The sequence below is a fragment of the Carica papaya genome, chromosome 1, assembly GCF_054855325.1.
Source record: "Carica papaya isolate Zhongbai chromosome 1, ASM5485532v1, whole genome shotgun sequence".
Taxonomy (NCBI): Eukaryota; Viridiplantae; Streptophyta; class Magnoliopsida; order Brassicales; family Caricaceae; genus Carica; species Carica papaya.
In genome coordinates, this window is record NC_142309.1 from 25,883,944 (window position 1) to 25,991,849 (window position 107,906).

General features: G+C 34.4%; 13 protein-coding genes and 1 pseudogene across 29 annotated transcripts; 6 read left to right on the plus strand and 8 right to left on the minus strand.

Annotated features, from left to right (window-relative positions):
* The first annotated feature begins 7,030 nt into the window (after window positions 1–7,030).
* Window positions 7,031–13,937, plus strand: ARF17 (auxin response factor 17). Its single transcript, XM_022042863.2, has 3 exons — window positions 7,031–8,225; window positions 11,132–11,895; window positions 13,581–13,937. The coding sequence occupies exons 1-2, from the start codon at window positions 7,140–7,142 to the stop codon at window positions 11,855–11,857; spliced, it is 1,812 nt and encodes a 603-aa protein (XP_021898555.1). The 5' UTR covers window positions 7,031–7,139; the 3' UTR covers window positions 11,858–11,895; window positions 13,581–13,937.
* Window positions 13,938–15,899: 1,962 nt separating this feature from the next.
* On the plus strand, window positions 15,900–18,463 carry LOC110815251 (Co-chaperone GrpE family protein). Its single transcript, XM_022042944.2, has 3 exons — window positions 15,900–16,316; window positions 16,744–17,241; window positions 18,021–18,463. The coding sequence occupies exons 1-3, from the start codon at window positions 16,086–16,088 to the stop codon at window positions 18,216–18,218; spliced, it is 927 nt and encodes a 308-aa protein (XP_021898636.1). The 5' UTR covers window positions 15,900–16,085; the 3' UTR covers window positions 18,219–18,463.
* Window positions 18,464–19,813: 1,350 nt separating this feature from the next.
* LOC110815266 (uncharacterized) lies at window positions 19,814–25,458 on the minus strand. 3 transcript variants are annotated; one of them, XR_015821715.1, is made up of 5 exons: window positions 25,281–25,458; window positions 25,005–25,158; window positions 23,533–23,834; window positions 20,764–20,907; window positions 19,814–20,186 (listed from the first exon to the last, which is right to left on the minus strand). XR_015821715.1 is itself a non-coding variant. In XM_088223110.1 (3 exons), the coding sequence occupies exons 1-3, from the start codon at window positions 25,381–25,383 to the stop codon at window positions 23,636–23,638; spliced, it is 456 nt and encodes a 151-aa protein (XP_088079236.1). In that variant the 5' UTR covers window positions 25,384–25,458; the 3' UTR covers window positions 23,112–23,635. The 3 variants fall into 3 exon arrangements, 1 of the variants encoding a protein (XP_088079236.1); XR_015821714.1 differs by lacking the exon at window positions 19,814–20,186 and having other exon boundaries at window positions 20,569–20,907; XM_088223110.1 differs by lacking the exons at window positions 19,814–20,186; window positions 20,764–20,907 and having other exon boundaries at window positions 23,112–23,834.
* A 12,521-nt stretch (window positions 25,459–37,979) lies between these two features.
* SHM7 (serine hydroxymethyltransferase 7) lies at window positions 37,980–44,183 on the plus strand. 2 transcript variants are annotated; one of them, XR_002539787.2, is made up of 5 exons: window positions 37,980–39,407; window positions 40,813–41,218; window positions 43,235–43,336; window positions 43,420–43,705; window positions 43,918–44,183. XR_002539787.2 is itself a non-coding variant. In XM_022042849.2 (4 exons), exons 1-4 carry the CDS (start codon window positions 38,388–38,390, stop codon window positions 43,641–43,643), a joined length of 1,752 nt encoding a protein of 583 aa, XP_021898541.1. In that variant the 5' UTR covers window positions 37,981–38,387; the 3' UTR covers window positions 43,644–43,861. The 2 variants fall into 2 exon arrangements, 1 of the variants encoding a protein (XP_021898541.1); XM_022042849.2 differs by lacking the exon at window positions 43,918–44,183 and having other exon boundaries at window positions 37,981–39,407; window positions 43,420–43,861.
* Window positions 44,184–44,922: 739 nt separating this feature from the next.
* On the minus strand, window positions 44,923–47,056 carry LOC110815138 (BPS1-like protein). The gene is made up of 2 exons (XM_022042793.2): window positions 46,160–47,056; window positions 44,923–46,035 (listed from the first exon to the last, which is right to left on the minus strand). Exons 1-2 carry the CDS (start codon window positions 46,514–46,516, stop codon window positions 45,415–45,417), a joined length of 978 nt encoding a protein of 325 aa, XP_021898485.1. The 5' UTR covers window positions 46,517–47,056; the 3' UTR covers window positions 44,923–45,414.
* Window positions 47,057–54,195: 7,139 nt separating this feature from the next.
* Window positions 54,196–56,373, minus strand: KOM (Rhomboid-related intramembrane serine protease family protein). Its single transcript, XM_022042832.2, has 6 exons — window positions 55,859–56,373; window positions 55,456–55,619; window positions 55,181–55,344; window positions 54,830–55,095; window positions 54,589–54,715; window positions 54,196–54,469 (listed from the first exon to the last, which is right to left on the minus strand). Exons 1-6 carry the CDS (start codon window positions 56,170–56,172, stop codon window positions 54,347–54,349), a joined length of 1,158 nt encoding a protein of 385 aa, XP_021898524.1. The 5' UTR covers window positions 56,173–56,373; the 3' UTR covers window positions 54,196–54,346.
* Window positions 56,374–58,398: 2,025 nt separating this feature from the next.
* LOC110815197 (phosphopantothenate--cysteine ligase 2-like) lies at window positions 58,399–65,634 on the plus strand. Of its 7 annotated transcripts, XR_015821721.1 has the most exons (12): window positions 58,412–58,660; window positions 58,831–58,987; window positions 59,088–59,211; window positions 59,313–59,357; window positions 59,439–59,524; window positions 59,899–59,951; window positions 60,095–60,154; window positions 61,227–61,328; window positions 62,109–62,228; window positions 62,633–62,894; window positions 63,375–63,449; window positions 65,066–65,634. XR_015821721.1 is itself a non-coding variant. In XM_088223174.1 (11 exons), the coding sequence occupies exons 1-10, from the start codon at window positions 58,466–58,468 to the stop codon at window positions 63,444–63,446; spliced, it is 1,014 nt and encodes a 337-aa protein (XP_088079300.1). In that variant the 5' UTR covers window positions 58,399–58,465; the 3' UTR covers window positions 63,447–63,449; window positions 65,066–65,634. The 7 variants fall into 7 exon arrangements, 6 of the variants coding, with proteins under 6 accessions (XP_088079300.1, XP_088079294.1, XP_021898558.1 ...); XM_088223174.1 differs by lacking the exon at window positions 62,633–62,894 and having other exon boundaries at window positions 58,399–58,660; XM_022042865.2 differs by lacking the exon at window positions 65,066–65,634 and having other exon boundaries at window positions 63,375–63,757.
* Window positions 64,048–69,573, minus strand: LOC110815199 (Chaperone DnaJ-domain superfamily protein). The gene is made up of 5 exons (XM_022042873.2): window positions 68,467–69,573; window positions 67,772–67,846; window positions 66,346–66,485; window positions 65,051–65,188; window positions 64,048–64,408 (listed from the first exon to the last, which is right to left on the minus strand). The coding sequence occupies exons 1-5, from the start codon at window positions 68,720–68,722 to the stop codon at window positions 64,202–64,204; spliced, it is 816 nt and encodes a 271-aa protein (XP_021898565.1). The 5' UTR covers window positions 68,723–69,573; the 3' UTR covers window positions 64,048–64,201.
* Window positions 69,574–70,027: 454 nt separating this feature from the next.
* On the minus strand, window positions 70,028–75,550 carry TGA7 (bZIP transcription factor family protein). Its single transcript, XM_022042868.2, has 11 exons — window positions 75,308–75,550; window positions 75,110–75,175; window positions 74,919–75,013; window positions 74,437–74,654; window positions 74,261–74,335; window positions 73,581–73,640; window positions 73,419–73,496; window positions 73,240–73,303; window positions 72,554–72,825; window positions 71,707–71,934; window positions 70,028–70,588 (listed from the first exon to the last, which is right to left on the minus strand). The coding sequence occupies exons 4-11, from the start codon at window positions 74,593–74,595 to the stop codon at window positions 70,436–70,438; spliced, it is 1,089 nt and encodes a 362-aa protein (XP_021898560.2). The 5' UTR covers window positions 74,596–74,654; window positions 74,919–75,013; window positions 75,110–75,175; window positions 75,308–75,550; the 3' UTR covers window positions 70,028–70,435.
* Window positions 75,551–80,915: 5,365 nt separating this feature from the next.
* On the plus strand, window positions 80,916–82,945 carry LOC110809257 (ABSCISIC ACID-INSENSITIVE 5-like protein 3). 2 transcript variants are annotated; one of them, XM_022035025.2, is made up of 3 exons: window positions 80,916–82,271; window positions 82,376–82,447; window positions 82,688–82,945. In XM_022035025.2, the coding sequence occupies exons 1-3, from the start codon at window positions 81,516–81,518 to the stop codon at window positions 82,766–82,768; spliced, it is 909 nt and encodes a 302-aa protein (XP_021890717.1). In that variant the 5' UTR covers window positions 80,916–81,515; the 3' UTR covers window positions 82,769–82,945. The 2 variants fall into 2 exon arrangements, with proteins under 2 accessions (XP_021890717.1, XP_088079317.1); XM_088223191.1 differs by lacking the exon at window positions 82,376–82,447.
* A 384-nt stretch (window positions 82,946–83,329) lies between these two features.
* On the minus strand, window positions 83,330–91,464 carry LOC110809231 (uncharacterized). Of its 5 annotated transcripts, XM_022034996.2 has the most exons (14): window positions 91,307–91,464; window positions 90,941–91,052; window positions 90,643–90,730; window positions 90,451–90,550; window positions 90,292–90,365; window positions 90,034–90,105; window positions 89,769–89,846; window positions 89,439–89,563; window positions 89,108–89,180; window positions 88,049–88,110; window positions 87,587–87,964; window positions 86,702–86,804; window positions 84,735–84,963; window positions 83,330–83,612 (listed from the first exon to the last, which is right to left on the minus strand). In XM_022034996.2, the coding sequence occupies exons 2-13, from the start codon at window positions 91,033–91,035 to the stop codon at window positions 84,763–84,765; spliced, it is 1,449 nt and encodes a 482-aa protein (XP_021890688.1). In that variant the 5' UTR covers window positions 91,036–91,052; window positions 91,307–91,464; the 3' UTR covers window positions 83,330–83,612; window positions 84,735–84,762. The 5 variants fall into 5 exon arrangements, 4 of the variants coding, with proteins under 4 accessions (XP_021890688.1, XP_021890685.1, XP_021890696.1 ...); XM_022034993.2 differs by lacking the exon at window positions 91,307–91,464 and having other exon boundaries at window positions 90,941–91,245; XM_022035004.2 differs by lacking the exons at window positions 84,735–84,963; window positions 91,307–91,464 and having other exon boundaries at window positions 90,941–91,246.
* Window positions 91,465–92,806: 1,342 nt separating this feature from the next.
* Window positions 92,807–97,032, minus strand: LOC110824822 (uncharacterized protein At4g37920). Of its 2 annotated transcripts, none has more exons than XM_088223220.1 (6): window positions 96,760–97,032; window positions 95,898–96,286; window positions 95,304–95,472; window positions 94,023–94,267; window positions 93,616–93,803; window positions 92,807–93,337 (listed from the first exon to the last, which is right to left on the minus strand). In XM_088223220.1, the coding sequence occupies exons 1-6, from the start codon at window positions 96,911–96,913 to the stop codon at window positions 93,178–93,180; spliced, it is 1,305 nt and encodes a 434-aa protein (XP_088079346.1). In that variant the 5' UTR covers window positions 96,914–97,032; the 3' UTR covers window positions 92,807–93,177. The 2 variants fall into 2 exon arrangements, with proteins under 2 accessions (XP_088079346.1, XP_088079342.1); XM_088223216.1 differs by having other exon boundaries at window positions 95,898–96,310.
* Window positions 97,033–97,198: 166 nt separating this feature from the next.
* Window positions 97,199–102,708, plus strand: LOC110815210 (electron carrier/ protein disulfide oxidoreductase). Its single transcript, XM_088223212.1, has 8 exons — window positions 97,199–97,481; window positions 98,479–98,624; window positions 98,711–100,031; window positions 100,278–100,333; window positions 100,435–100,668; window positions 100,774–101,065; window positions 101,494–101,690; window positions 102,362–102,708. Exons 3-8 carry the CDS (start codon window positions 98,817–98,819, stop codon window positions 102,513–102,515), a joined length of 2,148 nt encoding a protein of 715 aa, XP_088079338.1. The 5' UTR covers window positions 97,199–97,481; window positions 98,479–98,624; window positions 98,711–98,816; the 3' UTR covers window positions 102,516–102,708.
* Window positions 102,709–102,967: 259 nt separating this feature from the next.
* Window positions 102,968–104,841, minus strand: LOC110815211 (putative glycerol-3-phosphate acyltransferase 3 pseudogene; annotated as a pseudogene). Its single transcript, XR_015819710.1, has 2 exons — window positions 104,062–104,841; window positions 102,968–103,958 (listed from the first exon to the last, which is right to left on the minus strand). The product of XR_015819710.1 is annotated as a putative glycerol-3-phosphate acyltransferase 3 pseudogene (transcript).
* Window positions 104,842–107,906: the final 3,065 nt, after the last annotated feature.

Below are 107,906 nucleotides of genomic sequence, written 5' to 3' on the forward strand. Positions count from 1 at the left end.
ATCTTATTGTAAGTTGATGAATTGTCATTTGAATTTTGTATTTAGAATTAACATATATTTATTGATCATGGATAATTAACCAACTACTAAATTTCATCAATATCATTGAATTAACTTGTTTTAAATTTTTAGTAACATGTATTTATTGTGACAAGATAATTAACTATAGCCTTGTAAGCAAATAAATTACTTAATAGGTAGTCATTTAAGTAACTGACATGAGATGTAGTTGACATACATATACATTTAATTAATGAATAAAAAGTTGATATAGATCATAATAGATTAGTCAAATCTAGTAAATAACACATTTTCTCTAAAAGCCCAAAACTTAAAAAAAATGAATATATTAAATTATAGAATAATAACAGAAATAACTAAGAGTTTAAAGTTTACATTATTTATATAGTAAATTAGGATATCTAATAGAGTTACGAAAATGTTCATTTAAGAAAGTTCAAATAGCGGAAATAAAATTAAAAAAAAAATAGCTAAAATCCTATAGAGTTAACCTCCGTTAGATAACTTTGATGGGATACAGGAGGCAACTTTTAGTCACAATCTTCTTACTGTTCAGGATATGAATTTTTGTGTTCATGATATGAAATAGTTAAATAAAGGGAATGAGCTATAGTAACCCAGTAAGAATATAAACGGTTAACATCGATACGAAAAATCAATGGTTGGTGAAAAAAAAAAATCAATTTAGCCATTTTCTCTTTTAAGTAAATTCATTTAAAAAAAACGTAAGTTTTATACTCACATTTTAAGTTCTTGAATTTGACGTGTGAAGACAATAATTAAGTCAACAACTCATTATACATTCCAAAGAAACAATAATCATCAACCTTACCTCTTTACTGACCTACCGGTACCTCTGGGAGTCCATAAGGATTCCTCCTATACATGGACTCGATATCCAATTCATTAATTAACTGGTTGTTCCTATATTTCGTCCGGTAATGAACGCCAAACATACCATCGCCTTAATATTTCGTTCGGTATAAGGGTGAACAAATACTTCCCAATCCCTTCTGGTATAAAACTTTCTAGCCCTGTCCGAATAAGATAATGTCCGTGGTAGGGTTTGCCCTATGTACTAGGTTCGTACACTATTTTTCATGATACCTGATAAGCCCTTATGCATACATGTTCACATCATCCACCATCCACATATTACTCACAACCAACTCATTCTATATTAGCATAATAGTAGAGCGATAATTACACATACAGTAAAAATTAATATATTAACAACTAAAAGAGATATGATCAAGACACTTATTGCAAATTAATCAACAGATAAATATAGAAATAGTTGGGTAAAATAATGAACAAAAAGGCAATTAAAATAAATAAATTAAAGTAAGCAAAATAGCGGTAAGCAAGTAAAATAATATAGCAATGAATAGACAGCACAATTAAGTTAGGGTAATTATATACTGACCAGTTACCAGCTCCACTAGTGACTTGTATTTAATTAATCATGGATTTCTAATTTTTTACAAATTACACCATTATATTTTTTAAAAACTTTAATTAACCATAATGGGAGAAAAATGGTGAGAGATTCTTACTCTGGGTCGGTGTTTGAAATACCATCTTTTTCACTGCACTTCCTAGTTGTTCTTACGTTTCCTGGGTTTTTATGTGAAAATCAAAAACATCTGTTATGTATTCTAAAATACAGCAAAGAGGCCAAAATAAGCATTTTAATTTTTTTTTTGTTCAGGGTTTCGGCACGGTGCTGCCGCCCACAGTGGTGTCTCCTCTCGACCTGGCCATTTTCGGCCGGTTTTAGCCAATTTTGCATGAAAACCTATAAAAAACAGGGTTAGGTAGTCTCTGTCTATAACGATTCGTAACTTAAAAGGAAATAAATTATAAATTGAATACATAAATGAAATAATAAAGTTAGAATTATATTCCTTACACACTAATTTAGAATACCTAATAGAGTTACGAGAATGACCATTCTAAAAGAACAAACAAAAAATTAAAGAAATAAATGAAAAGTAAGCAACTGAGCATCCTATTCGCAACCCTCTTGTGGATCGAGATTTGGATCTTGGTCCTCTTGATCTGAAATGGTTAATGAAAGAGTGAGGTACAATAACCCAGTAAGAATGTCACACTACTCACCAATACAGAAATGAAAGTTGATAAAAATTATAAAAATAATTAATATAGCTCTTAATTTAAGTAAATTTATTTATCATAAATAAAATCATTTATTACATACTTACTGTAGCGAATTTTCAAAATCGACCTATAGAAGCAATAACACAAACAATCTCATATTCAATTAATTAGAACAACAACTTTCCCTTTTTATCTGCCTACTGGTTTCTATGGGGGTCCATAGGGATGTCCCCACTCCGCGTGAACCCTTATTCAACATTGTCAACTAACCAGCCGTTCTCATACTCCGTCTGGTATGAGCATAAAAAATTCTATCCCTCAGTATCCCGTCTGGTATGAGGGTGAAACGGGTGGTCCCTATACCCCGTCCGGTATGAGTGCCAAAATATCAATCCTTGATACCCCGTCCGGTATGAGACAACGTTCACGGTAGAATTTTCTATGTACCCGATCCATTCACCATCTTCCAAGATATCCAGTAAGGCTACCATTCATTCATTCACTTAATCAAACAATTACCCATTTATATTTAATTTCTAGTTTCATAATTTAACTGTAAATCACGTAAAACAAGTAAAACATGCATCAAGGAAACACAACTGAATCATGTTACCAACTCCAGCATATTATTATGCATTTAAAACTGTAAAATCAATCAATCAGTTAAAACAAGATAAACAATGATAAATAACCAGTTCCGACTCCATTAGTAACCTATAATTAATTATTGAAATTTTTTAAATTACACAAAATAACGTATTATTTATAATTAAACTTCAATTCTATAACAGAAAATAAAGTGATGGATTCTTACCCGAATCGGTGTCCGAAAAACTAAACTTTTAGTTGTGCCTACTAGCGGTCTCTAGGTTCCCTGAATTTTCATTCGAATATTAAAACATACTTCAACTATCTAGAAATACCCAAAAATCCAAAATCGGTGTTAAAAAATTTTTTCAGCCAATTTTAGAATTTCGGCACGGCAACACCGCTGTGCTCCAGCGATGGCACCACCACCCTCGGTGGTGGTTTGCCTTGGAATGACCGATTTTATATTCATCATTGCGAGAAAATACGTTAAGGAGTCTCGGTTGGCCGAAAAAAGTCTAAAAATAGAAACTTATCAGTGGCAGGGTTTTCTGGTGCGGTGGCTCCGTCGGCTCACCTTCGCGGTTGGATGTTTTTCTTCAGTCAACCTGTAGGAAACAGAATGGTGAATACAATGGTGAAAAAATCGCACGAAACAAAAATCGGAAAGGACCTCATCGGAAGTAATTTTTAGTTTTTCCTACGGCGGCGGTGTCGGACTTTACCCATAGTTTTTGGCTCATTCACCGATCCTTTTACTCTGATTTGGCCATGAGGTGTTCAAAATCAAATTTTGAGCGAATAATTTTTTTTTTTTACCTTTTTTGGCAGTCGTAGGTGGCTTCGGGGCGACAGCGGACGTCGATTGGCTCCCTTCTCCAGCGACTGGTTCTTTTTCTCTAGCGGGGGGTTGGCAGCTAGGGTTAGGGTTCGGTGTGAACTGAGATATTTATACCCATATCCCTTTAATCTAGGTCATCCATCGTATTTGATCTCAATCGTCCAATCGCGTTTAAAGAGAAGCTGAATATGAATCGTTCATCGTGATTTGATATAGACTGTACGATTGTGTTTAAAGAGAGAACGAATGTGGGCCGTTCATTGCATTTAATCGTGACCGTTCGATCACACCTGAAGAGAGAACGGATCTGGACCGTCTATGCACACGGGAAAAAATTTAGACCGTCCGATTGCGAGCATGAGGATTGCCAGCGTGGCCTCCTGCGTGGCACCAAGTTCGCGTGCCTTGTCACGCGACAGGCTCCGGTTCGTCGGGGTTGCTGACTGGACGGTCCTACGTGACACATTTTTTTAAATTATTTTTTGACCCACAGTTTTTAAATTTTCTTTTAAAAATATTCCCTGAACCCAAATTTTCACATTTTTTTCAAAATTATTTTCAATTTCATCATCTGCTTATTTTTTCTAATTTTTATATTAAATAAAAATTTATAAATTTAAAAATTATATTTTTATATATTAATTTTAATTTTTAAAATTAATCCCGGGTCAAATTTCAGACCTGGGTATTACACTATCGATAAAAAAAAAATCGAAGCCTTACTGTCAGGGGGGGGGGTTTCCGGTGCGACGGCTCCGCCATTCCTCTCTCACAGTCGGGGGTTCTCTTCGGTTAACCTACACCAGAAAAAGATAAGGAACACAAGGGTGAAAGAATCGAAGGAAACGAGAAATGGGAAAGGGCTTATCGGAGTGGTTTTGGTTCACGATCGTGATGGCTCGGTCGAGCTCCGCTCATGTTTTTTGGCTTATCCTTTGGCTCTTTGGCTTCGCTATGGATGTGAGGAGGTTTAAAATCAAATTCCGAACGAGAAAGAAAAAAATTACCTCTCTGGCGTTGGCGGTGGCTCCGGTGCGGCAGCGACGATGACTAATCTTCTTCGGCAATTGGTTCGTTTCCGGCCACCCCCTATTCTTCTTCTCTGATCTCCTCTTGGCAGCTAGGCCTATGGCTAGGGTTTCTTGTGGAATAGGAGACGTGATCCATTCTCAGCCGTTGGATAAATCCTAGCTGAAAAATAAATCTGGATCGCACGATCAGATGAAATTAGGACCGTTCGATCGCGCATGAAGGAGAAACGAATCTGGGCCGTCTTTGTGTGCGGGAGGAGATCTAGGTTGTTGGATCTACTGGCACGCATATCGCCTGTGTAGCCTCTCGCATGGATGCGTGTCCATGTGTCTGCCACGCGATGTATGACGACCGGCCGCGCTGCTGACATGACAGTCCGCGTGGCAAAAATTTCATTATTTTTATTTTTATACTAATTTTTCAGATTTTTTTTCAAATAGGTCTTCCCTAATTTATACTTTGACCTTTTTAAAAAAAAAATATTTTCAAATGCATTCAAAACACAAATTTTCTTCAAAAATTAACAAAAAATTAAAATTAAATTATTTTGATTTATTTTATTATTATTATTAAATTATCTCGGACCTAACTTTCGAGCCCAGATATTACATTCTCCTTTTATAAGAATGTATAATGTAAGTGGGCATAAGAAACTAATACGTCTTATAGTATTTTTTAGCTGTAGGGCTTGTTTGGATTGTTGTTTATTAATGTATGGTATGGTATTAAGATTGTTTTGCCTTGTTTGAATCTACTTGCAAATACATTATATAATTTTTTAATTATTTTTACATGGTTTTCCAACCCATCATTTTTTATGCTTTTGCAAACCACTGAATCGGTGATTTTTAAGTAATTTGTTTTTGCTTTCATTTAAACTATCACCATCTTTTCTTATTTCTATATTTGGCGTAGATTAACGAAAAAATTAATAGGCATATACATCTTTTTCTTTTTTTTCTTTAATTTTTTTATTTAATTACATATATATACATACACATATATATACATAATATTGTCACTCGATCTTCTTTTTTATTTTATTTATTTATTTAATTATATACATACATATATATATTTGCCGCCTCTCATATTTTTGTGTTTTTTCTTTTATGTTATTTATTTATTATTATATATAATAAGGTAGAGATAAAATAAATAATTTGATTGAATATACAATTATATTATTTTATAAATACAAACAAAAACAACTATCAATATCATACATTAATATACAATATTCTCAATTATATTATAATTTTGTTATTATCACATTCTGTTATTATCATACAACACCATGTATTAATGAATTACTCTGAAAGTCGTTCAAACAAGTACTTAGAGTTATTGAGTATGTGTAAGATATTTAGAGTAATGCCTCGTTTATTCTTTAATTGAATATTAAAAGTGATTTACTAAAACGTTAGAAACATGATATTATAAGATTTTTTACATTGATTTAAAAAATTAGGTATGTTTGTACTTTTAGAGATAAAATTTTATCTATCTAGAGAATAAGAATTATCGGGGCACTAATCATTTGAGTTTTCAAATGAATATTGCACTTGAGACACGTATAAAAACAAGAGATATGATTATTTATGAGCTCACAAATTTTAATTTAACTTTGCATTTAAGCATTATGTGTCAAAAGAGTATATATATGGAACTATATAAATTTGTGATAACATGATTTTAATATATATTATTAAATAATAATTTAAGCAATATATTGTTTCTCATTTTCATTATAAAAGAATATTATTTTGCAACTAAAATTGCAAATTCGTAACTAATAAACAAGGGCATTACCAAGGATTTGCTTATGACTTAATCTTGGCATATGTTTAAGCCAAGCTTTGATTTGAGACATAGGACAAAGGCTCCGAACCAGATTAACATAAGATTTGGAGCACGATCTTAATTGATGGTCTTAGACCTCTTTGAAAGTTAACCATACCTAATTTAAGGTAATTTTTGTCATAGTTTAACAAGACACAATAGTAGTCTTGGTCTCTCAACACAAACAAGGAAATAATTTTAGCTTTGATTTCAACTTGACTTAGACATATAGTTTGACAGTAACTTAGTAATTAAGAAACTAATTTTCAATCAAAATAAAAATTAATGAAGTTCAACATATAATTTGTAATTTTTTTTTTTTATTTCCTTTCTCAAATAAAAAATGAAAAACAATGTATAGAATTAAACCTGAAATTGTTAGCATAAATCTAAAATTTATATTAAAACAAAATCTATTTGTAAATTCATAATTTACCCAGAAGACAATGAATCATTTACTTAATATATATTGTGAAAACTATAAATTTTATAAAAAACAAAGGGAATTTTATTATTATTTTCATTTTTATAAATTCACCATCTTGTTTTTGTTGCTTCCTGGTTTCTACGCCACTCCCACTCGTTTCCTTCCTCAACTCAGACACAACCACGCCCGCGCATGACAACTAATATAAACCAGAAATCCTCCACTCCCCCTTACTCTTTCATTTCTCACTCTAAACCCTAACAACCAATGCCACCATCTCTACCTCCCGGAGATTTGCGCCTCGTCGATCCCCGGATCTGGCGGGCCTGCGCCGGCGCATCCGTTCAAATCCCCCTTCTCCGCTCTAGGGTTTACTACTTCCCCCAAGGTCACCTCGAGCAGTCCTGCTCATCCCCTGCTTCTATCCTCTCCCCTCTTGCTCTCTCCAAACCTCTCATCCCTTGCATCATAGCTGCTGTCCATTTCTTCGCGGATCCTGTCACTGACGAGGTCTTCACCAGACTCCTGCTTCACCCCGTCTCGCCGTCACAGTTATCTGCTCATGATTCTTCTGCAAATCAACAGCAGCAACTAGGAGGGCGATATGATGACGAAGATGATAAGATCGTCGCCTTCGCAAAGATTCTTACGCCGTCTGATGCCAATAACGGCGGCGGATTTTCCGTCCCTCGTTTCTGCGCCGATTCTATCTTCCCGGTGCTCAACTACCAAGCCGAGCCGCCTGTGCAGACACTCTCTGTTACTGACGTCCATGGCGCTGTCTGGGAGTTTCGCCACATTTACCGAGGCACCCCCCGGCGCCACTTGTTGACCACCGGGTGGAGCAAGTTCGTGAACCACAAAAAGCTAATCGCCGGTGATTCCGTCGTTTTCATGAAGAGCTCGACGGGGAAGATGTTCATCGGAGTGAGGAGAGCCGTGAGATTCGGCAATGGCAGCTGCGACTATGCCAGGTGGCGGAACCAGATTGGTGGCGGAGTGGACAGAGTAACGGGGGAGGAAACAGAAGGGGAAGGGATAGGTAGGGAGGGTTTTGCCAGGAGCGGTAGAGGGCGGTTGACTCCGGAGGCTGTGGCAGAGGCGGCCGAGAGAGCGGCTCTGGGACGGCCTTTCGAGGTGGTGTATTATCCGAGGGCTGGTTGGTCGGACTTCATAGTGAAGGCGGAGGTGGTGGAAGCTGCGCTTAGCGTTTTCTGGGTGCCCGGGATGAGGGTTAAAATGGCTATGGAAACGGAGGATTCATCACGGCTGACATGGTTTCAGGGGACAGTGTCCTCTTCTCAGGTCCGGGAGAGAGGGCCATGGTCTGGCTCTCCCTGGCGAATGCTTCAGGTATCTATTTGCCTGTATTTTGTAGTTAGCATTTAATACTGGAAGTTGAACAGCTTTTACTTTGTTTAGATTGATGGCTTGATTTAATTGGTTGATAGTTATGACCTAGACTTTTAGTTTACGTTACCAATAGTTTACCTTACTATTGATAGCGTTTCATTTTCTGTTTGGCGGTACTAATATTTTATGCTGAGGTAATTCCAGAGATGACCACCCTGCCAGTAACTGTAGTTTTTCTTTCCCTTTTTCTATTGGTTATACACTCATCTTTGTTTTGCTCTTTGGCCTACTACTTCTTCACAAATTTAAGGTGTATGTACCCACACACAGCTGTAACTCCTGGTTCTTTTCTCAGTCAATATTTGGACAACGAAATCTTTCTGCAAGTCAGTATGAATGAATTGCTCTAATTCAAGTTCAATTAAATTGGGATCATTTTTAGTGTATTGATACTGGGTAGTATATAAGTTAACTAATTCAGTTTAAATGGTCCATAACTGATTCTAGGTTGGTTGAATTTGTTTGAGCAAATAGAATATTATAGTAGCACTATCAGATGTATGCATATTTCCTATGTTGCTGCAATCAAGATTGTGTATCTTCTGGACCTGGAAGAATAGTTGATTTCTAATGGAGAAATGTACTGGAAATGGTGGATAAGATTTGCCAAAGAACGATCTTTGCTCTTAGTTGCCTTGATCTAGATTACTGGACTTGAAATTGAAATAACATAGACTGGTTGACCACAAATGGCGACTAGAGCCGACTTCATTGGCTATAAGGATTTGTCTTGTCATTTCACATGATTAGAGGTGACTAGCTTTCCCCTTGTGAACCCAGAGCATGTTTAGTTCTTATGCAATATTGCAGATTGAGAAGATTTCAGCCAATTTAACTGCAGTCTGCAGAAATATGGTTTGTGTGGTTGGTGTTAGTGGCTTTCTTAATTTTTGGCTGTTAGGCGAGGGTCCATTGAGTTCTGGCGGTGAACTTGTTAGAATGGCATATCTTGGTTTGGGCTTTCTGTAAACTTTTAGAATTTTCAGCATAAAAAGCAAGGACGAACTAATGGTTGATATATTTTTTGATGTTTGGTACAGTGGGTCAAGCTTACCTCTATTCAGTCTAATTTCAGTAATGTTCCTGTTTGTAAGCTTTCTAACAAAGGAAGTTTTCTATCATATCCTATTACAAATTATTTGCTGGTTTCTAACTAATCTATGACTATTTTCTAGGAAACAAATTTGAAAGACGAAAGTGTGGAGCTTATCTCTATTCAGTCTTACTTTCATCTTTCAAATTTGTTTCCTAGGAAAATAGTCATAGATTCGTCAGGAACCAGCAAATAATTTATAATATGATATGATAGAAATCTTACCTTCGTTAGAAAGCTTCCAAACAGGACATTACCGAAATTAGAGTGAACAGAGGTAAGCTCCACCCATTGTACCAATCGTCATAGAAAGCAGTAAGTCTGTTTTTGCTCATTATACAGAAAATTAATGAAAATCTCCCATTTCCTCTTTCACAACATTCTGTAAATTTTCTTCTATTTCTTCTTTAACTTATTTTCTCCTCCATTCTCATCTTCAGTTCCTGTTCTTCAGTAGCTAGGATCCAATGAACAAAGGTCGTAGCATATTTTCTTTCTAGACATTTTGAAAAGCTTGTATCGACCTTTTAGTTTATTCTCTCTCTCTCTCTTCATTTTCTCTTGTGTTATAGACATTTTAGTTATACTAAAATGCAAATTTTGATTATGATGAGAGAAGTACATGTATCTAACTTCATACCATTGTAACTTGTGTGTGTTTATATGTATCTATATCATTGTTGTTAATGGGAGAAAATATAGGGATTAGCAGATAATGGCTGCGTGTTTGCATCAAATTTGCTCTAGAAAAAGTATTGGATGTAATATGAGCAGATTAATTATTGAGTCAGGGAGTGGATTGCAGTTGTATTGCTCAAATGATATTAATAGCAGATCCCATGTTTCATTTTTCAAGTATTTTGAGCTTTAGTCAGAAATTTTTATTTTTGTCTGCCAAAAATGATAAGAATTTCCTCAGGTCCTTTCTTTTGGTCATGTTATTTGTCACGTGATTTATTATGTATCCGGTGCTTTCTTTTTATACTTTTTGTTTTCCTTTTATTTCAGCTGTATGTCTTATCTGCTGTCTTTTTTATAATATTCCCTCCCCTACCGTAATATAGTTTCTTTTTCTATTAAAAAAACAATTGTCTGAGGTCCACTTCTTGACCTAAAATTTTAGTTGGTAAGGCATGTATTTTCTTATGCCTTCAAAAAACTTTTTGTTTAGTCTTTGCATCATTTGCTTTACTTGTATCATCTTGGGAGGGAATTTGGGTGATGTCATGAAAATGACCATGTGCAAGAGCATTACGACAACCAAATGTTGGCTTCTACTTTTAATTCCTTGTTATCATGTTTCCTCTTGAAAGTTTGTGATTTATAAACATAATGCCATTACTTGATTTTTTTTTGCAAGATTCTCAGAGCAAACTGCTCATAGATTAACATGTTAACTTGTAGGATTTTTATATGTGGTTTTTGTGCCTATAATTTCCAATAAATTCAATTGATTCATGATTACCAATTTTGTTATGAAGTTGAATAATAAAGGTTTATATGCATGATAATAATACAAGGAATCTTTGATGATTTTCTCAAGTTTCTTTTGTTTGCATCGATTTTACTTGCCATGTTGGAAAATGTGACTTATTTTTGAAAAAAGGTGGAGGGGCCTGGTTTTCTGCTGGGCATGAATAGCATAGGGAGTTATCAGTTTCATGCACTTATTGAAATAAATTGGATCCATTACTTTCAGTGCCTTCTACTTTTTTCTTTAATTAAAATTTGTCTCTTGATCTTTATATCTTAGATTACTTGGGATGAACCTGAAATTCTGCAAAGTGCAAAGAGAGTGAGCCCTTGGCAAGTTGAATTTCTGGCACCCACACCACCGCTTCAGACAACCTTCCCCCCAGCTAAGAAGTTAAAGTTTTCTCAGAATTCAGGTTTTGTTAGTGAAGGAGATAGTGAAACCTTCTTTCCGACTGCTGGATTAAATAATTCGACAATGGGGCAACTGAAGCCATCATTATTGAGTTATAAAACTTTTCCTGCTGGCATGCAGGGAGCCAGGCAAAATAATTTTGGATTCTTTAGTTTAAACAACTTCATGAATGAGAATTCCTCTCAGACGTGCACTGATAATTTCTTTAGCAACAACATGGTGGCGAAACTGAAAAGAGTATCCACTGAATTGAACATTGGTAGTCCACAGTCTGACAACTTATCACCTGACAGTCAGAGTAGCTTTCATTCCTTTGTCATAAACTCTGTTGGAAACAGGGGATGTAACTCAACAAAAGTTGGCATTAGTTCATTTCAGTTGTTTGGAAAGGTTATTCATATGGAAGAGCCTATTGAAAGTGGTTTTGATGGTGTTGGTTGCATCGAAGATGATAACACCAGAGGATGCAGTGAAACTGGGGGAGTGAGCAACCTGGTAGATCTTTCCTTGACCTACCCTTATATGGAACTGCTTGACAGGCTAGATGCCCAATGCCAAAGAGCTTCAGCTGTTGAAGCATGTTCCTTGTGAGCAATTGTTCCATATTATGCAGATAAGTAGCTGTACAGGTATGTTGGTCTTTTCGGATTTTACTTAACTATCCAATTATAATGTGTCCAGTATGCTATTTACTAGGAGTTTATTACCTTGTGGTCAGATTTCTAATCATATTTAGATAGCAGAAAATATGTGAACAACTTAACTTTATATGTTTACCTTCTAATATCCAGACTATTTGGATTCAGGAAAATACTTCATCCTTCATTCAGTATTCATCAGCCTAGAAACTATCAATATTGTTGTTATCTTAACGTCCATATATCTAATTATCTTATATTTCATTTTTTGATGTATATGTGGTTTGCTTGATAATTTTTTTTCGAACTTCTATATGTTCTGCAGTCAGGCTCTCTTCTTTAAAGATTTAGAGAGTGCAAATTAACTTATTCTATTTTCAAGTATGCTAACAAAGTATTCAGATCTTCCTACATTTTTCCTGTAATTGCAAGCCGGTAACTATTTTGGCAATAGTCATCCATGGTAATAATGTTTACTGCACACAGACAAGTTCCTGCTTACGCGTATTAGACATTTAAAAACTTCAAGCTTACACAGCCAGAAATTTCAAGAAATTTGCTAAAAAAATTGGAACTTTGAGAATTGATATCTTCTTCTACATCATCATCTTATTATTATTATTATTATTATCTGAAATAATCTTATTATTATTATTATTACATATCTTAACTTTGTACAAATACTTCCAATTGCGTGTCTTTAGAACCTGATGTTTTTGATCCACTAATCACTTCACAAATATAGCTTTATATGACAAATATATTATCATAAATAGATGTTATAACCCACTTTTTTATATAAGGCACAACAGAAATTAAATACACCTTGCAATGTCTTTATGGCAATATTATTTTCTCCAGAGAAAAACAGAATATTAGTATCCTTATATATATATTACTGATTAGTTCCCTGTGATCCCAAAGAGATCATGTGAGACAGCTTAATTTCTAATATATGTACAGCACTTGGAGCCTGCAGTGGAGAAGTGTGTGGAGTTACTCTCTGGCGTATTTTACGGAAAATATAATGGCTGGTCTTGATCAGATACATCTAAGAAATTTCTTTCATTTTGTAAAAGGGTGCAGATTAAAAATATAGGTCTTCTTTTGAACTGATAAAAGTACTGAGAACTTTTATCTGTTTTGCTCTTTACTTACACACAATAATAATGTGTGCAGTTTCACTTGGCTAAGATGATTTGAGAATACGGTGTGCCTTTTTTTTTTTTTTTTGAAATAAAGAATACGGTGTGCCTTTTGATGACGGAAGTTCAAATTTTTTTTCTGATAGGTCCGATTTTGAACTGATAAACATACTGAGAACTTTTTTGTATTTTGCTCTTTATCTATAAAATGCTAAAGAGTTTGGTCAGTTTAGATAAGAATAAAATGTGCATGTCCACTTCAGTTAGATGATTTGAGAATGTGGTGTGTCTTTTGGTGACCAAAGTTCAAAATTTTTTTTGAAAGTGCCTTCTTCACAGATATGGTTACTTTGTATGGTTTTAGTTGACTGTCTATTCTCATATTTTAAACAATTGTGAAGGCTTTCAAGCCCTATTTCTTTTTCCTTGTTGGCTTGCTTGACTAGGATGATCGAGTAAAACCGATGCTTCTTAAGTTGCTTCTTGTGTCCAGTGAATTTAGTGAGATTTTCCATTTTCTTTGTTTTGCAGGTACCTGAAGCAGGTAAGAAGCTGACTCCACGTTTGACCTTGGAATAGCAATTAGCAACGAGTGCATGGCTGTTCTTTTTTTTTTTCTTTGGTATGTTGGAAACTATGGTGAACTTGGTTTTGAATGTTTGAATCAGGTGTTTTAGATGTTCGTGTGACCTAAGCTTCAGATCAGTACATACTTTTCTTCTTTTTGTTGGTGACAGTTAGGTTGCAGTGGATGGATGATTGATAATTGATGTAAATTGACAAAAAAGCCCTACAACTGGTCATCTTAATGGTGATTCTCCAATTTCCAGTTGGGGCCAGATGTAGGAAATAACATTTGGTCGTGAAATCGTAGTGGAACTTGTATCATATCTTGTTTTGAGTCAGAAATTATACTCCTTTTTCTTTTGGGAGAATCCCACCATGGGTCTGTCCTGAAGGTTATGGCCAGCTGTCATGGTGGAAATTTAACTTCAGGGAGTGGATTGGTTTAGCTCAATCAAATGGATAACTGGAGACCTAATTAACATCTCAACCGATGAAAAGATATTATAATACAGAGGCTGGCGAGCAGCAATTGCTGCAACTTATCATTTCTGTGCATGCAAACGGTCTAAGAAAAGAGATCTATAAGGTTAGTATCAATTTCCAACAGACTTTTGCAATGTTTAACTTCAACGTGTCGATGATTGTTGCGCTGTAGTGCTCATTACCCAAAATCTTCAGTTGATGGGTAGAAACAGCTATAGTCTCTATGAAGTTGGAAATTAGCATGTTATCCTCCATTTTGAACTTTTGTTTTCTATAAAGAAAATTCCTATTTACCCTCCCTTTCAAATTACCAACTAGAGTTAATGCAAATTAGAAGCATAAGCAAATTCTATGTAGCAAAAATCGAGTAGAGAGGATGTCAAAAGATTCAGTTAAAAGGATCTCTAAATGATCTTTTATGTCCAGTATTAGAATGCTAACTTCCAACCTGAATCAATGGTAGATTAATAAATACATGTCCTCCTCCTCTCTGTCAAATACCACTGGGAAGATATGATCTTAATTATATGGCCAGTGTCATTATGAAAATAATGTGTATGACTGTGACAATTCTTGAAGAATTATCAGTATTTGGTCTAGATCTAAACATAAATAAAAGAGAGTTTTGTCGATTTCACCAACTTACAACAACTCTGCATGATTTTCTGAGCAAGCTCTAGTTTTATCCACAATGAGAATAATATAATTTTAAAAAAACCAAACAGTAAACTATTAAAATCACAAAATTAGGGAAATGAGGGTATAGAAAAATATTTTATTATTTTGCCACCAATAATTATGGCAAAAACATTCATATTTCATTAATATCATGTTTGAATAAATTTTAATAGTAGTTAAATTAATGTATAATAATGACAATAATTGGATAACAATGATGAGAATGACAATTTTCTTTTATATTTGGATGATTGTATATTAATGATATATTTTTATTTGGATAATAATATGTTATGAATGTATTTTTAATCAAATTATTAATTTATTCATACTTATTATATGTAATAATAAATGGTATATAAGAAGTATGTGATGAAAAAAAAATTGTTTACTAATATAATTATATTTGTATTTAAATAAATAATTATTACACATAATCAAATTAAAATTTTATATTTAATAAAATAAATAATAATTTGAGAGAATAAAAATAGAATTAAATATATTATATAAAGGTATAAAGGAAAAAAAAAATTAACATGTTAGTTACATACTATCAATTCTGTAATTTTAAATTTTATTTTAAATTTATCAGTTAGATACTATTTGTTATCATTTGAAATTAAAACAAATATGATTTTTTCACACTCGTAAAATACCGTACATTAAAATTCTATCATTCTCTACGATCTAAACATGGTGTAAGAAGCGAATAACTAAACTAAACTTGATTTAAAAAATGTATATATAGATGTATATTATATTATTTATTTTCAAAGTTTTACTATTAAAAGTTAAAATAATGCTTAAAATTAATTATAATTTTTTATCATATAAATATGTGTTTTATTATATAAAGAAAATTCTAATATAAAGATAAATTATGTAATAATTTAATTTTAATATTTACAATTTTATCTTTAAATTGTGATTATTTTTTAACTGTCATTTTTAAATTTTTTACCAAACAAAAATTAAAATAATTTTTTTAGAGGAACAAAATTCAAATACGATAAATAGCCAATTTAACAAAGCGCCAAGTTCCCTATTTGTCTAAGAAATTCTGTTTGTTGTTATTTTGAAGTTTTATTTTAAAAAATAAATCACTGCCTCTTGGAAGGGTAATGTAGTAATTTCAAACCGTTCTTCGTTCCCTCGAGCAGTCACGAAGAAAAGAGGTTTCACCGGAGACTTTCATGCATGCGTGTCCTCTTGCTCGGAAGCTCATTGTGCAACCACATATATCGTTAACCTGTACGGCAAAGATTTCGTTTTCCTTTTAAATTTTGTGTAGAAACTACCAAATCAATGGCTCTCTCTCTCTCAAGCCACTTTCCGCTGGCTTCACCCCTCTCTGCTTCCTTTTCTTCTTTAAAACCCACCAAAACCCTAGTCCTAACCGCACTACACCGACATCACACGCCTACTCTCTTAAAGCCCATTCTAGGGATTTCCCTCTCCCATCCCTCTCCAATAAATAACATTTACAAGAGGCACTCCTTCAATTCATCTGTCTCTCCTCAGGAAGCCGTTCCCACGGTAAGCTTTTATGCAAGTTTTTCTTTGAATTTTGTAGTAGTTTCTAAATTAGCCCTAATTGGATTTTGTTTTCCCTTTTTGTGTTTACAAATCTTGATCACTAGGTGTTCTTATACAAAATTATGCATAGGTATGTAGTTATTTTATTTATCGAGTTTTCTGAGTCGAAAACGTTTGGTGTAATCGAGATGGAGGTAAAGGCGTCTCCTTCATACCTCTTCAATTGTGACCCATGGAATATGTCATTAATTCTGTGGGATTTGAATTTGAGATCCATGATTTGTTAGGTTTTGCTTAATCTTCCTAACACGCTAATTTATCAGCATAGTTGAGTGAACTTCTTACCAGAGTTAAAAATTGGAACAGGATATAGGTTTATTTATTTTTTCCCCTCTAATACAGCATGCACTATTACTTGTCTTGTTAGACAAATGACGAGGAGGGTATTAAAGTATCTGAGGGTGAAGTAAATAAGAAGCATTTATTGAGTTTGAAGACCTTATTTACAGCTTACAAAGAGGCTCTTTTTTATGGAGATCTGAGAACTGTATCAGACATAGAAGCCATGATACACGTACTAGAGAATCAGAAGAATGAATTGGAAGAGAAAGTCTCTGCATTATTGGCAGAGATAACCTCTGGGAAGGAGAAGTATATCCGCTTGCAAGCAGATTTTGATAATTTTAGAAAAAGATCTGAAAAGGAAAGAACTACAACAAGGTCTGATGCTCAGGGAGAATTGATTGAGAGCCTTTTGCCCATGGTGGACAGTTTTGAAAGAGCAAAACAACAGATAAAACCAGAAACAGAGAAAGAGAAAAAGATTGATACAAGCTATCAAGGTATATACAAGCAATTTGTGGAAATTCTGAGGAGCTTGCAAGTTGCAGCTATTGCAACTGTTGGAAAGCCATTTAATCCCTCGGTAAGCTGTTTCAATTATATGTTTATTTGTTAAGCCACCATCTCTCCACCATGCCCGTTTGTCTGGACTATGCTCTGTAATAATGCGAAAATAGGGTGGCTAATAGAAGCTATATTGGCATAAATAAAATGGATTTTTTAGCGTTCATTAATGTTGGGTGGACCCCCTCAGAAATATGATAACATAAATGGCAAAATCTGTCATTTTCTTTTGTTCTTCTTTCTAATGTCATGGGACAGAAAAAGGTCAGGAAACTATGCTGGTATGGGGAGAGTGTTGAATCTAAGTTTAGAAAGTGTACTTTTAGATTTCACATAATGAAATTCAGAAGTATGGTTTTAGAGGTTTGTTTGCTGAAGCTTTACATTGTTTAATTTGATTATCAAGCTTTAGACACTATTACTGCTCTAGTAAGATGGCGATTGATCTTAAGTTGCATGTTTGATTATAGATGTTAAAGAAAGCAGAAATAAAAGGAAATGGTAACTTCTAACTCCTCTTTCACTTGATTTCATCTCCCCGTGCCCCCTTGCACACCCCTGTGCCCTGCCACCCCAACACCAAATCAACCACCAAAAGAACATTGAGTTTTTGTTATTTTGTTGTACTGGAGCCATTTGCTCTATTAGAAAGGATTTAATTTGAAAAACTCAATATCAAAAAGGATGATCCTTAGTATAAAAAATGAGAACTGTTAGTGGAAACATTAAGATTTAATAAATTTCATTTGATATCTTCTTTTGATTTTTTTTCCCACTTTGCTTCATATTTTTCCATAGCTCCATGAAGCCATTGCACGAGAGGAGTCTCAAGAATTCAGTGAAGGGATTGTAATACAGGAATTGCGTCGAGGATTTCTACTTGGAGACCGGCTTCTCAGACCTGCCATGGTTAAAGTTTCTGCTGGACCTGGCCGTAAGAAAGTGCCAGGGGCCACCAAGCAACCTACAACAGCTGCCGGAGTAGGTGAACCATGATTCTGTGGTTGCCACATGCCATCTTCAGAAACATGGAATTTTTGTTATCAGCATTTGCAGTAAACGCGGACATTAAAAGAATTTTGTTTTGTAGCTTCATCTTCCTGATTTATGTTTCCTAGCTCCCTTGCTTCCTATTTTACATAACACGTCATAACTTGGTATTACACACTAAGGAAGCCAAAAGTGTACATTTCAACTGTATTAATCCATTGCTTTATTATAGAAATACATGATTCTCTCTCTCTCTCTGCTTCCATGTCTCTCCTTTCTTTCTTTGTGCCACCATCACAATGCTTTGCATCTTCCTGTTCTCTCCGGGTAAGTTCTTACTTCTTTAATTTTACTTTTCCTTTTTGCTTTTTTTTCTTTTCCTTTAATTTTCTTTCTTTCATGGCTAGGTTTACTGTTGAAGGGCCCACTCAGATTGCCAAGTATGATATTCTTCTATGTAAGTAAACCCTCTAGTTAAAACCAAGGTGGGAATTGTTAAGGGGTTCAGCTTTGCTCTCTTCTCTATTAGGTTGTGCTTTGTTTGGACTGCGTGGAAAATAAGCTCAATTTTTGATCCACTTTGAGCTTTTTGGAAGTTGTTGACCTAAAATATAAATTTTAAAAATGTTCACCTGACCAAAATGGTAGGCATTGTGATGGTTCTGCACTAAACCTGTTTGTGGTTGAATTTGAGTGGTTGTCGAGAAATGTGAAGGATCTGGAACTATGAGGATTATACTATTCGACACCAACCTATTGATTGCTGGCTGGCTGTAAAATTTGAACTAGTTTATGGTAAATGCCCCTGCTTTGTGCATATGTATATGATTTATAAATGTAAAGTTGAGATGCAGCAGCTTGGACCCTGAGCTTCTGGTATTGGGGTTCGGAAGGCAAAGAGCTGACAGATTGGCTAAATTAGCTTGGTCAAGTATTCCTCGTACACCCCCTTTAATTTTTTTTTTTAGTTTTTTTGGCGAATCAAAGTGTCTATATTTTTTTGCTGGGGAAAGAAGGATTGATCTCCAGGAATTAATGCTTAGGAGCACCAAGCTTGGGGAAGTTTGTGTAGTTGGTTTCCAACAACTGCACTGTATTTTTCTTTGTTTTGTGACACGGGAAGAATTTAATGAGGTGTTATTGACTATTCATATCATGAAAAATACTATGACATATTTGATTACTAATCCTGAGATCTTTAGTCCCATTTTTACTTGATTGTCTCGAGGAATTCTTCAAGTTCTTGAATAAATTGTCATTAAGGCTATGTTGGGAACCAAATCAATTTGAAAATCTATAATTAGTTTAATTACGCAATAATTATATTTAAAATTATAAAAATTGAGTTCCATGAAATTCTAACTGGAACTGAAAATTTTCATTTTCAACAAATTTAGAAATTTTTGTTCTGATTTCACTTCAAATTCTTATGAGTTTAGTTGTTAAATTTAGAACTCATTCCAACGAAGTTGTAAATATCTCAATTGAATTAAGTGTAAAATTTTAATTAGGCTTTATAGAAGTTATCAATTTATTTCTGGCACTTCTGTTATGAGATTAAATTATAAAATAAATTTTGAGGGTATTCAAGCAAGAAGAAGTGAAGCATTAAGCTGCCGTGCACTGGTAAATATACGTGGAGTCTGGTTGAGTTAACAAATCTAATCCCCCCACCCCCCAAGAGGGTATGTAGCAAAACAATCTGAGAGCACCATGACTACAGGCCGAATTAAAACCAGATACTGGAGCATTGAAAGATACGATATCAGGATTCAAACCTACTCAGAAGCATCATTGAGAGCAATCTGTATGCATCTGTTCTCTGCCCATTTCTTGCGTGACCAGCAAGAATTGTGTTATAAGTTACTGCATCAGCTTTGAAGCCATCACTTTCCATCAACATAAAAAGACTTGGCACTTCCTTTGTTCTTCCCTCATTTACATAAGCTGCAGTCATCTCATTCCAAATAGTACCTTCACCAGGCAAAAAATTTTTCTGTATAATGATCCTTCCACATGAATGTTTCCAACAACATCGGTGTGGAATAAGTTTCAAATAATAAAAGAACATTAAAACATTCTTTTTATTTTTTCTTCTCATTTCTTTCAAAATTTATCTTTATTTTCACTATCATTTCTCAATTTTTCTTTCATATATATATATATATATATATACACTTTTTCCTCTAAAATTAACATTTCTTCTTTATAATATATCATTTATGTGTATAAGTAATTAAATAACTTATGTATGATTTTTTCAGAAAAAAAGGATTTATGTATGATTATGTTTTTGTTCAAATTGGTTCAAGTACATAAAAGTTTATCGCAAGTGTGATAAAAATCATATTCAACATTAGCTTAAACTAGCCAACTATTTTTTTTATCAATCAACAGAATGTTTATGTACAAAAATGGACATTACCAAACACCAGCCATTGCTTCAGCCGTTTAAGAGACATCATTGATTTAGTTGGGTGACCTTTATCCAAAATAAACAGAGGTATTCTCCCGACAAAAAAATAAAATAAAAGTTAAAATACTCACTCACCTTCAACCCAGAGAAGTCGGTAATCTAAGCACCTTCACTGAATCAAACTATCTTGTAGAACAATGCCTACCTCATGAATGATCCTTCCATGCTTCAACATCATCCAGGAACTTGAATTGGATATGTCCTCCTAAAACATTTCCTCTGCATGACCCATCAATTAATAAACATTAAATTCCATCATAATTGCAAGCAAATATCCATGGTGAAATATATCCACCAACAATCTGTTTGGATCTTACAATTGCACTTTAAACTCAAGGCAGTTGTTATCGCCCTGCTAAATTTAAGTTATCAAATAAATTTGAAGTTACAAGTTTAACAAAAAAGTAGTTATCGAACTATTTTCCCAGATTCATGCATGCACTAAGTCCCCCAAACTTTATCCAACATTCTACGAACAAACAGTAATATCATAAGACTACTTCCCCTACAACTATTAGTAAAAAAAATGCCATGCCTTACAAGATTGAAAATAAGTATAAACCAAACTTGTAGAAGTTATTTTCACATGCTATATGCAGAGATAAAAGAGAAAAAAACCTTAATGGATGTACAACTTTGAAGTGATAAATGAAATAACGTGTAGAAGATAAGAATATAATCAAACCACAACCAAGGAACATTGATTTTATCCATAATTTTACTTTCTCTCTTTTTTGAATATTTCTTATAGGCTTCATTTCCTTTGCAACTAGCCAGAGCAGGCAATAAGCATAAGATCAATATAAGTCACTGTAAGGAGTTCAAATACCAGTTCTGGATTTACCAAAATCCAAGGTAAATTGAAGAAATCTAGAGAATTGACTAAGAAAGCTAATGTTTGTAAAAAGAAATCCTGACTACAATAAGTCCTTACTCATTCCTCCTAAATTGTGGTATAACTGTCTCGACCGTAATAACATAATGCCTACTTACAATTTCCTTGCTTTTGGTTCAATTCTCATTCTAGTCCCACCTAATTCCTAACTCATATCTTCATATTAGTTTCGACATGCAAATTTAGAACACAAATATGAGATGAAATATAGATTTTATTTCTAATTCTATAGTAATATGAAAACTAGAGGTTGAGATTATGTACAAATAGAAAAGATAATTGAACTAAATACAGAGACCATGAATCTTTATTTCATAAACCTGCATCCAGAAATTTACTTTAAAATAGTCTAACATAAAGATTTCTTTATAATTAGAAAAGGCAAGCCCCCTCCCCCGATACTAATGTCTCAAATCTCAAGTGAGTCTGAAGCTCTTAAATTCAAAGTTTATCTGCCAATCCAAAGTTGGAAGAGCCTGATTATTTGGTTGATGGATAAAGTAGTCTTCTGCAAGCTAACAGTATAGGCGGTCATACAGGACATGACTAACAGGTTAAGGTTAATCTGCCTACTTACAGGTTGCTGAGTTCACATGTAGTAAGAATGTAATATTTTTAATAGCTATTTCAATAGGAAAAGAATAAGATTACAATGAAATTGCAATTCTATTACATTGTTGGTTCTCTATTACAAATAGCTTATTACAACCTCAGTATTGTGTTCAATTTGGTAGTAATGAGATTGGAGAAAAACTGAAATTAGTCATAAACGACTATCATGCTATTTTTATTATATTTGGTTGGAACTTGGAAGTTCATTTTAATGCATCTTTATAATTACATAATATAATAATTAATAAGGAAATTAGTAAAATTTCTCTGATATCACATAAAATTTGATAAATTTCATCTATATTTTTGAATAAGTTCAACAAGATTCTAATTTGTGTCCAAAATAACCTGACTTCAAGAAAAAAAAAATTGTTAATATAATTTAGCTTTTTCCTAGAGAGAGGCTACAACAGTTAGTTGTTGAGGCGTAGGTATAATTGGTATATATTAATTAAGTGATAATTAGTTGTTTGACATAGCCATATATTAGGTATAATATGATACATATTGAGGATATAATTAGTTTAGAAGAAAAAATTGTATTATAAGAGATGTTGTAGTCATGATTCATGACCCCCTAGGTATGAATTACGATATTACAAGGTGCAATCATGAGTCAGGGAATCGAATATGGCAATAAGGTTGACCAATCTAATGATCATTACATTATAACCTTGTCGCAGGCTCATTGAGCAAAGTAAATAGGCTATCAGGAATTAGGATTAAACCAAGATATCATATCATATCTAGGAATTCTTAGTTATCATTTTGTAGAATTCTTCAGAATTTCCACGTTCAGGTCAACTAGAGAGGATGAAAATCCACTTTAAAATGATAAAGAATTACCTTATATGGAATTCTACATGTAGTTGGAACAATGGACTCAAAATTTAATAAAAATTAACTTCATATGAAATCATGTGTAATTGAAACACCTCTTTATAATTGAACTAAGTGTACATTTACAAATAAATTCCACAAGGTTTTTTATTTGCTCCAAACATAGCCCAAGAATTGGAACTTGGAGTTTGAAGGGTAAGATACTGACTAGAAAAGTAAAAAAACTCACACCCAGATCCCTTAAGCATTGGAGCTACTAAGCGGTTCAATTGCATCAAACAACCACAAATCATAAAGTGTTGCAAATTCTCCTAGTGATTGTTGTCTTCTCTTGAAAGAAATTCTAACTATTAATAGACTCTACTTTAATCTATCTAACTATGTCAGTGAATTCTAATAGTAAACTTAATAAACCTAGGCCAAGCTTCAACCTTAAATGCCAAGATGATGGCGAACAAAGAATCATACAGACAGCTACAGATAGGGGAATGAGGAACCTCATCATTGAATTTTATTCTCTCCTTGTAGTCGAAGCTCTTTACGAACATGGGGACTAGTTGAAGTAATCAGCCCACCAATGTCGCAGCAACATTAATCAACCTACGGGCAATATCGTGTGCAATTGCCAATGCAGATGTGGGAAGATGGAGGACAATGTCTCCTGCCAGTAACCTTGCTCCCTTCCTGGTAAGTGACATGCAACTGAGACAGCTGTGCCTGCTGTTTGGTAAACCTTTTTTTTGGGGTTGCTTCCACTGCTGGCTCTTTTCCTTTACCTGTGATTTTGCTGCTTTCCCCCCTTTTTGTACCAAAAAAAAAAGAAAGGTAGAAAAAAGTAAAGAAAGAAAGAACAAGAAGTTCTATCAAATTTCAGCTTTTGGCTTCCGTTTCTTAACAACAGTTTATATTTCAAAAGAACTAAAAGACAAACCATGACAGTTACTAAAAGCTAATGAGGTTGAAGAACGAACAAAATAAAGAATACAAGTAGTTCTATCAAAATCCTGAAAACTAAAGGTCATCACATAATAATAAGGCATCTGACAATTACTCAGCATTTTTCCACTCACAAGCTCAAGAGGTCCAGCAGAAAAACTAGCTCTCTTTATCTTTATCAACTTAAAAACTCCATAGATGCTCCACCTTTCAGGTTGGTAGAATACCTCTCTTTCCAGATATTCCAGACAGTGACATGGGAATAGAAATTCTAATTCATACTAGTGTCCAAGTTACCGGCTGGTCTAAAGTTGAATTATTAAAATGGCAACATAATCCATTGGCCTCCAAGTGGATCGCATCGACATGAGGATCACATACATGAGCCACGGTACCGAATTGCATGTAATATGGATTCAAATCAACCTCTATCAGAGACATTACGTTGTTTTCGACAGTTAGACTATACATGTGGTGCATCTGTCATGATCGAGAACCCATGAGAAGACTAATGGTATTAAAATTCAGCATCAACTCCAAGAAGCTTTAGTAGCCATTGGCTTTTTCACTCTGGAGGATCATTTGGAAAAAGGTATGAACTTCTATTTCAGTTCCTAGTAAATTGAATAGCAAATTCATTTCCAAATTAATATGTGGTTGAACAAGTTACGAATTTTTAAAGAATTGATGAAATCCAATTGACCTACGAAATGTTTGATCGAATTCAAACTTTTCGTTGCTGCTATACACTAAATGATTTCAAATGCGGACACTTGTTCCTCTTAGGTTGAGTCCCTATATTCTCTGAGCATCAAATACGCATCCACAATCCAAACCATAGTTTTCATATACAAATAGATCCTAATTATTATCATCAACTGAAGTGATATCATGGAAATTTTACTCGATCTTTATATTAATGCACAAAATCCAAGTTATGAATAAGCGTTTTGACTAATTAATTACACAGGAAATCAAAAACTTATAAGGAGAAAACAAAAAGGTAACTTTCCAGAAACGAAGAGAAAAATACCACTGCGAAGTAGAGTTGTGGGCGTTAAGACTGTTGTAGAACGAGGAGAATCGACGAGCAGGTCGTTTTGCTTGAACAGGTTTCTTCCTCAAGCCGAAGACTTCTTGGACCAGAGGCACGTGAACTAGCACCAGCTTCCATGCCAAAAACCACCCTGCGAAAAATCTCATCAACGTTTCAGAAATAATTATCGAAAGCAGATGCTCGAATCGCATAAATTTACTATCAGACTATGATTATAAAAATATTCGAGGGAGACAGATATGAGAGAATTACAGAGGAGGATGAAGCATAGAACAAAAGAGATGGCGATAACAGGACGAACAAGGATTAAAATAAGGTAGTCCGAAGACGAGGGTATGGATGAGGAAGACTCCATGGAGAAGCCAACCAATACTCGGATGCTCTGCAGTGGTTTACGCTAATTTCTGCTTGTTTAGGCTTTTCCATTATAGTACAACTTATAAGGCTGGAATACCAGAGAGGAAAGAGAAAAAGAAGGTTGGTGGCAGTGGGCCTTTTGCTTAATGGGCTTTTCTTTAGTTTATTAACATCGCCTAGGGCTACGAGCTACTACAATAAAGCAGAAAAACCACCATACGTAACTTTTTAGAAATTTAATTATAGATTATATAAATTCAGATTAATAATTTTGGTTAATTCATATTCTTTTTTGCAGAGATGCCTTTTTTTTTTTTTTGAATTTATGTTATTGATTCTTTAGTGGAACAAGTTTTGACTTTTGACTTTTTCTTGATAATTATCATAGAGAACTGAAAGCATGAATCGTGTTTTGGCTTAAACAAATCGGAGTTACAAGAGTTTATATTTATTATATACAATCCATACGCACACAATATATAACAGCTCGTATTTTGAATTCAACTTTTATTTTAGTAAGGATTATGTTTGAACATAATTTAACAGATATGAAGGCTGTCCGATTAATATATAATAATATAAAATAAAATATATGATTTTTTTATCTAACAAATTTATTTAAATATTATATTTACATCCATTTAATATATAATATAATAAACTACAAATTTACATATTCTATATTTTTTTTAAAGTTAATATTTTATTTAAATACATATTGGGTTACAACTTGATGAAATCAAAGAGAAATGGAAAAGAAAAACAAGAGAGAGAGAAAGAAAAAGAAAATAGGGAAGGGAATTTATACCCTAATTAATATGTATATGTACATAAAAATAAATTGTAATAGTCCGGAACTTAAAATGAAATAAATTATAAATTGAATGCGGAAGTGAAATAATAGAGTTAGAGTTTACATTTCTTACATAATAATTTAGAATACCCAATAGGAATACGGAAATGATCTTTAAAAGAACAAGCAAAAGATCAAGAAATAAATAAAAAGTAAACAATTAGCTATATTAGAACGACATTCACTAGCCTTTGAATAGAGTACGAGTGGTGAACTATTCACAATCCCCTTATTGATCGGGATCTGGATCTTGATCCTCTTGATCTGAAATGATTAATGAGTTAAACTATCCCAGTAAGAATATCATACTACTCACTGATACAGAAATGAAAGTTGGTAAAATCATAAAAATAACTAATAGAGTTCTTAATTTAAGTAAATTCATTTACCATAAGTAAAACTATTTATTCCACACTTACTGTTTGCGAAATTTTTAAAACTGATTTATAGAGATAATAGTTCAACAACATTATAATCTCATATTCGACTAAGATAAAATAACAACTTTTTATTTTTATTTACCTACTGATATCTATGGGGATCTATAGGTATGTTTCACTACGCATAAAGTAACATCCAACCTTATCAACTAATCGACCGTCTCCATACCTCGTCTGATATGAGCACTAAAATACTATCCCTCAATATCCCATATAGTATGAGGGTGAAATGGGTGTCCCCATACCCCGTCCGGTATGAGCGTCAAAATATCAATTCTCGATACCCCGTTTGGTATGAGGGTGAAATGGGACGTCTCCATACCTCGTCCAGTATGAGCGCCAAAAATACTAATTCTCGATACCCCATCTGGTATGAAGTGACGTTCACGATAAGATTTTTTATGTACCCGGTCTGTTCATCATCTCTCAGGATATTCAGTAAGGCTATCACTCATTCATTCACTTAACCAATCAATTTTTCGTTTATATTTAATTTTTAGTTTTACAATTTAATTGTAAATCATGTAAGACAAGCAATACATGCATCAATGAAACACAACCGAATCATCTTACCAATTCCAGAATATTATCATGCATTTAAAACTATAAAATCAAATAATCAGTTAAAATATGACAAACAGTAATGAATACCCGATTCCGGCTCAATTAGTAACATGTTATCAAAATTTTTTAAATTTTACAAAATACCGTATTATTTATAATTAGACTTCAATTCTATAATGGGGAATAAGGTGAGAGATTTTTATATGAATTAATGTCCGAAATACTGAACTTTCTACTGTGCCTACTAGCGGTCTCTGAATTTTTTGAATTTTTCTGCAAAGGTACAAACACACTTCACGTACCTAAAAATACACCAAAAAATCCAAAATTGATGTTAAAAACCATTTTCAGCTAATTTTAGAATTCTGGCACGACGGTACCATCGTGCTCCAGTGACGGCACTGCGGCTTGCGGTGGCGGTTTGCCTCAGTCTGACCATTTTTGGCAAGTTTTGACCGGTTTTATACCCATCTCTGCGAGAAAACACGTTAGGGGGTCTCGGTTGGTCGAAAAAAATTAAAAAATAAAAACTTACAGGCAGCAAAATTTTTCAGTGGCGGCTCCGCCGACTCACCTTCGTGGCTGGACGTTTTTCTTCGGTCAACTTATAAAAACCAGAACGTTGAATACAATAGTAGAAAAATTGCACGAAACGAAAAACAGGAAGGGGCTCATTGGAGACGATTTTTTATATTTCTTGCTGCGGCACCACCGGACTTTACCCGCAGTTTTCAGCTCATCCTCCGTTCTTTTTGCTCTGAGTTAGTTATGGGGGTGTTCAAAATCAAATTACGAATGAATATGAGAATTTTTACCTTTTTGGGCAATCGGAGGTGGCTCCAGCGTGGTAACAAGCGGCGGTTGACTCTCTTCTCCTGCGATTGGTTCTTCTTATCCAACAGGGGGGTTGGCGGCTAGGGTTTAGGTTCGGTATGAAATGAGATATTTATACTCGTCTACCTTAAATCTGGGTCGTTCATCGCGTTTGATCTCGACCATCCGATCGCGTTTAAAAAAAATAAATCTGGACCATTCATCGCGATTTTATCTCGATCTAACGATCACGTTTAAAGAGAGAACGAATCTAAACCGTTCATCACATTTAATCGTGATCATCCGATTGCGTCTGATGAGAGAACGAATGTAGACCGTCCACGTGCGCGGGAATGCATATAGGCCGTCCGATCATGGGCACGCAAATTACCAGTGTGGCCTCCTGCGTGCCACCGAGTTAGTTGCGTTGTCAGGCGGTGCATTCTGATTTGTCGGAGCTGCTGACTGGGCAGTCCTACGTAGTACAATTTTTTTTAATTGCGTTTTGACCTCCAGTTTTCGATTTTTTTTCAAAAATACCCTCCAAACCTAAATTTTTACCCATTTGTCCCAAAATTATTTTCAATTTCATCTTCCACCCATTTTTTCCTAATTTTATATTAAATAAATATTTAAAATTTTAAAATTTATATTTTTATAATTTTTTTAATTTTAAAATTAATTCTGAGCCAAATTTTGAGCTCGGGTATTATAACTCACTCCTCCTTAAAAGAAATTTGGTATCTCAAATTTGTCTTCCTGTCACTCAATTAAACAGTTGGGGATACTAAGCTCTGAAGTCTGATTCTAGTTCCCATGTGACCTCTGTGTGTGTGTGATTCTACCATATGACCTTAATGAAAGAAATTTTCCGATTGCGGAGTACTATACTCTTTCGGTCAACAATACCCACCAATATCTCCTCGTAGAACAGATCCTCCTGGAGTGAAATGAGCTCGTGGGCCAAGATGTGAAAGGGGTCCGGGTTATACTTGCGTAGCATGGACACAAAAAACATATTATGAACCCTAAATAGTTCTGGAGGTAGTGCCAGTCTGTAGACGGCGGTGCCAATTCTGTCTAAGATTTTAAATGACTCAATAAACTAGGGATTTAGTTTTTCCCTCTTGCCAAATCTACTTATTCCCTTGAAAGAAGTTACCTTAAGGAACACTTGATCACTTTTCTCAAATTTCAAATCCCTAATCCGGGTATCCGCATAACTCATCTGTCTGCTCTGAGCCGTTTGGATATTCTTTATGATCTTAACTATTTTGCATGTAGTCTCCTCCACAAGATCTTGACCGAATAATTTTCTATCACCCACCTCTTTCCAACAGATCAACGATCTGTATAGGCAGCCATATAACACCTCGTACGGAGCCATACCGATACTTGCTTGGTAATTATTATTGTAGGTGAACTCTATTAAGGGTAAATGATCATCCTGATGGCTTCTAAAGTCAATAACACAAGCTCGGAGTATATTCTCCAGTGTGCGGATCGTCCTTTCTAATTGTCCATTAGTTTGAGGGTGGAATGCGGTACTAAGGAAAAATTTCGTTTTTATGGCTTGCTGAAAACTAGATCAGAATCGAAAAGTGAACCTGAGGTCACTGTCAGATACTACTGTCACTAGCACTCCATGTAACTTAACTATCTCCCAAATATACACTCTTGTTAGCTTGTCCAAGGAGTCGTTCATCTTAATGGCCAAGAAGTGAAAATACTTGGTGAGCCAGTCAAATATTACCCAAATGGCATCATGTCTCGAGCGTGCCCTAGCCAATCATGTCATGAAATCTATTGTGATGTGTTCCCACTTCCACTTCAGAATTGGTAATGATTGTAGTAGCTCATCAGGGCATTGATGTTTTGCCTTGACTTGCTGACATACCAAACACTTGGAAATAAAGTCAGCCACCTCACTTTTCCTCCCGTTCCACCAAAATTAGGGTCGCATATTTTGATACATCTTAGTGCTTCTAGGATGCATGACAAACTTTGAGCTATTAGTCTCCGTCATGATGTCCCTTTTTAACTCACTATCACATGAGACACACACCTGTCTTGAAATCTAAGCAACCCATAGACAGACTCAAAATTATGAATTTACTCCATAGTTCTGCGTCATTCTTAAAGGATGTTATGGTAGAATCGACGGATTGAGCTTCCTTTATTCTCTGGATAAACTCAGGTTGAACAGTCAGGTGAGCCAAACATATAACTCTCTTCAGATTCTGAAGTCGTATCTGTTATGCGGCCCCTATTACCCTGCATACTGAAACTATCAGGTAAACTAATATACCTGCACTTTTTCTGCTGAGTGCGTCGGCTACTACGTTGTCCTTACTCAGGTGATACAAGATATTGTAATCATAATCCTTGGGAGTTATATCTATCTTCTCTTACGTATGTCGAGATCCTTTTAAGTGAATATGTATTACAAACTCTTATGGTCAGTATAGATCTGAAAAGTCTCCTTATACAAGTAGTGACGTCAAGTTTTCAAAGCGTGGATAATCACAGCAAGTTATAAGTCATAGATGGGGTAATTTTTCTCACGACTCTTCCATTGCCTGAACCCATAGGCTATGACATTTTTATATTGCATTAGAACACAACTCAACCCCAGGTAAGAGGCATCACTATAAATTATATATCTGTCTGTCCTACTCGGCAAGGCCAACACAGATGCAGTAGTCAACCACTTTTTTAGTTTTGAAAAACTCCTTTCACAGTGCTCGTTCCACTCAAACTTGACATTCTTCTTTGTGAGTCGAGTCAAAGGAACAACTATGCTAGAAAACCATTCTACAAACCTGTCATCCCTATAAAACTACGAATCTCCTTGATTAATGTCAATTTTTTCCAAGCAAGCACTACTTCAACTTTTTCGGGGTTCATTAACACTCTATCCCTTGATATGATGTACCCTAGGAAAGTAGTATGCTCGAGCCAAAACTCACACTTACTCAACTTTGCATATAACTTATTTTTTCTAAGAACCTGTAAAATTTGAGTTAGATGGTGAGCGTGTTCCTCTCTACTCTTTGAATAGACTAAGATATCATCGATAAATACAATGACGAACTGATCCAGGAATTATCTGAAAACCCTGTTTATCAAATTTATGAAGATGGATGGTGCGTTGGTTAGTCCAGATGACATGACCAGGAACTCAGTGTGTTCATACCTGGTTTGAAAAGCTATTTTAGGAATGTCTTCTGCCTTGATCTTTACCTGATTGTAACCTGAATACAAGTCTATTTTAAGAAGACCTACGCACCCTACAATTGATAAAAAAGATATTAATTATGGGGAGAGGATACTTGTTCTTGATTGTGACCCTGTTCAATCATATGTAGTCAATACATAATCATAATGTCCAATCCTCATTCCTTATAAATGTGACTCCAGCACCCCAAGTAGACACAACATATCAGATGAATCCACTATCCTACAATTCATTAATCTGTTTTCTCAACTCCTTCATCTCAGCATGACTTATACGGTAAGGAGCAACCAAAATAGGCTGGGTGTCTGACTGAAGATTTATGGCGAATTCAACTTCTCTATCTACTGGCAGTTCGGTAGTTCATCCAGGAACACGTTTGGGAAGTCTTGGACTATCGAAATCTTTCAAATACAATTTTTTTTCTTAGGTTTACTTAGTTAGAGAAAACAACTGAGTTAAAATACTTAGAAATAGAAAAATTACCATGAGGGAATAATGTTTAAATAATTCTATTAATTTGTAAATGATTCTTCATTAGGAGGATTGAATACAATTTTCTTGTAAAAATAATCTACGGTGGCGTGATACGTCGCTAGCTAGTTCGTTCATAGGATTACATCGAAGTCCCCCGTGTCAATCTCTATGAGGTCCACACTCAATTTTCTATATGTTATATCTATGATACAGGCTCTATATATAACCTCCCCCAGTAGTGTCCTACTCCTAAGAGCAGACACAAATAACATATAATCAAATATTTCATATAATACATTCAAGTTTGGTGTAAAGGCATGTGAAACAAATGAATGTGAGGTACAAGTATCAATCAAAATATGTGCAAGATGATTTACAGATAGTGTACGTACTTTATATCATATATGGGTTGGCTTCTGTATCTTACTGAGTGAGGTTGTAAGTCCTGCCCTGGATAGGAGTCTGTCCTGATTCTAATTCCTCGGGCACTCTCTCGTGTAATACTAAGCACTCCCTCATATACGGCAAATATTGGTGAGGCGATAACATGGTCGGTCCTCATTATCTTTGTTACAGTGATGGCAAGTCCTACTACGTCATGTTATTGGAATCTGAGGAGGAGCCTGAGTCATTGGCTTAGGTCTCTTGTTCTGCTAAACAAGTGCAATGAGTGCTAGTTTGCAGTGTAAAACCGAGGACCTGAGGTTCCCTACTGCCGGAAAAAAATATGAAGGTTTCTCTCTACTAACTGTGCCTTGGCTAGAACGGTCGAGTAAGTACTGAGCTCGAACACATACAACTGCTGTCTAATCTCAGGACGGAGGCCCCACTCAAACTTTTTTGCCTTTCTATCTTCATCCATCATGCTCTTAGAGGAATATCGACTCAACTCTAGGAACTTTCTGACATATTTTGATACAGGCATATTACCTTGGACTAGGTGTGCAAATTCCATTTCTTTCAGATGTTGGAAATACTCTGTGAGGTACTTTGCATTTAAGGCCATCAAGAACTGCTCCTAAGTGACTGGAACGGGCAGGGTGGCCTGCTTGAGTTGCCACTAGCGGCCTACCTCTCCCACCAGCATGTAGGTGACAAGTATGACTCTTTATTCAAGAATCACTCATAGAGTCGTGAAGGCTTTCTCTATTTCAACTAACCAATACTCGGCCTCTTCAAAAGATGATACTCCTATAAAAGTAGATGAGTTTAGTCTTTTATAGTCTTTTATAGCTCTCAATGTAGCCTGCTTCCATCATGGGATGAACTAGGTCCCGTGGAAGAGGGACTGGATTGTGCTAGAGATGGATCGGATGGTCCTGTGGTGGTATTAGATGATATGGTAGAGGTACCGAATTGTACTGTGGTGGTGTCGAGTAATATGATTGGTGCATCAGACTATACTATGGTTGTATCGGGTGATGTGGTTGGGGCACCGGACCATACTGTGGTGGTGCTGGATGGTACTGTAGAGGAGTAGGGTCGTATTGGGATGGCTCAAGATCCTCTCGTTGCAGGGGTGGCTTAACTTCTGGCAGTGAGGGAGGGTCAATTAGCTCATTCATTTCCTCCTAGACTTGTTAGGTAGCGATAAGTCTCTCTAGTATTTCAAATAGTCGATCAACATCCTCTCGAAGCGAACCCTCCCAAGTTGCTCAATTTAGTGGGGGTCTTCCTCTCCTCATCTATCTGTACTTGTATTTCACAAGAAATTATTGAGTGATAATTCATTTTTTCTTTTTTTTTGTGTTTCCTAAAGTTTTCATGTAATTAATGGTTACGAGGAACGCGGCTCTGATACCAACTGTAACAGTCAAGAACTTAAAAGAAAATAAATTATAAATTGAATGCGGAAGCAAAATAATAGAGTTAGGGTTTACATTCCTTACACAATAATTTAGAATACCGATAGGGATACGAGAATGACAATTCTAAAAGAACAAGTGAAAAATCAAAAAATAAATGAAAAGTAAACAATTAGGTCTCCTATGACGATCTTCACTAGTCTTTGAAGGGAGTTCAAGTGGTGAACTATTCACAACCCCCTTATTGATTAGGATATGGATCTTGGTGCTCTTGATCTGAAATGGTTAATGAAATGGTGAGCTATACTAGTCCAGTAAGTATATCATACTACTCACTGATACAGAAATTAAAATTGGAAAAAATTATAAAACCAACTAATGGAACTCTTAATTTAAGTAAATTCATTTATCATAAGTAAAACTATTTATTGCACACTTACCGTTTGGAAGATTTTCAAAACCGACATATAGAGACAATAGCTCAACAATATCATAATCTCATATTCGAGTAAGCCAGAATAATAATTTTCTCTTTTTTATTTGCCTACTGGTATCTATGGGGGTCCATTGGGATGTCCCACTACATGTAAAGCAACATCCAACCTTTTTAACTAACTAGTCGTCCCCATACCCCATCCGGTATGAGCACAAAAATACTATCCCTCAATACCCCGTCTGGTATGATGGTAAAACGGGTCGTTCCCATACCCCGTCCAGTATGAGTGCCAAAATATCAATCCTCGATACCCCGTCCAGTATGAGGGTGAAACAGACCGTCTCCATACCCCGTGCGGTACGAGTGCTAAAAATACCAATTCTCGATACCTCATCCTGTATGAGGCGACGTTCACGGTAGGGTTCCCTATGTACCTGATCCGTTTACCATCTCTTAGGATATCCAGTAAAGTTATCATTCATTCATTCACTTAACCAATCAATTTTTCGTTTACATTTAATTTTCAATTTCACAATTTAACTATAAATCACGCAATACAAGCAATACATGCATCAAGAAAATATAACTGAATTATCTTACCAATTTCAGAGTATTTACATACATTTAAAACTGTAAAATCAAATAATCAGTTAAAATAGGACAAACAATAATGAATAATTGATTACGGCTATATTATTAACTTATAATTAATTATCGAAATTTTCTAAATTTCATAAAATACCGTATTATTTATACTTAAACTTTAATTCTATAATAGAAAATAAGGTGAGAGATTCTTAACCGAATCGGTATCCAAAATATTGAACTTTCTACTGCGCCTACTGGCGGTCCCTGAGTTTCTTGAATTTTCTTGTGGAGGTAAAAATATGTTTCACGTACCTAAAAATACCCCAAAAGATCCAAAATCGGTGTTAAAAATTTTTTTCGGCCAACTTCAAAATTCTGGCACGGCGGCACCGCCGTGCTCCAGTGGCTTGCCCTGACCTGGCCATTTTCCGCTAATTTTGGCCGGTTTTGGTATGTTTTATACCCATCCCTGCGAGAAAACACGTTAGGGGGCCTCAGTTGGCTTAAAAATTTGAAAAACAAAAACTTACCAGCGACAAAATTTTCTGGTGTGGCGGCTTCGCCTGCTCACCTTCGTGACTGGGCATTTTTCTTTGGTCAATCTATAGAAAATAGAACGGTGAACACAATGCTAGAAAAATCGCACGAAAAGGGAAACGGAAAATGGGAAATGGGAAACAAGAAGGGGCTCATCAGATGCGATTTTTAGTTTTTTTCACGACGGCACTGCTAGACTTTACCCACAGTTTCCGGCTCATTCGCCTTTTCTTTTGTTTCGATTTGGTTATGAGAGTGTTCAAAATCAAAATTCGAGCAAATAGGAGAATTTTTACCTTTTTTGCAGTTAGAGGTGGTTCTAACACGGCGGCGGGCGACGGTTGGCGGTTGGCTCCCTTCTCCGGTGACTAATTCTTCTTCTCCGGTGGGGGGGCTAGCGGCTAAGGTTTGAGTTCGGTGTGAAATGAGATTTTTATACCCGTCTACCTTAAATCTGGGCTATTCATTGCGTTTGATCTCAACTGTCCGATCGTATTTAAAGAAAAAATGAATCTATACTGTTCATGACAATTTGATATCGACCGTACGATCATATTTAAAGAGAACGAATCTGAACCATTCTTCGCATTTAATCGTGATCATCTGATCGCGCTTGAGGAGGGAACGGATCTGGATCGTCCATGCGCACGGGAACTAATTTAGGCCGTCTGATTGCGAGCACGCGAATTGCAATTATGGCCTCCCGCATGGCACCGAGTCAGCGTGCCTTGCTACGCGGCGCTTCGATTCATTGACACTTCTGACTGGACAGCCTTACGTGATGCAATTTTTTTTAATTGCGTTATGACCTCCAGTTTCTAATTTTTCTTTCAAAAATAGTATCTGACCCCAAATTTTCACTTTTTTTTTCAAAATTATTTTTAATTTTATCATCAACCTATTTTTTCCTAATTTTACATTAAATAAATATTTATAAATTTAAAATTTATATTTTTATATATTTTTTTTTAATTTTAAAATTAATCTCAAATCAAATTTCTGGTATGAGTATTATATATATTGCATAAATTACATACTTAAGTGAAAGCATTAAGTTAACCAAGTTTAAGTGATTAACTATAATGTTCTCCGTTAAAATAGATTTTGAAGATCATGAACAATAAAAGAAAAAATTAATTAGAGGACAACAGTACCAAACTGAAGATGATCACACACAAAATGTTAATTAATCTCTATACGATTTCCGTCTCTCATGAAACGTTGGATTATACGCAACATGAGTAACAGTCTAGTTGTGATAAAATAATAAGCTTGTTGGATCCATAGTTTTTCACTAGTTGTAACACTTAGAGCTCCATACTTGGCCTCGGTAGAAGAACAAAAAATAGTGGTATATTTCTTTGACTTTCAAAAAATAAGAGAATCACATAAAAAAAATGCAAAAAAAATTGAGTAAATCTTTTGGAGTCAATATAAGAGACTCAATCTACATTTAAAAATGTTTTCAGGTCCAAAGAAGGTTTTGCATAAAGAAATAATCATTTTCACATGTTTAAATTTAACATACTGCAACAGACGATAAGCTACTTGCAAATGAGCCTAATATTTTTAGACAATCGTGTTAATTCCAGTAATTAAGTAGGTGACCAACTAACTTGATATTTTATTTTTTCTTATCCACCTATAACGATTCAAATCAAATAAAAGGACACCCAAAATAATAGATAACCGTTGTAAAAGAAAATGTACTTTGATGGTGTGTAATCTTAAAATAAATTATAAAATTATTATATTTTATGAGTATTAAACTATAATAATATAAATAGTTATCAACATATTTAATTATCATGAATGTCCTTTAGTCTCTTTTCTCATCAATAAAAGGAGCACATATTCTCATTTCATTTGAGTTTTTAATCAATTAAATTTTTAAAATTCTTGTGCATAATAATTAAATAGAGAGAAGAAGTGAGTCAAATAATTAAGATTTTTTTTTTATTCAAATGGATCTCTTAATCATGTTATAGTTGTATCATTTTCAAATTGTATATAGTTCTAAATTTTTGTTGTTTTTTACTTGTCTTAAGATGTTTTGAATTCAATAAAAATAAATTCCGCATCAAATACTTCTAACAAATCGATGAACAATAAGTGTGATATTTGGTCGAGAAATAACTAGATACAATAACCTTCTAACCGAGCTTCAATCAGACAACAAAACTCCTCCATCAGCACTCAAATTAACTTTAGGAGCCGTAGACATATCAGGAGAACTACTTACTGCAATGTCATAAATATACACCAAAATTGCCTACAAAAGAATTATCACAATCTTTGATAAACAAGGAGTAGTCTAACTTTAATTGATGATAACTAAATTAAATAAGAGCATAAAAAAAATTTTCATTCAAGTGTCTGAGGCCTACTTAAGAGACATAAATTAATTTGTGCAGCTTACAAAATAATTAAGAGCCAATATTCAAATCTTCATAAACAAAATATTAAAAAATAAAAAATAAAAATCCAAATGTTTACTATTAGATTTGTGCATAAAATGGAAACGGTTGAATAAAGGAAAATGATAACCGATTAGATAAATAAATAAATAAATGGTCAGTGAGCCTTCCTGAAATTTTAAACTTATTAAATGCAAACCACGCGGTTTTCCTTTTATAATAAAACCCCCAAATATGGGCCCACCTTGTAGCTGTAGACCAACCAATTAATTAAGGGCCGAATACCCAATTCTTTGCTGACATAAGGCCAGGGCCCACGTCAAACGCTACGTAGAAAGCTCAGCATTCTCAGTTCCCCGCTCTTATCTCACCTTGCCACGTGTCTTTCCACGTACCTTCATCTACCGACTCCTCTGGGTCTCCACATTACCCCCTCCAGCTTCTTAAGCATAGCATTCCCAAATCACGTCCAGGTTCACTCCCCCAAAGCTTTATCTACCAGTCGCTGTAAAAGCCGTCATATTCTGACCACCTCTATATTTCGCTCCTTCTGCCGTTTTCTTTTTCCCCCCTTCACGCTTTCTCTAATTTCACAGTTTTAGGGTTTTCGAGTTTTGTCGAATGGAAGCATCTGTTTCTTCTTCGACGACGAGCGGGAAGAGATTTCGTTACTTTCGCTGTGCCTTTTTCAGAAATTGTTGTCGCTGTTTCTGTTGCTTTTACACGTATCCCTGAATCAATCCCCGCGGAACCAAAGAAAGAAATCCCTAATTTTTCCCTACCTTGAAAATTTATAGAGAGATATTTTCTCTTGCTCGCTCTGATTTGAGGGGTTTTATGGATTTATCTCATGCTCAATCGGATCTCTCTTTAGGGTTTTCAAACTCCCACGCTTGTCTGCCGGCTAAAATGCCAATCGTGGATGATTCGATTAAGCTACAAATCGATTCGAGCTTTCGTCCCTCGCCGAACCCAATCCCTTCAGTTCCTTTACAGTTGCTTGAGCAAAGAGTGGAGGAACCCCGTGATGATAACGGAGAACAAGGAGACCAGAGGGATGATGAACAATTCTGCATTTTGGGTCATCCGCTGCGCTTGAAGAGGCAGAGAGACTGCCAATCCCGGATGTCTCCAAATCCTCCAAAGCGGATTGCGGTCGAGCAAGGGATGGAGGCTAGGCGAGCCGCGGTCCGGGCTTGGGGAAACCAGCCCCTAGCAATCGCGGACCCTGAGGTGCACGAGATTATGGAGAAAGAGAGACATCGGCAATTCAAAGGAATCGAGTTGATTGCTTCGGAGAATTTTGTCTGCCGGGCAGTGATGGAAGCCCTGGGCAGCCACTTGACCAACAAATACTCGGAGGGAATGCCTGGAGCCAGATACTACACGGGGAATCAGTACATTGACCAGATTGAAAATCTATGTTGCGAGCGTGCGTTGGCCGCCTTCAGCCTTGATTCTGAGAAATGGGGTGTTAACGTGCAGCCTTATTCATGTACCTCAGCTAACTTTGCCGTGTACACCGGACTTTTGCTACCTGGTGATCGGATTATGGGTTTAGATTCGCCATCTGGTGGACACCTAAGTCATGGATACTACAGGCCTGGCGGAAAGAAGGTGTCTGCTTCGTCAATATTTTTTGAGAGCCTTCCTTATAAGGTGAATCCGCATACTGGGTATATTGATTATGATAAGGTTGAGGAGAAGGCCCTTGATTTTCGTCCGAAGATACTTATTTGTGGAGGGAGTTCATATCCTAGGGAGTGGGATTACGCTAGGTTTCGACAGATTGCTGATAAGAGTGGAGCCGTGCTGATGTGCGACATGGCTCATATAAGCGGTCTTGTGGCAGCTAAGGTCTGATGTGATGATCTAACACTAATGTTTTGTTCCCTTGATTTGACCAAACTTTATGCAATTGCTTTAAATTAATTAGTGCATGCAAAGTTAGTTCTTTGTTCTAAATTTGTTGCCAAGCTTTTCGGGCAGAAAGATAAAACCAGTGATGTTATAGTGCAACTAACAGATGAGTAATTAATCTATTAGTTTTTCTAAGTTCGAACTGCTTCATCTGCTAACAGTTTTATGTATTGGACTCTTATTTGTCAATTGCTTCTGTCAGTCATATCTAAGTAAGAACTGCTTAATCTGCTAACATTTTTTTGTGTAGGACTCTTATTCGTCAATGACTTCTGTCAGTGATATCTAAGTTGGAACTGCTTCATCTGCTAACATTTCTATGTATCAAACTCTTATTCGTTAATGACTTCTCATCATGCTCTTTCTCATGTTAAAGTTTTGCTCTTCTTGAGACTGCATCTTATAAGACTAGATATCACCATTTCTTGTCTCATTAGTACTCTTCTGTGATAGGTCAAGTAAGAACATTTAGCATTAGAACCACCTAAAAATTATGAGAGAATTAAATGTCGGGCTGATGACCACTGTAGCCACTCAACTTGACAAGTTTTTTATGTTACATTTTGAATGACAGACTTCCATGCTGGAACCCTAAATCAAAATAAGAAAGTTTATCTGAGTGCATGATATGCTGCCTTAGGCAAGAGATAGGATTTTGTCTCCCTGGATTCCAAAAGTCAAAATGGTGCCCGTTGTCTGAGTGTGTGAAAGGCTGCTTTGGGTCGGAGGTTGCTGGCCTGGATTAACTACTGATCCATTGTACATTATAGTCCTATTTTGTTCACTTTGCTTTTTTCTCATGTTCATGCTATCAATACTACTCAATATGTGTTCTTGTCAAAAAAAAAAAATCTCATTATGTGCTGATAACTAACTCCTAGATGCATTTTCGTGTGCTATAATAGATAATTCATCAACTGATTTAACATGTCCTCCTAAGAGTGTTCAATTTATGTTCCTGATATTCATGGGAGACTGTCGCGTTCGTTGAAGGAAAAGGGCTTATACTGCTTGCTATTAGCAAAAACTCAGTAGATTAGATATAACCCCATATTGCACTGACACACAATAAACATTCAATGTTTAAGAAACGTTTTGGTCATAATCTTTTCTTACAAGGAATTGTTTATTTATTAGAACTTTATTGAAGAAAACTATACAGAGGGTGCCCTGATCTGACTAAGTTATTGGTGTGAGCTTTGCAACATCTGCAGGGTGCTAAAGAAAGTTTTAACCATTAGAAAATTGCTCTAATAACTTTTACAGTTAATACTTTCTACTTGTTGATGAATAATTTCTTGCGCTATTTCTGAATTGTAGTGTTGTCTGTTTTTATTTGCAGGAATGTGCAAGTCCATTTGATTACTGTGACGTTGTTACTTCAACAACACACAAGAGTCTACGTGGTCCAAGGGGAGGTATCATCTTTTACAGGAGAGGCACCAGATCAAGGAAGCAAGGATTGCATCTTGGTCACGGTGATGGTAATAGCCATTATGACTTTGAGGAGAGAATAAACTTTGCTGTTTTTCCATCACTACAAGGAGGTCCTCACAATAACCACATTGCTGCGCTGGCCATTGCCTTGAAACAAGTTGCTATGCCTGAATACAAAGCTTATATGCAACAGGTGAAGAGAAATGCTCAGGCTTTAGCGATGGCTTTGTTGAGAAGGAAATGCAGATTGGTGACTGGGGGCACTGACAACCATTTGTTGCTGTGGGATCTAACTTCTTTAGGCTTAACAGGTAGGTTACCTTTTACTCAATTATTAAGTATATGGATGCTGACACGTGGAGTTGAAGTAGTTATGATTCCTATTGCATTCCCATTGGTACTTGTTTAATGTATTATTTAGGTTTTCATTTTCTTCATCATGACCCACATACGGAGAGCCTGTCGTCTGTTAGGTTGATTATGTTGCCATTTTTTACAGTAGATGATGCTGGTCTTTCAATATTCTAATGAACATCTAAAAATTATTTTGTCAGTTCTCTTTCTTTATCTTTTCATAGCCTATGATATTGCATGGAATACAAGCCTCTTAAATTTCACATAAATGATGCTAGTTACTTGAGCGAGGTTATATTGTGGTATTCTTGATGTGGACACAGATACTTCTTTTAGAGGGATTGATACTGCTCGTGTTAATAGAATTTTTATTTATAGCTGTTACTGATTGCATGGGTATCTATGAACTTATTTCTTACCAATATACAACGAAAGCAATCGATTGCTGCGATGTTGATCTAAAAATCATGCACGCTTTGTTGGGCCCTTTATGACTAAAAATAAGCTGTTGTGAAAACTTGAGTACTATCTGCTTCTTGGGATATTCTCAATTAATCTGAGTTTCCTTAAATTGCTTTTAAACTGTAATTTTGACAGATTTTGCCTCCCTTACAACTTTAGGTGTATGGTTCACCAGTTTAATAGGCATCCTGAAAAGTGCCAAATTCTTTCCAGCTTCTTGGCTCTGGGTGCAATTGGGATATATATAGTCATGGCATCAAATTTGTGATTTCATAGAACTTGCACAGAATGGATGTTATGCACACTGGGAAGTTTTACATGGGTTTGATCAATATTTTGTCCCCTGGATTGTTCAAGCGATTACCAGTTTGGCCAATGTTCATTAACAGTTAGGAAAATATTTTTTTTCCACAAAAAAGTCAAGAGCATTGTGCTTGGTTTGACTTTCATTCTTCTCTTCCAGTTTTAATCTTTTTATTTTCCTAAACTGCCCAAGAATTGGTAATGTTGATTGCAAACCTATAATGCTAAGGTATTCATTGTGTACTAATGGTGACACCGAGTTGATATGACCTAAGCACAGGTTTCACTTTAGTCTGGTTGTTGCATTGCTACTTCATTGTCAAAATAGAGTGTCAGTTGGGTGCTTGCCTTTTGAAGTGTCCTATGGACTACGAAGGAAAACTAATAACTTTAGGAGTAAAATGTAGATGATATATCCTCTTTGAGTGTTTTCACAAGTGAAGAAACAGATGTATTTGCTATCATTTTGCTATGTGAGATGCTACTGTGGTTTTAGGTCTTGATAAGTGGATTACTTAATTTCAGTCAATATTTTAGGTAGATTCTTTCTAAATCTAAAGACTACAGTGACAAGCAATTTGAAATTTCCAGATTCCTCCATTATGCAATTGCTTTAAAAGGTCGAACTTTTTGCTATATAAGAGGCTATTGTGTCTGTCTTGTGATAGATTGATACTTTACTTCGGTCAACATTTTAGGTAGATTGCATAAATCTAAAGATTGTAATTGGAAACATCTGGATGCCACCAGTATTTGGGCTTTAAATTGTATATCTAGGTAAAGTTAGCATGGTATCCATGTAAAGGTACTGGTCTTATCTGAATTTCAAAGCAGAAGAAGCTATACAACTTGAAGTAAATTAAGACAAAAGGTTGCTTGCAAATGAAAGTAGTGGAAGTTAAAAATTATAGGATAAAGGATAGGAAAGAGAATGGATAACAAGAAAAATGAGAGGAACGGAGATCTTGATTTTTAAAACTTTTAATAATCAAAATTTTCTAGCTGTCTAGAAGTTGTAAAATTGTTACTCTTATATATGGAAACAAATATATACTGAGGTAAATTCTGGTCACAACTTGCAAACAGGAAGATAACAATTTACGGCTTACATGTATACGTTTTGCTGATATCAATACTCATATAAATAGTGTATCTTCTTTGTTTCTTTTTCTCTCTCTATAATCTATATGCCCACTCTTTTTTTGTAGGCAAGAATTATGAGAAAGTCTGTGAGTTGTGTCATATCTCTCTCAACAAAAGTGCTATATATGGCGACAATGGCACTATTTCTCCTGGAGGCGTGAGGATTGGTAGGTCACTTGGAAAAGAAACATGTTACTCTCGTTTTGCACTCTGAACCGTGAAAGATTTTATTCCGTGTGTGCTTTTTCAGGTACTCCAGCCATGACATCAAGAGGTTGTATGGAGTCTGACTTTGAGACAATTGCTGATTTTCTACTTAAAGCAGCTCAGATTACTAGTCTTCTGCAGAGGGAACATGGAAAGTTGCAGAAAGAATTTCTCAAGGGCCTTCAGAACAACAAAGATGTAATTGAGCTTCGAAATCGAGTTGAGGCCTTTGCTTCCCAGTTTGAAATGCCGGCCTTTAACATTTGAATACAGAAGAGAAGAGAGACAACATGCTGCAACTGTAGCATTGGTGTCTCTGTTTATGCATGGTAATCCCATTCATTTTTTTTTTTTTTTTTTTTCTGCAATGCCAATATGTTTTGCCATTAATGTCTTGTAAATTACGGAAAATAGGTGAATACTATGGGGACATTTTGATTGTAACGTCTGTGAAAATCATAAAAGTAGTTTATTTCTGTACTGTATCAGAGCTTGATTTAAACCCTATTGTGAATGAGTGATTCTTTTTTTCTTAAAACAGAAATGTTGTTGAGGATGCAGAAAAGTGGAAGCAAAAGCTGTAAACTACTATTTCTCCTTATTAAATATTATTATTATCTGTATAAAAGGAAAAGGAGGACATGATTTCTGGTGATAATGTTGGGGAACATGAATAATTCTGCTGCCGAAACTTCTTGCTACTTGTGCTGCTGCTTGTTGCTTGCTGGCTACCTTTTTTTTTTTTTTTTTTTTTAATTTAAAAAAATGATTTTAAAAATAGAAAGTAAATGTGTTTGGTGTGTTCGATTGCTTTTGTGGTTGCCATTAATTTTTTTGTTTATTGTTTATTGTTTGTTGAGAATGGTGATATTGAACCCTTGAAGGGAGGCAAGGCATGAATTTCCGGCGAGGGACAAAAAAAGCATGAGATTTGGTTAGAAGTTGGAAAGTGACTCGTTCCACAAGCCCCTAAATAAAGCAGAAGTTTTCTTCTTTTTTTTTTTTTTTTTTTTAAAATGTACCACCTCTTCTCACTTAGCAGGAAGAGAGAGAGAGAGGGGGGGAGGGGGGGAGGACATGTCAGTAGGAGATGGAGAGCAAGGCTTGATTAATGATCGAGTCCATTGGGTTGAAAGTTAAGCGAATCAGACAAAAGCTTGGTAAGCGCAAGGTTGGAAGCCGCTTTACAAATTTAAAGCCTACTCAGGAATCTCACACCTACTTCCCTCTTTCATCATTTTTTCACAACCAGAATCATTACCCATTTCACTCCATTACTTTGCTACCAAAATCATTTCAACTCCGGAGACAACTTACATACAACTCCACCCTGACTGACCCCTTAATTATTTCAAAATCTTTATACTCATTGAACTTGAAATACAATATATATATATATATATATTTTTTTTTTTTTTTCCAAAATAAAAAACAAGTGGCTCTTTTGACTGTCATATTCTCCCTGCAACATAACACAAGAACCTTCTATTCTTCTTGTATATGTATATATAGATATATATTTCTCTTCTTCCCAAATGTTGGTATATCAGCGAAGAAATAAGATGCCTTTGATTCATCACAGTAGAACAACAATGCTGTCTGTCCTTGCTTGAAAATTAGTTCCCTCTGCTCATTCTTTTTTCCTTGTCTTAACATAACATTTTTGACATTTATCTCTCACCCCATAACTATTCTTCTCTACCACCATTTTCTCTTCATCTTCCATTCTCAACTTTCTTTTTTAGGAGAAAAAAAAAAGAATTATACATCTCCGATACCTTCAATTATAGTAAATGTTAAAAAAAAAAAAAAAAAAAAAAGAACAAAGAAAAGAAAAACACAAGAAAGAAAGGGAAAAAAAAAACCCAAAGAAAAATAAGAAGAGAAGGGGTTAAATGACTTCAAAGGTACAGCAACAACTCCCTCCCCAACAGCTGATTCCTCTCTCCCTTGTATTTCTCCTTTTTCTTTTTTGGGTTTTTTTTTTTTTTTTTTTTAAAGTTTTTTTCCAGCCACTCTATTCTCCTCCTCATCATCTCTACCTATGACTGCAAAAGTCTAAAAGCTTCTTCCTCCCTTCCACAATCTCGTCAAAGAAATCATCAAGCTGTGCAACAATGTTCTCAGCCCCAGATCTCAATACCCCAAAACACCCTTTCAAATTCTCCACCCTTTCCCTTATCCCTACCTCCTCCTCCCAATCCACCATCCCTCCTCCGCACTCGCACCGTCTCTCCAGTTCTCCTCTCAGCTCCTCCATCGCCATCTTCGACCGCCTGAACTCGTACAGCAAGATCCCTGGCCTCCCGCTCAGTCTCCCTATCTCCCCTGCCACCCTCTGCTGCAACCTCGACGTCGACACCATGAACGCCGACCCGAATATCAAGCAACCCCCTTCGTACCCTCCTCTCATCAGACCTGATTCGTTGGGCCAGCAGTATACCAGTCCGTACAGCAGGATCATCAGCAGCAGCGAGCTTACGTTCCTCATTGCGTACAGCACTCCACGGAATCCGTTAAACCCGTTGAGCTTTGATTCCATTGATACCTTCTCGTCGAAACGCAACGGCAGCGTTTGGATTCTCGTCTCCATCAGTGCTCTGTTCTCTTCCTCCAATCCCACCGCTTCCCTCCTGCACCCTGAAATCGCTCGTATCACCTGTTTCCAAGCAAAAAAATTGAAAAAAAAAAAAAAAAAAAAAAGAAACCTACCTAAATTAGTCGATTGATATAGAATTGATTGATTGATTGATTGATTGATTGATTGATGATTGATGATTGACCTGTCTGGAGAGCTGGGGGGTGAGATGACGATGAGTGTCGAGGGAGGAAGTGATGTTGAAGCCGGCGGAGTAGTAGTTTTCCATGCCGGAGATTCCTGATTTGATGACATGACAAGCTTCCCAGAGTTTAGAGCTCTCGTCCATGTACTCGTCGAGCCACTTGTCGCCGACGGGCAAATGGAGTTTCTGGACGAGAAGGGTGAGTTGGGAATGGAAGGATCGGAGGAGGGAAAGTACCCTTTGAAGAAATTGAATGGACATGAAATTGTTGGAGAGGTAAAGGCGTTCGAGATCATCGATCCCACGAGTGAGGAAGGAGTAAAAGCCATTGACAGAGTTTGTGGAGGAAGGATCCATTGCAAGAAGAAGAAGAAACAGAGTTAGATTGTGAAGGAGGAGGAGAGGAAATTGAGACGGGGAAAAAGAGGTATTTAAACAGAGAGGAGGAAGGGAAGCATAATTAAGGAGGAGAAAGAAGAAGAGGAAGAAGAAGAAGAAGAAGAAGAAGAAGAAGAAGAGGAAGAGGAATGGAAGGGAGGGGAATATGAATATGTTAGAAGCTCAGGTTTTAAGGTTGAAAAGGATAGTTGGGGGCAATGATGGGTGTTTCCTATAGAGGGGAAAGGATGATTGGTAATATGCCATTTTCATTGTTTAATGGGCAGAAAGCAAAGAGAAAAGAAACTTATTAAATTTTTCAAAGAGTTGAAATTTTTAAAAACCTTGCCAATTTTTTTTTTTTATTTTTTTCTTTTTTAAAAAGAAAATACCACAAATTTTCACCCAATTTCCTTTCTTTTTCTTTATCTTTTTTCCTATCCATATTAATATACATGGGTTATATAAACATGTGGGGAAGGAAGGAGAGTATCGGGTTGTAAAAAGTTTGACTGAGATTTTATGGTAGAAAGGCATAAAGAGAGAGTGAAAATGTAAATCATGGGGTTTAGAAGTTGAATGGTGTATTTGGCTGCTTGCTTCCTCGAGCAACTGAATATTTTGCTTCTCTCCCTTTGCTGGTGTATTGAAACATGGAGTTTGATTTCTCCCAGATAAATTTGCTTTTGATTTTTCCAAAACAAACAAACCACTGTGAATCATGACATTCCTCTTCCCTTCTAATCCTTCTACACTGCAAACTAAAAACCAAACAACCCGCTAATGGAGTTTTTCTTTCTTTTTTTTGGTATATAATTTTTGTTATCTGATCATTTCTCTAAACATTACTACTCAACACCATTTCCTTTGGTTGGCTTTAGCCCCCCCCCCCCCCCCCCCATCCACCGGCGGACAAAAATACATTTCTTTCATCTTTGTTTATTTATTAGTGAGCTATATGTATGTATGTATGTATGTATACCCTGTTAAAATTGCAGTATTTGACCAAATGGGTATGCTCTGTTCTGTTTAATCATTTTAATTGCTGCTTTCTGGAGATGTTGAAAGATTGTTTTAAGCGCTTCTGAGAAGAGTGTATTCTTATTCCACTCCTTTATTCTCCCTTCAAGAATTGGAAATTGGTTCTCTTCTCTTCTTTTCCTCCTCCCCCCCCTTCCTTTTTGTTCTAATATAAATTTTCTTTATCGTTAAACAAACATGAATTATACACTATACATATTCTCATTTATCATTAAAGTTTCAATTATATCTATTATTCTAAGTTATCGCCAAAACTTTATCATATAACTAATCTTTCTAAATCAAAATTTTTTTAAAAAAAAAAACATTTATTTTATTTGAATTATACTATTGTATGATAACAATTTAAACTTCTTTTTTTTATATATATAAGAAAATAAAATTTTAAATTTAACCAAAATTAAATCATACGAGTTATAATTTAAAAATTAAATAAAATGAGATGTGAGGTGGGGGACCATGAAATCTTTAATTAAAAAAATGGGCTATATATATAATAAAAATATGTATAGAGTCGGGGTGCTCGTGGGTTTTTGGAGAATGGGACATGGTAGGAGGATGTTGGTCTTCTAAAGATTTCATTGGAAAGTGAAGAGTAAGAGGAGGTAATAAGAACTAGCAGCCATCATCAACTGCCACCATTGTTTTTCTAAATTCTTCTTTTTGATATCTCCACTCCTCCTCTTCCTTTGGGCACTCTCCCCCCCCCCCCCCCCCCCCAATTATTATCAACATAAATCTAGTTTTGAATTAGTACTGTAATTTTTCATTATTGATGATATTTGAAATAAATAAAATAAAATAAAATTGGGTGATTATGTAATTTAAAAATATGAATGACACAAAGATATATAGAAAAGGGTAAATCCCCTTTATTACACAATCTTCTTTTAACCCCCTCAAAAAAAAAAAAAAAAGAAGAAAAAAGAGTATATGAATCTCATTTATTTAACCCAAAAAATAATAAAAGTTAAAAAGAAGTAATAACATAATTAAAAGTTATAAAAAGTTAAATTATACTCAAGCCAAACTAAGCTGTAATTTATTCTATATATTCTTTTTACACAAAATAATAGTTATTGCAAAAGATTTTACCCCCCAAAAAAAAAAATTAAATTAATATATACTCTTTACGTATAATTAATGGGATGAAAATTATAGAGTTAATAAAAGTTAAATAAATAATGTTGAATTTACTAAGAAATCTCCAATCTTCTATCAGCGTTCTGTATTAAAACAAATATTAAAAAAAAAAAAAAAAAAAAGAAAAGTAGAAGACTAAAAATGGCATGGATTTAACCAATTTGAATAAATAGTAATTTGATAAATCATAATTTCATTTCACGAAAAAAGAAGGAGTGGTCGGTAAATTTATTTATTAATGCAAGAAACATTGTACCAGCAGATGCCTTACTCAGATTCAACCGTGCATGCCCAATTCTAGCAATCGAACACAAAAATATAATAATTCTCTGTTTATTTTCCAAGAAAATTTTCCATTTTCCACCAAACGAAGAAGAGAAAACTTTCCACCAATCCAAACGCTGCCGAGAAAGAAATGGCATATGAAAATAAACCCAGAATCTGGTACTGGGTGGGTGAGAAGCTGCCCAGTCTTATTTAGCAAAAACCCAATGAAATTACAATTACGCCAAATTATTATAAAATTGGTACCAATAAATGTTTAACACTTGGGTTGGATCCAGTTTTGATTAAATTTTATGTAGTAACGAAGAAATGTCAGCTGGTATTCCAATTTTTATTATTATTATTTTTAATAAAAAAAAAAAAAAAGAGAGAGAATGTTTCATTTTCCTCTTAATGATCATAGGTGGAGACAACTGGATGGTCCAGAAGCTCTAAGAAAATTGAAAATGATATTAAGGAATAATTGTTGTTTCATACAGAATTTAATTAAAATTAATAAATATTGAGATAAAGAATTTCAAGTTAGCCGTGTTTAATACATATACCAACTTGCTTACAACATTAGGTCTCAAAATTAAATGATTTGCCCCCCCCCCCCCCCTTTTTTTATTTTTTTGCTAGGGGACCGATCTCTATTTTTTATTGACTCGAGTTCTTTTTGACTAATAAATTTATAAATAATTATTCGTATAATTAACAATATTAAAATTATTCGTCACATTATTTTAGACCACGACTAAGTCTGTTTTGATTCAATTTAGACAAAATTATTAAAAAAAAAAAAAAAATTCTATTTATTTTGACAATTTATAATTTTGAAAGTAGAATTTTATGAATGATGACATAGTGCACTTCAAAATTATTCCATACTCTTAGTTCCTAAAGAATATAAGTAAAAATAAAGGGCTCCGCAGATTTAGTTCACAGATAATGATTTAGTGTATGGATACTGCTGCTTAATTAATTAAAAAGAAATAAATACACTGTATTATGTTTGGTTGTATCGATAAGTTAGATATCATATTCTTCTGCTTCCTTTATGCCCTCTTAATCTTACCTTCATAATGCTGAGCTTTTTCAATTCAAATTTAAATGCAGACAGTTTTGTTTTATTGTACACACACAATACATATAATTATTATATACAATAAACCCAGATATCAATAATATATGTGTATTGTACGTTATGGATTCTATCATTCTACAAACAATAATTATTGCATTGGCGAAAACTCAAAAACCCAAAAACTGCTTTTTTGATTTCATGGAAAACAAGGATTAAACAGTAGTAATTATAAAAAGTGGTGCAATTCCATTGTTATTTAAATATTTATTAAGCTGTCTGATACTTTTTTTTTTTTTTTCTTAATTACAGATAAAATTAAAAATTATTTAATTGGGTAATTCCATGAATTTAATTTAAAATAATATTTACCGTGAAATCTGGGTAATTCTTGCATGTTTTTCTTCGTAAAAAAATGAAGGTATCAAATAAAATACAAAAAGAGGGGCCCGGTGGGGGGGGGAGGAGGAGGGGAAAAAGAGAAGTGAGAAAGTAAGGGGGGATGGAGTTAAAAATAAAGGACACGTGTCGAGCCAAAAACTGCACAACTGGATCATAATCATAATCTCAACCCCTTCTTGTAAAGTAGACTTTTACTTTTTCAGTCCGGGCCACCAAAATGGCCTTTAATTACTATCAAATTTTGGAATAGGAGTCCCCTTCCCCTATAACTCTATAGATTTGGGGCAACGATTAAAATAGTAAAAAGTTAATTAAATATATATATAAATATAATTTTGGTACACATAAGATGTGTGTGTGTGTTGTGCAGGCAATCATGTAATGAAGAGTGGACTTTGATCAACATTCTGCAACTGTCTTGGGCCCTCTCTTAATCTAAACACTATGCCCACTCCATCGCTTAATATACCGAGTGAAGATATTTTCATATTTAAATTTAATATTATTAAAAAATGGGGAGCAGTAGGTTTTTTTAAGTGTGTGACAACTTTTCTTGAGAAGAAGAAGAAGATGGGCCACATTTTCCAATATTAATTATATTGACGTGACCCAAGAGCTTGCCATTCCATGGGCTTCTTTTTTATTTTATATTATTTATATATATATATATATAAATTGACATGATTTGCCAACATACATTAGTTTCTCTTTCGCTTTTTTCTTTTTTCTTTTTTTTTTTTAATTAAAAAAAAAGAATTATGATGCTGTACTAAAAGATGGGATTTTCTTTTCTTTTCTTCTTTTTTTTTTTTTTTTTTTTTTTAAAAAAAACCATATGATATAATTAAGAAACAAACGACGCCGTCCTGACAGTTGTTCTTTTTGGCATTAAAAAAAAAAAAAAACGACGCCGTCCTGACAGTTCTTTAATTGATATTTTATATTTACATTTTAGATAAAATGTTTTATTGGATAAATTTAATAAACCCTGTACTTTTTTTTTGTTTTCATTTTTAAAACAATACGTTTATCATTTGGGCATCTTTGGGGTATGCTTAATTTTTATATAATTGAACGTGTAAATATACAGGACGACCCACCCTGTCCTAATAATTAAGAGTGTTTTCATTATAATTACAAAAAAAAATTAAATTAAATTGGACAAAAGATTACTTTTAATTAAAATTATAAAGTATATCAAAATTGTTGCGCCTGTGTAAAATATGCAAGGCATATTTAGAAACCATAATTAATTCCCACAAAGTAATAATAATGTGTACGGGACAATATACACATAATGTGTATGTATGCAATGTAAAATTAGGGGGCTTCGTATATTTTATTATATAAATTTAAATACATACACCAATTTTCGTATGCTCAAAAAATTAGTATTCTAAAGAAAGCTGATTGTAATTATTCTTTTATACAAGTTTCTGTTTTCCAACTCTTTTACTCTTCTGCCGCTTTTTACCGGCATACACACACACACACACAACCTTACGAGAAACAACAAGGGGTGGTCAACCCAATGAGCAAAAAAGTAGCAAGTAGGGGGATTTATAATGATGATTAGGAGAAGAAGAAAGGACCCAATCATCGTATATGTTTTGATAAAGACCATATCTACATATGTAGTCTATGCTCTATGCCCAAATTTCCCATTACTCCCTATTTGACCATCTCTATTGATTCTGATTTCTGATTGTGAAAGACCCTTTTGGATATCAAAAAAAAAAAAAAAAAAAACTTAAAATTTTATTATATTTAATTTAGGGTTGTTGTTTTTTTTTTTTTTTTTGGGGTTCAATTGGGGAGAAAGGGAAAAGAAAAGGAGCTCCCCCACTTGATGATTCCCTTCCACTAAATGGTGTCTTTATATCCCCTCCTCGACTCTTAAAAGAAAGAGTACTTGTTAAAATTCCACATACTTAATAATATGCCACAATCAACTAACCCAATCTATACCCTTACACTAGTGCTCCTACCCTTTTGTAAATTGGCCAGCATCTAATCTAATCTAATCTAATGTAACTGTATACATACATATATATATATATATATATATATAGAGAGAGAGAGAGAGAGAGAGGAGCTCTGTCCCTTATTATTACTAATTATTATAAATTCTATTGGATATTTCAATTAGTACATCTATATACATAATTTTAGGTCAAAGTACGATATTATACATTGTTATTATTATTGGGTATTTGATGATTGTGAATTTTGATTTAGGGTTTGGCTCAGACTGATGGTAAGTGGGAACATGGCACATGTTGCAGAATTAATGGCTGCAAACTTGATGGTGAATAGCATTTGTGGAGAAGGTATATATATATATATATATATATATATTAGATATGTGGCCTAACTTAAATATTTGGAAATCGACTTGTTTGATCATCCTGGCCAATAGTTAATTAATTAGTTTGGATGGTTAAAAAATATGTTAAAATTGAAAGATTGAACAAAGGAAATATCTATGGGTAGTTGTGGATCCTGTAAGTGGCATAGTTTAAGTGGTTGAATACCATCACAAATGCTATGCCATGCCATCCATATTATTTCTCTTGTTTAATTATTATTATCATGCAATTAGGTTTAAGATAAGAGGAGCCCATTTTGATTTGATTTAAATGGTCCTCATTAAAAAAATTAGTTCTAATTAAATGTATCATTAATTTTCTTCATACTAAAAAAAATACATAACAATTATTATCACATAATAATAATAATATTATTATTATTATTATTTTGTAGCAAATAATTTTATAATACTAACCGAAGCCTTTTTACAGCAAGGAAAAAGAAAGGTGAGAGAAAGCCCATGTTGGCATAGATGAGCGGCTGGCCAGCTGTTATGTCACATAACTAACTAACTAGTGCTAAAGCTGCTGGACTGTAGTGTATATGTATATGTATATGTATATGTTTCTGCGTGTGTATGTGTATGTTTTGAGAATCTATGGGCTATTCGTGGGTTATTGATGGAGGGACCATGTATTGTACTATGGTCCAATTAATACTTGAATTCCCAGCCGAAATTTCATCCAAAAAGTGGGGTTTCCACGTTGAAATCAACAACTGGTAAGTAGCAGAGATTTGGATTTGGATTTGGATTGGACCATCGATAGAATAGCCTCTAGCCTACCATTATCAATTTTAACTGCCAAATAAAAAAAGCCAATAAGTGCTTTTTCTAAAAAAAGAAGAAAAAGCCTACAAGTGCTTTTAAACAATGCATTGCGGCTCATTTTCAGCTTATTAGGCCCCGGACGGCGGACGCCTACCTACACCAAAGCTGCTGCTTCTCATGTAATTATGTTATGCCCTGCAACGCCCCTAACCATTTCAAAACTTAAATGATTATAGCGTAACAATTCCAAAAAAAATTAAAAATTAAAAATTGAAAAGCCCATCATGATGGGCTCGATTACATGCTTTTGATGGATTTAGGCTCAGCCGAAAGTTCTGTCCTTTTTACTCTGCGGGCCCTTGTCGTTTGCCCCAGTTTTACTATTATCTATATATATATATATTATATGAAGCATAAGTTTTTCAATAAATTCATGTTAAATCTGTAATGATTTTAAAAATAATACTCAACTGTGCATAATAAACATTATTATAAATTAATAAAAATCAACTTAGAAACTGAATGATGATTAAACCAAAAGGAAAACTAATGCTGAAAAGAAAAAGATGGATGGATGGATGGATGTCTGTTGAAATTTGGTTTCCCATTGCGAGTCAAAACAATCCAAAATCCAGAGAGGAATATCATCAAAAAATTCCTATCCTACATGTATCATCATCCTCGTTTCTCAACTCCACCACAAAACCATCAACATGGAATTGATGTTCATGTCTGTTTATGAACATATCAGAGTGCACAAATCCTCTATCCTCGCTTGGGAAATGTTGGTAAAAGGAAAAATATTGAACTTGCCATTATCCATGCAGGTAAGTGTCAACTGCCTACTGCTCACCATTGTCTGCACCATATACATATATATATATATATCATACATCGAAGTTGCCATTAACACACAAATTTCAATCTGGGTTTCTTTTCCAAGTTACAAAAATTGAAGAGGAACGATCAAATTTATACCTCACAAGAACTTGTTATGTCATTGCAGCTCCACCTCTTGGAAGGAACACAGTTGATATACTCACACCAATTGCAGTACTGGTTAATGTTGATACCTTCAAGTACGCCAACGATGCATCCCGCAACTCTGTGAATGACAGCATGTTACTAGCTAGAGACTAGACGAAGAGAATGAATAATGGCAGCAAGAGAAAAAAAAAAAAAAAAAAAAAAAAAATTGGAGGAGAAAGGTAAAACTCACAGAATACCAAACAGAAAAAGAGAGACAATCCTCAGGACAGGTCTATCCAGCCTCTCCTTCAACTTGATGGAGCTTTTTATGTTGTATTCAAAGAAACCTGCTTTATGTTCAGACACTTGCGTTAGCTGAGGAGTGAATAGCAGAACAAATCCCAGAAGAAATCCTGACATGAAACCTCCAATGTTTGAGAAGATGTCTACGTATGGCAACAAACCCAGGAGCAAATTAAAGAGGGAGATCAAGAAAATTAACACCAGAGTCGCAAGCTGCAATTAAGAAATGAATAAAACCTGTAATTCAACAATGGGAAAAAGAGAGGTTTGAATAAAAGAAAAAAAGAAGGTGAGGAACCTTATTGCTGTAAAGTTCCCAGTTCCGAAGAAGCCCAGAAAGCATAGCTCCGATTAATCCAAATAAACCACCAGATGAACAAACTGCAGGACTATTTTGAACAAAGAGTGCAGCAAACAAGCTACCCGTAAAAGCAGAGAGTACATAAATCATCCCAATCCTCACTGCACAAGCGAAGAGAAGAGCAAGAATGTAAATAGACCAATCAAGACTTAGAGGTTTAATATAAATTATTAAGAAGTTTAATGATAATATGGTGAGAGTTATAGAGTTACTCGGCCCAAATTCTTGCTCCATGTAAATTCCAACGAGAATTATACTACTGAGGTTGATTAGAAGGTGAAGGGCTCCAGCATGCAACCATGGACTCGTGAAAAGACGATAGCTGAGCTGATTCTTGACCAAAAATTTCTGCCGAAGAGCTCCCATTTCATCTAACCTGAAGGATTTTTTTACCCCTTTTCTCGTCATTTCTCATGAAACAAACAGAAATTCTCAGATAACATAAAAGAAACAGTATCAAGGTATCTTTGGACGTTCAATTACAACTAGATATGCATATAAGTTAATCAACAAGCCAATCTACAGAGTAAAATCCGATCAAGATTCACGCAAGAATTAGTGTGGTAAAGCAAAAATTAAGAAAGAGAGGTTGATAAAAGAGGTTAGGAAACTCACGTAGAAGCGGCCGGACCGAGCAGGGGGTTTTCGGAGAGAGGCTGAAACGATAACCTGCCGAGCAATTTGACGGAGCAATCGCCATGGGAGTTGGTCCAGCAGTCGTTGATCACCATAGTGGCTGCAAAGACGACGATCTGGAGGAGTACGAAAAGGGAAACGACCCAAGTATCGCGGGCGATCCGCCGGGAACGGGATTTAAAGAAGGACAACCTCTGAGGTTCTTGCTCGAAATTCTCGACGGTATCGAAGAAAAACGGAGACTTTTGTGGCTTGACGTCGATTTGGGTGTGGGGTTTTAAAGCGGTAGCCATGGAATTCTGCAAGAACACGAACGAGAGTGAAATGGCAGGTTTAGGGTTGAGAGAGAGAGAGAGAGAGGAAAGACTACACCAATTACTGTAAGCAGTCTGCTCGCTCTGGGCTACTGACCTGAGTCAGTTGCAGGATGAACGGGGATGGTGATTTTTTTTTTTTTGTGTGTGTGAGCAAGAGACGGTTAGAATTGGCGGGAAGTCGTTTAACTGTTGGGACTGCAAAGGGTGCTTACTTCAAAAAAGAAAAGGAAAAGTAACGGTTTGGATAATTTCTTATTCCATATTAATTAATAGGAAATTATTAAAACACATAGAATAATCTCCCAATTATTATTATTATTTTTTTAATTTTAAAAAACTAAAGATAAAAATATATTTGAATAATTTTTATTTAAATACATTAGAATTATTATATTTTTGTTTTTTTCACTCTTTTTTTTTAAATAAATATTTAAGAATTAAATTATAACGAAAAATATTTTAAAAAAATTATAGCATCTATCAAACTCAAAAAATTAAATTGAATACTTACCATTTCAAAAAATTAAATTGAATACTTTATTACAATTAAAATTTTATTCAAATACTTAATTATTTTTATTAGATATTTTTTGAATTAAAAGGCAATAGATATATTAATTAAAAAAAGAGTGAATAACATTTGAAAGAAATGTTTGATGCCCATTTTGCTAAATTGTGGGTAAGCTTGTTAGTTTCTCTAGGGGCCCTGAAAATAAAACAAGAACTGAAAGACCTTATTAATTGATATGCTTCAAAAATTAGTTTTTAAGAGTTTAGTATGAGATGTACATGGAACAAATAAAGGGATACATAACTTATTAAGAATCATTCATTATCAATATTTTAATAAAATTGTAGAATTTACTAAAATACATAAGAAATTAGTTAAACAATTCTATAAAATTGTGGAAAAGGTTACCTTCCTCATTTTTTAGAAAGTTGAAGGTGTTTTTCTTGCACCTTTGTATTGTTGTTGCATGTTTTTGGATTGACGAGTAAACGTTGGTGATGGGAATATATGATTTCAAGATATTTTAAGATTTATACTTTAAATTCTTAATCCAACATTCAAGAAACAAATTATAGAGTGAAAAATCTACCATTAACCAGGGTTCATATGGTTCATATATTAAAATGAAAGGAGATGATGTAAAGTTTAACTCGTTCACAATCCCTTTCATCATGACTTAGTATTCCATAGCGGTAGCACAATTTTGGTAGTGATTCATATTTAAATTGGACTAATACTCTATATTTTAAGGTTTTTGACAAGAAAAAAATCAACGAAAAAAGGCTTAATAATATTGATTTATATTTTAACTTTGAATAATTTATCTAACAACTATTTTAACATGTACAATCTATATCCACAAGAAATCATATTTCACCAACTATGAGTTTAGTATAAATTTTGTAAATAAACAAACGAAAAATCTTTCGATTTTAATATAAAGTACAGTAGTAGTAAAATATAATTCTTTAATACATAGATTATAATTGCACTCTTTTGATGTAACAAAGACCCTCTTTATATTTTAGTAATACTTATTGAGAATTTTTATTTTGTCACCTTCATGCTTAAAGGTGCGTATAAATATTTTTTATCTACTGATTGAGAGAATACTCTACAGTTAGTTTTCTAAATAGTAGATAAAATTTGTTGAATAACTTTCAAAAACAAAGTTTTAATAGAGATGATCTTACCAATTAGAGATAATATCTAGCTTTTGTAACTTTTTAGATCATTAGTTATTCGAATGAACTCATATGTGTTTGATATTGCTATTATAAGTAATTAATGAATCTATTATTATGTTGGAGTTGAAAATTCTTTCATATTTATCTTTCATGCATACTGTTTTAGAGAAATTAAATGTTATTGCTTCTGAAGTTTTATTTCTTAATAATTACAGATTTGTAATAAGAAATTGTTCTATAAAGAAATAAATAAATGAATGTTCAATGTGGTAGATATTGTAAATATTGTGGTGACAGAGTGTAATATGCTTGGGATGATAGTAAAAATATAAAAGTTTTTGTTACGAAGAGGTTTGAAGAACTCCAAAGAGAAGACTAATTTTTTTTCTTAGATATTTATTTAAATTAATTTGGAGCATCTTAGTATTTTAAAGATATTTCTTTTCCTTAAACCGGGAATTATCAGGTAAGTGACTGGTTAGGTAACCCACTGCACCTTCACCTGCCTAATTGGCGGGAATTTTCAGCTATTAAACCCCCTGCTAACTGTTTTGTTGATTATTGTCTATTTATGTTGGGCAAATCTCGTTATAAATTATCATGGTCAGGAGCGCAGATCAGCTCACCCGTGAAACTCAATTTCTTGATCTCTCTCTCTCTCACTCTCTCTCTCTTTCACTTCAACTCGCTTCAAGACTTGACATCGCTCGCCGAGTTTGACGAAACTCGCTCGCGCGCCTCGACTCAGTTTTCTTTATCTTTAAGGGTAAGTTGTTTAAGTTTCCCCGGCAGTCTCTGCTATGTGTTCTATGTCTCACGTGACGAAGCTATCTGTACATTGATTGCTCTTGTTTTGCAATTAGGGTTTAGCTTGCTGCAAAATTCGATTTCAATCGAGGTTGAAACATTATCCTGGATTTGTTTCTTACTAACTAGGCCGCGGAAATGGATGTGACGAATGGATTAGAGACCCCGGTGGAAACACTCTATGGAGAAATCGAATCGTTTTTCCAGTCAGCTCCTCCTTTGAAGGACAGCGATAATATCAACCAGAAATTGGACCAATTCCTTGAGCTGAATTCTTCATCAGCAGGCAAGTTCACATAAAGTTGATACATCAGGCAAATTCACATGTATATATTCATTTATATTTGAGCAGAACGAATATGATATTGAAGGAGTTCCAATTGCAGCTGACGGAGGATCAAGGAGGATTGTATGTGTCACCGCTGGTGGTACGACAGTCCCTTTGGAGCAAAGATGTGTTCGTTACATTGATAATTTCAGCTCAGGACACAGAGGAGCAACAGCCACCGAGTATGTTGCTATGCACATATTTGTTACGAGGAGCTTCATTTCTCATGAATTTTTTACTCATTTGATTAGATAATAGTTGATTGATTTCAATTTCTTTGAAGGTACTTTGTCAAGGCTGGATATGCCGTTATATTTTTATACCGGAGGTGAATGTTCATGCTTCTTCCGAGTAGACACTTTCACTTAGGTGCTGCTATGTTGTCTATTATGTGTTCTTTTTTTGGCAGGGGGAGCTACCAGCCATATTGTAGCTGCCTTCCAGATGATCCGTTCCTTGAATGTTTCAAGCTCACAGATGAATCAAATGTTCAAGGTCTGTGGTTTCTATTATCGTAATTCAATCCCTCGGGATTGTTCTGATGAGTTATGTTGCTTATGCGAGCCTGATCCAGGTCATGTTTAGTCACCGTAGCTTCTTTTTCAGACATTTCTTTTCTGGTAGTTATAGTTTCAAAGCTTGCCTGGTATTCACATCTAAGAAATTCTTAGTTTTCAAGTTTATATGGAGTGGGGTATAAGTGGAAAAATTCCCTGAGCTTTGTTACAACGGTTGTTTAATTGGAATTATTTCTCTTGTTGTGCTGCTGCAAGTGTACATATTTAATCTGTAAAATCTCAGATTCAAGTTCACTTGGAAGCCTTTCAGTAGTTGCCTTTTCTTTGGTTAAGTGCTCTTTAATCTTTCAGTGCGTGAAGCATATTCTGAAGCAGTGAAGAGAGCCATCAGGGATCACCATGCTGTATGAACCATCAGTTTCTTCTTGTGTTTTTTGTGTGCTATTTTTTTTGCTTTGCATGTTGCTTTTGTTCTAGTGGCTCATATACAATGCCAGAAATTTAAGCCAATGCAAACCAACCACTTTGGTGCTTTCTTATCTTACAGGCGGTAGCTGAAGGTTTCCTTTTAAAGCTTCCCTTTACAACCATATTTGAATATCTTCAGGTTACCTTCAATAACTTTTGCTTAAGTCCTAAGGCTTCAACTGCCAGAATGGCAGTCATTTTCTTTATTTTTGCATCCATCTATTTTTTTCTTTCTATCTTGATAAATCGAGAATAGACAATAATTTTTTTTTTTCCATTCTCTTTGGCATGCTTCTTACCAATTTCATAAGGCTTCAACAGCTAGAATGGCACTCACCTTCTTTCTTTATTTTTGCATCCATCTATTTTGTTGCATCTGTCTTGATAACTCAACAATGAACAATAATTTTTCTTTTTCCATATTCTTTGGCATGCTTCAGACTATTTTCATAGCTGAGCTATCTTTTGGATTAGTACTTTGACAATAAAGTCCAGAGATGCAATCTAGAATAGCATGAACAGCGAAAAATGATAGTTTCTGTATCATATGTAAGTCTAAAGGATCTTTACCCTACATTCTATAGTATCTTGTTAAAACATTTGAAATTTTTGGGTGGTCTAGAGTTTTCCTGATTAATTGAGTGCAAAGTGCAACAGTCGTCTGATATCATGAGTTCAATTTAACATGAATCAGACTGAGTTTTTGTTACTTAGACCACCCAATTAATTCACTCTCCTTTTGGGTATCAATTGTATTCGGAATCTAAGTTGCCCAAACATGGGCCTTGCTGGTTGCTGTGGCTATTCAATGAAATTTATTAAATCAAAAGGTTGCCAAGTTATCTTAGTCCACCCATTTTGATGCATATCTTTTTGTTGGTTATACATCTTATATGTTACCTTGGTGATCCTACTTCTGCTCGCTTGCACTTGCATTTTGGAGATTATACTTCAATTTGTTGTAATTTTACCATAAAATTTTCATTTATGCTTGTCTTCATAGCTTGATTGATGCTTTATTGTAATAGCCTAAAAAGACTAATACATAATCATGCACTCTGGTACCCCAAGCTGACCTTTTCCTCCTCGCTTATTATTATGATTTTTTGGATAAAGACCTTACCCTCCTTATTTTGTGGTTCTGGTTTCTCTAATTTTCATATGGGTATTGTTCTTGGATATATTGAGAGTTTGTCTTGTATTACAAGCAGATGTTACGGATGATTGCAACTGCATTGAAGAGTTTTGGGCCACGGGCCGTGTTCTTTCTTGCAGCTGCTGTTTCTGATTTTTATGTTCCATGGAAAGGCATGGTAATGGTTCAATAAACTGGAAACATTTTCCAATTCTCTCGCCCATATGCTTAGGTTGCCTTAACTCATTACTCTTGTTTTTTATTTCTTGAGAATAAGAGATTAAAATACGTCACCATGATCCACTACTTTTAGTAATCTTTTTTTATTGTGCATTATATGCACATGTTTGTCATATTGTTGCCAATAATAAGAGAAAATCATGAAGGTGGGCATTTTATACCTTCCATGATCCACTATTTGTAATCTTTCTTTTATTGTGCATTATATGTGCATGTTTGTCATATTGTTGTCAATAATTAGAGCAAATCACTAAGGTGGGCATTTTATACCCTAAGAAGGTAAGAAATAATTTGGCAAGTTGTTACCATGTCTTAAATTGGTGGATTGAGTTCTTGTTCTCGGATTTATCCCATTGTATAAGTGGGAAACATTATGTGGTCTGTTCTCAAATAACGAGAATCAAGATTATGTTTGGCTAGCTGTTGTTCCTGAAACGAGTAATTTATCACACTCTATATTTGATCTCATGCTTCCTTATCTGAAGACTTCAGCAATAAATGAATGAGAACAGGTGAGATTAAATGGAATATTTGTTAATTTCTTAAGGTGCCGAATTGTGTTCTGAGGGAAATCACATTAACATAATGAAGCTGTGTTCTCTACTTGAGAGATTTTCTCTTAAGGAAACACAATAAGAGATTTGATGCCAAATTTATAATTCATTTAAATAATTATCTGCCTATTTGTTGCTTGCTAAAAGGTCTATTAACTGCACAGGCAGAGCATAAGATTCAGTCAGGATCTGGCCCCTTGGACATGCGACTTGTCCAAGTCCCAAAGATGCTTTCAGTACTGAGAAAAGAATGGGCTCCCATGGCTTTTTGCATATCATTCAAGGTTAGGCCTATGATCCATTTCTTAATTTTGTCCAGAGATTGTGACAGTTTGGACTTGTACAGAAAAAGTTTCCAAATTATGTGTGCTAAGATGACAACAGTCAAATCCACAAATAATTCCACAGTATGGCATGATTATAAGGAATTTTGCATCATTGTGGGACTTCTGAACAATTGGGAGATATTCTCTTAAGAAAAGACTTATTTCACAGTTTTCATATCCATGCTCTGACTTGGTTTATATTTGAACGTGGGAACGACATGTTGAGACTAATTTGAGGTTGTATAGTCTGTCATTATGATTTTTGTCTTGGGAGAAAGCCAAATACATTTATTAGTTATTTGGTAGGGCGTGCAAACAGGGTGCTTATCAATTGCTTTCCTTTTTCCTGAATGGCTCAACAGCTTGAGACCGATTCAAAGATTCTTCTAGAGAAGGCTGGTATGGCTCTCCGGAAATATAAAATGCATGTCGTTGTGGCAAATGAGCTCTCAACCCGAAAAGAGGAGGTTGTAGTTGTCACGGCTGATGAGAAAATTTTAGTTCAGCGAGACAAATTTCAGGCTGGTTCTGATGTAGAAAAACCCCTTGTTGAACTTCTGGTGGAAAGACATTCCGGTTACATCAAAGATTTTCATACATGATCTCTTATGGAACAATGTGAAGGCAGGTGACACATGCAATGCCACAAAAAATCACAAATCTCAGGAGATGGCAACGTTTTTTAAGATCTTTCTTTTAAACCTAGCATTACTTAGAGTGCTTTCATTATTAGCCCAGTTTTTCTTTCTTTCCTGTTGTCATGATATGTTGATTATTTAACAACTGATAAATATTTATTAAGATCATTGCAGGAATAATACATATTGTCATTAAGATAATTGCAGGGTTTTAGAGCAACAAGAGAATCTTCATGTTTTTAAGCTAAATCTAACAAAGAAAAGAGATTTTAAAACGATATTTGTCTCATTGGCACCATTTTAGTATCATCTTGGTTTTGTTTTTAATTTTTCGACCCTGGTTTTAAAGAATATGTCATGAAACCCTACGTGACACCTTTTACCATTTTGACACTGTTGTAAAAGAATAAACATTTATTTAATATCATTTCTGATCTTTCTTACCTGAATCCTGATATGTTTACAGGATGCTCCTGCAACTACCACTGTTCATTTATTGGGTATCATTTTCTCTCGCCTTTTTGCTCATTGTTACTGAGAGGTATGCAGGTCTGATATTTATGCTTCCGCAAAGATGCTTCTTTTTCCTCTGTTTACTGGAACTCAGTGACAAATCTCCTACCTTTAGAGTGGGAAGTGCGAAATGGTTATACAAGGAAAGTCTTGAGTAACAACAAACACTTACAATGTTAGAAGTGAAGTGGGATAATTTGGGGACTTTAACTGGGATTGAATTGATGAGAAATAAGGGAAATCAGTTGTATGAATGTGTCAGCCGTATAATAAAAGAAACTTAATGATGTAACATGTAGGGAAAACATTTTCTCAATATATAATTTTATGTATGAATCTTCTCGGGTTGAAGAAACAGCTCAAAAACCGAAGGTCATCCATCCCTCTCTTTCAAAATACTCTACATGGCTTTTACTTCAAATTAAGTTCGAATTAGCAGATGAAATTTTTATTGTAAAGTCAACAATTTGGATTTGGGTTTTATTTTTCATCGTTATTAAAAAGAATTTGGGTCTTAAAAATCATCAGTAATAGTTACTGAAATATCATCATTCTTTACCCTGCCTTCTCCTTGGAAGGAGAATATACAGTGAAAAAAAAGAAGATTCTAAAAATTGAACACAGCATTGAATTCTATATGAACATTTCTCATTCCTCTTGTAATTTGGGAAGAATCATGTACACATGGATTTTTCAACAATATGCTACGTAACTGGGAGACATCCCAAAACTGTAAGCTATCCCTCCAATAGAAAGCCAAAAACTTTACATAACTTCCTATTAGATTTCTTCATCATCCGTGTCAAGCTCAAGCCCTTCTGCAGCTAAAAGCTGACCAATGACCTTTCTCTTTTCTTCTTCTGCCTTTTTACGCATCAAATCCCGTTTCTTCAACACAAGTGTGTGCCGCTTAAGAGTATTGTTGAAGTACTCCAAGGATGCCTTCTTCTCCTTTGCCAGAATTCTCCTCTCTTCATCAGGATCAATCTGCAATTCTACTAATTATGCTTCCTCCGAGAGTTCCAATATTTAGGTGGCCAAAACAAAAAAGATTTACATTGTTCAAAACTTTGCTTCCATTAACAGCAAAGCAATAACAGCGTGTGTGGTATTAAAGGGAAAATCTCTAAATCTTTGCTTCCATTAAGAGCAAAGAAGTAACAGCACATGTGATACTAAAGGGAAAACTTTTAAGTCTATGTTTGAACGAAAAGAATTCTACAAGAAAAATTAAGTTTTAAATTCATTTGCAAATCAACATTATCGATCAATCTTAAATATACAAATCTGAAATTGCAAATAAATTTTACACTTTCCTTTTTAATTGTTGTACCAAACATATCATAAAGCAAACATCAGAAATTATGGTTCTTAGAGGTTTCTTTGCTACTTCTGTCTTCTAGTAAAAACAGTTGGTATAGTGAAGCCTTATAAGATGAAACCCATATTCTAGTTCTAAACTAAGCACTGATACTTCTATCAGATTTTGTTTATTTGCACTTATAAACTCTTCCAACTTTCTTTATAGATTGAATAACCAACTATTATAAGCAAAAATATAAACTCGAGTTAACTATTCATCAATAAATATGGAAATCAATAATAAAATATTTTTAAAATGTTTAATACCTTTGTACGTGACAGGCGGCGTACTCGAAGGTTTAACTCACGCTGCTGCTGCTCAGCCCAAGCTGCAATAGCCATATCACCGCGCTGATCAAAAGCTTTTCGCTTTTTCATAAGCCATTCCATCCATGCTTGTGATGCCTTGAAACAATATCAAATATCATTATTCTCAAGATCTAACTAAGAACAGAAGGCAAGAAAGTAAAGCTGCTTGTATCACTGCAAGAATGTTTAGCTATCAACAGGAGATTCTAACCAACATGCTTCGTAAAAATTGCACATCAAGCCTGTGTTGTAGGAAAAAGAATTCATATAGAGGCAATTGTTCATTCTAAACCCCACCCTCCACCCGACCATCTACGTGCTGCGTTTTTATTAGTGTTCATAATGACATCTTTTTCAGCTGATGAGGGATCGGATGGAATATTCTTTTGTTTGGAACTTGAAGATTATAAACAGGGACTATTGCGATCCAATAGGCACTTTTACTTGCTACTTCATCAGTCTTGATGACAAGTAATAAGTGTCCCAGCTGTATCAAACTATCAATCTTTAAGCTTGCAAAATAGTAACTATTCTCATCACTATATCTCCTGTACTTTTTTCATTGTGGATTAAGTTGCCCTTGCCCTACACTTTTATCAGTCTCAAACTAGGGTATATTAAGTTGATGCATTATCTGCTTTTAAAACTTAAAGTATAAAGGCAACTTAATCTGGATTTCTTTTTTTCTTTTTTGGTCTAAAAACAATTCTTCTTTTCAGTTACCAGATCACTTGAGGAATCAATTCTAGATGATATTATCAATCTCAGTTTTAAAACTAAGTGGATCAAGTCAATCATTCTCATTAGTTGTATCATTAATGTCCTGGTAAGAAATTCTTGGGTTTTGTATTTCAAGATTTTTACAAGTTGTTAAAAATTGCATATTGTTGTTCGGATTGCAAACTGCAGTCTAGTATCTAAGAGGGCACTTCCTGATTTCAATTAGCTGTTAGTGGTCCCTCATGCTTCTCTTTGTAAAAATTACATCCTGAAGTCTGACAAGTCTTGTGCATCTTTTTTTGATATGCCTTAATTTCTAACTAGCCAGTTCTGTAACTATTACTAGTTAACTATAATTTATGAAAACGAATGTATAAACTTAATTATTGCCAACTGTGGCTTAGGGAAAAATTAACACATACATATATATATATATATATATATATATATGCAAAGACAGTTTCATATGCCTCAGTCCCTAGATAACTCATTATCAGACAATTAGTAATTGACATTTAAATTGTAAGTCTTACCTTCATTGGGTTTACTCGGTTATCCAGATCATACTGCCTTCGCTTCTCCTCATCAATGAGCAACTCATAAGCAGCTTGAATCTTAATGAATCTTGCTTCAGCTGTCTCACCTTCCTCAAGTGTCCCCCTACCATCATACACTTGAAAAGGAGAAAATGACAGGGTCAGTTCAGTCTAAAGCAAAAACCATGGCACATCAAAAGAATAAAGCAACTAAGCTATCTTCAGATTTGGACGCAAGAACTATCCGTGTCACTTAGCTAAAGCCAGGGCTTTCTGTGGCACAATAAAGTGACTGATTTCCCACAACATGAAATAACTGAGAGTCAAGCATTCAACATAAGCAGAGTGAAATGCTTGATGCAGTCACAGATGCAAAATATTACAATTGGTAGCTTCGGTTGGAGAGTCAAAAACCTCGCAGGAAGTACAACATATTACAATATTCAAATTCTTACAGAGTACAACATATTACAACATTCAGGTGATGCATTTGGTGGGGCCTTATAATTTCCCTCCTTTACTCTATATTCTTCCTTCTACTTCTCCCATTTCCTTTTCTCTCTAAATTGAATTTCTCATCTCATAATCTATGGAACCCTGGTTTTTCCTACCATCTTCCACTCCCAAAATCCCAGAAGATACATAGAGAACAGAGAGAGAACCCTGCAAGTCTATCCCAATTAATTCTCTTCCCCTCTCGGTTAGATTTCTCTTAGTTTGTCTCACTTTCCTCTACATTACCGGAGCCTAAAATTCCTATCCTTTTAGCTTAAGTCAAGCACAAAAGTTTGCGGTTAAAGTCCTCAAATCTGTGCTCCATCAAATTTTATAGCACTGCAAACATTGTATGGAAATGGGTGGAACAGATTAAAATTAACTCTGACCCGGTCATGGTAAAGAAACAAGTTGTGAGACCAGAACAACAACTTAACCTCTCTTCAGAAGGTTTACAAATGGGGGTTTCAGTTGTAATGCATCCATCATTTAATGCCCCCATCCCGGTTTCACATTTAAAGCAACCTGATCTCCGACTTACCCCGAAATTCCACCTAACTTGATTTTTGTTAGACCACAGCAGACAAACACATATTTAACACTTTCATTTAATTAAACTATACTTTACATAAGCAGGATTATATATTAGATAAAACCAGTCATAAAACAACCAATAAAACCTATCTCTTGTAAGAAGTATGGAAGTGAGTGGAGAATATATTGCGGAATAGAAAATGTACCAAGCACAATATTCCAGTCAGTTTGATATCATATAGAAAGATTTCTTATCTAAATCATTGTTCAGCTCAATGAATGTGCATGTGTGTTTCAGATGAAATTTCTCCAGCTTAACAAATGTGCACGCGTTAATAAGCTAAAAATTTACATTAGGAAAAAGTTAAACAGACTAAAATAAGGGAAGATATACCATCTGGGTGATAGAACTTGGCCAAGCGTCTGTAGGCAACCTTAATCTGCTCTTCATCAGCATTTCTTTCTAATTCTGTCCAAAATGAAAATTGGAGGAAATTTATAACCGACATAGATTGAATCAACTGACTATAGACTGAACAATGAGAAAACATAGAAAAGAAGCAGCAGCCTTTCATGCAATTTTCTTGAGCGACACCTCATGTACTCTGAAAGAAAGTATCTCATAGCTATGGCAAACATGCGCGCAACAGATGAGCTTTGCACCAGATGGGTAACTAATTTACTTCATGGAGTATCCAATGACAGTGCCCGTAGAAGTCACATCTATAATTAACGTCATCTAAAATGTCTTGAAGGTAATCAAATATTATGCTTAAGCAGGCATTTCCTACTTGCCAAAATTCAAGTTCATCAAATTCAGAAACATTATTCTCTTTACTTATCAGCAACTAACAGTGCAATAGAAAAAGAATGTTAAAACTGTCATAATTTCCTTGTTCATGGCTCTGCAATTAATGAGAATAAAAAAATATTAAGAAAGATTCTCAACGAGAAATTTTGCTCGGCAATTTCTACACAATATCTTCACCTCAATATTTCTCGACAACTAAACAGAAAACTGAAAGGAGGAAACCAGCTAGAGTGACTATAAAAGGGAAAAAAAAAAGTCAGAGAGAGAGAGATGGTTACCTAGAGTCTCGTAGGGAGATTTCTGCTCAGTCCAATTAGATGCCCTCATCATGGTCCTCCTCTGATTCACTCGAAACCATAAACTCAACCCTTTAGAATCAAACGAAGGAGGTGAAAAAGAGGGGCACAACAATCGAGGCTGGTACCTAGGGTTGGGAAAGGAACCCGTAATTACCAAGCGAGTTTGGCTCCCGCTGCGGCACAAGAAGGAAGAGAAGAGCGCATGAGGGTGACAGATTGTTCTCAAACTGCTCATGCCTTTGAATTCCAGCCAAAAATATTAAAATTGACTAAAATTCCTTCTGCAGTGTGTCAGGAGAGCGAGATTGAGATTGAAAAAGAAGAATGGAAATGTTTATTTGATGATTAATGGGTATTTATATATGAAGGATTAATGCAAAGACGTGAAGAAAGCAAAGAGTGGAAGATTCTGAATCTCAATTTTGATTTTGTTTTTGGTGTTTCCTTCATTTTCCTGATTTCATTTCCCGGGAGATTTTGTGGACGGTTCGTTTTTGACAGTTGGAACAGCGATATTACCGCTTTACCCTTGACATAAAACGCAATTACCAGGCGACCCCCGAAACCCAAGGCCAAGGAGGGAATAGGCAATAAGCATAATAGCCATTTTCATTAGGAAATTAAAAGTTTGAATCGTAATTACGATTTTTAGTGAGTGTTGACTTTAATATATATACATGTATATATATATATATATATATTATTTTTAACAAAAGACGAAAATAAAAAATAATAAAAAATGAGATAACTATAGATATGCATGAAGGATTATATTATCTAAAATGCATTGACTTTATACTTTTGAATCTCTTTCTAGTTATAAGGCTTTCTCTCAAGTCAATACTAGCCAACAATTACCACTTAAAAATTGACCGGTAATCAAAGTCTTGGATTATTGAAAACCTCAATTTCATATGTTAAAAGTTTTATTCATTTGCTTAAATAATTTTGTGCTACTAAAATTAGATTGAGTAAAGAATCAATCATTCATGACTCTATTCTAAAAAGTATAGGAAGGTACGAGCTTTAGACAGAGAGAGAGAGAAAAAAAAGAAGAGAAAAGCAAAGAGATTTGGGAGAGAAAAAGAAAAGAGATTCACAAAAGATTAGAGAATTTGAGGGAGATGATGAAAATATGCTTCAAAATAATTCCTTCTGTGCTCACATCTACAAAATAGATGATTATGTAGAAGAAAATATGCATAAACAAAGTCCATAAATAAGTCAAGAGTTGAAAAATTGCAGAAAAAATCTCTAAATTTATTGAATTAAAGATAGAAGAGAAGGTGATGAATTAACTTAAAAAGAGTTTGAGAAGATTAAAAAACCCTCTCCTGCAATCAAGACACCTGCAACCCAATTCCCGGATGCATGCCAGGTAACCCTAACTTTTTGAACAACCAACCCTTAAAGATCTGAATTTCCTGCAGATGTTTTCATTTTTTTCTCTTTTCTGTTCCCCAACCATTCCAGTGTTTCCCTGCTCACTTTCTCTTGGTTGCACCTATCAAATTAAGACTGAACAGAACATACCGAACACTTGGGGGAACAAATACTTTTTTTTTTTTTCCACTATTTCTTAGAATTCTGAGAATCATATATTATCCACAAAGCTCAAAATGAAAGAAAAGGACTCTCAGGCACCACGTCCTGACTTCAGGTAAACTAGTTATCTTTACTACATGGGAGGCAGGAAGACACAGCTTGATTTACCTAAACTCTATCCTCGTACATGCAGCAGCATCGAAATGCATATTTACATCTTTCTTTTCGTTTATATTTAAGAAGCTGCTTCAAAAAATATATATATATATATATATTTTTATATAAGCAAAACTAAAATTTGATCTGATAAAATCTAAGAGGACGCACTATATTTGAAGCTGAGCTGCAACCACTACCACTGACTATAAGCCTAGATAAGTTTTCTCTAGGTGCTCTCTGTAGACTAGGCAGGTTCACGAGGACGAGCAGCCCAGAGTGAGCTCAGAGCACGCAGACGGTGAAAGTACTCCCCTAGAGCAAGCAAACCTCGAGCTGCTTGCCGAATAGTTAACACCCTTGACATGTGTTGAAGTGTTTGTTGCCGAAGATGATCAGCCTGTTTCAGAGAGCATTGAATGAAAATTCCCGTCCAAATAACCACCAAGAAACTTTTTTTAATCATGTACAAATGATCAGGAAAAGAAGTCTCAGAAGATTTTATGGAACAGATAAAGCTCCTCTCTTTGTTCAGGATATATTGGGACAGACACAGAAATTTAATAAAACTCATTTGCAAATTCACATACTTAAGACAACTAAAAGATAGTGAAAAGCTCTTTAAAATGATAAGCATTGATTTTGTATGAAATAGAATAGAATCTACATCTTCTAATTAAAACTAGCTTTTTATTTGTTATTTTAAAAAAGAAACAAATTAAAACTAGCCTTTTGGCTTTGTTATTAACATAGTTCTGAACGCCTACCAAATCGAAACCAAGTGCTCACTGGCCATCAGCCTTGTAAAGAAACCAACCTTGAAATCAAAATGCACCCAACTTTTGACAAAACCACACAAATAAAATGCACATTAACTTCTGCAAATGAATCTAAATAACTACGTAAAATTATGTTGTAATTACCAAGGATTTTTCGTAATTAAAATTCAACTTAATGAAAGCAAGCTTCACTATTGGGATGTTATTGAAAAATGCACTTTCTAATTTTTAATATTTGATGTGCATGGAAAAATACACAAGCCATTTTGTTTTTAATGGAGGGTTTCCCTATAGCAAGGTAGGGTGCGGGTTTGTATTTGCATTCGAGCAAGAGAAATATGCAAATCTTTTCCTCAATTCATTAGTATAGCAATCGGATGGTCTGCCCAGTCAGAAAGCTTAAGGTCACTAGGAAATGAGCTGAAGCTTTCCAGATTTAAGAGTCTCGTCTTCCATTAACCAATGAAGTATTTTCAATTGGCTAAATCACCAATTTAATTCCCAAAATGTGAAACTACTTTCTATGAAACAAATGGGTAATTCAAAATGCAAATCGTGTTCTCTCTAGCTATTTTTTACCAAACAAATGAGATAATCTTCTATTTCAATTTCTCGTTGCCCAAATTAACCTGAACCTTAAAGGAAAACGAAAATGAAAGTAATCACAGTAAATCATAGAATATAAAACTCTACTTCACGGAGAAAGAAGAACGCAAAGCAACAGAAGTAATGCCAAAACCTGGTTCACAAAGCCCTCTAGTGCTTCTAAATTCTCCATTGCTGCAGCCATCTGAGAACCATAATTTCCTGTACCACCTGGCTCAGCTGCCATGCATTGCGCCAAAGTTTGCTGAAGTTTATCTACTCCTTGTGAGAGAGCGTCCTCTGCTTGCTGAGAAGATTGGCGAAGGTTACAGATATCCACAATTTGCTGATCAGTCAAGGGCTCAAGCTGTGGTGTGACCACCTGTATGAACAAAAATTCTAGGTTGCGTCACAGACATGACAATATAAGTAATAAGTCTACCTTAGCCCATTAAATACCTTCCTTACAGCACCAGACACATAAAGAAATTTAACAAAGCATTAAAAAGTCAAAGCTGCTTAAGGTCTATGGAAAAATAAGTAAAACAAAAAGTGATTAGTGAACAGTTATCAAATTAATTTGGAAGAAATGAACTTGTGGTTGTAACTCATTATAATTTGGCAAGGAGAATCTTCAAAATTCTTCTATATTCTTGTGGTTTCACCAAAAGTATGCAGCACATCTAACATGTACGATTGCAGTTAAGGCCTCGAGTTCATTTCTCTGTGCCAGCTATTAGTACCTAAGAACAGTTATATTACTCTAAATAGCAATATGAGGTAGAACTAGAGTAAATTTAGATCCCTAACTTCAATCCTATTTTTGTTATCAGCTGTTGGTGTGATTGATTCACATAAATTTAGCCCAGTGGGCTTTCATATTTTAAGAAAATAGGTATTATCTAGAAAAAATAAGTTAAATGTTTTTCTATCAATTGCAGCTTTTGGAATAATTGGACCGTACCAATTACTTGAAAAAGTAATGTTGAAAAGAGCAATACATTTAGAAGTTCTGATGGACGAAATCCTCCAATCCATTGGAAAAAGCGTTCTGTTGATGTTCTCCACATTCCTGATATCAAGTAAAAGACATCGACCTTAGCAGCATCTGCTTTCATGCGGAAAAGATTGCTATAGTGATTAAGACCACTTTCTACGAGTATACGGAGTTCTATATCTGTAATATGAGCTTGTAATGCATTTCTAAGTTCAGAAATTTGTCTATGTTGCTCGTCAACCCAGTGTACATATTCCATCTCAAAAGCAGCAATCCCTGCAAAATTCACAAGTAGAGTTCTTCTGAAAAATGCCGAAGAAAGATAATACACAATCCGTAAGTGAAAGAGGAAACATATTTACCATCAAAAGCACCTGATACATTACACAATAAGGAGGTATGACCCAAGAGGATTCGATTAAAATAGCAAACGGATACCAATTTATTGTCTAATATATCTAAAGGCCAAATTCTTAGAAGTGCTAAAAAAAAAAAAAAAAAAAAAAAGAAAAGGTTCGAACTTCTGAACAATGGGAACTGCAGTACTTCCGAATTTAAAAGCTATTTATTTCCACAATTTAGAATGAGGAAGCGAAAAAGGTCTTCCAACCAAAATATTCAGAGAAATTTCTATAAGAACACAATTTTGTCGTCCAATCAAGGATAGCAGATCAGTATGAAATCACCAACCTGAGTTCACAGTTGCTGACATTCCTAAATAATTAGTATCTGATATGCCACCTATGTATAGGCCCTGTAATAGGGAATTAATTTATCTGTTAGTCACTGCATGCAATAGCCTATCTATCAAAGCTGGTTTTAGTAAGAAATAGACCAAAAAGAAAATAGGAATGTGATTTTCACCTCACCTGTTGCCTAGCTCTCTCAAGTTCCTGCTCCAACTGTGCCAGCTTCAAACGGCTTGTTTCTAATTGTTGAACATAGGCCTAATAGAACGAATCGACATATTATCAGGATGACATATTTTGAGGCTTTAACATCATTGTAACAGAGGCTTAACGGTAAACTACCTTTTTTCGTAGACGACTCTTGCGAGCAGCTTCACGGTTTTGTGCTAAACGTCTCTGTATCTGTACACATGCATAATCAAAGAATAAAAATAGTGAGAATCCAAGAAAAAAATTAGGGGTAGCAAAGCCAACAGTAATATAGAATGTTTTAAACTGTCTTCTTCGTTGATATATGATTATTCACACAACAGAAAAGACGTCAAATCTTCTATTCTACTGATTCAAAAATCAGTAAAATAAAAAACAGAAATGATAAAATTCAGCACAAGATCAAACCTTCCAACCTTAGGGTGCAACATACACACGTAAGACCATACTACGTTAACATTTTGTATGAACACCTATTTTTGGAGTATCACAACAACATGTGATAGTTCCACACCAATTCATCTTAATACGCAAAATCTATGTTGAATAGACAATCTTATTAGTAACATGATCTTAAGCATACTTAAAACTGGTAGCCTGGTACACCCAGAGTAAGACTTTGTAAAAAGCATACAGTTCAAAAATTTCAATCCCATTCAAGATTTATGACAGTATCTAGGAGCCTGTCAATCTCTTATAGCTAATTTCCCATGTAACCGAAAATAAATTCTTAGAAGATTATGATGGATTTATATTAAATGAGAGATCAGGAAAGGATCGGCAGAGATGAAAACATCGTGCAATTTCATCACCTTATCATTGGCTCTGTTTGCTTCATGATCATTTCTGGAAGGTTCTCCAGGTTCAGGAGAAACATATTCAGACGACTGTAGAGATTAAAATCAGAATCATGAGCTACACTTCAACAATTAGAAGATGAAATGAAACATCGAGTAACCAGGGAAAGAAAACCTCATTGCATCTTCACCTTGTTATCTAACCTTGCATCCATCTGTACAACCGTGGATGAGCCTGTATTTGGGCTGTCATTATCTTTGAAATTGTTAGCCCAAGTGCTCATCGAATGGAATGGCTCGTAAATTCCCATTCTTCTGAATGAAGCCAGTTCAGTTGAAGGAGAGCTCATACTACATCAGTCGATTGACCAAAATATGGGTTTTAACTTTACCAACTCAACTTCAAATACTGCAAGAATGCATTCACAAAAATAACTTAAAAACTAGAGCACCAACTGTTTGAACACAGGCTGGTGGATGAACGTTTGTTCTGATTTTCCAAATTTTTATCATCAATAAAAACAACACACAAAAACTTGGCCATGATAAAACTTAACATTACTCCGCTAAATGATAAATAGATGAATCAAGAAACGACATACGAAAGAAACATTTAAGATAAAGGATCAGTTCGTGATGTGAAGACAAGACATGCCCACCAAAATCAACTCACCTTTCTACGACATGCTTCAATGGATCCAAAGTTGGCACCAATCTCACTAGTTCACAATGAAAGGAAAGAAACAAGAGTTCTAACTAGTCAATGTCCTGCGATAATCACAGAGTTGTTGGGAATTAAAATTAAAACTCGAGAGATAAAGCCCAACTCAAATGTTTCAAACAAGTGAGAATAAACTGAAAAACCTTAATGTCCCAAAATTTTCCACCGACAAGAGCTGCTTGAGTCTTGACCCAGGAGCGCAGAAGCTTCTACAACATGGCAGAGAAAAAAGGAAAATCGTATAATTCCATACAAAAAATTTCGTTTATTTTCTCAGAAACCAGACGGAGCAGACGAAGAATTCAAAATTTTTCAAAGAATTTGAGAATTAAGAAACTGACCTTTGCTGCTTAATATCAAACCCCAAGATCAATGAGTTAGTTTCAAATCCAAGAAAGCCTAAATTTGACACTACAGTATGCTACTCAGCATTCAGCAAGGAACCACAAGCACTAAGAATCAAAGAAATCCAATAAAGGAACAAGAAATTTATAGAGATTGTTAGCGTAGATGAAAACAAGCGGACAAAAAATTAAAAAAAAAAGGAGAGAAAAAGGAAAAGAGAAAAAAAAAAAAGAATTTTTAATTTTTGAACGCCACAGTCAAACGTTAACGTCCAAGTGTTCCCACTTAAATGGGTCTTTTAAGAGTTAAAAAAAAAAAAAAAAAAAAAAAAAAAAAAAGTGCACCGTTATGTCAATTTTAACCTGTGCACCGCCTAAAAATCCTACTTTTTGACTGACGTCACTTTCCCGGGAAAATAACTGCCAAGTGTTTGTGTGTGCTCCGGCGGTGGATGTCAGTGAGTAGCACGTGGAAACATCTTATTGGATGATACGGTTGCGTGGCAGGTGATGATAGAAGTGCCCGCTATGTGATCTGGCAATAGTAAATCTTTTAATTCACAGCGTAAGCAAGTGCGTGTCACCGTCAATTTTAGCCTGGAGATAATAATTTTTAAGGTTGCGATTCAGTGTGGTCAGGTTTACTTTTTAAGCATGCAACTGAAACACCAAATGTGGATTCAATAATTGAAAAAATAATGTTAATTAAAATTTGATTGTACAGTTAATTTCCGATATTTTACACGTAAGCAAATTATGTCTTTTATGACCACTGACTGTCCTACCATTATTAGCCTGTACAACTTGTAAAAGCACTCCGTGACAATTCACATGAAGCTTTAGAAAAACAACTTAATTAATCATTATTTGAAATTTATTTAAAATTGGGTTAAAATATGTTTAAAAAATAAAAAAATTAAATTGAATGAAAATTATTATTATTTTTTTTTTGGGGGGAGGGGGGGGAGAGTAAAAGTTATGAACAATAAAGTTAAAAAGCGACGTCGTCTTAATTTAATGCAATGTTCTCTGCGGGATGGTTTGGGGGAAAAGATTAATATAAAGATAACTTAGTTTAAAACTTTATTTTATTCACTCTTTCTGAAATTTAATATTTATTTAATAACTCTCTCCCACTCTCTTCAATAAAGCTAAATAAAAATTTAAAGGCTTTAAAGTTTTATTTAAATTAAAAAGTCATTCTTTATTCCCAGGGTGGGGAAAAGGGGGGGTTAAAAGAAGAGGAGGGGGAGGGGAAAAAAGCTCAAGGAAATGCGACATTCAACATTCAATTCAAATATTCTATGACCAAGTATATTTAATTTTCGTTTTTATTATTATTATTATTATTCTCATCAACACCCCTTATGAACATATATATAAAAGTTTATAAGGTAGAATAAATATGGTGGGTTGCAAATTATTAAATATATATTAATATAGACCACTGAAATAAACCCTTAAAAAGACGTACATATTTGATATCGTGTTACATTTTATATAGTCTTAAAATATATAATATTGAATTTTGGTTGTAAAACACAAAGACCCACTCATACATACATATGTGTCTTTAGTTTCTTGTTTTTAAAAATCAAAACTCTAGTGTTCTAATAAAATTTGAGACACATGTGATTTTAGAATTTTCATCAGCTGCCTTTTTTTATTTAATTAAAATATATACTTAATTTTTTATATTATTAAATTTTTACTAAAAAAATATATCTAAAATTATATAATTCGATGTAATAATATAAATCGTGGGTCCACACAGACACATGAATTTGGTTTTGATTGAAACCTCACAAATAAAATTCAAATGTTTGATGATTTTTTAATTAATGGGTTTGACTTGTGTGTTTGTAGAAATTGAATAGCAAGTAAGCAATAGATTTAAAATTCTATGATACTATTATTATTGTTGAGGGGAAGAGAACAACATATTCTACACAATAATATTCTAATTATCTTAAGATTGATTGAAACCCAATTGAATAAATATGTACATATTAAAACATTCTATAATTTATCAATTGCAATCATGAACTATATGTACATACATACATACATATATTATTATTGAATGGTAACTTTAAAAAAAAAAAAAAATGTTACATCCTCTATTTTTAAGAAGATTTGATTTCTAAATCTTGTATTTCATTGGAGGATTCCACTTCATGTTTTTAGTAGATAACAACTTTTCATACATCATTTTTTTTTTTTTTTTCTTCAAATTTCATTTCAATGTTTCCCACCACTATTGCACCTCCACGTCTACAACCCTAATCACCACCCTTGGTTTCCAACTCGACATATATACATACAATATAATTTTAATTTATATATATATAAAATTATCAGAAGCGTAATACACATATGTATGAGATATATATATATATATATATAGAGAGAGAGAGAGAGAGAGAGAGATGTAATTATTATTAGGTAAGGAAGAACATTATATAGCAACTTTTCTTAAATTCAATAATGTTGCTTACTTTGAAACTTTATTTCCAATTATGTTGCCCGTTCCTTATCTATAGGGACAAGAAAAAGATCCCATCACCATATCCACTCCATTTTATTTATTATATTAATTTCACTTCACTTCATTTCAAAAGTAGACACTCCCTCATCTCCTTATCACATATAAAAGCTATATATACCCTTGTCTCATATTATATATTTACCATTAAAGGCTGAGATCAGATGATGAGATGATCAGGCCATGCTCTCACCTCAACATTTTCTTATAATTTTATTATAATCTTGTATGAGATTGGGTTTTCAAATCTTAATTGGGTTATGTTTTAATTTAATGTCTTGTCGTTGTTTTATATATGTATACATATATATTGGGAAATGGGAGGATTTCAAATATAAAAATAACAGCTTTAGTGTTTGCGTAAACACAGCATTGAAAAGGTATAATAAACAAAAGAAAAGCGTAAAAGAGTGAAAGAGATAAAAAAAAAAAAGGAATGAAAAATAAATTGCCAAGTGGGAACGAATGAATGATAATCCAATGTGCTAATGCAATTGCTTTATTGCTACACGATCACCAATTAATCACATCCTGACCCACTCAAACTTAACTACTGATTAAGATTAAGATTAAGATTACATCCTAATCTATTATTTTATTTCCACCAATTATCTAATTTTATATATAATTAAAACTATATATTTGACAAATTGAATTATTTATTTACTTTCTACCATATACACACACAAAACGCATACAAATTAATTAATCAATCATTTTCGCTGAGTTAAATAGATAATATATATATATATATGTATATATGCATCGATTACTCATTAATTAATTCGAGGGTAACTAAATAGGTCAAGTTCACTTTTACTTTATATATGGTGGAAAGTTTTTGGGATTCTTGTATTTCTTTTAATAAAATTATGTATATGTAATTAGATTGAAGGGTGTATAATGTGAATTTTGTATTTACTTTTAACAGAAGGAGATAGTGTTAAGAAAACAGGAAATTGAATCTCATTCGAGCAACTTGTAAAAGCTGTTTTTGTTTTTTGAACAAACTTGCATGCTCACTTTTGGTTTCCTAATTAATTTCGTCTTACAATTATTTTATTAATTTTATCCTAACCGAACCCAACACTAATAACAATTTAACTGTTTTATATGCACGTAGGAATATATACACACACACACACACACACACATACACGAAAGTACACCAAAAAGTGGTTACCCAGAAATATGGTGTGACTTTGAAAATTATTTTTTTTTTTGTTAAGAATAGAATTTATATTATAACGTAAAGAATACGTATATGTTTTGATTTGAGAGATTCTTCAAATTTTAAGACCAAGAAATTATGAATATTTTTAAATTAAACAACTAGAGGGTACTTTACACAAAATTCAAAGAATAATTAAATTGAGAGAATTAAGTTGTATGTCAATTTATTTGCGGTGGTGAACCAATAACAAAAAAGGATTTGATAGTGAAATGACCAGATGGGTCACCATACTACTATTACTACTACTACTACTTATTAATTTTTTTTTTAATTATTTTTATTATTCTAAATAATTACTCATATTATAATCTATTTATTTAAGTAAAAAAAAACCAAAAAAAAAATTAATCTACTTATTAAATTGTACGATTTTATCATAAATAATTAAATTTTCTACTATGTTTCTCATATATGTATATGTTTTTTTTTTAAAGATTTATAAGTTTATTTAAAAATCATGTAGTTAAGTATGATTTATATTTAATAAATTTAATAAAGATAATCAATTTATTTTATTTTATCTCTTAAATTATAATTATTTTTTATAAAAAAAAATTGTACAATCATAGTTACAAGAAATGAACTACTATAATTTTAGAAGATATATTCTACTCGTAATCATATCGTTAAAATAAAATAAAATATAAAAAAGATATCGTATTCAATATAATAAATGATGAAGGTTTTAATTATGACATGAATATATTATTCGTAAAAATAATAATTATTATCATTTTTATGTTTTATCCATAATAAAACAAACAACACAAACTTATATAAGCTTATAATTTGACATGTTCTAATTGTAGCAATTAGTATAAGAAAACAACATAATTTTTTTAAAAAATAATAAGAATAGAATAATCATGAGATTTATCAAAATAAAAAAATAAAAATGATTGCTTACATATGATGAAATGAACAAATTGAGAACTTCACAATGTTTACGTAATTTATTTAAAAAAGAAAAGAAAGAAAAGCCCACAACTTCACTATGATTTTTTTTTTTCTTTTTGATGTTTGGTGAAGAAAGATGATTAATGACATAAAAAAAAAAAAAAAAAGAGAGATGTGATGGGGGGGGGGGGGGGGGGGGGGAGGGGAAATGGTTTGTATATATGGAAAGTTTGCAATAATTGAATTGTATTGATGATATACTTATACCCTTTTGTTTGTATGACATGCTATTATTATCAATATGAATATATATATATATATGTATGTATGTATGTATATATATTCTATATGCTACATTTGTTGGCCCGAGAGAAGGGAAGATGAGGGGCCATTAGATTTTGTTCTAGTTTTTGGGTAAACCCATAAAGATTCCCAAGCGGTGGAAACCCAAGGGATTCCTTATTTTTGTCTACAAATACAAAAAAAAAAATTATAATTTTGGGCCTCGTTGGACCCTTAAATACTTCTTTATATTATTAATGATAAATAAAATTTAATATTTGTATAAAAATAGATCTATTGAAATAAGAAACTAACTTGCCTCGTCAAAATCAATTTCAAACTTGACTATAGAGAATATATACTCCCATCATTCTCAAGGATGTTATTTTCTCGTATACATATACATATATATCTATATATAACTTTATTCATATGCCACACTTTGAAATTTTTTGTCCTTATATTTTCTTTATATTTATTCCTAGTAATGGAGCAACAACAACAAACTAAAATGAAACTTAATCTTGGGTCGTACAAATCACGGCATATTTATGTATGTATGTATGTATGTATATATATATATATATATATTCTTATATATGTGTGTGTGTGTGTATATGTAGTAAGACGAAGAATAATAAATAAATAGTAATTAGGATGTTAGAATAATAAGAGCGGCCGAAATGTGGACTAGTAGGTATAGTGAGTCCTTGTGACGTGGCAACGTGCGGTGGAGCTCTTAAAGTGGAGGATATCTACCCGCCAAAAGAGTTCCAAGAATAACTGAATTAACTAACGGCTATCTATCTCTTCTTACTTTCCTTTTTCTTCATCGTCTATCTCTAAATCCCACAAAATTAGCATGAAAATCAGCTTTTACTGTTGGGATTTATCAATTTAATCCCCTCTAAATTTAGCATCCTCCTTCATCCACCACATTATATTCACTCTTAACCGGTTCCTCCATCTTTCTGGCGGCTCACATTTCGCTTCCCCCCATCTATTTCTTCTCCGTTTTCTCTTTCATCAAACGCTACTCTTCTTCACACATTTCTCAACTGTTTTCATCTACACTCACTGCCTAAAAACCCACTTCTGCTTTAAGAGTTTATGCCCCTTTTTTCTTCTCCGGACTCCATTGATTCTGGCGTAATAATCAATCTGTTGCAGATGAACTATAATGGTATTTTCCGCCTGTTTGGTTGCTAATGAAACAGTTTTGGCAAGTAATGTGGAGTTTTTTGTAAATGGGTGCTGATAGAGTTATGGTATCGTCTCCTAATAGACCAGAGGAGCAAGAGTTTCAATCCCAGAAGAGCCAGGGTTCTGTTTACACTCTCGCCATTGACGAGGTTCAAACACTGTGTAAGAAGTCGTCGTCGTCTTCTTCTTCTTCTTCTTCATTTTCACATCCCCTAATTCTAGGAAACCTTAATTTGCACGGAACACTGTGTAAGAAAACGGTAGATGAAGTCTGGAGGGATATCGTTCATTGCGATCATGGAAATGACGGCGTCCAAACCCAACAAATTCAGCGACAATTGCCGCTGGGAGAAACTAGAATTGAAGATTTTCTGGCCAGGGCTGGCATCATTAATATAGGAAATACCCATCGAAGTAACCTCATTGATCATCAACCTCTCATGTCAGTCGATCCAATGGTTATCATGTCGCATCAGCATGCAGATTGGTTGCAGTTCCAGATGTCTTCTTTCCAACAACAGCAGCAGCAGAATTTGACGATGGTGGATTCGAGTTTTTGTGTTTCTGAATCAATGTGTGAAAACCCAGTTGTGGATTGTGGTTATGGTGAGACCCAGTTAGGTGTTACAGCAATACCGCCGTTGCAGGCAATGGTAGCAACTCCGGCGGAGTCGCAGGGAGGTGGGGAGCAGAGAAAACGGCGGTACACGGATGAGATGATGGAGAAGACAATTGAGAGGAGACAGAAGAGAATGATCAAGAACCGTGAATCAGCTGCTCGATCCAGGGCGAGGAAGCAAGTTAGTATTATATATAAATATAAATATATTTTGGTAGAATTACTCAGCTGACTTAAATTCAAAATCGTGAACGTATACATATACATATATATATATATATACAGGCATATACAAATCACTTAGAGAATGAAGTGTTTCACTTAAGGAAAACAAATAGCTGGCTCAAAAAGCAAAAGGTAAATCCACGCATCAAATGCTTTTCTTTCCTTCTACTCACTCAATATATTATGTATGTATATATATAATCAGTATCTTTTTCCATCTAGGGTTGCGGGATTTAGCTGTATGTAAATTTTGATCAATTATGTAAAATCAAATACTAACGGCTACAAAAAGTAAATGTTACATATTCAATACAATACTCTTGCTATGATTATGACTTGGTGAATCTCTTGTTGTGTGTTCTTTTTGTGCAGGAAGCAGAAGTTATGTTATCGACGGTTCCAGTATCCGGGAGTAAATACCAACTGCGACGTACGAGCTCGGCTCAATTTTAGCATTATTTGCATTTTATTTTTCTTAAGGAAACCATTTTAGCATTACTAGAATATTTTTTTGGGGTTGATTTCTTTAGCTTTTACATTCTGGTTAGTTTGCTGCTGGATAAGAATTGAACAATCTCACCCTCCGCAATTTATTTGTGATTAAAGAGAAACTACCTGACTTTTCATCAATGGAGGTGAAACTTGCAAAATTTTTAATTCTCATTTGTTCCTAATGTTGCCTTCATGTAAGTCTAGTCAAAAACCTCGAAATAATTGATTCCATTATTTTCAAAAAAATAACAATTCCATCTTGTCTATTGAAAAAAGATGGATACAATTTATGAAGTAATAATTTTTCTCACAGTAGGTTGTCTAAAAAGACATTATAGTCAAAATGACACAAAACACTTTTATTGAAGAGCCAACAATAATCAAAATCTTTACACCCCAGTTGTGTTATTCGACACGCTCTTCTGATGAAGTTGCAACAGCGACAATCCAGCAGCGTATATTTTAAACTGAAACATGAACTAAACAGAAGAGATTGCTGAAATCTAAACAAAGGGAGCTCACTTTTCTGAAAATCACTTTGTTTCCATTGAAATTATATACAGGACATCTTAGTTAAATGCAAAGGCTGTTATATATACATTATTGTTTTCCATTAAAATAAGGAAAGAAACCTAAAGAAAATAAAATAAAGTGAAAAAATTGACCTACACTAGTTTATGTATGCGTGGATACCGACCTACTTATATTTCCATTCAATTTCACTCGAAAAGAAAAGAGGTTGAATTTACAGCAATACCACAGACCAATCCTCAAAGCTCACTTGTCATTTGGATCTTGGCAAAACCTGGCAAAACAACAACAAATTATTCGAAAAAAGAAAAAAAGAAACTGAGAAACTCCAGCAGAGAAAACATAATCAAATTATGCCTAAAAATTTGAACACGTACAGAAGACTAATCTGCAGACAACAATGTCTACCCTCATACAAATGTCTAAACAAGAACAAAAACAGATCAATTTTTAACTAGGTCCGCATGCTCACAGAACATCATAATATGGATGACAAGTTAGCAAATTAAAACGATCATGGCAGATCTTGTCCACAAATTTGACCAATATATTGGTTCCTTGTTTATGCAATATACATATTTTCCAATAAAATTGGGGCTAAGAAGATTTGAAAAAGAAAAGAAGGAATTCCATTCACAAGATCAAAGGCAGTGCCAGCTCAAGCGGATACTTGCAGGAGATAAGGTGTAAGAGATTGGAGGTTGGGAGATTTGTACATGAGATCTCTTTTGGAAGAGGCTTATGCTATTAATTGGACTATCTTCGAATCATATAGTAGACAAAACAAAACTAGAAAAAATTAATTTGCAATAGAACCTATTCACATACACGTGGTGGATAAACACTTCTTCAGAGGGATGAATAAGAAACAATTGAAGTACAGAAAAAGATTCTCATGTTTTTTTAACTCCATCCTTATACAAGGGGAACATAACCGAGGCCTGGAACCCACTCAATTTACAGGAAAGAGAAAAAGTACCAACCACTTCTACTAAGAGTGGTTCGTTTCGGAATTTTGAGGAATATCTTCAACAGTGTATTTGAGGGGGTAGAAGAGGAAGAAAAAGAGAACTGTCAAAGAAAAGATGCAAGCATCAGAAGTCAGAACACAGCAATGTACATTGCAACACAACTCCTAGATCTTAAGATTGCATGTATATGTGCATGTATGAATAAAACAAACATATGAACTAATGGAATGAACTCCAAGACAGCTTTGAAAAGCCTCTCCAGCTTTGAAAAGCCTCTCCGCTTTTGTAATAAAAATATAATATGTTTGTGTCTCTGTAACAATTTCCAAATTTTTATGCCAGTCTTGTTTCCCATCAAGCAAAATTATCAGGGCTATGCATGTGGCAACTTGTCAAGAGTTAGATGTGTCTAAATGGTAACTTACAGAAGTAGAAGAATTTAGTAACAACAGGTCATTTCTTAGTGGCATCAATAAACATGGCCCTAGTCCAATGCTCAACATCCTCAGTTTCTGATGGTGGAGGTGGAAAAGTAGGATGCTCAACAAGATCCCATCCATCAATAAGGCTTTCATTTTTCCCAAAATCAGAAAGCTGAGTATCAAAAAGAAAACTGGCAGCTGAATTTGGGAAGTTGTTCTCATTTAGGTTCCTCTGCAGAACAACATGAAAATATACGAATTCACAACTTATAAATGAAATTATATAGAATGAAAATCAACCTCAGATTATCCTAGTGTTATCTTTCTTTTTTCATGATCTATAAGAGACTTATTGGGCCAACAAGTTCTCTCACCAAGAAATCTTCTCCTTTCTCTCCAATCGCTCATGAACAAGAATAAATTATTTGCAAGTATTTCTACACAAGTAACCTAACGAAATAAATTCATTAACACCCAGCTAATGTTTAACCTTCCAAAATTAGATAACAACTTTTTAATTGACATCGTTGTTTTCCTCATTGTTTTTTAGAAATAAATAAATAAATAAAGGCTTCTAAAGTCACATTCATGAGAGATATACCTTGCCTCTACATGTCCATGCAGCAATATTGAGAACTGCATATTAATTGAGCAATAGGTTGTGATTTCGGAGTTGATTTTGTTCAGGGATTCTCTTACTAATGAAAAGGATTCTCTTATTAAACATTTTTTAACATAAAGGATCCTCTTATTATACTTATTAATCATGAGATGGTGGCAACTAGCTTGGTAAAAGCCCTTTGCGACCGTGCCACAAACGCAACATAAGAGTTTTGTGGAATCATGCGTAGTAACTGGCAATATGTATAGCCAAGATATTAGAACACAAAAAGGAAAAAGAGTCATAATGATTCCATCTAAAAATTTTGGATCTAATCTCCTCTTCTCCCCCATCCATCCCAGCCTCTTTTCAGTCGCACTACCAATCATAAAACAGCATTTTATTCTTGACAAAGTGACACCTAAAACTGCTAAAATCTCCAGGTGCCTGTAGGCTAGTGCCTAAGAATCACTTATCACAGTTCAATTAAAGATTTCAAATTTCTAAAACAACGTTGGGTCTTTATCTCCTTACTGCCAGCAACTTTTAGGAATAATCATGACGTGCACTATACATTTTTAATTGCATCAATTTGCCACACTTTTTTACTATTTCCAAAACCCTATTTGCTCTCAGCGAATGTTAAACTAGGATGACTGATAGCTATCTTTTTTTTAGAACTAAATATATTGAGAAATCACTTATAAATTCTATAAAATAAAAAAATTTGTCGTTAACTATTTTGCTTTAGAACAGTTTAATTTGGTTCATCAACTTGCCTCTTGCTTTCTCCTAACCAACAGCCAAGGAAGTCTATTTATTTTGTGATTGTGGCTATCTTCTGTTTTATCCTGGGTTTCTCATTTGACCATCCTTTCTACTTGAGTCCTTTTCATAATTAAGTAGTTTCTCTCTTTTGCCTTAAATGCCAAATATTTTCATTCTGACTTGGGTGCTTGGAATGTGTTATGCCATGAAATCAGTGAACTAGAAACCTAATTAACATATTTTTCCTAATTAAACTTAAAACCAAAAAACCTATGCCAAAACAGATTTATGCCTAAGGAGAAAAGCCACTTTCTTCTTCCTCTTGTCTGACCCATACAACTTCCTTTTCCCAATGACTTGATCTGCCACTTCTAGTGCAATGCCTTGTCTACTGATTCTGGGGCATAAAAAAGGGGATAGCTGTTAATTAACTGCTAAATTTTGGACGGAACAAGCTAACAGCCAAAGGAGGGGTTGGAAGATAGAGAATGTGAGGATGCAAATTAATGTAGGTAAAGATTAACAGTGCCTATTGAGACTGACCCTAAAAGTGCAGAATGTAACTGGATAAAACCAATAACGTTGGAGTCCAGAGTCATACTGTTACAGGCAGTGCATGAGCACTCTCCAATAAGGTGCTAGATGCAATGGTTGAATTCACATCCCATACAGATTTGTTCAACTGTTTAACTTGCTTGCATGACCTGTGAATCAAAAGATAAAGAATAATATAAATTGGAAGCCAAAGATTGCATAAGGTGTTGTACTATTAAATTACTCAATGTCCATGAAATCTTTCAGAAAACAACCGATGACCAATAGGAAAAACATTTTTTCCTTTGCAGGGAGAAGATAGAAACTGAAAACACGAAAAGACCTAAGATTACATAAGGTGTAGTAGAATTGAATTATCCAAAGCTCATAAGGTTTCCAAGGAAATTCCAATGAGCAATAGGAAAAACCTTTTTCCTCATCTCGGAGAAGATGGAACATGAAAATTCTAATTATCAACAATTCAAATGTAAAAGAGCTAAGGCAAGCGGTTTCCAAATAAAGCATATGTCATACTTTTTTGTTAAGGCTACATTTGCAGCAAACGGATAATTTTTGTGGAATCTATTTGGAAAATCCATACATTCAACTAAAAGAGAGAAAAAGATTTATCTAAAACGATAAATCTGAAAAATTAAGTTGATTCAATTCCATTTAGAATTTTATAGAAGGTTAAGTGTTATCGTTTTCCAAAAGAATGTTTATATTTTTCCAGTTGAAGTATGAATTTTTAAATGACTTCCACAGAAATTGTTCATTTGTTCAAACATAACCTACAATTTGTTCTTGAAAACATCAAGAATGCTTGGACTCTGCCCAAACTTGACTGCCAGCAATAATCAATTTCTAAAGGAAGTATACATTTACTTATCCTTCCAGAACCAAAATTTAGGTGGGATCATGATCACAGACAACTAATGCACAAGAAATATACCTTGAACAAGCCATTTTCAGGGAAAAAACAGATCGAACTTCCTTTGGTGAGGATAGTATCGCCAACAATTTTGCAAAAGCTTCAAAAGTAGTGGCTTCCGAAGGAACCTCAAGACATAGAAAATTGTAACAGTAAGATGTTAAACATGCCACACTTTTCTTGAGAAGAAAAATCCCTTTCTGCAAGTCTTGGTGTGCTTCAACAGAATGCGGAGAGGCGGAGTACTTGAAGCTACTACTTCCAGAAAAATCTAAGCGGGGTTTTCTGTCTGATTCCATTGAAGCAACACCGAAATTACTTGAACTTCTATCAGTCCATGAATTTTCCCCACTACTGGAGCAATAATTTTCACATGGAATAAAAAGGGGATATTCGTGGCTGCAAGACACGAACTATATTCAGTCACTCAAAAGCAACAGCTCGTGAATATAATGCATTAGGTAAGAGTTCAGGAAAATATACCTTCGAGAAGAAGGACGTGCATCCCAATAAGAAAATCTTTGCCAAATTCGTGAGCGAGAAGCCTGAAGAAAAATCAAAAGTAAATTCAATAAGAAAACATGTTCATGTATTATCATTTAAGCTCTAAAGTACCTTTAGAGCCGCGGAACTTTTTTCTTTATCAAGAAGAAGATTTTTTAAAAGGAAGAAAGGACACACAAATGGTGGATTAGGTATCCACAAAAAAAAGAAAAAAAAAAGTAGACGGGCTAGTTAGTCAGAAGAATAATAGGTCAATCTCTATGTAGAAGTGGTGAAGGAACATCCATAAAATGTCCTTGGCCTTAGCCCAAACAGAAGCCAAAGAATGAACTCTATCCCAAAGAATTGGAACAGGCAACTCATAATTCCAAAATATTCTGTATTGCATTCCAACCAAATCATCAACATTCCAGCAAAGACAGCCCCAAACCAAAGATTTTTGTGCTCCTTCCTCGGGCCCAACAACACCGAAGAGAGAAAACCTTCCACCTTTTGAGGAGAAAGCGGACACAGCCTCAAAACTTATCTGCCAATTTTTTGTCTAGGAAATTTCGAAGAACACAGAGCAATATTAGGAAAAAAAAAGTAACTGAATAACTACTTAATTTTAAGGAACCAAAGTCCTTTCAGGATGAATATCATAACCACTGATATCTGTCAGCTTGTAATAATGTAACAAGAAAGGCTCTTGAACACATTGTTACGTTTCTGAAAGAGAAAGCTGCCTCTTCCAACAAATATTTGTAGAACCTTCTAAATGGAAAAAAGGTGGTATAAATATTTTCAGAACCTCCATGAAGCTTTAAAAAAAATCTTTGAAAAAGATATTTCCAAGATAGAAGCTTGTGACCTATATCTTAACAATAGAGTCTAATAGAACTATAGTCTTTTCTGTACTGTTATTGAGTCATCATCGGATGCAATCTTTATCCAGAATCAACTTGAAAGGCTGATAAATCCCATTAGCTTCAAAGAAATAGAAAACCAATTTCATCTAGGGAACTTTGTACTATAGAACACTGGGTGAAACATGCTTACCGCAAAGCCGGTGTTATGAAGTGCAGGAGCAGCCAAATAACGGGCAACAAGATTTAGAAGTTGTACCATGTACCTGTTGCAACAACTAAATGTGAGACCATTAAGCAACTTAAGAAAATGTCTAAGAATGAAAGGCCACTTTAGTTGGAAGCCTGCTGTATGCTGCTTTATACAGTATAGATAACTGTACTTTTTTTTTTCTTTTGGACGAACTATCAGTAACTGAATGTCAGCATCAGAATAGAATGATCATAAACTTGTTTGTATCATTACAGGGACTTCTCTAACATATGGATTTCTAGCTTCGAAGAAAAGAACAAAGAAATCTTACCCCAAAGAAGCTGCAAGCTCTTCCAAAGGAACAGAGCGTGGGTCAAGCCCTCTTGGTAAGCGTGCATTACAAATTACATCATACTGATGACTGGATCCATCTTTTCCCTTTCCATCTATAGTCACCTGAAGAATAAAAAAAGATGTAGCTTACACTAAGCACCATAATTCATGAAAATCTCATGCCCACACTTGAGGAGAGGAGGACTAGCCACAACATGCATGTAACTTATGCATTCAAAAAATAGTTTCCTTATTATTGAGACATTCACATTAATCACATTTACTTGCCACTGGAGATGATAAAAAAGTTTGTTTGTGATGCTCTTACCCGACGTTGAGGAAACAATTTGCATATCTGCTTCATGACCACTGATTGCTTATGGAGACGCTCAGAGGTGATTGCCATCTGCATTCCAGAAGATTGTTTATAAGTATAAAGTGTGGTTATTCACAAGGAAAAAAGGAAATAAAAAATATCATTCCTAGCAAAATCTTCTGCAGACCAGATAATGCATAATCAGCATTACAAACCATTAACCGAAATGCACAAATAGAAAACATCACATCAAAGAGAATCTGAAGTTTAGCCTTACATGGCCAAGACTATGAGTGCAAATAAGATTAGGATAGTACTTCTCCAATTGCTCGGACCGATTTTTCTCCAGCTGCAAATACAAAACTGATGTAAACATCTTCATTCAAGTTGAAAGCAGAAACCTATACCATATGCAAAACCAATGCAGAAAACATTGCCATTCAAACTCAGAGCAAAAGACCTATATGGCCACTATTTGCAAATTCACCATCCCCTTGTCATGAAACAGAATAGAAATAAAGGGACATTAGACTACCAGGCTCTGAGCTGATTCAAGCACACCAAATTTCACTCTCAAATCATAAGACAATCTTTCGATTTTAGCCCTCCCTGCAAAAGTCATCATTCATTTAAATAAAATGTAAAATAAACAATCGGAAGGTAACAAGCAACCAAGATAAAAAAACCAGCAAACCTTGCAGTAGTCGTTCTCTATTGTGCCGAAGCTTCTCCCTCAAATTAGTAAGCTTTTCATTCTGAATCACTCGCCAATTTAGCTGATCATCGGCCTTCCCCTGTTGAAAAGTAAAACTTTTAGACCCAAGAAAGAGTCCAGAGGTCGTAACAGATTTTCTTAACCAAACCGTCTGTAAGTCAGAAATCCAACCTTTGCCACAAGCACATCACTCAATCTGGAATATAAAGCATCACGACGATTCTTCAATGACTTTAACAAAGTACTATACTCGTTTAATCTGCAGTGAAAGAGAATAAAATATGAGATGGAACACGACTGATATGGTAACTATTTCCGTAAGTTATGGCGTTTGAAGCTGCAAATTCACCCAAATGTTAATACACTTTACCTAATCAAATTCAAACAGGTAGTCAATCGGAAAAAGAAACAAATTGAAACCCATGGAAGTTGTAGGGCACGGAGAATATAGAAATCCAAAAGAACTCGCCTGTAATTGACACAAGCAGCGCAAATAGAAGCGCGATTCGAATTTTCGCAAAGAGCGCAGTTACTGGGTTTCTTGGCCATTGTCCAATTCCTCATCGCCAATACGACACAACCTGCGCATTCAACCCCGCAAAACTCCTTTTAGGAAAAGAAAAGCTGAACAACAAACATAATTAGAAGGAAATCAACAAGCGTCTCTGTTAAAAGATTGCATCGAGGAGTGATTCTTTAGCCAAACGAAAATTCCGTTGAGCTACGAAGTTTTCGAGTAACAATTTATTAGAGATTAAATGGTAATTAATTTTGAAAAGAAAAACATATTAAATAAAAATTTATAGTAGATTCCTTCTGAAGATAAATAAATTACCGGGGAATTTTGAATTTGTGAGTAGTCTGACTTGGCTGGTTAATCAAATTAACAGCTATGCAAGTTCCGGAGTCACCTCAGAAACGTGCGATGCAGTGGGGAATGGAGGATTCGAGTTTTTCCTTTTTTTTTGTGTGTGTTGATCTGAAATTTGAAGATTGAAGCCGTAACTTTAAATTTAATCTTTTAAAAAATTGATGAATATTTCTACGGATAAATTATTTAATGTTTCAAAATCTTTCATTATTATCTAATTCTTAACATTTTTTACTTTATAATTTAGTTTTAAATATTTTTATTTATTTTAAACAGTCCAATTTTCTTTTATTCCATAATAAAAAAAAATTAAAACTAATTATGTCATAGTCAAATAATATAGAAGATATATTTAGAAAAGACTTATAATATATTGAATTATGACATCATTAAAAATGGATAAAATGTACATTTTTTTACTGATTAGTGGACTAGAGATGAAATCTTATTTTTTGCATTTAGATTCCTCTCACTGCTGATATTTTTAAGAGAACCGTTTAATCTTATATGTTTCCCGATAAATTTTTTGCATTAGATTGAATTGGAATTTCCATTTTTTTTTTTGTCTAAGTTTCAAAATGATTCATATTAGAATTAAACCTAACACTCAACATTTTGATAAACCAGTTTGATCGTATACATACGGTAAATTCTCGATTAAATCTATGTGTGCTTTCTTGTTAGTGCTAAGTACACAAATACAAAATTCCATTAAAAAAATTATCTAATTCCTTCTTATTTTTAAACAAATTTTTAATTTATGTGAATCTTTACCTCCAATCGACTAATTATCAATGTTGAGAGGAAGTATCGATGTATTATTAATTACGACAATTGTTCTACATAACACAACAAACAAAGAGCTCTCTTCATGCTACTCATGACTGCATCATTGCTAAACATGTAAAGAATAATTTAATTGATAATAAGCATTCTAACACTTCTTTTTTCTCTTTCTTTTAACAGGTGGCTTATGTGGAATTTAAAGAAGAATGTTACCTCTCACTGTATTGTGGAAGGCGATATTCCCTATTTCTGGTTGGATCATTTTGAAGAAAAGAAATAAGGATGTCCATCTCTACATCGAATGCAACTATGTCATAAAAAGACTAGGTAACTTTTGCTATAATTGTGGCACCTTAGACCATGACCGAAAGGAATGTCATTCCTCCAAGGCTGCGACAATCCATACTTCTCTACTTCTTTGTTACGGGTATTAGCTTCGAGTAGAAACACCATTCTCTGCATGTTGGCCTTGAGGCTATTTGTACAGAAGAAAGAGACAGGACCACGATGGAAAACATGGGAGATGCTCCTCTCGCAGGCCTCAACCAAATCTAGAAAATGGGCTTACATTTTGTAGTCATTCACTGTGACTCATTTCTTAATTACGCATGGAATAAAATCCTGGTTCTTCAAAAATAAAAACCTACTTCTTTGTAAAACAAAATTGGACCAACATACTTAGCAAAAATCAGCATTTACACCTTATCAAATAACTTAGTAAGTCATAACAAAAAATTAAATGTTACACCACTATACATTTAGATATTTGTCCGCTATCCCTTCCTAACTTGTAAGGACCAATGACAAATCACCATAGCAGTTGTTCTAGTTATGTATTTCTCCCTAGCTCAAAGTGAGATTTAAATATATGGATAGAACTCATTATCCTGGTGTTTAAACTGGGTGTCACAGAGACTTTATCTCCAAAGGTTTGCAATCAAATTTAGGGTTGATGTCATTGCCAAAACTCCCATGTATATTGTCGGCTGCTGCTGCTGCGGGACCAAATTTACTATGAGTACTTTTTATAAGCACGATATGCACTCACATCACATGAAGTTCTTTTTAACTAGTTGATTGAGTTCCTCCAGCTTTTTGATGATCTTAGGATTCATTAGGTCTCTAGCTTCACTTATGAGAGTACCTTCCCTGCTAAAATAGTAAGCATCCAACATGGACCTTATCCAGTTATGGAGCTTCTCCGGTGTCCTACAAGAAGAAATAAAAACCCTGTCAACATGTTCAATGGAGAGGGAATCACAGGAATGAACAATAGCAGCAGTTTTTTTTCCTTCTTTCTAAGATACTAGCTTGAGTGCCTTCTAAAGATTAAATAACGCCACCAACTTTACAAGTAAGAGCCAACATAATTATTAACCAAAAAGTTCAAGATAATTAGTGACAGCAAATTTTGTAATGCATGCATACTTGGACTTTCATACAAACTTGAACTTTTTTAATTGGAGCAATATATTTTCCAAACTCACGTGTATAAGTTATCGACATCCTTCCCTTCAAGCTCTTCCCCAGGAGTGAATGCATCTTTTAGTGCACATAAACGCTCCTCAGGATCCTCGATAGTGAGAAGAAACTTCAGTATCCTAATTTCCTTTGGCATTAGTCTTTGAAGATTGCCTCTTGCTGTCATGTACAAATGATACAATATATCTTTTACCTGCAATGACCAAGCACATCAAGTGAACAATCATTACAACTTTCATTTCCCTCTACTCTGTACCGGCATGAATAAGAATAAAATCAGATCATTTGTGAACAGTTGAAGATCCACAAATGGCCCAGTCGAAGAAAAAAACCAAAAAGACGATTCTTGATTATTAAATAATTATGTGAAGGGCCAGCCATTATCGGACTTCAGAGGCTGGCATCACTCTACCTCTTCTTTCATCATGTTTGACTCCTTGGCAGCAGACCAAGCTTTTGTGATCATCAACACCAATGCAGAATCAAGTTGATTTTTCTCGGCTAAATTGTCTATCTTCCTGCAAGCAGCATCTAATGAAGGGGAATTCATGATATCTTGGAACTTCAACTCTGCAGTATTCAGTGCTTCAATATTTTCAGTTGCAGTGTCATAGGCTTGCACAGCAGCCAAGCACATGTTCCCAAGCTTTGCCAATGCTAGCAAATAGAATGAAATAAGTACTAATATCAGCATTAACTACATAAAAGGCTAAGAGATTGGGATAATAACTGCAATTTCAATTGGAAAAAAAAAGATAAAGAAAACCAGAACAATTTCTGTAATCAAGACAACTCTATGGATGACAATCAAAGCACTGAAGCACATTTATCTAAGTTTTTGATGGGTGCCCAGAATAACACAAGAAGGATTGCACAAAAGTTTCTATTTGTTTGGGATAGAAAAACCCACACTTTTCCTTTTTTATTTCTTATCTCCTCATCCATAATCTGATGAGGGTTTAAATAGGAATGGAACAACTACTTCTCCCTGCTATCCAGGGAGCACGACGGCCAGTAACAGCCAACAAAATCTCACAAAAGGATAAGATAAATGCTGGAAAAAAAACGGGGAAGTTGGTGCCGAACAGTTTGACCAGATCTTGTTGGGGTTTTGCTTGCTTCCATGCTACCGGAATCAGAGATATTTGGGATTCTTGACTGGGATCCTTGCTGATCTTCTGGTTGTCTCAGTTTTGTTACATAATTTCGGTGAATGAAAGGAAATTGAAGCACTAGAATACGTTAGTCAATTCGATTAATCTGCAATTGATGAAAAATAAGGGTTTCTAAGGACAAGCTCCAGATGTACATCACACCATCCATCAGCAACCTCACTAATCTAAATACAGGTCCCGTATTTATCCCTGAAAGTATTTATTCTACAGTCTACAACTATGTTATACAGCTATTCATCCAACATAGGTTCCTCCTGTCACTAATAAAAGAGCTTTACTTTAATCAGAGTTTCAAGTTTCAACTACAAGTCATATACCACAGTCATATAGACACAAGAAGGTTACAATAAATCAATTAAGCCCCTTTTATTTTTTTAGATAATTAAGGCCCTTTTATCAAAGAAGTAAATCAATTTGGATACAGACAGATGATACTGGATTTCTATAACTGCATTTCTTGTCACAGAAACCAGAGTTGCCTAGAAGGTTATCTAAATAATAAGAATTATTAGCCTCACCATTCTGTTCAGCTGGGTTGTCAAGGTAGGACTCTGCTACAGTATGAAGATGCATAAAAAATTCTTTCGTGAAATCTTTTCGGCGCTTGGTAACAACTTCGTTAATTTGTGAAGGGGCCTCTTTAATCACTTGAAGAAGTTCATTATGCCTTTGAACATCGTTATCAATCTACAAAAAAAGGGCTCTGTAGTAAGTAAAGATGGAAATGGCAGAAAGTTAGGTGTTTTGAAAACAAAACACATGTAAACTCTTCAGTTAATCTTAACCACCATCTCAAGGACTGTATTATCTTGACTTTTTTATCCTTTTTTGTTTGAGGAAAGAGCATTGTCTCTTTGACCAGGCAAAATTACTTCCACGAACTTGGTCTATTCAAAGTAATTGGCTGGGGAATCAATTAGACTAAAGAAGTTCAGGTGAGGGCAACTAACTCATCATTGTGATAACATGGCATTAGTATCAGCACTTCACAGTATGTAGTAAATGATAGAAGGCAGGCACAACATTGAGACAATAAATTCATATTTTAAAAAAGTAACTAGTAAACGCTTTGGATTCTCAAGATATAGGCCATGAAATGTTATAGAACCTACCTCTTTCAGCTTCCTTCCAAGCCGCAGTAGCTTATGCTTCATCCCTGGATCACTTTCAGCATCTGCTCGATCCTGGCATCGATTGTAGAAATGGGGTCTGATGTTGTTCCATTCTTTGCTAAAAGCTAGCAACCTTCTCCAGTCAGTTGGAGTAGGTTTGTCAACCATGAAAACCTCAATTAGCTTGTCACACACCTTGATCATTTTCTGATCATCCAGGCCTCTATTACCATCTTCTTCATCTCTCCTCTCGCCATCACTCCTGGATTCATCATGACCAGGCATGCAGTCCAAAGAATTTGACAACCGTATTTCCTCCATACTGAACTCATTTTGCACAGCCGTTTTATCACCGACAACAGCATGAATGGAGAATCGCCATGTCCTTCCTGGATTAACCAGCCAAAAACAACCTGAAATTACACAACGCTCACAATTTACACACGCATAGCCACAGCAATTCTTATGACATGAACCCTGGAGGAAAAAGTTTCAATAAACTTACAAAGAACATCACCTATGTTGCAAATCAGGCCAATAAAGAATCCTCAATCAATCAACAGTCCGTCTTAGTTCTTAATTGTAAATTACTTTCTTTTGGATACAAGAAACGACCAACAACTGACATGTATTCTGAAGAGAAGAGCCCAACCAATTGACACGTAAACTATGCAATGTACAGAGTTATAAGAAAATAAAATTTTCATTGATTTCAGCATTCGACAGCTAAATAAAAATTTCAAACTTCAAAACTTCTCTAAAAAAGATCTACTCTATCCTGGTCCTCCTATTTTCACAGTAACCAAATTGGAATCTAAGATTCAAGCAAAACTAATGAATAAAAAAAAAAGTAAAATTTCACCTTTTTTCAGTTTAGATGTAATGCAAGAATTTGGAGCCGAGTTTCTGGTAAAAGAAAGGGAACTACGAGCATACCTAGCTCGAGAATTTACGATATGAAGGTAAATAATTGGAAAAGAGGGAGATAGAGGAGGAGAAGCGCAGGCCAACTCCATACGAGAGCTGTTCAAAGATTATCGCAGATTCGCTGAGTTCTAAGCAATGAACTTGGAAGGGTTCAGGAATACGGAATCAAGAACCAGGTGCTTGGATGGCTCTGTCACCAGAAACCAGGAGGCTACTGCTATAGAAGATCTACCCCACAAAACGGCGCCGTTAGAAACGTGGTAAAATCGTAATATTTCTAATAACGAGGGCTATTTATGAAAGGGACCCAATCTACCTTAAAGGGATGGCCCACAAAGAAACAAAAAGTCCAACCCAGTTATTTGGTTTTCAACCCACGCCCACGGACTTCCCGCTTCTCCCGTTCGTTTTCTCCCCCCTCGCTGACACTTGATTTCATCCTCTTCCTACGGTTTCTTTTGAATCAATCTCCCATCGGACAATCAAAACCCCCGAAAAAATTATTACAATCGTAACTTCTCTCTTATTTATTGCCGTCTTCTGTAACTCTCTCCAATCCAGATCTTCTCCATTAACTCTTTCTTCACTCTTTACTTCCTCTCTTCTGTTTTCTTTTTCTCTTTCCCTTCAAACTCAGAATATTACGTTCCCAGATCTGTAAGTTTTCTTCTTTTTTCACTGAATTTATGTTACTTGCGTCTATGTTGTTTTCATATTTTTCGTTGTTCTGTATAAGCCTGTGAAAGCCCTAAAGATATTACTCTGCTCATGAATTTGACCATTTATGTGCTACTATTTCTCACCATTAATGTGTTATCTTTTTCGTTTACTTCTTTGGTCATGGGGATTCGCGTTTCTTTTGCTTGATAATCAGAAATCTTCGGGTTTACGGTTGATAACATGGGAAAAAAACTGAGGGGGTTTACTGCCTTTTCGTAATTCAGATGTATCCTGTTGTAGAACATTTGTTTCTTTTAGTTTAGTTATTATAAGTGTTCGTCTGGATTAGTATCGTACTTTGATTTCTCCCAGACCATCGGTTTGAGACATTTGCACGTTTAGTTTAGCGTCAGATTGTCTCTCTATACACTTCTCTTCAATACTTTTGAGATTCTACATTTCCTTTAATCACTCATTACCACCTGCTGTGCTCGTCATTCAACGGAGAAGGGTTGATAAATCGGTCAAGATGCAGTTGAGTTATTTTTTCCAAAAAATCTCCTGTTATGGGGGCTTTTAGCAAATTGCAGAGTTTTTTATCTTGATTGAGTCAAAGTGTAGGTTGAAGCCCACACCATTCTTTCAGAAGTTTTTACCCTAATTTATCATACCCGTTACCATAATTTTTTCCACCTTACCTGAATATTGTGATATTCTCTTTTTTTTTTGGGGGGGTTGTTATTGATGACAATATGTACGATTGCTTACAACAATCTCTGAGATGTCACGGGAAGGCATATAGTGAAAAGTCTAGTTCATTTTGGTTATGGGCGAAACAGAGTGTGCCTACAATTGGCTTTTCTTTGGATATAGCCTTTGAGTTTGATCTGTCAATCCTTTTTTGTGCTAATTGATACACATCTGATGTAAATTTACTTCATTTTTTTCAAGCTTTATCACATTAACTTTGGCTTGGGTGGTGCGTCTAATGCAGATTAGAGAAGACATTTGTTGACATCATGTGATGGAACTCCTGGATGTTTTCTGGCGCACTTGAAAAACGGCTAAAATTATTTGAAAAAAGTTTGTAACCTGAAGGCCGAAAGTGAAAAGTATTACTTTAACAAGTCAACTTGTTTGGTATGGATTTTGAATTTCATTATGAGCTTATTTATATTAATTGTAATTTCCCGTGGAAATTGTCTGAGCTTTTGTGACCTTTGCAGGAATGAACTGTAGGCTTGTGGATTTGTAAGTTAAAAATTACAATGATGAACACCATTTAAGAGCCCGATTAGCAAGTTGGACCAAAATAATTATTTTGTTGGAATCATGGAAACAGAGAACTCCATTAGGAAAAATGTAGCAGATACTCTAACTGCTGAGAACCACGAGGAGAATAAACTTGATATTCAGAAAGATGATGGAACGGTATCTGAAGAGGTAAAGTTTGTCAATATCAACGAGAATGTCTGTCAGTTAGACAGAAATCATGAACAAGAACCTGTTGGCAACGAGATGTATGATTCAGAGACTAGAGAAGAAGGGGCAAAAATGGACAGAGATGCTGAAAATGTCCCTGAGGGCACAAAGTTAGATTCTAAAGTTCACGAAGGAACAAAAGAAGCTACAGGGGAAACTCTTAATGAAGAGAAAGAAGCAGATCCTGTCTTTGATGGAACAGAAGTTCCTGGGATGGAAGCTAACCAGAGTAATACTAATCTGGAAACTGAGGGACCTGCTTGGCCTGAGAAGGCTTTGGCACTAAAGAATTTTGTAAAGGCAAAGAGTGCAATTACAGTCACAACTTTTCTGCGTCGCTTATCTGGAAAGAGGGATAATCTTGAACAGGATATACCTGTTGATGAAACTAAGGAGGATTCAGATCCCCCAAAAGAAAGTGGTTCCCCCAAAGATGGTGAAACAAGAGAAGTCTCCCAAAAACCAGCAGAGAAATCTGCTTGGAATCCACTAAGCTATATTAAGATTACTCGTGATGCTGATATAGAAAGCAAAACTGATCCAAGGAAGGAAATGATTGAAGCATCAGCACAACTGATAGTGATGAAAGGAAGAATTATACTATACACAAGGTTAGGGTGCCAAGATTGTAGAGAGGTTAGGTTACTTTTGCGCAGAAGGAAGCTTAGATATGTTGAGATTAACGTTGATGTCTACCCCAGCAGGAAGCTGGAGTTAGAAAACATTGCACGTTCTTCTGCTGTTCCTAAGGTGGTTTTTAATGAAATAGTAATTGGAGGCTTTAATGAGCTTAAGGGCTTGGATGAGTCAGGAAAGCTTGATGAGAAAATTGACTATCTGATTAACGAAGCACCATCGTTTGAAGCCCCTTTACCGCCTCTTTCTGGCGAAGATGATGTCTCCTGCAGTGGGGCTCTTGATGAGCTAGCTCTTATTGTTCGGAAAATGAAGCAATCTATTATTATTAAGGATCGATTTTATAAAATGCGCTGGTTCACCAACTGCTTTTTAGGCTCAGAAGCTGTGGATTTCTTATCAGAGGATCAGTACTTGGAAAGGGCAGACGTAAGTTATTCTATAGCTATTTAGGTTGCTTTTGCAGAAATTAATGTTGATATTTTGAAAATGGTATTTCCATATAGTGTCTCAGGAGTGCAGTGCATGATGGGTTTTATATATTGAATTGTCTGAAAGAACAAATGAGGCATGTCAGAAATGGAAGTTACATGATTTAGAATATAATATTGTGGAAAGATACTATTCTTGCAAAGCCTCTTTTTTTCTCATTTATTTTTCTGTCCCATGGAGCAGGCTGTTGAATTCGCACGAAAGCTTGCAAGCAAGCTCTTTTTTCAACATGTTCTTGAGTAAGTTCCTTGCTGTAGTAGTAAAGTATTTTTTATCTTTGCTTGTGTTATTATGCAAATAACTTGAAATTTGTCGATTTTCCTTTTATGATGCATGTTAGTGAGAATCTATTTGAGGATGGCAACCACTTCTATCGGTTCTTGGATGATGATCCCATAGTGTCATCTCAATGTCAGAACATTCCGAGGGGTTTAATTGATGTGAAGCCTAAGCGAATCACAGAAATTGCATCAAGACTGAGATTCTTGTCTTATGCAATTATTGAAGCCTACACATCAGAAGATGGAAAGCATGTTGACTACATAAGCATTCATGGAAGTGAGGAATTTGCAAGGTTTGGAATCCTTGGTTGTATGAAAATGTTTAAATTCTAAAGTATAATGAATATCTTTTTGTTTTTATGCTCAAACTATAACTGTTTATTGCAACATCTGCTTAGGTATTTGAGAATAATTCAGGAACTTCATAGAGTAGAGTTGCAAGATCTATCAAGAGAGGAGAAGCTTGCCTTCTTTATAAATCTTTACAATATGATGGCAATCCATGCAATACTTGTGTGCGGTTACCCAGTTGGAGCGCTAGAACGAAGGAAGATGTTTGGAGACTTCAAATATGTAATCGGTGGATGCACATATTCTCTCTCAGCTATTCAAAATGGAATATTGAGGGGCAACCAGAGACCTCCATACAATATTATGAAGCCATTTGGGGCAAAAGATAAACGTTCCAAGGTAAGATAGCATACAGTATTATTCTTTATTATTGAATTTCATGCTGTAACAAAGGAAGTTAACTTGTTACATGACCATGGTGGTTGTTTTATTCAACAGAAAAAATCTAAAGCTTTTGGCTCAAGGGAGCAGGGCCTTAGTTTGTTCTAAAACTCTCTGTAAAAGAGATGACTGTTATTTTACTTCTTCGCTTCTTTTTTTACTTCTTGTTGGAAGGGGGGAGGGGAGGTGGAAGAGGATTTTTCCTTTCTTGATTTGCCCTCAACTTGCTGTGATGGAAGGATTTGTTTCATAATAACGAGTATCCTTGTTATTCTTCTAAGATGCCAGGCAAAAAATGCTGTTTACTTGAGCCTATCCTTGTCCAATATAATTAGATACCCTGTTGGAAGTTAATCTATCTCATACCACTTTATGTTCTCTGTCAGGTTGCTTTTACCTATACAGAGCCTCTAATTCATTTTGCCTTGGTTTGTGGTAACCGATCTGGTCCTGCTCTTCGTTGCTTCTCACCTGGGAGCATTGATAAAGAGCTGATGGAAGCAGCCCAAAATTTCATACAAGGTGGAGGACTTACCATTGATTTTAAAGAAAAGGTTGCATATGTTAGTAAGATCTTGAGATGGTAAGTTTTTCTTTGCAGGTTCTTTTATCCAAAAAAAGCAGTTTGCTTTGTAGGTTGTTTGGTCATACTTATGAATCTACCTTTTGTATTTTGTTTTCATGCATGAAAAAACTTACATGGATATGGCTGAAAGCGGTATTTGATTGCATGAGTCAAAAGTTGACTTATCTTTTTTTTAATCAGTGTCTATTTGGTGAGTTTTTGTACCTTTGTGATGGTTTTGATGTACACTATTTTAATCTGTCTTTTTTTGGAAAATTTTCTAGCTTTTTTTTCAATGGAGAATGAACGTTATGATTTCATTTTAAATTTACACTTTTAGTAGTCTAAAGGATAATATTTTCCAAATATTAAATAGCTTTAAAAGATTAAGTTTAAAGTTAAATTTGTATTAAAAACCAAATCGCCACATCTTTTCCCCCACAAGTTAGGTGGTTATCCCTTGGCTAAATGCAGTTCACGTGTAGGAGCTTTATGCGTAAATAATCTACTTCTCTGAGGCTTCCTAAATGACAGTATGTTTTGCTGTCAAAACCTATAATTTAGCGCCTGAAGTTTGCAAATTATGAGAATATTTCTGTTGCCTGTAATAAAAGCTAGTTTCAGTTGTAACTCTCTCTCCCAAGCTGGTTGTGGTTGTTTGATGTTGGTTTCTAAATTCTATGCCTCAGGTTTAGCGTTGATTTTGGCAAGAATGAGGTAGAGGTGCTGAAGCATGCCTCTAACTTCTTGAAGCCAACAGATGCAGAACCTTTACTGGAGTTGCTTGCTAATACTCAGTTGAAGGTGATATATCAACCTTATGACTGGGGAATGAACTACTGATTCACTCTTGCTCTTTCTCCCCCCCTTATATGGTACATATATTGTTCATACAGATTCCTCTGGTATACAAACAACTAGAATACATAAAAATTACATTCCTCTGACATACAAATAACTAGAATATATACAAATTATGTAATATGTCAGCCTTGTGAAAGCATTTCTCGAGTTTCAAATATTTCAATTTGTGGAATTTTAGAAACTCTCTCTTCTTTTTTAACTTCTGGAGTTGGCTTTTCAACTGTTGCTATTATAGCACCTTGGAAGCATCGTGCTCTGAGAGTAATTTCATACATTTTATAATAATTTATTTGGTAACATTGTACAGTAATTGAATAACAACACGGTTAGTATATATAAAGTCTTAGGTGGTTACAAATCATTTTCTGAGTGAAGATTTCTTATTAATTTTCATTTGACGATATTAAATGATTAAAGAAACAGCCTTGGGATTAAAACTAGAACCGTAAGGAGCAGCACAAATCAATAATTCATATTGAGACGTACAAGGTTCAATTTAGACACAGGATTGTCACCTTACCTTACCAACTACATGGTTTAATATTTTCATTAAATATGCTATTATATTATTCCATTGTTACCTGCCAAAACCATGTACTTGTCCTTCCTTGTAAGATTAGTGCACTGAAACCCTAATGCATTGGCAATCTCTTTCTGCACATGATTAGCAACCTCAAACCTTGTTTTCCCACCAGATTTGCATGTGTGGGAGGCAGGCAACTTATTGAGAATCTTGATAGAGTAGACAGGATGTGGGTTCATCAAGTAAAAGGCTGGATCTAGGCATTTGAGTCCACTGGCGGTGGAACCATGGAACATGGTAACCTGCATATCAAGAGCAGCAGGAACTATCTCATCAGTCATCTCTGCAAACAGAGGACTGAACCTGAGGAGATAGGGTTCTCTGCAAGTGGTTCCTTCTGGGCACACAACAAGGTCACCCTGACTCAACATCTTCTCCATAGTCATCTTGTCTTTCTCTCGATCTCTCACTAAACGGACGGTCCTGATTGGGGAGATCAACTCATTGAACCTACTTAAACTGTATGTGACTGCAGTGAGAGAGTTCATGAGACACAGAGAAAGACAAATTGGGTCTAGTAGAGTTCTATGGTTGCACACGTACAAGATATTATTAGGATTGTGTTTTGTAATAGTAGTGGTAGTAGTAGAAATAGTGATCCGCAATCCGAACATGGCTAGAGCAGGTAGAGACGCCTTGTAAGGTAATAAGATGGGAGTAATTAATCTGAAGGTGAAAGCTAGAAAGCCAAGTGGAAGCCACATGAACATGAGTAGGGTCTCAAGTGGGGTTGGCCTGAATGCCAATCTTCCGTCATGGAAGATCAAAGGTTTTGGATATCTCTTCCTTGGAAGGGTTTGCCAGCTCCTTTTCTCTGCTTCTGTGACCATGTATATCTCCTGTTCAAATTATAATAATGCACGTTACTGCTCCCTCGTGATTGTTAAAATAAAAACAAAGTTTGGTGGTGATGATACAGGGGGTGGTACCAATATTACCTACCTTGCAAGAAGAGAAGAGTTGTTGGTCAATGGACTTATTGGATCCATCTATACAAATAACATTACATGACATTATCTCATCACCGAGAACCTCATTAACGACATTCCTACCTGTCGTTTTGGCTTCCATAATCCCAACAAAATACCCATTCAACACTTTCAACTCTCTTCCAATAACACCATCAACTCCCATATAATCTTTCAAGAAACCTTCCACCATGATTCTTGGAAACTCGGTCACCCCCACCTTTCTTCTACATCTCATCATCACATCAAACCCTTCATTCCCAACATCTTCTAACAAGAACTTGTGCAGAACAGAGGTTCCCAACCTAAACCTGTCCTTTTTAATCCCTGCAAAAGATACAAACACCATGATCTTCGTCCCCCGCTTCTCTCCAACCAGCCAGATCAAAGGGTAAAATAGTAGCAAAACAAGAGCTCTTAACACCCCTCCCGCCTCAAACGCCACCAACATGAAATACGGAAAGTAAGAAGACGATTTTAACAGTGCACCCTCTAAGTTGAAAATCACTGAATGGTTTGAAAACTTGACGAGGCCGGAGCTGGTGGGTAATTTCTTGAATGTCCTTTCGTACTGGGTCTGATCATAATGATATTGGGACTTGAGAAGTAGGAGATAAAGCGAGAGTACTGATTTCTTTAGTACGATTTTGGAGAAGAAAGAAAAAGCTTTCATCATTCCAGTCTGCTGCTCCCTAAGATGTTCTGCTGAGCTTTTGTTGTAAGTTAAATTGAGAATGGTAGCTAGCATGGACATTTTATAGGCCAAATATCATAATTAATGAACAGGACACGAGGGGGCAACACTGTTCGACGTACACAAATACATGTACAGCTATGTGTATATATTTACTTACACGTACATAAGACAAGGTGGTCATCATGACTTTTTTGTTATCAGCTAAGAACAATTTAAATACGTGTAAACTCCAAATAAGCCTTAAAAATCTTATTGCCCTAATTAATCCCTGAAAAACCGTTGCCTGTCTTATATCGAAAACAACACGTGACACCTCCACACGGGCTCTTCCTTATCTCTTTTATTTACTGCTTTTCTTTAAATAATAAAATTTTATTTAATCATATTATCAAAAGGGCCATGCATCCCCTTGAGGCTTAGTTTAAGATGTAAATTTTAGGTTTTAACTTCTTTTTAGAATAAGATTAATATGCATTGTCTCGTGCTTAAAAAAATAATGTGTGTATCAAGAAAACTATATAATAAGATTAATTTCCCATTTTATATCACTAATTTTTCAACTTTTAACAATATTGTATCTTGTTTTGATTTCAAAGATTGTAGTTACATTAGAATATCTATTAGTAGAATATTCAAATTTCATTCTCTATTATTATTACTTACAATGATTAGCTTAGTTAAGAAAGCGTATCCTCCAAATTTTTACAATTTATATATATACTCAAGACATTGATTTCTGACATAATTTTACAACAAAAGATTCTATAATAATACAATATATATATATATATAATTAAATTACACCAGTGCGAATTTTTGCATAATTCCTAATAAAACTCGCATGGCAAGTCGATATTAAATATCCCAATTCCGGGACATCAAGTTAGTTAATAGTTACTAATTAATACGCAACCTATCCCTATTGTATTATTTAAATATTATATATAATTACACACACACACATATATATATATATAAAGTTTAGTGTAGGTATTATTATGTCAAGTTACATCATCAATAAAATATTATTTTTCAAAAATTAATTTGATAGAAACTAATTTAATTATTTTTGAGTTATGTATTTCAATTATATATTTAATTAATATAATTCAATAAATATAAAAATATATATGGCATATAATTAATTTAATTATTTATGTGCACGAAATTTAATATATATCATATATTAATTTTTAACTATCATATATCTAAAAAAGTATGAGAAAAAAATATTTAAATAAAAAAAAAACAGCATAAAGATTTGTGTGGTTTCTATATAGAAGTTGAAATATATTAAATAATTTATATTGTTTGAGAGATTTTTTTTTTTTTTTTGTAATATGTATTTAAATTTATTATTATTGATATATATTGTATTTTGATATTTTTTTTCATTTTATATTGTAACTAGTAAGTACTATTTAAATTATAATAATAATAATAACAATACAAATATAGATAATTAATTTATATTATTTATATTAAACTAACGTAAGTTTTTATCTTTTATTTAATATTTTTTTATATAATCTATTTTAGAAATTCACCAAGGAATCAAAACAACATATTTATTAAATTACGTCATTTATATATTTCAACAATTAAAAAACATGTACGAAGAATAGCATGTATCAAAAAAAAAAAAAACTATACACATATATATATATATATATGTACATACTTCGTACGTAATGACATGCATGCACACTACAACAAACATGTACAAAATTGAAAAATCAATAGATTCATTAAATGAAAAACTTGAATTAATAAAAGAACCGACTTAATTAATTTATGTGTTGACGTCTCATATTTTTAATTCCTTCACTAATATATAAGTGTCTTGATCTTCAACAGGAAAAGCGAAATAATAATATCTTTAGAAAATAAAACTATTTGATAAATCACATCTGACATTGATTTCTTAGTAAAAATTAAATAATTCGAGATTTTTAAATTAATTTTTTTTTTTAAATATAGATCACAAATTTAATGAATTTAAAGAGTATGCTATAATAAATAAATAAATAAAAATTAAAAACTTTATGATAATATGTAACGATATGTAGTTTAAAATTAAAACGATAAAAAATAATTTTAAATTTTTTAATAAAAATTTACACATTTTATTAATCAAATAATACCTATATATTCTCATATAAAACAAAAAAAAAAATAGATAAATAAAATTGACAGTTATTTTAATAAAAATAATTAATTTAATTTGAGATGTGTGACCATATATGATTTTCCATCCAGTTTGTGGTACCGAAAATATTGTTGTCTCGAATTTTATTTTTTATTTTTTTAATTTGAATCTTGAAGATATAGATTTCTTGTTTAAGTAGCCTGTACATATATGCATGTGGCCCTGTATAGCTAAATGAGGATTACACACACACACACACAGAGATATGGATGTAATATATACATATATATATATGTGTATATAATAAATTGTGGCATGCAGATGGGGCCTTTTTGGGGTGGCGTGGCGGTCCAAGAAAAATAAATAATTTGTATGGGTAAAGAGAAATATTAATTATTAGTGGTAAGTAATTGTGGTAGATTATGTGTTGCAATCAAATTAGTTTGTAATTAATTATGGAATAAAGCTAACTGTATGAAGGCAACTGGTAACCCCAATTCATATTTTGTTGCCCACATCTTTCTGCCCTTTAAAATTTGCTACTTGCAGTGGCATCACCCCACCAAAATACTAAATGTTCAATCAACAACTACGTTATAAATTGGTACTTATAAATACATACAATATTATTATTATAAAATAATAATAATAATAATAAGACCATATACTCTATTCAACTCAGTAATTTATAGTAAACACAAACTATATATTATTTTTAAAATAAATTATACAAAACCCTAATGAATCCACCCATTAATATGCAAACATCCGTTGGTAAAATCTAAAATAAAAATAAATATAAAAAATTAGGTACACATGGGATTAAAGTAAACCATTTTTTTTTTTTTTTTAAATATCCGGCCTTGGTCGGAATGAGAATAATTCATGGTTGGGGGAGATTCAGCCAAAATATTGGCACGTGTTCTACCCTACAAGCCGAGCTGTGAGGCGCACAAGGTTTTTCTCGAGATGG

Excerpts from the sequence above, each read along its gene's own strand:
- ARF17 (XM_022042863.2), top strand. The coding sequence starts at position 7,140 with ATGCCACCATCTCTACCTCCCGGAGATTTGCGCCTCGTCGATCCCCGG. Across the intron at positions 8,226-11,131 it reads CTCCCTGGCGAATGCTTCAG|ATTACTTGGGATGAACCTGA; the intron begins GTATCTATTTGC and ends TTTATATCTTAG.
- LOC110815251 (XM_022042944.2), top strand. The coding sequence starts at position 16,086 with ATGGCTCTCTCTCTCTCAAGCCACTTTCCGCTGGCTTCACCCCTCTCT. Across the intron at positions 16,317-16,743 it reads CTCAGGAAGCCGTTCCCACG|ACAAATGACGAGGAGGGTAT; the intron begins GTAAGCTTTTAT and ends TTGTCTTGTTAG. Across the intron at positions 17,242-18,020 it reads GAAAGCCATTTAATCCCTCG|CTCCATGAAGCCATTGCACG; the intron begins GTAAGCTGTTTC and ends ATTTTTCCATAG.
- LOC110815266 (XM_088223110.1), bottom strand. The coding sequence starts at position 25,383 with ATGGAGTCTTCCTCATCCATACCCTCGTCTTCGGACTACCTTATTTTA. Across the intron at positions 25,159-25,280 it reads TCTATGCTTCATCCTCCTCT|GGTGGTTTTTGGCATGGAAG; the intron begins GTAATTCTCTCA and ends GATTTTTCGCAG. Across the intron at positions 23,835-25,004 it reads CACAACTCTACTTCGCAGTG|GGGGGAAAGCAGCAAAATCA; the intron begins GTATTTTTCTCT and ends TGGTACAAAAAG.
- SHM7 (XM_022042849.2), top strand. The coding sequence starts at position 38,388 with ATGGATTTATCTCATGCTCAATCGGATCTCTCTTTAGGGTTTTCAAAC. Across the intron at positions 39,408-40,812 it reads GCGGTCTTGTGGCAGCTAAG|GAATGTGCAAGTCCATTTGA; the intron begins GTCTGATGTGAT and ends TTTTATTTGCAG. Across the intron at positions 41,219-43,234 it reads AACTTCTTTAGGCTTAACAG|GCAAGAATTATGAGAAAGTC; the intron begins GTAGGTTACCTT and ends CTTTTTTTGTAG.
- LOC110815138 (XM_022042793.2), bottom strand. The coding sequence starts at position 46,516 with ATGGATCCTTCCTCCACAAACTCTGTCAATGGCTTTTACTCCTTCCTC. Across the intron at positions 46,036-46,159 it reads CCCCCCAGCTCTCCAGACAG|GTGATACGAGCGATTTCAGG; the intron begins GTCAATCATCAA and ends GCTTGGAAACAG.
- KOM (XM_022042832.2), bottom strand. The coding sequence starts at position 56,172 with ATGGCTACCGCTTTAAAACCCCACACCCAAATCGACGTCAAGCCACAA. Across the intron at positions 55,345-55,455 it reads GGAGCAAGAATTTGGGCCGA|TGAGGATTGGGATGATTTAT; the intron begins GTAACTCTATAA and ends TCGCTTGTGCAG. Across the intron at positions 54,470-54,588 it reads ACATAACAAGTTCTTGTGAG|ACAATGGTGAGCAGTAGGCA; the intron begins GTATAAATTTGA and ends TATATGGTGCAG.
- LOC110815197 (XM_022042865.2), top strand. The coding sequence starts at position 58,466 with ATGTTGGGCAAATCTCGTTATAAATTATCATGGTCAGGAGCGCAGATC. Across the intron at positions 59,952-60,094 it reads CCATCAGGGATCACCATGCT|GCGGTAGCTGAAGGTTTCCT; the intron begins GTATGAACCATC and ends CTTATCTTACAG. Across the intron at positions 61,329-62,108 it reads ATGTTCCATGGAAAGGCATG|GCAGAGCATAAGATTCAGTC; the intron begins GTAATGGTTCAA and ends TTAACTGCACAG.
- LOC110815199 (XM_022042873.2), bottom strand. The coding sequence starts at position 68,722 with ATGAGCAGTTTGAGAACAATCTGTCACCCTCATGCGCTCTTCTCTTCC. Across the intron at positions 67,847-68,466 it reads ATCTCCCTACGAGACTCTAG|AATTAGAAAGAAATGCTGAT; the intron begins GTAACCATCTCT and ends CATTTTGGACAG. Across the intron at positions 64,409-65,050 it reads GCCGCCTGTCACGTACAAAG|ATTGATCCTGATGAAGAGAG; the intron begins GTATTAAACATT and ends GTAGAATTGCAG.
- TGA7 (XM_022042868.2), bottom strand. The coding sequence starts at position 74,595 with ATGAGCTCTCCTTCAACTGAACTGGCTTCATTCAGAAGAATGGGAATT. Across the intron at positions 72,826-73,239 it reads GTCAGCAACTGTGAACTCAG|GGATTGCTGCTTTTGAGATG; the intron begins GTTGGTGATTTC and ends TGAATTTTGCAG. Across the intron at positions 71,935-72,553 it reads GTCCATCAGAACTTCTAAAT|GTGGTCACACCACAGCTTGA; the intron begins GTATTGCTCTTT and ends TTGTTCATACAG.
- LOC110809257 (XM_022035025.2), top strand. The coding sequence starts at position 81,516 with ATGGGTGCTGATAGAGTTATGGTATCGTCTCCTAATAGACCAGAGGAG. Across the intron at positions 82,272-82,375 it reads GATCCAGGGCGAGGAAGCAA|GCATATACAAATCACTTAGA; the intron begins GTTAGTATTATA and ends ATATATATACAG. Across the intron at positions 82,448-82,687 it reads GCTGGCTCAAAAAGCAAAAG|GAAGCAGAAGTTATGTTATC; the intron begins GTAAATCCACGC and ends CTTTTTGTGCAG.
- LOC110809231 (XM_022034996.2), bottom strand. The coding sequence starts at position 91,035 with ATGAGGAATTGGACAATGGCCAAGAAACCCAGTAACTGCGCTCTTTGC. Across the intron at positions 90,731-90,940 it reads GCTGCTTGTGTCAATTACAG|ATTAAACGAGTATAGTACTT; the intron begins GCGAGTTCTTTT and ends CTTTCACTGCAG. Across the intron at positions 88,111-89,107 it reads TTCATAACACCGGCTTTGCG|GCTTCTCGCTCACGAATTTG; the intron begins GTAAGCATGTTT and ends ATTTTTCTTCAG.
- LOC110824822 (XM_088223216.1), bottom strand. The coding sequence starts at position 96,913 with ATGGAGTTGGCCTGCGCTTCTCCTCCTCTATCTCCCTCTTTTCCAATT. Across the intron at positions 96,311-96,759 it reads TACATCTAAACTGAAAAAAG|GTTGTTTTTGGCTGGTTAAT; the intron begins GTGAAATTTTAC and ends GTGTAATTTCAG. Across the intron at positions 95,473-95,897 it reads TTGGAAGGAAGCTGAAAGAG|ATTGATAACGATGTTCAAAG; the intron begins GTAGGTTCTATA and ends CTTTTTTTGTAG.
- LOC110815210 (XM_088223212.1), top strand. The coding sequence starts at position 98,817 with ATGGAAACAGAGAACTCCATTAGGAAAAATGTAGCAGATACTCTAACT. Across the intron at positions 100,669-100,773 it reads GGAAGTGAGGAATTTGCAAG|GTATTTGAGAATAATTCAGG; the intron begins GTTTGGAATCCT and ends ACATCTGCTTAG. Across the intron at positions 101,066-101,493 it reads CAAAAGATAAACGTTCCAAG|GTTGCTTTTACCTATACAGA; the intron begins GTAAGATAGCAT and ends GTTCTCTGTCAG.